The sequence below is a fragment of the Harpia harpyja genome, chromosome 2 (assembly GCF_026419915.1).
Source record: "Harpia harpyja isolate bHarHar1 chromosome 2, bHarHar1 primary haplotype, whole genome shotgun sequence".
Lineage (NCBI taxonomy): Eukaryota > Metazoa > Chordata > Aves > Accipitriformes > Accipitridae > Harpia > Harpia harpyja.
Window position 1 is genome coordinate 53,580,845 of NC_068941.1, and position 144,179 is coordinate 53,725,023.

Consider the following 144,179-nt stretch of genomic DNA (forward strand, 5'->3'; position numbering starts at 1 on the left):
TTTGCTAAGCCCACATAACTGAGGAGAGACTCTTTTAGAGGCAAGCGGATAATCAGTGTCAGAGGCTGAACAAGAAACCTTTCGTGGCATAGTAAAAGCCGACATCAATTTTAAGTCATCTGTTCCCAGAATTTGCCATCATTACCGGGGTATTGATGGGGCTACCGGGGTATTGATGGGGCAACCGCCTTGGGGAATGCTGCTGTAATGCAGCTGAAAAGGTGTTGAGTCGGTATTTGAGTGCAAGGGACTCAAAACCCTGGGCAGGGTTGCTTTATCACTTTAAAAGAAAGAGGTCGTGGGAAGGGAGGGAGGAGGAAAACTGTTGGCTATTAATAGAGAATATGAGTAGGAGCTTTATTTTGAATGGCTTCTTTAATTAGTGACGTGCAATGCAGAACAAAGGCTCGCAATGCACTCTACCTGCTGACTTCCCAAGCACAGATCAGAGAGAGGCAGACAGATAAAAAAACATTGCTGTGCAGGGGAGTTTTAAATAGGCCAAGCTAAAATGCCCAAATTAAAAAATAACCAGGAGATCAATCAACCTTGATCTTCAGAGAGACAGTCTCTGAATGTAGGCTAGTGGAGTCAGTGCCAGCTCAGACTCAGGAAGTTTAAGTTACCTTCCCAGCCTCACCTGCCTGCGTGAGGTTTCCCCATTACTCTTATTTCTCTCAGACTTTGTCTTTTATGTCCATGTAGACGATAAGCTCCCGGAGATAACAGCTGTCTCATTCAGTTTTACAGTGCCTGGTACAAACATGTCTCACTTTCTCAGGAAGCCTGGTCTTGTACGGTGCTACGAGAAATAATATTTCTCTGTACAGTGGTTCTCCAGTAGCACAATTTATTTGTACTTGTGTTTTCAGTATCTCAGAGAAATCAACAACAGCAACAACCAGAAGCAGCTATTTGGGTGATTTAAAGCTAGGAGAAGGCTTGCTTCCTTACCTCTGTAAGTCATGACAGGACACCTGGACCCATTGACCCAACTGGACTTCAGTAATACATTAAATTAGTGGGACTATGTTGAAAAACACAGCTCAGATGTTTGTGGTTACTATTTGCCTATTTGCTTTAAATAATTACATGTGGGGTGGCAAATCCTCCTTCTAATGAAAGAAGAAAGGAGTACTCCACAGGTATGCATGTTATGGAGCTGATAAGCAGCAACCAGGCCTGCAGGAAAGTTTTAGTATGTAGGTATCAAAAGCAGAGGCTGAGGCAAGGCTCCTCCTTTCCCAGTAAAGTAGTTCGATAGGAATGCTGACTCACCTGCTGCCTGTATAATAGAAGTGGAAAAAAAGCAATTATGTATAATTTCACTACATTTCTTTTCCTCCCGCACCACCATTTCACTTGTGGAGTGGATCTGGCTGAAGAGTCAAGAGTTCTCTGTGTGGGAAAGCCTTATAAAATTATACCTTGGGCTAGATATGTAAAAGCCTGATAAGCAGGTGTTAATAGTTCCCAGTCAGCTTCAAAGAAAGGGTAATGTTTCACTGCTTGGCAAGCCAACACTTAATGCACATAAGCCAGTCGTAAATAGTTTGTGGAAGAGTTGCAGAGAACCTTTACACAAAAGCTGTTAGCAGATCTCCTGGTGGTGTTTGCCCAGGCTTCCCCTCTTCTTTCCAACTGTGTATTTAAAGTTTTCATCACATTATCTCCACTCTCTTTCCAACTGGGGGAATCTTGTTCCTTAAGAAGAACATTTCAGCTCATCTGCAAGTACTTGCTCATCCACAGGAGCTGGTCCATGGCCGGTTGTCCAAAGCAGTGCGATTTTTAGCACCTGGCCCTCTCAGCAGCAACATCTCTCACTTCTCCAAGCAAGAAGTGGCAGCCTGTCCAATTGAATGGCTTCTGCCCCTTGGCCAAAGCCAAATGCCGCTGCATTAAATGGTTTCATGTGCAAAAGGGAACAGACATGGAAGGTAGCTCCAAGAAGAGCTTCATTACTTGGCCTATCGTCCCATCTGATCACTCATGTCAAGTACTTCAACTTCACCGTTGCACTTCTGTCCCTTGACCTCACAGCAGGGCTAAACTACAGTATCAACCAAAAAAGAAGATCAAGATGCACTGTTGTTTTTTCTCCTTAAGTCACAGGCTCTGTTTTGTGGTAGTCCTGATGAGCTGAGGACATGAGAAATGCAAAAGAAGACAGGTTGCTCAAAATGCCCCTTTCTCCTGCTTTATTATTGGTTCTGGTGAAAAACATGACCTCTCTCTACAAGCCCGGCGCTGCAAGGTTGCTCCTCATCTCCTCATCTCCCACTTCCCACCAGAACACAGGTGCTGTTGCTTGCATGAAAAGCTGCTGGTTATTTTGCTAACTTGAAGGAAATGCCTAAAGGACAAAAGCCACAGGCCTTGGAGGGCTCATTGAGCGTCTGTCATCACAGGGCTCCTTCTGTCCACGGGCCATCTCTGTTACTCTTGTGTTTATGGTAAACCAGGAATGGCGGAGGCACAGCCCTCCTGACCTGACATGGCTCTCTTGACTTTGGCAGGCCAAAGCCAGCTAATCCCGGCTGGAAATTAAACCCCCCGAATATAGCAAGCCCCAATGCCCTGCCAGGTACCCTGGCAGTAAGTGCATGCAAGACCTTTCCTCGCTGCCCAGCACAATGCCAGTGAGGCTGGCAGGTCTGCCTGTGCCTTAAAACAGTGTTGAAAATCCTGGGCTAAATTCTCCTCGATGGTTTTTTTTCCTCCTCAGGATCTCACTGTAATCTCATTAGATCTGCGTTTCAGTTTTTGCATTTCTCAACCAAAATCCCCACGGAACCTCAGCAAATTGAGTTGCATGAGTTTTGCTGTGGCCGTGCTACCGTCTGTCATATACGCCTCCAAGACATGGAGTAAAAGCAGCCTGGAAATGGGCGGTACCTGCAGTGCTGTTGACTTAGGCCTGCAATCAGTGTTTGGAGTGTTTTGCAACATTTTGCAAGATGACAAAACAAATGATCCTCTGTTTAAGAAAGGAGGTAAATGGTGAACTCCACTGCAGATATCTTATCGCTTGTAGTTATGGAGAGATCAGGACACAGTCAAAACAAGAAGCCTGAGGCAGAGGAAGCTTGCCTCTGTATTTTTACACTTTTTCAACTCATATCTTTGGGTTCCAAAGGTTTGTGACATTTTGCTCCAATCTTTTGCAGGGCCCTTGCACAGAAATGCCTCATTGCTCAGTGCCAGCACCTACACGTACATCCACGCTGGAATCTCGTTTGCCAGCTTAAGCTTGATACCACTGTGGTTTTATTCCCCTACTATCATGATTCAGCTGCAGGTCTCATTATAAGCAATGCAGCTTTCAGCTTAAACCCCAAGTAAAGCCAATGAGTGAATTGGCTCCCCATTAAGCTCCCCAATGCTTCCTACTTGTAACCTAAATGCTAGATAACAAAAGAAAGGTGGTTGGTTTAGTGGGGTTATTATCAATCCTGTGAAATGTAGGTTTGGTTTTCTTTTTAACACCGCCAGCATTAAAATGAACGAATCCTAGAAGGTTCGTGCTCTCTTTGCACTGCTTTCACTCTGCTCCACTACACACAGGTTTCAACACCGTGTTAATCTCTGGGCGCTGGAGACCCCCATGATAATCAGTGCAAGAACAAATCACCCACGGCAGCTGTCACCATCACCCTCGCCCGGGTGAAGAAACGTGCACAGGAGTCATTTGTTCCAACAAGGGTTTGTATTTTGCTTTTATTTTATTGTTCAGCCAGCTTTCCTAAAGAAGAGAGGACACATTTGTGACCACGTTTTGTCAATGCCCCTTCTCCCTGGCCCTCAGCATCCTGCCTGGCTCCGCCACCCACTGCCTGACTTGAGCAGCGTGCGGAGAAGAGCTGCGGAGAGCTGCGGTGCTGGGGAGGCGGCTGCAGTGCAAGCCTTGCCGTGGCCACGGGCACCGGCCAAGGCAGGCAGGACTGTGCAAAGCACCCAAAAAGCCTTGAGGAGAGCTCACCCCTTCATACGCATGGCATGAAAGGAACATAAACAGGAAGCGTAAAGCCACAGGAAATTCGGTGACTGAAGTTTCACCGTTCATAGAAGCATTATTTTTACTAGCTCTATTGCTTTGTCTTATGTCAGTAAAGAGTATTCGTTTTCTCACTCTGCTCAGACCTTGGGTAGGAAAAATATAGTCCCTTTAGGTTATGGATGGCTTTACGTTCTGCCCTCTGCAACGTTACAACCTGGTAGCACTGAGCCCTAAAAATTCACAACAGGCGATGCTGAAGTCCAGCTGTAGGGACACAGCTCCAGCCAGAACTTGGGCAGACTGGCTTGATGGGAATATTGTATTGATTTAAATGGGTTTATAGAGCTTGGCATCTGTGAAAGTTGCTGCTGTCACATTGTGCATGCACTCAGGTGTCAGTAATAAGACATCCTTCAGTTGCTCATGCATTTCGGTCACCAGGACGAGACTGATAACTACTGGTTTTTTTGAAGTAAGGGGAAGAAAATAATGTGCTTTGTAGCATGTCTCAGAGCACTCCTTTTAATCCTTCATAACATTTTTTTTTGCTGCTTCTCTCAGCAAAATTCTCCCATCTATGAATTACACAGATGAGCAGTTTTTCTCTCAAAACCTCCAGCTTTCAGCAGCGAACAAGGGGTGTGCTGTACCTATCTCCTCCTCTTGTCCTGACGCACCTCTCCTCAGGGATTTCTTCATCCACAGATACAAACCCCAGTCCACCCCCTGTGCTGCTGACTGACAGACCCACTCTCTGCTCCAGCACCGTCTTCCCATCAAACTAAAAACCAGGTGGTCCTCAGAGGCAGGACAGAGAGAAACCTGAAGCTTCCAGGTCCGTCCGTCCTGAATAATATCTGTCTGTCAATCTGCCTGCACTGTGAGCTGGAGGGGAACCAGCATGGGGGGACCTCAGCACCTTTCCAAATGTGGGAGCAGCCCACGAGGGATGCCGGCAGAGCTCACCTTACCTACACCCTCTCCTGCCAAGGATCCCGTGACCAGGCCTTTCCAGGGCATCCATGCAGCTACAACTCTTGCGCAAGAGCTCCACATCTTGGCCACCACCAATACTTTGCTGGGGCCTCGCACAGGTGGTTTTCCCTACGGACAGCTTCCTGGAGGTGGCTGTACTGGTGGCTTTCCCAGCCTACCACTGGTCATCACCCTGTCCCCCTTGCACCTCTCTGCTGCTTCACCGTTCTCCTCCAAATACGGTTTTCTGCCATGGCCTGCTTGTCTTTGCTTTCAAGGCGCTTCCTGGTCCCCATTGCCCACCAAAGTCATCCTTGCCCCGCTGCCCAACAAGCGTTCCTCTGCTTTCTTCCCAGCTGCCACCCCCATTTGGATGATGCTCTAGAGCAGCATCCTGCACAGCTCCTGGCATCTCTCAAATTTCTCCTTAAAACTCTTCATAGTAACCACAGAAAACCCCACAGCAGGTTGATACCACTGCCTTTTACACTGCCCAGCACTGTCCGTCTCCTTGCCTCCTTTTTGTGCCCCACTGGACCTCCCTGCTGTTTCCTTCCCTGTCCTTCGCTTGTGAAGTCTATGATGTTGTAAAGTTTGGGGCTTTCCAGGAGGCAGTAGCTTTCCTGCGCTCACTGAGGCAGCACAGGGCTGGCAGCAACTCCTGCCCAAACTCGTGGCTGATACAACTGGCTGTTCCCAGGGCCGTTTTGTGCCCACCTTGTGGTGCTGCTGCGGCTCCCTCTCAGCTAGAGCTGATGCCCCGACCTGCTGGGTCACCCACCTCTTGCACTTCTCCTTCCCCACCTCCTTTTCCCTCTCTTTCTCCCAAGCCCCATCGCACGCTGCCATCTGACCACAAATTAGCACCGACAGTTTACCTGGAGGTTTTTACTTCTGCTATTTAGGGCATTCCTCTGGATTTAGGGTTTTGCTGGTTTAGTCTTTGTCTCTGCAGGATGTTTTTGTGTTTTAGCTCTAAGGTAAGTCCGCCCCATGCCTGGACTATGATCCCTTGCAGCGACTGTCCTCCCTCCTTAATTTTCTCTTCCTTGTCCCTCACCCCCTGTTTTGTAAGCCAGGCTACTTCCTCCTTCCCCCCCTCCCTGGGACCATTTTCTGAGCATTTTTTTTTAGCCACTTCCCTTTTTCAAGCTTGCCATGCAGCCCTAGACGACTGAGGGTACAGCATCTTGGGCACACACTGGAGTAACCCTCTGCTTCCAACCGCCTGCCACAGCACATTTTAATCTCATCAACAACTGCACAAACTATTTATAATCAGCTCTCTGATTACATTCCTAAGGTCAACGTCCAAGTTAAAAGACTCGGAGTAGCTGATACACTGCTGCAAAGCCTCCTCTCCCCCAGAGGTTTCTAGAGCTGCTGGGCAGTGTTTAGAGGCTGCAGTCGGAGGTGCCACCTCTCTCTCAGGTCTCCCACCTCGCTGCTGCCCCTCTTGCTTCCCCTGCCCTCCCCACTGCCTCTGACAGAGGTACCTTTGGGGAAGGCTGATCAAAAAGTGCCTGCGTTGATGTGCCCCAGCAGGTCAAGCCTGCATACCATATACCCCGGCAGGGTCACCCCAGCTCACCCAGCCTCTGTCTGGCCCCCAGGGATACAGCCCTTGCAGCAGCCAGCTGGGGACCAGAGGCACAGGTGACGATGCCCACTGGGCTCGTGTCCCTCCCTGCGGCTCGGGGTTTCAGCAGGAGGTGGCTGTTGTCCTGCCATCATCACAGACCCGGATCACGTTGGGCAGCTAAGCCACCTGTTGTTTTTTAACTGATTTCAGCACAACCCCAAACCCCCTTTTTTTCCATGACTTAAAAAAATAAGCCAGTGCCACCTTTTGGGATTGCCTGCAGAAACCCAGAGTCCGGTGGGCCACGAAGCCCTGCACAGAACTGGCTCTTGGAGCTCGTCTACAGTGGGACCAGGAAGCCCCACTCCAGCAGGGTGCCAGCCAGGGGGGCTTATACATCACATACAGCCCCCAGGATGATTGCAGACATAAAATATGGGGACTAGTGAAAGGAGAGGAAGGGTCTGGTTTTCATTTCACCCCTAGATGCTTTCACTTAGTAGCATTTCAGCAAGCAGCAACTACTAAGTGTAAGGCAGAGGTGGTACCAGCTCCCGGCATTGCTGCTGGAGACTTGGTAAAGCCGGTTCCTTCTTCTGATGCTTCTCCCATTTTCCGTAGATCTCAGGAGACATTTTTATGATAATAGCATCATGTAATCTTACATAGACCCTATCCTGGGCAAGAAAAGGTTAACCAAGAATTATGGACTCTTGGGTGAACCTATGTCTGCTTTAAACATCAAGCCTGAAGGGCAGAGAGACCATAGCTTACTTGGGGTTATTTATTGCCTTCCTGAGGTCTTAATATTAATAACAGGCAGGCTGAATGGAGAAGGCCACACACGTGGGGTCACCAGTCTTACCAGCAGTCTGGCCAATGGGACCAGATGTCAGGTGAGGAGGCCACAGTCCCCCGAGTGCACGTCCGGGCTCAGGACCTCCTGGAGCAGCAGCAGCAGCATCTCCGTCACCTGAAGGTCAGCCCTCACCCAGAAAGCTCATAGCCTCAGCGGAAGCGAGGTGGGAGAGCTGAGCACGGGGAACCAGCTGAGGATGAGGAGGCAAAGAAGGGTGAAGGGGCTCTGCAGGAGAACCGTGCTATCCAGAGAAGGTTACATCTGCCTTTAACCAGCCTTTTTGCATTGCATCATGCAGGAGAGGTGAGGGCTGTGCATTTGAGGAAGCTGCTTTTTAGCTGAATGGGATAAAAGGGAAGCCAAAATGTTTGGGTTTGAGTACCAGAAGTAGACAGGGAGAGAAAGAGGAAATGCTTGTGTTCGTTAAAGAAGGATCCCACAAATTTAAATCCCCCTGTAAGTTAGTGTTTAGTATTAATCATTTTTTTGTACAGAGGAGTGTAAATTGCACAGTGCTGGTTGTTTCCACTGCTCTCTTTAAAGGTCTTGTGGTTAAATAAATAGAACCAATATTTTCTTAATGGTCATGGCGTGCTATGATAGTACTCTTCATCCATAGGTACATCTTTGCATCAGATACTCTCAAACCACTCAGATAATATTGCTATAGCTTTATGCATATGCAGGAAAACCTGTTATCTGGTCTTCCTTTAGAGTGAGATGGCTTTGCATGGCCCCTTTCTGTGTACAACTTGAAGCCAGGAGGACCTATTAGATCACCTAGGCTGGTCTTCTACACACCCTATGCTGTTGAATTTCAGTAGATGCGTCCCTATAGAGCTCACCACGTTCAGCTAGGCAGAAACATTTTGGTCTTGTGCGCAGCAGGCAGAGGCAGAGCACCATCGCTGGTGTTCTGACATTGGGGGCAGCAGTGGTGAGCTATTGAATCCAATGCCAAATCTTGCCTGCAAACACTAAATAAAAACACTTTTGGAAAATGACTGCTGTGCACCTTGTTTTCTTTTGAGGTGCTTTAATTATGTGACTGTCTTCATGACAGAACTTCTGAGTCTCTAGCAAGAAAAAAATATTATGTTTCATCTGGTTAGAGAAGTCAGGTCTTAACTTTTTGTTTTGTGATTATCCAGGAAAATCCCAACTTCAGGATTTGATTCTTAAGACATAAAATTTAAGAGCTTACAAGGCGAGTTTTTCTCTCTGTTTCCAGTAATCACCTTTCATGACACAGGGAAAGCAAGCTATTGCGCCATCTTTCTGCTTAAAGACCATCACCAAAGGTATGGCAGAAGCTTTTTGGGGGATGGTGTGGGGTTTTTTTATTAAACATTGCAGGACTATCAGTGATATGTCAGGGATCTGCAGGGGGAGATACTCCATAGTTGGAAGTGTTCTCTGGGTAGGTCTAGGACAGCAGAGACAACCCTTTTTGCCTCAAAATGAGCTGATTCTTGTTTACTTTGATATGCAATGAGAAAGATGGGGACGTTTTCTTGGGAAGCAGCAATGCGATGTTTTCACATACTTCAGGCTGCAAGTCCCAGGATGTAATAAACACTCAAGCTGACAGACAGCAACCAGAGAGGTGTGAAAGAGTTGGTTTATTCAGGAGGCTTTGGGTTTTAAATGTCTCATTAATGTGAGTTTTGAAGATTATTGTGCTATCTGCAGTGACACCCTGTGGTAAGGAAGCAATAGTTTATCTTTGACCCTGTTAAAAAACCAGAGGAGCTCTGCTGTGACTGTCCTGCTGAGGGCAGTCATTAGCAGGACGAAATACACAGCTGAAAGGTAGTTTTTCCTGGTAATGTGTAGCATTCCTTATAGGATATAAGGAGACAAGTCTTTCGCTGTTACTGTTATAATTTAGCCATTATTATTCATACTGTTAATATTTCTAAAAATTATTTCATATGCGTACTGTCTGGCTTTGGCAGAAAATAAATAGATGTGAGATTATAATTAAAAATATAAATTGCATATCAATGTGTAGTAATTTAGTATAAAATGTGAGGAGAAACCATATATACTTCCAAGAGGAATGCATGATGTATAAAAGAGGACCTAGTAACTTGTTAACAACTATATCGTCATAGAATCATAGAGCAGTTTGGGTTGGAAGGGACCTTTAAGGGTCATCTAGTCCAACCCCCCTGCAGTGAGCAGGGACATCTTCAACTAGATCAGGTTGCTCAGAGCCCCGTTCAACCTGATCTTGAATGTTTCCAGGGATGGGGCATCTACCACCTCTCTGAGCAACTTGTTCCAGTGTTTCACCAGCCCCATCATAAAAAAATTTCTTCCTTATATCTAGTGTGAATCTACCCTCTTTTGGTTTAAAACCATTACCCCTTGTCCTATCACAACAGGCCCTAGTAAAAAGTCTATCCCCGTCTTTCTTATAAGCCCCCCTTTAAGTATTGAAAGGCTGCAATAAAGTCTCCCAAGAGCCTTCTCTTCTCCAGGCTGAAGAACCCCAAATTTGTATTTTGAGTAAGTTGCATGGGTTTTCTTCTGTTATGGAGCAGAGTACCAAAAGCATGGATTCTGTTCTCAAGGACAGACTGTTTCATGGGACTTACCAGCATCGGTGTTTGGCTTGCCTTTTTTCCTTTCAACAAAACTAGATTTGAAATATGCACTCTCAGAGGTTGTTGTGGAAGAGGGCAGAATGCATTCAAGGTAAGGATTTGTTTAACCAGGAGGGAGTACTCGACCTTGTATAAACCAGGCAGCATGAATTGCCTCCCCAGTTTCATCCTGGGTCTTAATTTTCTTCATCCTTCCGTTGCTGAACATCAAATGCATTTAAAAAAAAAAAAAATTGATTTTTTTTCTTCGTTTCGCTAGAAAAGCAAACTAAAAATTGTTAGTTGTCTCATATGCTATCTTTGTTGATATCATCATTGATTTAGGAGAAGTTAGCAGTTCTGGTGGCTTTTCAAATCAGCAAAATACTAAGGTCAGGCTTTTTAAAAGCCTTTTGGGCATGATAACTGATGATCCAGTTAGCCGTGCAAATATATGTATCTTCAGGTGAAAACACAGGCACGTGCTTTCCAGCTTAGCTTGGAAACTGCTGCCACACTTGGCATGAAGGCCTTTCCCAGGGAAGTGATGAACTGTTCCCATTGGTTAGTATATTCAAAACTGTGTAACACTTTCACGCAAGTGTTTTCACCCAGTGTTTCACCGTTGGTCTCTGTGAAGGTCTCCGTATTTAACAAACTTATTTCCTTCCCCTTCTGGAAAAAAACAGTTGTCTCCCTCATGTTTCAGAAGTTTGTTGGACAGTATTTCTTCCCAAAATGTTTTTTTGAAAGATATGTGTTAGGAGAAAAACGTATCAGGCCATATCTAACAGCCTGAGAGAGGTAAGGTTGCTGCAGCTCCATGTTCCCAGGTCCAACCAGTAGCAAGGCTGATGTGTTCCTGCTAGGCACACACACACACAGAACACACGTATACACCATGTATATACACATACACGTGACTGTGGGTGTAATCATACACACTGATAACACAGACAGACACTCACAGTGCTCACATGAACAGAGACAGCATCAACGGCCTCATCCTGCTCCCCTCTCTGATTGAGCAGGTTGGAGGTCCACGGGTGGGAACGTACACACGCAGAGACACTCAGCCTGCCCCGTAGCTGGATCCCAGTCTCCCCCGTTGCTGGCACCCAGACGCACAAGCCTTCCAGGCTACAGCCCCACTCCTGTTGCTTGTACAAACTATCATCTCACTCAGGTAGACACACACACACAGGGAGGTGGCCAGGACTCTCCTGGCCCCCCCCATAGCCAGCTCCTCCTGTGGGCTTACCGGTAGGCATCCCACCACCACTGACTGAGGCCGCTTCACCTCCTGCCTGGCTCAGTCCTCGCTGGTGCACACACACTCCCTCGTACACCCGCACCTGCTCCAGGTCCTGCACCATGGCCACAGGGCTCTGACCCTTGGTCCCACCCCTGGGTTGCCACTTGGTGTCACCCACTTGGGTCTCCCTGGTCACTGGCACACAGGCCTTTCAGCCCATGGTCCCAGCCCAGCTGCTGGCACCCAGATCTGCACTTGCTCCAGGTGCTGGCACCATGGGCACATGGGCCACTGTGACCCAAGGTGCTACTCCCCATGCTGGCCCATAGATCAGGTCACTCCAGTCACTGCGCCACAGAGACACAAGTGCTCTGACCTGTGGTCTGACTCCAGTTGGTGGCACTCGGTCCCCCACGTACACACACAGAACAGAGCCCCCCACTCAGGAACAGTTAAATGAGAATTATTAAGAAGTCAGGACACACTGCGCTGGTCAGGCTCAGGGCATGGCCTGATGGGCGTACTGACCAGCAAATTACTTATGTGTGACTAGCCATTTTTATTCCCTTATATTCCCCCCCCAGTTTTTCCTCCTGAGTCACCTAAATCCATCAAATCCATCCCTTTCCCTGTCTTTGATTCCTTCCCTCAACATCCCATAGTAAATCCTGTGCAGTCCCCAAATGCTCTTCCCCTGTATCCCATGATGTGTCCCACCATTACATGAAAGGTGCTCCTGCATTGGCTCACCTTGATGGGTTTCACACCTGGATCCTGGGGCTGGGGCTCTCCCGGGACAGCCCTGTGAGGACCCCACACAGGGTGTCCCTGCCTCCAAGTCCTTAATTTGTGTTCCTGCCTGCACTTGTGTGTCTGGGCTTGTGGAGGTGAGCCACTGAAGGGCTGATGGTTCCTGTGATGGGCCTGGGAGTAGCCCTGCAGGGCAGGGTATATTTAGGCTTCCCCTCCTGCCCTTGTCTTTCTGTGCTCCTTTGTGGGTGTGCAGAGGAGCTTTTATCACATAACCCAATGATAAAAAGATAGTTCAACTGCTTCCTCTACCCCTGGAGCCTGTTGTAAAACTGACATGTGCTTTCTGCCAGGTTTTTAGCATCTATCACCTGTTCCTTTCTCCTTTGCTTCACTCAAACTAAGGCAGCTTCCTCTTTCTCATTATATTGCCTCAAGCCTTCGAAAGACCGATTAACAAATAAGGCAGCAGTAATAGCTTAAATAAAAAAATAACAACACTAAAACATGAGAAGTGTGGTATGCTTGCTATTCAAGGACTGTTTAGATTATGTGTACTCAAGGTAAAGCTTATCTAGTTTAAGATTCTGCTTACAATAGAGGATGCTTAAGGGGTGTCTGGATAATAGTCAAGGCACCAGGTAACAGACATTTCAGAGTCACAGACTTGCTAATTAAGGACATACATCCTCCTTTGGCATTGAGAAACAAGGGGTTCGCAAGAGAAACAGTGATGCATGACCATAAAAGGACAAAAGGAGAAGGGGTATTCTTCCCCAAACGACCACCGAAGACCACCAGAGACACCTGCGCAGGCATAGACGACTCTGGGATGATTGCTCAAGAGAACAACATGTCATGCTTGCTCAGCATAATGAATATGCAATAGTTAGGCGGAACATATGTATAAGATAGGTGTGGTGTTTTAACTGTAGTGTATAAGTATGGACCAAAAACCTCAGTAGGTGTGCTCAATTTGTGGAAATCCACCTTGCACCCTGCACAGAATAAAGCAATGTCTTCTCTCTAAACATACTTTGTGAGTTTTGGGAGTTACTTTCTGATCAGGTAACAATCACATTGTGCAATCCCTTCTTTCACTTTGCTTCCGCTCCTCTTAATCTTCCAGTCTTCTGTGATTTATCTAGCCAAAACCTACAGCAATGATTAACTTGCCTCCCCCTTTCCCTTCTCCAACAGGCTCTGTCTCCACTCACAAGTCCCACTGACTGGAACACCAGCCCTCACCTAGAAATACCCAGAAGCCTTCCTGGCACTGTGAAGGAATTTACTGACTTGGAATAAAATGCAGCTCTTGTCCTGAGAGGAAAGGACTGATGGGAATATTACCTCTTTCCCTAAGCCCTACCTCTACGTCTTCCTAAATTACTGGTTACTCATTGTAGCTTAGCTTTGATTTTGTTTTGCTCTATTTTAAAGACTATTGGAAAAGTTGTAGAATCATTTTTCCTTTAAAGAACCAAGAAGGATCAAGACCAGAACCTATTAAATCTAAGGGAAGAGCAAACTCTGTCACAGGACTTTTTCACAGCAAAATAACTAAGAATTCAAGGAACATTCCTATTGCCAATTACTTTGAAGTAGATTAACAGAAGTCCTTTACAACACATAACTGTGCAGCTGCTTGTTGAAATTCACAACCTACATGAAGAAACCTACGTATAGGTTTTTGTAAATGTTATTTTTAGGTATGTTTAACAGGGGCCTATTTAGTTTCTCAACAGAAGCATGGGTAATAAATCTGCCTGGAACTGAAGCTTCAATCAGTTAAAACAGACTAACACTCTCTCACAAAACATTTCTACAAGAGAGAGACAATATTCCTCCTATTCAGCAGGCAGTCATCAGAGAACTCACCTACAATGTTTAAAACTGCCTCCTCTGCATAACTTTTGAACCTGCATTTCCCATGTCTCAATCGCTACTCTTACCACCTGGCTATACAGCATATAATGCTTTAAAGCAGCTTCTTTTCAACTTTGGGTGGTAAGGCAGATTGTGAAGAAAAGGGAAAGTAGTATTTTGAGAAAAAGGGACATAATTAAAGTTAAAGTTAATTTGCAAAAGCTATCAGATTCTAAACAAATAATACACATAGAGAAGCATGATACAGTTTAGGAAACAGTATTTAAGTTAAAAAAAACACACCACAAATGCCTCTGGAAGTGAACATCAATTTGATAACATTGTTTATGCTACACAATTTAAAGAGATTTAAGTCTTGTTTTGCAAGCACCCTATAGTCATTTACCATTCTGTCTTCCTCTGATCTTAAAAAGACTGCCACAAGCTGAAACATCAACAAAAGTGTTTTACAATTTTGCAAAAACCTTTTCCACAAAATTCAGAGTCAAGAGATACAAATTTACTATTGTTTAACATATTTTAGCTAAAGTCTTGTAATTAACTCAAATTGATATTAGAGTTAAGAAGTGAAATTTCTCCAGTATCACAAATCCAGGTTTCCACACAGGTTAAATGTGGTACGCACATAGCACAAAGCGAACCCACTCTTATTTACGGCCAGAAAGAGGAAAGCAGACTATTCAGAACGTAGACTTCCCTTTGCACCGATTCTTATAGCCCAAAATATGCCCCAACAGATCCCCCTTTAGGGAGCTGCAGAAAAAGTTTTGGAAGACTGGTCCCTTAGTCACTCAGCTTCAAGGTCAGAATACAAAATTTATTTTGAAACAGCTACTGTGTTGATATAATTGCTTTACCTAATATTCCATACAAAAATTTATAAAATCATCAGGAAAAAATTGACTGTATTCTAAATATGGTTCCTAATTGTATGTAAAAAAATGAATTGGCTGGCTTCCACAGTTTATGCCCTAAGTTATAAAAACAGTTTAGGTTAGTTTATAACCTAAACTTTAAGAACTTGAGTTAAGAAGAAATGTATGACAACACTACTAACATATTACCATCATTAGTAAACATATCACATTCTGAATCTTCTTTCTATTGGTAAAGATATGAAACCAAACTATAAGAACTGCTGCTTTTCTCTGCCCCTTCAGCAAAGTGAAATGTAGCACCAAATAGATCTGGTAAGTGATCTGAGATTTCTTCAGTCTCCTCTTCCCAATTTTTCCGAGATACTCAGAGCACTACTTTCAAATTTGCCTATGCTTCAGCTACTCAAGTCTGCATTTCTAACATAGCCACACTATGTTTTACTCCTAATAATGGACATATCTAACTTTGAGACAGTTCATTATGCCATACACAGCAGTGAACAGTAGTTCAGATTTAGAAGTGGTATTCCATACTAACATTGCATATAAATTACAGATAAAAACATGAACTGAAAAATTACAACGTGAAATTCTTTTAGCAAGGGAAGTAAAATTCTTTGGTGAGCATAGAGACAATGCACGGAATCTGTTTCTTTGCATTAAAATCTTGCCGTGTTGAGCAGGACTCGTACTCTGCCACTCTGCGATTTACACGAGTTAAAATCTGCATGAGTTCAAGTTTCCTTGCATGTTCCTTCAGCATTTTACACAGTGACTGAATAAACCAGGAGCCTTCAGCTGAATTCCTCCAGGAGTAATAGCCTGGGGAAAAGAGAGATGTCAAATTGATCAGATATAGCAGCCTCTGATACAGGACAGGATAGTAATTAGGGGAACAACACATTGTTTCCAATAGCAATCAATGTTTTAAAACAAAAACTCAAAACCACTAACCAACAAAATTTAGATTTTATAATCTCCCCAAATTCCAGCTCAAAAAATTTTTCTAATCCTCTCATGTTTTCTAATCTAAGAATACTTTAAGTAGGTAGAAAATCAAAAGGCAGGAAAACTATCTTCTGCTGCAACAGTCTTAGCCTTAATCACTTACTACTTCTTTATACAGTATACATGTACAAAGGAGACGTGACTACAGATAGAGCCAAGATGCAAAATGGATGTCAGTGTCACTATCTTCAGGACTACGTGCATGAATTAAAGACTGGAACCTGCTGATAACTGATAACGTAAAGGGCATACTAAGGTCTCTGCCACTACTGATTTTGCTTAAGGATGCAATGAAAATAGAATCGATAGGCAAATAATATGCTGGTGTTTATCACCCACTTCTGCATATGTATCTACAGATATCTGATTGTTTTGTTCTCTCAGAACTAACAATACCTTTTACTTCCTGCTGTAACTTATTTGCACAACTCAGATTAACTGAATTTATAGCAAATGAACATTTGAGGGTTTGCTAGTGAGAAAGATGTACATTCACGGTTTGGATTTTGCGGTTTTTTTGTAGGAACTGAGAATAGCAACTACCTCAAAAAGAAATCAAATTGGGAGAAAAAACAATTGAGGGAAGAAAGTTCCTATTTCCATGAAAGAGAACAAATGAAATAGCCACCCACTGACTGGATACAATATCAATACAAGCTGATATATAGATACAATTTCAGGAACAAAAATTTCTTTGCAAGTCTCTTACCTGGAGCTGTAGAATATGCATACAGGAAGTCTGCTTCTACAGGTATTTTTTGACACATTGTTTCTTCTGATCCACTGTCTGCCTCAATACCAGAATCTAATTCTGTCCCTCTACAAGCCTATTTAGTGGAGAGAAGAATGGAAAATTAAATAAAAAGTAACAAAATAAAGGCAGCAATAATGATCAGAATACTGATTTTTCTTCTGTTTTAAACACAGTAATATCCTGATTAAAAAAACTGAAAAAATAACAAGAATTTCTATGTCACTTTTCCATTAGACAGACTCAGAAGAAAAGTAACTAGCATTTATTTAAATCAACTACACAGTTTGGTTAAGAAAGAGATTCATTCAAAAGCGCATTCAGAAACTCACTAAAATATTGGCTAGTGTTCAGAAAGTTTTTACTTAATCCATAGAATTAATGTAATGCAATCTGAGTTATTACAAATACTGCCTACTTAATAAGACAGATTGTGCCACTTTTAGACCTGAAGAGAATCTCATTCTGAAGTAATTCCATTTAAATCAATTTTAGAAATAATTAACTTTTTTGCACTAATAATTAATTGGGAAACAATTTTCTTTTAAGTATGCAGCTGATTTGATGATCATTGTCCAGCTGTACATCACCTGAATGAAAAAGAGCTTGGGTTTTCCTGCTAAACTTCTGCACCTGTCACCTCTGAAAAGGCTTGTTAGTACTTTCAGTTCAAGGGGGCCATCTGTACCATAGATGAATCCTTCATCACCATGGCTTAGCAACACGCAAACAAAACTGCTTCGCTTGCTGTGATCTTCTTCAGAAACTTGAAAGAAAAAAGAGAGTTATCGTAACTTCTTGCACTCCCTAAAAGCTTTGAACATTTGATACTTCCTATGTGACAGCAGTCTTTAAAAACCAACTCCTGTGTTTAGAAACCTCCAGCCAGTTTTCACTTCTGAACAAAAGGAGCCAGCCTACTCCACGAAGTTGGACACAGAAAACCCCAAATTAAAGGGCAACCCTACCCATTCTAAGACATGGCCACAGAACTAGGCCAGGAACACTGTGAGGAGACAAAGAAGGTGTTCCCACAGTGTCTCAAAGTCTGAATGGTATACCTCGCTCATGCAGTAATGGTCAACAGTCTCGTGATCTGGGATTGGACTGATGGGAAGTTCTGAGTTTTGGGAAAGGATGGGGAAATCTTACCTCTCTTTCCAATCAGAGATGCTTCAACTACTTGGATTACATGGGAACCAAATGTAACATGAAAGTTGTTGCTGCTGGAGGGACCTAGGTACTCACATTACCCCTCTCTCTCACTCTTGCCCTGTAGCAAGGTCTAGAAAGATTTTTCAAGCCTCTGAATTTTGTACTTAAAGACATTTAAGCTTGATATAAAGTGTTTGTAGATTTTTTTTTTTTCCCATCTTGTGGTATGCAAAGAGCATAGAACAGATATTCTCTGATGTCTTTTGTTGCCTGACATTGTGGGGATTGTACTTGAGGACCAAGACGATTCTTTTAAATATATGAAAAGATACAAACATGGTTTAAAAGAAAGGCTCCAAAAGGAATTCTGACTGGGAAACTCAAGAAGATGCAAGAGTTTGTAGATTAAAAGTGTAACAGTCCCAAAAGCTGAAGCTTTCTGTTTAGAGCTTGCCAAAACACTGAATTTCTATTCTGGAAAAACTGAACTATTTAGATTTTTCTCAAGCAATGCACACTCAGGCATTTCTACAATCCATGGACAAGCACTACACCTAGAAGAGTCAGGAAAGGCTGGTTTTGGGGAATCTCTAGTTAGGCTGCAGTCTGCAGTTTACTTTCTATTTGGAGGCCTTATAACACAGGTAAGACAGAGGCCTTTCCACTTTCAGCTACTGTCAACAGACAGGCTGTAACTATACTAATAAACTAACCATGCCTGGGAGCATTCTCTGGCATAAACATTAACCGGCACTGAAGTACCTACATCTATGTTAGCAAACACATTTATAAAAAAACCAAACAAACACCAAAACAAAAAAAACCAAAACAAAACAAAAAACCAAACAGGATTGCTGCAGGCTAACTGGCTGTTGGGAATAATCCCTGGAACACTTTAACTGTTGAACTGTGACCTGTAACAGCCTGGGAGAGCGCTAGTAGGCATAAGCCACAGTCATGCCAGAGAACCTTCCAACAGTGAACTACAATAGACTGTGTGCCAGCGCTACAGATACCTCCAGGCACCATTTAATTTACTGGTCTAGATGTAGTCAAGTCCTAACAAAGCAGGACTAACACAGACAATACTATAAAGCTCTCACTTGACAGAAGGGTGGTTTGTTTCACAAGTCAAACAAAATATGAGTTGTTTCTCTAAAAGAGTAATTCAGTCCACACACTTGCAGTTCTGGTCCCTCAGTCAGAAGCCCCCCTGGATCAGAACACCTCTAGGGCCACACCTCTAAGGATATAGCACAGAACCCCTCTACCCAATTAAGCAGGTTTCTTTCCAACTCAGAGAGCTTCAGTGATCCCAGAGTCAGAACATAAATCAGTTTGCATTTAAGTTTCAGCCTTTTTTCCAGCCTTCTTCGAAGATGAGAAAGGATATGGAGACAACAGTCATGGCACAAAAGATAGAGAGACAGCAAAGATGAATAAACATAGAAACTACGATGTACATGTCATCCTTAGCAAAAAACCACTGGTAGGTGTGAAATATCATCTAAAAGAATCATGGAAGAAGAGATGTGAGGGCTAGAGATGTATTCGGAAACAGTGGTTGATTTAATACACACACTGAAGATATTATCACTTACCATTTTTCAAGAGTTCAAGAATGTCCCTGCATGAAAGATCATTGTTGATCTTTATTTTATATCCCAACTTCATAAAAACTTCTCTGACACTTGCAGCATCCGCATCTGTACCCGAACGGGGTAACATCCCTATACATAAGACAAATGTATTATTTTTTATATGATACAGATGGCATGGTCTGATTGAGCCAAATTCTTTTCTCACTTATACCTGTATCAGTCTAGAATATTATTCTATTATTCCAGACCCACTCTAACAGAAAAAACATTGCACTGTTATACATGCACACGACCTCCCTCTCTCTGTACCTATATTGTAGATTTAGCTAGTCCTTATTTTTATATCTACCTATCTATATAAAGACATAAAAAAGGATTTCATTTGCAAAACAGAAATCATGACTAAAAGGTAAGACGGACTTGTACTGCCTGTCAATTTTTCTCCACATTACTGCTATAACCTCATGTGTTCCCTCTATGCATATTTGGAAGAATGCACTGAAATTAATCATACCCATTCAAACCACTTAATTTTAGATTGCAAAATTGGTCTGCATACTTAATTTTGAAGAATAATACATGCCACTAATTTATCTAAATTAAGGAAAAAATTTAAAAATTTGAAAGTGGTACCGGTCTGTCTGTGGAAGTTCTTATTGTTTATTATTACACATTCCCCCATCTCTGGATAATCCATTCTGTAACTGTAGTCTGGCAGAATTCCAGAGTCCATAGACTTGCTAGCAGGTAGGTTCTTTCTGTATAGAAATCAGACAAACTTTAGGTGTTAATTTCTGATCTCTCTTCTCTAGTTTCAAACTACTAATAAAATAAGGTTATTTTAGCAAAACCAATGAAGCAGTAAGGTTTGCTACTAGTTCCCTAAAGGTTCCCTCAGCAATTTTGCCGATGACATCAAGCTGAGTGGTGTGGTTGATACTCTAGAGAGGGAAGGGATGCCATCCAGAGGGACCTTGACAGGCTTGAGAGGTGGGCCTGTGCAAACCTCATGAAGTTCAACAAGGCCAAGTGCAAGGTCCTGCACATGGGTCAGGGCAATCCCAAACATGGATACAGGCTGGGCGATGAGTGTATTGAGAGCAGCCCTGAGGAGAAGGACTTGGAGATATTGGTGGATGAAAAACTGAATATGAGCTGGCAATGTGCACTAGCAGCCCAGAAAACCAACCGTATCCTGGGCTGCATCAAAAGAAGCATGGCCAGCAGGTCAAGGGGGATGATTCTGCTCCTCTACTCCACTCTCATGAGACCCCACCTGGAGTACTGCATTCAGCTTGAGCAGATCCAGAGGAGGGCCATGAAAATGATCAGGGGGCTGGACCACCTCCCCTGTGAGGACAGGCTGAGAAAGTTGCGGTTGTTTTGCCTAAAGAAGAGAAGGCTCCGGGGAGACCTTATAGCAGCCTTTCAGTACTTAAAGGGGGCCTACAGGAAAGATAGGGAGGGACTCTATATGAGGGAGTGTAGTGATAGGACGAGAGGTATAGGCTTTAAACTGAAAGAGGGTAGATTTATGTTAGATGTGAGGAAGAAGTTCTTTACTGTGAGGGTGGTGAGGCACTGGAACAGGTTGCCCAGAGAGGTTGTGGATGCCCCATCCCTGGAAGTGTTCAAGGCCAGGCTGGATGGGGCTTTGAGCAACCTGGTCTAGTGGAAGGTGTCCCTGCCCATGGCAGGGGAGTTGGAACTAGATGATCTTTCCATCCAACAATTCTATGATCCTTCCAACCCAAACGATTCTATGATTCTAAGTTATGTCTGTGAAATCAGTTGGTAGATCTGATTCAAAACTAGTGAAGACTGTAATTGCCTAGAGGTTAAAATAAGTAAAACTGCTTTGTATAGTTATGCTCCCAAATAAAACTTTTGTTTCAAGTTTGGTAAAATGTGCACATACACAAATAATTAAAAAAAAAAAAAAAAGTGAAGAGTCATTTGTATTTGTAGTAATCTTCTGTGCAACTTGTAAAAAGCTTAAAATTTAAAGACTCAGGGAAGAACTGCATCTAAAATGATAATGCCTCTGTGCAGGAGAACATGAAAAATTAGTTTAAGGAAACCAATTATTGTATCAACATGAAATCAGTTGGGTTTTTTTACTATCATCTTTTGAAAGCTATGTACCTGGAGGCAAGATCAGCTCTGAAATTGTAAATCTATTCTGAATTCTAACCAAAAGTCATATTACCATTGAATTTTCACGAGTAAACATTCAAAACCTAGAAAGACCAAGACTCTGTATGCACCTGTTAAGTCTGCCTTAATGAGCACACCAACTACACCACCACTCATGACTCTGCAACAGCTGTCAATTTTACTCAGTCCATATGTGCTGAAGTCGGTATGGATTTTCTCATTTAAGCACATGGGTAAGTGATTACAAGATTAGGACCCGCTGTCATATTGTATTCTACAAATAAAAAGTCTGTAATGCTCTTAAATCTAATTTTCATTGAAATACTAAAAAGAATAACTTCAGAAACAAATTAGGTTCCCAGAGAGAGCGTAATCTGATGATAGTGCTACACCAGCGTAACAACTAGCTGTCACCAGGAAGAACAGGCCTACGTTTCCTCCCTTCCACCTCTCTAAGTTCCCCTTGCAGTTGTGCTTCCACACATATAACCCTACAGCAGGTAAGCTCAAGCAGCTGAACTGTCTGCCACAGGTTCAGGTGAGCTCTAGAAGCAGTTCAAGGAAAGGAGTGAACATTTAGCCCAGGGTGAGACAGAGAAGTCTCTTTTCAAGAACAGCTAACCACTTGACAATTCTGTTAAGTCAAGTCTAACTGCACCTCAAGTGTTTTGCTTTTTAGTTCCTTGTACATACACGTGGCCTGTTCTGTCAGACTGTATATTTTCAGTCAGTACAACCATGCTAATAGTTTTTTATGATTATTATAATTTACCATAATTTAAACTTTTCCTTTTAGCGTTATTTCTTCTATGGCTCTCACCTTCTGTTACAGCACAAGATTCCTCAAGACTTGAAGACTTAAACCAAAAGTACCTCACTTACCCTTTGGAACCAGGAATAGATTTTGCATCTGTCAGATCTTCTCCCGAATGCGGTCCATCTCCTATGTCTGCCATTATGGCTCTCAATTATCAGCTTGAAAACATAAGAAAATAGAAATATATGACAGCTAATTTTCATATTAAATAATACCTTGAAATTGCTTAATTTTTGCTAGGTTTCCTTAAAGCCTTACACAATCAGAGTGCAATTTTTTAGAATTATAGAGAAAACAGGAATGTTAAAAGGGGATAGTCAAACAGAATAACTTTAGCCTAGGAGTATTAGTATTGGTAGGCAACAAATAGCATTTCTGAGTAATCCCTACATATCTTACATTTGAAAGAAGAACATTAAATATTTTTCTAAATTATTGTATTCTAAAACAACTCTGGAAAAACCAGTCTGCAGATCCCTGTGACCAAATCATTGAAAATACCTACAAAAAGCAGGATAGGAGACAAACAAATTTAAAACAATCTTTATAATATTGTAATGTCCCTACATGCATTAGTAGCATTTTAGTATTATGAATATTGTGTCATATATGGATCCTTCCATCTCAGTTAAGACAGAAATTGAGATCTAAAACCAAGCAACACAGGTTATCGGATGTGTGCAAAGACTAACATGGAAGATTAGACGTTGGGTCATAGTATTTTGAGAAATAAATAATTTCTCTGCATTCAGTTTCAAATGAAACATCACCCAATCCTAACTGGTGTATGTGAAGGCAACTGCAATATAAATAACATAAAACCAAAATGTTACAACTTTAAATAGTTGATGAAATGGACTCTGTGCTGTGGGCTGCTATTTACTTTTGATCAGAACACAGGACAAGAAATGATGATTGATACCAAGCCAGAAATCAATTTAAAAGCAAGAAACCTCCCTCCCAACTACTCTGTGTGTACTCATAGAACACATTACCACAGGTTACCTTTAACTCAGGATTCAGAAAAGGATTAAGCATCATAAAGTTAAATTGCCAGATAGGACAAAGTAATAAATGCTTAGAAGTGAATTAAGTGCTTAGACCTCAAGAAGCAAACCAGCCACTATGAGGCAAGAATTTTAAAGAAACTTAGCAGATATATTTACAGTAAATAGGGATGTATAAATAACCAGACCAAGTAATAAGCTTTGCCGGTCAGATATGATGAAGATTCTTATTTAAGGCTTAGGTTCTGTGGTGGCAAACTATATTTGTTATCTTACACCGTCATATTATTATTATATTAAGTCTCTTAACTTTATATCTATAGTCTAGCTAGTACACCATGAACATGCATTTTCTGTGGCAACAATTACTGATGCATCAGAAGCACTAATCTGGGGTATGTATAACCCTCTTTCTTTCCTTGTTTCTTAAAAGACATTTACTTACATTTTTAGTGACTTCAAAAGATCTTCAAGGTTACTCTGAATACTATTTCTTTGTATCTTGGAGCACTGATGTAATTAAGAAATCTTGCTCACAAATTTATTCCAGACTTGAGAACTGTACCATGTAAGTTAGCAGCGCACAGGAAATCTCCTGAAAACCAAATTACAAAAGTATCAAATAAGCTTGATATTTTAGAAATAAAGTTTTTAAAATACATTATTGCTTTATATTTTAGAAAATAACTTTAAAGACAGTATCATGGGGCAGGAACTACATCTACGATGCTGAACCTGCCTGCCTAGCACCATGATCTGGATTCATTCATGCTAATTTCAAAGTCTAATTCCTTAAGAGTTCCCTATGTGAAAAAAGATATGCACTTCCGAAGGGTAATTCAAGTACCTAAGACCTGTGGCATGACAGTGAACCAACCCTATGCCTTATCATTGGGCAGGGAGCATTAGCACTGACAACCAAGTCTCATCTAGAGTGACAATTGGTGTGTGCACCCAGCTGTAACTGAAAAGCAGAGCTTCTGATCCCTGGGAAGCAGAAAGAATGGCTTTCATTGACAAGAACACTAGAAGTTCCCCTGATCCAGCAGAGCCCAGCTTCCACGACTTTCTACGCGTCTTTCAACCCTGTCCCTACCACAATCATCCTTGGCTTTGGTTCCCAGCTTTCCTGAGCTCGCACCCTGACACTTTTGAACAAAACTTTATTTTGCAGGAAAACTTCCAACCAGACCGGCCCACAGTTCTGACGCAACTCATGCTGTTCCTTCTTCTGGAGAAGCACTATGTGCAGAAGCACAACCCAAACCCTTCACTGTGGGAGAACTTGTGGGAGAACGAGGGAAACTGCGTAAGGCACAACTGTTATTCTCTGTTTGCTAGCACAAGACACTACTGTTCTTTGTTATAAGTTTGCTGAAGTAAGCACAAAAAGTAGAACAAGGTCGGGCGTACGTGACTGATAACAGGAGGGCAACGTGACTGAAGACAGAGTGCAAGACAGCATGCAGGTGGAGGAAACTATTCGTGTGATCAGAAGACTTTATCCAATTAGACTATTGTTTAAGCGTGTGAACGGCACATGTTAACCAATCAACAAATGGCTTATGCGTGAGTAGATACTAGAAACATATATAACCGAGTGTTGCGCAGTTAATAAACGGAGAAACCATTTGATCCACAGTATCTGTGTTAGTCCGTTTTCTCCCCAGGGCGAGTCCCTGGCGATGCGTCGTTTTCCCTAGAATGTCGCAGCGGAGAAAGTGCAGCACTTCGCTGTGGCTGGGATTAATAGGAGAGGCAGCAACAAGGTTAACTTTCTTCCTTATTTGTTCTTTGTCTGCCAACAGTAATGAAGAACCACACCATATAAAAAAGCACATTATCACATACCAACTCCATTATCAATACTAGCCAGCAGATAAACTGAGAGCAGTGTAGCCATGTCAGCATGGAATTCAACTTCTGCTAAAAGCCCATGTGGTTATGCCAGCTGTCTGGCACTGCGAAGATCTGCAGTGCCAGTGCTGCAAGTACATGAACCAGCTAGCGTAAACTAGTAAGTATGTGCCTACATGAGCTGTGGTCACCTCCTGCCTACCATACGAGCCAGCCTGGCCTACCAATAACTACTTAAAGACTCAGCTAAAGTATAGGGAAAGCTAACAACACTCTGGCCAACAGATGAGACCTTGGAATCACTAGGGAGGGTAAGTGGATCATTAGGCTGCCTTGGGTTCACATCAGGTGTGCTCCAACCAAGTTGCTGCATCCCATTAGGGACTGGTTTTAGTAAGCAGGTGGGAATAACACTGGTGAACAGCAGCAGACTTAAGTAGGCAAATTGGAGACCTAACAGACTGGGTCCACTGAATGCTTCTGTAACACAAATGTTAAAGCATGCTGCAAGCAATAAGAAAGATCTTCAACATTTAAGTGACCTTAAATTAAGACTTATCTCCTTGACCCTTTTGCAACCTTAAAACTCTAAAACAGCTGTCCTTGATGAAATGCCAAAGAAACAATGAAATTTGAAGTAGTAGCTAGCAAAACCTACAGTTACAGTGAAGTGCAGTACTTTGTTTCTGAACAACATAAAAAATATTTCTTACTAAAGCCTTTGCAAGCCTCGCTCACAGCCTACAGTTTCAATTGTTTAATGAAGTGTTAGAGCTTACTGCATTTTTCTGCATCACAACTGGAGCTTGTCTAAGAGTCTTCACAGAAGCTAGAGAGATAGTGAGGAAAAACTGGGTATCATACGTGAGGTATTTAAAATATGCATGTGTATTAGGTTTGTGTGCTAGGGGTTTGGTAGTGGGGAAGGGCTGCAGGGGTGGCTCCTGTGAGTAGCCACTAGAAGCTTCCCTGGCTCCATGTCAGATCTGCCTCTGGCCAAGACTGAGCCCATCAGCGACAGTGGTAGCGCCTCTGGGAGAACAGATTTAAGAATGGGGGAAAAAAAAAACTTCAGCTGGAGAGAGGACTGAGAATATATGAGAGAAACAACTCTGCAGACACCAAGGTCAGTGAAGAAGGAGGGGGAGGAGGTGTGCCAGAGGACGTGATTCCCCTGCAGCCTGTGGAGGTGAGCAGTGGAGCAGATGCCCACCTGCAGCCCGTGGAGGAGCCCACACTGGAGCAGATGGCTGCACCCAAAGACGGCTGTGACTCTGCGGGAAAGCCTGTGCTGGAGCAGTCTGTGCCTGAAGGACTGCACCCCGTTGAAGGGACCCATGCTGGAGTAGTTCATGAAGAACTGCAGCCTGTGGGAAGGACTCGCGTTGGAGAAGTTTGTGGAGAACAGTCTCCCGTGGGAGGGACCCCTTGCTGGAGCAGGGAAGAGCGCGATGAGTCCTGCCCCTGCAGAGGAAGGAGCGGCAGAGACAACATGGGATGAACTGACCATAACTCCCATTCCCCATCCCCCTGTGCCGCTGGAGGGGAGGAGGTAGAGAAAACCAGGAGTGAAGTTGAGCCTGGGAAGGAGGGAGGGGTGGGGGGAAGGTGTGTTAAGATTTGGTTTTACTTCTCATTACCCTACTCTGATTTGATTGGCAACAAATCAAATTGAATTTGTTTTTTTCCCCCAAGTCGAGCCTCTTTGGCCTATGATCATAACCGTGTGTGATCCTTCCCTGTCCTTGTCTTGACCCATGAGCCTTTCATTACATTTTCTCCTCCCCATTCCACTGGCAAGGAGTAAGTAAGCAGCTGCATGGTGCTTTGTTGCTGGCTGGGCCTAAACCACAACAGCATGCATTATCTTCAGAATAGAATCTGTAACTCACCTTTAATATCCATCAATTTCTGAGCACCTTAACGCACCAAGTCATCTGCACTTCTTTAGAGAACGAAATACATCCACAAAGAGAGATCTGTTTTGTTGCTAGGCTCTCAAATGCACATTTTAATCAGCAGTATGCTTTCTGCTCTAAAGCACTAGTCAGGGTAACAGCAACACTGTCTGGAGGACAGTGCTGATTCTAACAGACTACTAAGAATTGCATCATCTTTGTTTAGGTAACGCAATGATGCCATGTTCTGTCAAGCAGAACACACATTTCCCTGTAGAGGATGATCTCATGCTGTTAGGTATGGGGGGGGGGGAAATCAGGACAATGCATTAGGAATTTAATTAAAAATTGTTTTTCTGCTCCTTGATATTCTTTTCACTGAAAGCTTAGGTAAGACAAACTTTCAGCTGTAAGGAACCTTAAAAAACAAATAGCTGAGATGAACAACAGCATTTTTCTAATCTAGCAGAATATGTTCTGTAGGTTTTAGGCAGCTTATTTTACAAAATTTTATTTGGAAAAAATATAGAGTTTTTAAAAAAACCCTATGAGACAGAGATAGCAGATAGCCATAAGAATAATCAAGTTTCTTTTTAAAGCAATATTTACGTGAATTGTGAACCACACAAGACAAATTAATGATATAGTGATAAAAATAACACCAAAGCTTCTCAGACAGGGAAGAAAGTAAATAACTGAATTGTCTCTAGTTACCTACTGTATCATGAAATATGCAAACCACAGGAGACAAGACAACACATGTTCAGTACATGTCAGCTGCTACAAAGCAATGATTGTAGCAGTATTAAAACACATGTCCAAACCAGGAACCAGTATCATAAAACATGTCCTTAAAGATAGAAAAGGGCAGTTTTCCACCTCACATGACTGCAAGAGAAAATGCCAAGCATGCAAAGAAGGTATTTTATGTACATAAAGATATACATGGCACATTGTGATACTAAGGCAGACATGCAAATTAAGAATTTTCCATTCTACAATGTATAATGATAACTTATAATTATCTAATTAATAACAGAAAGAAAATAAAGAAGCTGGCTATATGAAAAAACTAAAAACATTTGAAATACACCATTACGTTTTCTATGTGGCATTATCCCACTATTAAATACTGCTACCACTGAAGGAAGCGTGCCAATACCGTTACATCCCTTCACATTACTTCTGGTCTGGATGCAGTTGTTGGAAAGCACTGACACTGGCTGGGCCAGCACTCTGATCTTCCAAAAGCAAACAGACTTTTAGTTAGCCTGCATTAATCTGCAAAATCAGCAAGACTTGAATTTATTCTGAGAGTAGATGGGACCCTTCCTTACTCCTTCACCTACACCTATTAACCACATTGCCATTGCAACAAATATTAAGGAGCCTGACAAGGTTATTAAGGGCAAGGTGTGTTACTCTTAAACGTACCAATTGACGAGAAGCAGATAATTAAAGAATTACCAGTTGGAGGGTAAAAGACTAGATTACTAGCACTATCCTTCAACCTAGCAGGGAACAGACTGACAACACCTTGGACAGGGCCTCCTACACGCTATAAAAAGTTAGTCGCGGTGTCTGCGAAGGCCTCACACGTGCTTTCCCAGCACTAGCAGGATCAGAACAATAGAGGCAAGCCTCCGTACCATCGCCCCTGTGACCCTCATCTCGGGATGATGCCTCTCGGCTACCGCACACCCACTCTTTGTTAGCAACCGGGTCGCTGCAGAGCCCTTTTCTAGACGAGGATTAACCCGCTGTCTCGCAAGCTTTATTTTGGTAGATCCAAATGCAGATTTTGAGCCTGTGTTTCCAGTTAGTTAACAGTCTATCGGAGGGACACCAGAAAGCAGTCCAAAATTAAAGTTTTGGGGTGTCCCCCCCTTTTTTTTTTGTTTAGGCAGCTTCTCCACAAAAACAGTCTTAAATGAGCAAATTGTCTGCCTTAAGCTTCTGGAAAACTAATAACTGAGCCCCCGCGCTCTCCCTCCGGGGCGGTGGAAGCGGCGAGCGCTGGGACGGCGCCGCGCCCGGGAGGCGAGGCGCTGCGGCGGGCGGACGGGGGGACATCCGCCCCCGACGACCGACCGCCTCGCCGGACCTGCTGTGGCAGGAGCCCGGCGGGCAGCCGGGGGAGCGAGAAGGCGGCACTCTGCGCCGGAGCCGCCCCGGGCGAACCGCGGCTCCCCTCCCGGCCCAGGTGTGGGGAGGCTCCCGCTCCCCTCAGCCGGCTCCCTGCGGAAGAGGCCCCGCCGAGCCGGAGGGCCACAGCCTGGCGCCAGCCAGCCCTACCCCACCCCCCACCGCTTTGTTCGGCCCAGCCGCCGCGCCCGCGGCCACGCCGCCACTCACCGGCTCTGCCGTCTGCCCGCTCCACCGGCGCTGCGCTCTGACCAGCCTTCCCCAGAGCTGGGCTGGGCTCGGAGGGAGCACCGCCGCTGTACGCGACCGCCCGGCGGCCCCGCTGGCTCCTCCCCGCGCGGAGCGGTGGTGCCCGCCCCAACAGCACGTAGTCCAGAGGGCACGTATTTCAAACGCCAACGGCGGCAGCACGCGGGCCGTGGCGGTGAGTCGGTGTCGGCGGGGGACTGCCTTCTTCCCCGTAGCCCCCGAGGCCGTTCCCCGCCGTGCTGCAGGCGGCTCCCGCCCCTGAGGGGAGGGAGGGAGGCAGGCGGCGTGAGGCCGAGCCGAGCGCCATGGCCGAGGAGGCACACGGGGTGGACGCCTTGCTTTGCCCTCCTCTCCCCGCGGCCTTCCGGGCGCCGCGGTGCCGTTACGCCCGCCGGTCCCCGTCTTCCTAGCGCGGGGCTTGCCGCAGCGGGCCGGGCCCCTCGGGCGTGCTCTGTCACGCGGGGGAAACATAAGCCACCGCGCCCTTCGGCTGCCGTTAGGCCCCGGTTACCGCCGCACCGCCGAGCCTTACGGGGGTTTGAGTGCTGTGGCCGGTTAACGGCTGCCTGAGAGCGGTGCGTTACGTTGCCCTTAATGCTGTTGCGTTTGACTTCGTGTAGCTCAAACCCTGTTGGTTTTTGTCTTCTCTTTTAGTTCCTCTGCGTGCTGAAAAAGTTTACCTTTCCGTCAGAGCGGTGGGGTGTAAAGATAGTCGCCATCTTAAGTAATTTGCGGGGATGATTACCAAATGAGAGGCGATCTTTCAGATTTCAGCGAGCTAGGTAAGCGCGGGTGTACTGGACTGTATCAGAGCAGGGCCTTCCTCTTAAGGCCGGGTTTATCTCCCACCGCTGCCTGATGAAAGCTCGGAAGTCGTGCAGACGAGCGACGAATGTAGTCCGAATATACCTGCCTACTAGTGTCCCGCTGCCCTGCCGTTCAGCCTTACACAACAGCTCTCTGGAGCCGAGGGCTGGTTTCAGCTTCGTCGTCAACTTTCAGGTCAGTCTCATATTTCTACACTGACCTTCGGTAGCAGGAGTCAGAGTAAGTTTAACATTAGAAACTAAGTTTTCCAGCTTCTCACAACAGGCACTAGCCTACTTTTCGAGGTCTAATAGCCTGCATTTTGCACAAAATTCCTCACATCTCCTATTAGCAGCGCAAGATGAAAGTTTCATGCTCCTTGTTATTGTTGAGGGAAGATGAGTAGTGTTTGTCAGTATGCCACAGTTCAGCTCAACACAAGGATGACTAAGCTAATTTTCACTAACGTTAAGAAATTTAGCACTAGGGAGAAAGTTATTGAATATGTTCTTCCAAGGCTGAATCAGTAGCTGGGAGAAAATCTCATGTGTTTATTAGTGTTGAGGAGCATGAATTCTGCCATAGAGCTATGTTGCATGATACACACTGACCAGGAAGCCAATGTAATCACGTTATTTTGCGTAGCAGTTGATTTGCATGTCTAAGGTTCATTTCTCAGCAGGTGTGGGTAGTGTGTTTTCTCATAATTGTTACAGATTTTTGAGCATGGGGTTTTTTTTGTTTGTTTTTACTAAAATGTAAGGACATACACGATAAAATCAGGCATTTGTGTTTGTCTTTCCCCTGTAGCATGAGGGAGAAAACTGCCATTTCGGAAATGACGAGTCCGTTTCTTCTAAAAAAAAAAAACCAAACCAAACAAACAACCCCCATAAGGTATAAATATACAAGATGTCCACTGCCCTCATCACTGAAAAAAGTAGTCTTCCATCAAAAGGGGAAAATGAAATAGAATTTCTTTAAGCCATCTCTTGGGAGATACATATTCCCAGGGTCTTCATGCTATCATCCTGCTGAGTCCAAAACACTGAAGTCCAAACGTGTTGGTGACAAAATTTCTTTCTGGCAAGTAAAATAAAAATAAGTACTCCCCTTACTTCTGGTGGGACAGAAGAGAGGAGGATGAAGTGGGAATTTCCCAGTAAACTCAGAAGGCTAGTCTGTAGTTACACCTAGTCTGTAAGTGTAAATTGTATGTGCTCTAAATAGATGTGTTGTATTAGGTATAGTTGGTACAGGAACTGAAGTAACCTTGAAAAGACCTGACATGTTGGACTGCTGAGAATCCAAGTGTTTGGATGGCAAGAGCAGTGATAGATCTCAGTTTCAAGTAAGGGTCATCAACCTTCTCCCAGGTTCAGATATCCTCCTGACTGTGTTTCTGCAAAAATCTAACTAAGAAGTTTAAAATGAGTAGAGAATTATGGGAATTCTCCTTTGCTTCCCTTCTTTTAAATGGTCACCTTGTGGGAAAGTGCTGATGTAGGGACTGTCTTTTGCACCCAATTAATTTACAGCAGAGCCAACAGCATCAAAATGAAACTGAGGGTTCTGCTAACACTTCTGAGAAATGCTGATTGCTGTCTATAATTTCATTTTTCATTCCCAAAGAATAAACTACTTGCATGAAAGGGAAGGCAGTGGAGGAAATTCACAGCTCAGGAGACTGACAAGGTCTATAGAGATAATACGTTTGACCCTGTCCTGGTTTTGGCTGGGATAGAGTTAATTTTCTTTCTCATAGCTGGTATAGTGTTATGTCTTGGATTCAGTATGAGAAGAATGTTGATAACACACTGATGTTTTCAGTTTTTGCTAAGGAGTGTTTAGACTAAGTCAAGGATTTTTCAGCTTCTCATGCCCAGCCAGCAAGAAGGCTGGAGGGGCACAAGAAGTTGGGAGGGGACACAGCCAGGACAGCTGACCCAAACTGGCCAAAGGGATATTCCATACCATGTGATGTCATGCCCAGTATATAAACTGGGGGCAGTGGTGGTGGGGGGATCGCTGCTCGGGAACTAACTGGGCATCAGTCGGCAAGTGGTGAGCAGTTGTGTGCATCACTTCTTTTGTATATTCCAATCCTTGTATTGGTATTGTCATTTTTATATTGTTATTATTATCATTATTAGTTTCTTCCTTTCTGTTCTATTAAACCGTTCTTATCTCAACCCACGAGTTTTACCTTTTTCCTTCCGGTTCTCTCCCCCATCCCACTGGGTGGGGGGGAAGTGAGTGAGCAGCTGTGTGGTGCTTAGTTACTGGCTGGGGTTAAACCATGACAGACCCCTGTAAGAGGAAAAAACATTCTGTTATGAGGCTTGTCGTAGGCACTAAACTATCAAAACACAGGCAGGCCGAGGTGTACCATGGGCAGAAATGTAGGTGTCCAGGAACCTTTACTGTGGAAAACTTGGGAGGGGGATTCAGAGAATCTAAAATTTGGGCTTTGGGGCCCACAGGAATTTTTAAATGCTTAAACTCACCTTGTGGATCCAGCTCGTTAAAGGTTTGAATACTTTTAAGTATAGTCAGTTTAATTTTTATCTTTTATTGCAATTGGGAGGTTGTTACAAGAACCAAGCGGTTATGCCAGGCAGAACAATAATATGCACCTTCATCTTTGTTACTTATTGCCCCCCTTCCTCTGTTTCACAGTTTCTTAGCAATGCTCTTTACCAATTCACAGGTGTTCAGAGGGGCAATGAATTTTCCCAGAAAAAAGTTGATTAAACTTACAAATAATTATACCTATGTTAATGTGTGTTTATGCTTTACTACATTACTTTGTAGCATTTGGATTACTTTATGTAACTAGAAGTTTAAAGGTTGCAAGATGGCAAGCATTACTGCATCATGTGCTATTTCTCGAAAAGAGATAAGATTGCTATCTTTGTTTGCAAGAAAGTACGTGAGATTTTAAAGCAGGTTAAATTATTACTGATCAATACCAAAGGTTGGCAGTAGGCAATGGAGCCCTCATTTTGGATTTCAATTCTTTTACTTTGAGATACAGAGCTCAGAGCTAGAGTCACTGAAATCTTAATTTTTCTCAGGAACTCAAGTGCAGTACTACCTATACAAATTAATGATCTCATTTGTCTCTCCAACCATAAAGCAGAAATAATAGTATTTTTTCACTCCTTACTAATGTTGTGTGGCTAGTTACAACAGTTTGAGGAGGAATGTAATACTATTCTGTAAACAAAAGTGAAACTTCCTAGGCCTTCCCTTATTGTGTCTATTCTGTTGTGTTTATCTTTGATAGTATTAATAGGAAGATCTTTTACTTCCAAAACTGTGTGGAAAGATTTAATGTTAAAATGAGTATCATAGTAAGGTGAGGTGTTGATTTGGACTATTGGGTACTCTCAGTTAATAAATAAAGTACGCTCAACAAAACTGGAATCAAAAGCAGTGATGAGTACAGCATATATTAAAATTGAGTCACAAACAGAAATTGATATTGATTTGACTACTTGTAATTGCTTTAGGACAAATGAAGAGAAAATGGGAAGAAAGACTGAAGAAAGTGGAAGAACTAGCATCTCACTATGAAAGAAACCCTCTTCCTCCAGTTTATAGACCAAAACTGTCCAAACCCTTTCTGCCATCCTCTGTTTGGAAAATGTTTTGTCGGCAGGCTGAAGCTTTCGATTATGTAAAAACCTGCAAAGAGGTAAATTATTTGTTAGGTGAATGTCTCTACTCTTTAGGTACTTTCAAGGTTGAACTTCACGTAAAAGCTTGGTTGACAGTAAAATCTTTATCAGATTGCAAGATCTTTTTTTTTTCCTTCTTTTTTTTTTCCCTTCTTCCCAATCCTGAAACAGCAAGTGTTTTTTATATTTTTTTGTCTTTGTAGGAGATCATGCTACACTGGGGGTAGGTCTAAGAAGTACTAGTTCTAACATAGGAATTGATATGTGATGTTAACCTCTAACAGTAAAAGTGCTTTTTGGTAACATTGTAGTGATAGATTTGTTCCTTCCGAAGATGAGCAAGCTGTCAGAGTTGGCAGGAGAATGGGAAGGTAGTGAGAGTTGAGTAGGAAGAGAGAGGAGGAGGAAACTGAGGAAGAAAAAGAGAGAAACAGGAGACAGAGACAAAATAAAAACAATACAACTCTCCAATGGCATCAGAGTAACAAGTTCTGATGATAAGAAGTGATGAGCCAAATAAACGTTATGCAAAATGTATCCTCTGTTTTCAGTTTAATAGTCTTCAAATCGATTGCTGCTTTTGAAGAAAGTACCGGGTTTTTCTCCATGCCATTTTAAGTGTTTAAGTAATCCTGACAATCCGTTTTCCAAAATTCACTCTCACTGGCTTGGCAGTAGGGGTTTTTGTGTTTTCTCTTCAGATTTCCATTTTTTGATTTAAATAGTGTAGAGTCTAAAGAGTATTTGCTGTAAAGCCATATGCTGCTATCATGTCCATGAGGCTTTTCCTTTCAGGATATTGTTCCTCCTCCTGTTAGATGGACTTGCCACTGATCAGAAAAGAGAAGACTTTACAGAGAGAACAGTTTACATTAATGCACAGCAAAGAAAAAAGCTTCAAATTTTTATTCACGTAACTGAAATCAGAATGATGTTCTTAATTAAAAACAGATGCTACTTAGCTTGAAAAAGGATAAGTGATCTACTTACAGTTTTCTAGTATTTACTAACCTTTGACCAAAGAAATTGATGTCAAATAGGAACTTCTGAACACTTTAACTGGTTCTTTGAATAAAAAAACTTAAATGTTTTTATTTAAAAAGGATGTTCATGTATTTGCCTTGGAAAAGAACACACAAAGTGGACAAAGGTTTTACCTTGTGACAACATATAAAGAGCTTTGGTTTTATTACAGGTGAGTATTTGAAAAGGTACCCTATATGTTAGCATAAGATTGTAGTATACTGGATATACTATTATCTAGTAATCACTATTACTGGATAGCTATCCCCAGTAGCTATCTGTTGCTCTGACTAGCACAGAACTGTAATAGGTTGCCTGATGTTTGATCTTGGCCGTGGGGATAATCTTCATAAGAACAAACCAATCTATTCTATAGCTCATTTCAACTTTCTTCTGAGTTGTGGACTGCCATTATTTCCTGTGAATTAAGGACCCTGTTTACTGAACTTAAATCTAATAGCAGTAGATTTGCTTTTTGCTGTCGGCTGTCCTCAGAGGACCATACCAACATGTGACACAAACATATTTCTATGATGAGTCATATATCAGTTTAAATAGGCATTAATATAAATGTCCGGTTACCAATTTATGGTTTTGTATTTGCGTGATGTAGTTTCAAGTATTGACAATTTGATTATGCACTGCATTTTTTTTCCCAATTTTTTGTTTTACAATAAAACATTTGGTTATGAAGTGAAGGAAATCTGAGAGTCAATTTTCATATGAAAAGTAAGCTTGATTTTTTTTCTCAATTTGAAAATGAGATCAATTTTTAATTTAGTTGGAAAAAAGTCTGTAATCTCATTTTTAGTGCTTAAGACATATGACTGGTAACTTATTAATTTTTTTACTGTAGTTTCCATCATTCCTTAAATTCTCAACAGCATTTCTGTTGACAGTATGTACTGTAAGACTTGGGCAAGGGGAGGAGAATACTTTACAAACTTAAATTTGAGGCCAGACAAATATCTTTGTTGATATTTGATGCTAAAGTTAGTTACAAATTTTTCAATATCTTTGTTGATATTTGATGCTAAAGTTAGTTACAAATTTTTCAAAGCATTATAGGGCTGCTACTTTTTTTAATACGGGTGGTTGATTGAAAAATAAAAGAATATTTAGGACTTACGGGATCCTTGTTTGGAACTGATAAGTATGTATAATGTTTATCGTGAGAGGTTGTGATTTGTTTTTGTTTTTCCTTAGTAAAGGTTATAAAACAAGTCTTATGCATTGCTATGAAGTAATTCCTGAAAAAGATGCTTGCAAACTTTATTTTGATTTGGAGTTCTACAAACCAGCAAATCCTGGTGCAGATGGCAAGAGTATGGTTGCAAAGTTAATTGAGGTAAACTGGAGCAAAGTCATGTTGTAGATTAATACAAATTTGTTGTTGTTTTAATATGAAACCAAAGTATTTACTACTTTTTCTTGAATATTCTGTAGTAAAATGAAAAAGAATTGTAGACCTAGTGTTTATTTTTAATGGAGTAAAAAGTACTGTTTTAATTAAAGCAAAGGTTCTCTCCTTTAAATGAAAGGAAAAAATAGAGAACAATGGTTGTTGGAATGCTTGTATTCACTGTAGGTTTACTGATATGGTAAGTTTGGTTTTGCAGATTGTTTTATGTGCTCTGCCACTTCAAAGCTGTAAAACTGACGAAATGTTTAGGTATTCTTCAGAGTAGCATCAATAAAAGTTCCATTCCGATATTCCTCAGTTCATTGCTAGCTGGTGCAGTCATGTATCAAGGCTTAGATAAATCCCTCCTGATTTTAGGTGTCTTCAGATGGCAGTTCATTATAGTTGAGTTAGCTGGTGATGTAGAGAACATCAGGTGACTGCCCTTACCAATTTGGTACCTAAAGTCAAATATCTTTGCTAATGATCAATTTTATTAATAGTGCAAATTTCCATTTTATTGCAAATTTGGTTGGGAAATGAGCTCCACTGCAAATTCAATATGACAGAGGTGGAAAATAAAGCAGGTTTTTAGAAGAGTATCTTCTGTTCCAATAAAACCTCTCTGTGAGTGGCTATTTATTTGTGAGACTTCTGATGCTTATGTGTCCCAAGCTAGAAAGGAAAGAAAGAAAAAGATGATTGAGGTAATTCCTTCATAAAGAACCCTTAACTGGTACAGAATCCAGAGGGGTTTACTCCATTGTGGATCAGTTCTGAAATCTAGAGATTCCTCAGGTTAAGAAGAGAACTTTGGATTTGCTTGGTGGGGGATCTGAGATGCTTAAACCCTAAGCTTCCAGACCCTTAGGTTCTGAGTCCCAGTCCTAAACATGAGTAATCACAAGCTTAGCTTATAGAAGGTTTTTAGAGCTATTTTAGAGCCAGATATCTTATGTTTTCTGCTTAGTTGGTGTTTATTGGGTCACACCAATGAATTACCTAAATCATAGCAGTGAATTAGCGTACCAACCCTTTGCATCATGATAGCCTCTATCTTCCGTTCTAGGTAAGCCTCCATTACAAACATTGTCACTGTGGGTGTGAACTGCTTTGTGGTGGAAAAAAACAGAATATAAACCCACTAAATTAGACTTTGACATGAAAAACTGAAAATCTGCTCAGGTTATCACTGTTAGTATATTCAGTGACTTGCTTATTTCAGGAAATACAGTCTATGTCAAATTTGGTTACAATTTGCTATGTTATAAGTCAGTTTGAATTAAATTAATTGTATGCTCAAAATAAGGAAAAAAAAACTTGAAAAAAAGATGCAGAATCTGCATTTGTGTTAGGTTTTATAGATAACGCTATTTAAAATGCTAAAGGAAATAGCCTAATTAATGTAATGTTTATAATTTCAGCTTGTCAGCCAAAAATTAGAAGAACTTTATGATGTAAATTGTTCAGCCAAAGATGTCTTGAATTTAGATTCCAGTACTGATGAAAAATTTAGTCGACACTTAATATTTCTACCCCAGAAGACTGTATTTAAGGATAATATTCATGTTGGTAAGTGTGTTCTTTTCTCTCACACCTAGAGATAAAAGGTGAGGTTTTGAGTTTGTACAGTGCCATCTCACATTTGAATATTTAATGGAATTATATGTGGAAACAAATATGTATTCCCAGCAGAAATGACTACCTATTTCTGTTCCATTAAGCCTCATTATTTCTCAGCTAATCTTCTACTTCCTTTTTCTATAATTAGCATTTGTGTGTGCAAAAATGTAACTTTTTTTGTGCCTTTATGTTTTATTTTTGGAACTACTGGCAAGCCTGGCTTTTGGCTTGAAAATTGTTTTGTAGTATGACTATGACTCCCTAATTTTCAGGTTAATGTCAGTCTTAACAATAAAAGCTACAATTATTGGCTCTAAATACAGTTGGTTTGTGCTCAGCACAGGGTCAGAAAGGCAGGACAAAGATGGTTTCAAGCCACCTGTGCATAAACATAATTAAGAGAAAGCTGAAATTTTAGTTGTTGATGTAAGTTGGGATTTCATGGGTTATGGCAACTCCAACACAAAGAATTGCCAGTTCAGGCTTGACTCCATTTTTAAAATAAGTATAATAATACCTCCTCACTTCACAGAAGTATTTTGAACATACTTTTAAAATACTGTTTGTGAAGCACTGAGGTGCTAGCAGTGAGCATTAAGAAAAGTTAATGTTGAAAATCATAATTTCTTCTTCTTGTATATATATTCTGTATGGTGTGCAGTAAAGCAGGCTTATAGACATACATTGAACAATGAGGGCACAATAGAGTATCAGCTGAGTTTTGTCTGACTGAAGCAGGAACTGATGGAAAACAGCTTGTCCAGTGGTGGAATTAAAATCTGTATCAACCTACAAATGCAGAACTTTGGGTCATTTAACATTGCACCTGCAGCCTTGGTTTTGTCATTTCTTAATATTTGAGTGTTTGATTTTGTAACCTTTGTTCCTTACTGTGTTTGTTTCAAACAAACAAATAGGGTGAGAAAGAGGAAGCAGAAATGCCGTTATATAGTACCATAATAATAATCTCATGGGTTATTAGAAGGCATGAAATTTAGATTTGTGACATTTAGCTCTGCTGTTTCTGTTCAGGAGGAACTGTGACAACAGCAGCAGGATTACAAGAAAATATGTGCTTTGTTACTGTGTTTCCACTGGCAGTAGAATAGGAAGAATTGAGGATGTTGCATTCATGATTTTGGTCCCACTCAAGTCCCAGCTTTCTGCTGTCTGCTTGGTCACAGTCTGTCTTCATGCCCAGTCTTCGTTTTCCTTTCTCACCCTTACCTCTTTTACTGGCTCTGCACATTCCCTTGTTCCAGTCTTCAGTAAAGCTTATACTGTATTTCTTATTTTTTTTATACCTCCTGTGCTTTTTAAGTAGCTTCTTACTGTGCACTCTGTATGTCCTAGCAGGGGATTGTAGAGAACACAGGAAAGATGGGCTCTTTGCTTTTAGTACTTAATGACAGCACAGTGATGCTATCATTAATGACACAGTGCTGGGCTTCTTTCTAGCCCAGTACAGCATTAGAAAAAATCTTGTTTTCCCTTTGAATTGTCTACTTATTTCATGGGGAGAGCACATGTGCTGTTGGATCAAAGTTGTGTAGGGTTGACACGTGTTTTGTGTTGCTCTGAGGAATCATCTATGAACGGTCTTGTCAGCATGAACAGCTGGAGTAGAGCAAACTGTAAGGAGAGGCTGGATCTTGTAGGTGTGCATGCATGTACAAATTTTTTTTTCCCCAAATATTTTTAATATACGCACGTGTTCCATGGCCGAAGCATCACTTCAAGCCAAAATTCAGATCCTTACTCCAACACAAAGGCCATAGGATTTCTCAGAACCAATTTTTTTCCAGCTTTTTTTAACATAAAAAACCTATTTATCATTCTTAGGAGCAGTGGAATCTGTGTCCCTGAACCTTTTGAGGAGTAGCTCACATGGCAAGCTAAGCAGATTGTCAAAGTTATAAGCAAATGCTTATAATACTGGCTGCCAGCCCCAAGCGTGACGTAGCCAGTTATTTCTTATGTGACACTGGTAACAACTACAAACCCCAAAGACTTAAATGGGATTACTGCAATTTTTATTTCAAAAGTATGCTCCTCTGCCACTATAAAACTCTTAAGTAATATATGGATGGTAAATAATTTGGTATGACAGCAATTTTAGCCTGTGATCTTGGTAACTAAATTACATTAGTCAGTTCTTTCAGTAGAAGCTTGAACTGTTTATTCTAGCCCATTAGTTAAGTGTTCTGTGTCTCCACTGTGATGTGAATTTGACATGTTTACTGTCAGACTTAAAATATATTTAGAGATTGTGTATTCATGTTCTGCCTTTGCCTTTTCAACAAGATGTTGAAGTCACGGTAAAAATAGATTTGTTTTTTTTAATTGAGATATGTAAATGTCAGTGTTAAATTCATGCATGTTACCAATAATATTACACTCTAGACTTTCCATTAATGCATTTTAGTAACCTGCGTGACAAACCTGGTTTAAAGCGTATTAGCTTTGTACTTTCTGCAAAATACTCTGCTGTAGTAAATAACTAAAAATGCAGATAACTTCATAAAGTAATTTCACATAATCTGTATGAAAATACATATATTCTTTGAGATCACGGAAAGATTTTGTCCAATATTAAACTTAAAAGGGTTAATATATTTTTCTGACACCTTCAAGTGTTGTCTTTTTTTTGAATTCATCATTGTGGTGTTCTGTCTAATAAAAAATACCTTAATATGAGTTAGTGGTATTTATCTCGGATAAACTAGGATATGAACTATCACATCTTGGATGATATTGTTTCATAAGCATTTTATATCAGGGCGTCATGCACAAAGTGCATGGACTTAAAATTAAGTATGATTAAAAACATTTAGTATATAATATTTGGAATTAGTTACTATTTAGAATGAAAATACAGGGTCTGAGTTCATAGCTCATGTAAGAAAGCACAGGATATCGTGTAGGTCCACAGGAAAGCTGTGGACATCGATGAATTTACATTGATCTACACAGCTGACAAATCCCAAATATAAAAATACAAAATACAGTCAAGGATCAAAAGTGTGAAATGCAGGGTTTAGTTCCCACATCTGACCAGTTAGAAGAAATGGGAAGAGAGAAAACAAAGGTGTGTGTGAATGATAAAGAACTAACTCCCCAAATAATCTTTTCACTGACAGAACCCTTGCTATTCTGACACCAGAGTGCTTGTAACTTAATTACACACGCAAAAAAGGAAGTGGTCAAGCAGGACTTTTAAAGATACTTTAACTTTTATGGTAGTTGAAATAAACTTCAGTTCTGAAACAGGTACATTTTCTGCCTGAACTGAAGACCTGAGTAAATATTGTTCTAAACCTAAGAAATTCTGTATGCATATTTGAACACGCAGGGTTGAAACGCCGTCTATGACTATGAATCATTTGTGTGCCTCGGTAGTCCTGTAATGAATTATGAGGATGGTGATATTGGTGCTTGATACACTGGGTCATTCTGCTGGTATGTAGCATAGGAGGACCGTATTTCATACTCTTTCAGGTTCCCCACTGAAGCTTCATCCAACAACTGCAGAATCCCCCTTGCCAGTATTCCTTCCACTTCATATTTTTTCTTCCACATCTGTATTTATTCTCTTCTCTTCTCTTCTTTCTCCCTGCAAGTAATTTGGTTTTTATTTGTCTGTCTTTGGTTGCCATCTAGCATAGCCTGGAGGTACAATGGGAGTTGAATTAGAATACTGGAAGTTTGAAAAGTCATTACAAAATACTTTTGTAGAAGTAATTTGTTGTTTGAGTAAGCCCTGGTCAAACTCTTACACACTGTGAAGCTGTAAGTAAACCTTTTTAATCATTCTGAAAGTGAAATTAGGGAAAGCAATAGAGAGGGACGATCACAAGCTCTTCAGAATCCTAAATCTGAGCTTGTTTATTGCTGTCATTAACTACTGCAAAAATATTCAGCTAAATGATTAAAAACTACCTATGACTGGATAAAAAAATAAGTTGTGTAATAGCAAAGCTATAGGAATGCTTTATTCAGGTATTGAAGAATGTTTCACTAAGTGGTACTTGAAATATTAAATCAAACTACATTTTATAAAGGACCTTGACTACTTATTTTTTGATATCGCTGTCATTAACAAAGTGGTCCTACATTAAGCATTTGAATAGATGTTACTATTAACAGCCTAGTTCATATGCAGAAATGTTCCTGCTAAGCTAGCATGAAGGCCCAAACTGAACTTGTTCAGTAAGTTTCTGATATTCTAGTGGAAAATTCAGCTTCACAGAAATTTCCAAGCAAAAGTCTTCCTCATGTTAATTATTAAGTCAAGATCATTTGTGCTCCAAGCATGGGAGCAGCTTGAGATCTTGTCTGTCAGAGGCTTGAGTAACTGCAATGTTACAGGTGTTGTGATGGGTAGGAGAAATTCTTTTGAAAGATACCAAAGACATTTATTTCAGTTTTGCACTTTTATCTGGGACTTTGAGTTTAGTTTGGGAAATTGTAGTGACAGCCTATGCATTTTGGTTTTGTTATGTTGTCTTTATTTCTAATGAGATGACTGCCAAGCCGTCTCACTTGTCAGTTCTCTGTTCTCAACAGTAAAATTGCAAAGGGGAAATTGTGGCTCTATGATACAATTAATATAGGCACAACTGTTTATTTTCTGGTATTTAAACCATTTTGTACACTGGGCTGGTGTATTGGCTTTGTGTGGCAAGGTTTTGGTAGCAGGAGGGCGGTTACAGGGGTGGCTTCTGTGAGAAGCTGCTGGAAGCTTCCCCTGTGTCCGACAGAGCCAATACCAGCCAGCTCTAAGACGGACCCGCCACCGGCCAAGGTTGAGCCAATCAGCGATAGTGGTAACGCCTCTGTGATAACATTTTTAAGAAGGAAAAAAGTTGGGACAGACGGGAAACGGCAGCTGGAGGAGAGAGAACGTGTAAGAGAAACAACCTTGCAGACACCAAGGTCAGTGAAGGAGGGGGAGGAGATGCTCCAGGCACTGGAGCAGAGATTCCCCTTCAGCCTGTGGTGAAAACCATGGTGAGGCAGGCTGTCCCCCTGCAGCCCATGGAGGTCCACGTTGGAGCAGATATCCACATGCAGCCTGTGGAGGACCCCACACCAGAGCAGGTGGGTTCCCGAAGAAGGCTGTGACCCCGTGGGAACCCCGTGCTGGAGCAGGCTCCTGGCAGGACCTGCGGATCTGTGGGGAGAGGAGCCCACGGAGCAGGTTTTCTGGCAGGACTTGTGACCCCGTGGGGGACCCACACTGGAGCAGTGTGCTCCTGAAGGACTGCACCCCATGGAAGGGACCCACACTGGAGCAGTTCGTGAAGAACTGCAGCCCATGAGAAGGACCCACGTTGGAGAAGTTTGTGGAGGACTGTCTCCCGTGGGAGGGACCCCACGCTGGAGCAGGGGAAGAGTGTGATGAGTCCTGCCCCCTGAGGAGGATGAAGCGGCAGAAATAATGTGTGATGAACTGACCGTAAACCCCATTCCCTGTCCCCCTGCGCCGCTGGGGGGGTTAGGTAGAGAATCCAGGAGTGAAGTTGTGCCTGGGAAGAAAGGAGGGGTGGAGGGAAGGTGTTCTGAGATTTGGTTTTATTTCTCATTACCCTATTCTGGTTGATTGGTAATAAATTGAGTTAATTTTCCCCAAGTTGAGTCTGTTTTGCCTGTGATGGTAATTGGTGAGTGATCCCTCCTGTCCTTATCTTGACCCAAGAGCCCTTTGTTATCTTTTCTCTCCTCTGTCCAGCTGAGGAGGGGGGAGTGATAGAATGGCTTTGGTGGGCACCTGGCGTTCAGCCAGGGTCAACCCGCCACAGCTGGTCAAAAGATAAAGATTTTTTTTTTTTTAAAGTGCAGAAGGGAATAAAAAACCCCCCAAACTCCAACCACTTCCATCTTGGCTGTTTTGAAAAATGTTTGCACAGGAACTGGTAAGTTCTTTCTTGACTCATAAATGACATTATCTGCTTTTGGGGTTTTTTTGTTTGCTTGTTTTTAAGGTAACTTTGTGAGAAGCATTTTTCAGCCTGCCATAAGGTTAGTGGAGAGTAAAGCTGCTGCTGTGATTCCAGAAGGAGTAGGACATGTTTTCCAGTGTTCTGCAGAAGGAGTTGGATTAGGTGGTTCTCTTACAAACCTCACAGCTGTCGAACATGCTTCCAAAGGCTGGCCAGCCATTGCTCGCAAAACAAAGGATATGGAAACATCACACCAGGGAGGAAATTCAGAATTTTCCTTTCTGATAGTAAATGATAAAGAAGGCAACAAGCAACTTTTTGTGGATCTAGGTAAATATAAGTAGTGCTTTTAAACCTCTTTAGGATGCAACAAAGGTTAAGAAATGAGATGTTCCTTAATCTTTGATTACAGACAATAAGAACAGCAGTGTTGTTCTTGTCCCTGCAGTCAGAATTCAAGCCAAATACAGTATGTGCTGAAACTGATCATAAATGCTGTACTTTAAGTAGCCTTAGATTCCTGGTCTATGGAACTTCTTGTATTACTACATTTAATTATTCTGTTCTGAAGTTTGAAGAAACTCTTGCCACACAAGACTCTCTAATTAATTTTGATCCTAAGGACTTAGTGCTTCTATTTGGATTAAAAGAGGATAGCATATATTGCATTTTTGTCATTTCAGAAGCTGTTTAATTATGGAACAAGTCTTACAGGCATGGCCTTCTCTATTGTTCTACATGTATGAACTGAGCCTTCTTTCTGTTTGGAATGGCGGCTGTTAGGTTTTAATGACAGAATAATAGAAATTTGGGGTTGGGCACTTCATGGCCCAGCTGGGCTTAGCCTATTCATGGTATTAAAATGTTAAAAATCTCCAGGAGCACAACACCCATAGTCAAACTAAAGTTTGAAAGTTCCACCCTTCTCCATCCCCATATCTGGTTTCTCTGCTTTTTGCCCTGTCTCAGTGAAATGAAAATAGCTTAGCATGCTTTTGTACAGCAGTGTGTTATGTACTTGAGGAGTTTATCTTGTTTTTTTCTCGGACTTCTCTGAAGAACACCCATTGCTTCAAATTCTTCTCATGGAATTCAGGATCACTTTTATTGCTGGCCTCTTCAGTATGTCTGATTTGTTGAAACATAATCCCAAATTTGGCCCTATAGTAGGCTTCTCCATTACTGATTCAGAAGGATTACTTTGCACCTACTGTTCAAAATTCCTTCAAGCATATTCATGAACAGAAATTAAAGCAAAACAAATTGTTTACTGCATCACCTTTTAAGAATTTGATGTTAGTCCCTCAAAATTAGCCATCCTCAATATTTATGTTACACACATTACCTCAAAACTGGAAAGCTAAAATCAAAATAGCTGGAATACTGCATTACATGACAAGGCTGCAGTGATAGAAAGCTATGTGACATTCTTGTATGAATTCTTTAAGTTCTTTTATCTCCATGAAAATTAAATGCAACCCACAAATAAAGCACCCACCTCCTCGATAAATTCTTACGACAGATTAGGCAATGTTTAAGATACCCGTTCATTTTTTTGTTGTTTGTTTTTGAGATTAGAAATAAATTTTCCTGATACATGCTTCAGACAAGTGGTGTCTGGTCCACAGAAAACAAAGTTTGATGAAGTCCTTTCTGGTTAAAATAATTGTGCAGCTTTTTATGCTCAGTTGTATTTCACAAAGTCAATGTGAAAGCACCAATTCCTTATACTGAAAGGAAACTTTTAGCAATGATAATGTCAGAATGATTAAAATGCCTATGTAGAGGTGTTGAGCGTTTGTCTTAATTCTTCTATAACATAAAAATGTACATGTGTGCATGATCTTGCTTTGTTGCATATCTTCTATGGGATGTGAGCCAAAGTCAGTAAGTTTTTGTCCATTCCTTAGACCCTTAGCTGGGTCTAAGGAAAATTGTTTACTTTACAAGTACTAAGTATCTTAAATCCTAGCCAGCATTGTTATGTTAAGAAATACTTATTTTCCTGTAGGAGTTTATACAAAGAATAGAAATTTCCGGATGTATAAATCATCAAAAGCAGGAAAAAATGTGATTCTGAAGATAGCAGAGGATAATAAGTTTGTCCCTAACTGTGAAGAGAACGTTTCCTTGGAAGAAGCATATTTTCTTTCCTCTTTGATCTGCAACATTAGGTAATTGTTTCATTCTGGTGAAATTTAAAATGTTTAAATATGTATTTTAGTGATTTGTCTCCTGAGGCAGTTACAAATAACTACTATCAACAGGCAGTTATTCCATGAACACTGTTACAGTGTAATTTAGGAGTTTCCAGTAGAATTCCTTGTTTTTGAAGAAAAAATTTCTTGGGTCTTTTTTTTTTTTTTTTTTTAACTACCTTCAAATGTTTAAAGAACACAGAAGATGTGGTATGGCTTCTGAGTTGTGCCTCATTTCTCTATACACAGTCAAAATGCTGAAATGTAACCATTATTAAGTTTGGTCGGATTCTGTATAGTTCTGAAAGGAAAAACTACAGATTTCCAATCAATTAAATATGAGGAGTCTAAATATTATTTTCCAAAGTATGATAAAAAAATAAAAAGGATTTTTGTACATGTTTATTTGCATACCAGATTCCATTTGGTACAGATACCTCCTTAGGCTGGATACTGGTACATACAATAATCAAGTTTTCTGTATCTAGTCTAAACCTCTGATATATCTTACCCTGCACTGACTGTATCTTAAGATGATCTTAATCATTACTGCAGCAGAAAGAAGGTTAAAGTGGTACATCCATCTGTATGATACTATGTATAATATTTTTATTAAAAACTTGTATTTGTTGTGACTTAAATTTTTATATCCTGAAATGTTCATTATCCTGAACTGATGCCAGTGGCCCTGTAGCATAAATCGTGTAGGGTATTCAAATCACAGGTATCAGGCTGAGACTGTCATAAATATGGATGAGAAATTCTGCTGTGTTGAATTTAGTCTTCTGTGATCATCTGGCTTTCAGCTAGTAATACGGCAAGGAAAAGTAGCTCATTGTAGAGAGAGGAAAAAAAAAATTTGAAACCTTTCAAAGGGTATATATGCATAAATATTAAATCTAGAGCAAATACTGCTGTAAGAGTGTGGACCAGCAGTCTTTAAATGGCTGGGTCCTGGGATTTTTGCCAGGAACTAAATTTTGCTACTTCTGGAGGAGGAAACCCTGCCCTCTGCTGGTGCAAGGCAGAGGAAGCTGTCAAAATGAAAAGAAAAAGTGCTGCAGGGATAGCGAAAGGTAGCATACAGAATCACAGACTGGTTGAGGCCGGCAGGGACCTCTGGAGGTCTTCCGGTCCAACCCCCTTGCTCCAGCAGGGCTGCCTAGAGCCGGTGGCCCAGGACTATGTTATGCTATGCCATACTATGAAATGTTACAGTATGTTATACCATACTATGTTATGCAGTAGGAATCACACATTTTCTTTTGTATTGTCTCTTTTCTTCAGAGCGAGTCATGACACAAAAGTTCTGTCATCTGGCTTTTCAGAGGAGGAGAGAAAAATGTCTGGTTTTTTAAACCGTATAACTACCAGAAGCAGTAGAGGTACCTCAAGCCTCTTCTATAGAGGAAAAAATAAAAAAAAGTACTCAGATTAGATGTACTGTGACTTAACACACCTGATAACCTCTAGGAGGGCTTTTCTTCAGTGAGCTTTCTGCAGGAGGCAGAGTACAGCTGTGCTGAAGGATGCTGTGTGGCACCTGAATGCCATTTACCCTCCCCTCCTGATCCCACAGCTGTCATGCTTTGTCCAAGTTCCCTTAGTACCTTGGGGGTAGGGGTAGCAGTTTAAAGATCTACAGGAAATTAACAGTGGATTTACCCCTAGTTTTATTTAAGGATTTGGTGTGATTCATGTACATTTTTCTGTCTATGGTCTACATAGTGTTACAATTACATATTACAATGGCAAAACCAGTAACAGTATGTATATGTGGCCTTTGTTTTAACAGAATCCATGGAAGGTTATCAGGATTCACCATATCCAGAAATAGATTATTTTGTTCGTTCTTTGGTTAATAAAGATGGGGTCCAAGGAGGTAAAGACGACTTTACTTTTTACAAATAAGTCTTCTGCAGCAGTAGTTTTAAAGAATTAACTAATTTCCCCCCCCCAGGGATACGGCGATGGAATTATTTCTCTCTCGAAGAAATACTTGTATATGATATTTCTGGTTACCGCTGGTGTGAAAATATTGGAAGAGCTCACAAAAGTAACAACATAATGTATGCTCTTTAACTATTCACTATTCACTTTAAAACAGCTTTATTTATTTTCCTGCTCAACTGTTATTCTATAAAAATGCTGAAAAATTTATGGATAGAATCAGCACCTGTTACAATTTCTGCTCTCTTGCTCTGTGGGGATACACTTTTTAAAAAAAAAATACCAAACTCCCCCCCCCCCCCGAAATTTACTTTCTGATAACTGAAATTATATTTCTAGTATTTCTATGAAGTAATCTTCAAGCTATTCAAAATACATGCCTAAAGATGCTAACATACAAGTCAGAGTATGTTAAAGCTATTAAGTGGTAGTGTGCTTTGATGCTTCTTAGCTAGGAAGCTGAACAATCAGAAATAAGATAAAGAAAACAGACCACTTTTAAATTCATTTGCAGTGCATTCTTAAATTTCATTCTTATGTTATTAAAATGACAAAGGTAACTCCTGCCACCACTTCAGTCAAGGTGAGCTTTGCTAGTGACTCTACAAGGACTTGGAATTCTTATAGTTTTAGCAAAGTATTGAAAAGTCAGGTTTTTCAGATGACATTAGCATTGCAGTATATCATTAGTAGAAATGTTTCAACTTAAAAGTAATTCTATATAAAATTTAAAATAAATGAAAGATAAGGAATGTGTTTGTTTTTGAGAAACAAGGGTATAAAAAAAAAAAGCCCCACAGCCACTATGCTGGATGAACTTGGTGTTTCTCAAGCAAGTTGCTTGAAGCTTGGTGTTTCTAAAGCACAGCTGAAAGACCTGGGCTATCTCATCACTTGACAGGAAATAGTGATTTTATCTGGCTTTTATAATGAAATTATCTGTAATGGTGGCAGCAACAAAATCTTACCTTACAGTTAGGCCCCATGTACTAATCTTACTTTAATGACTTTTTCTTCCAAGTTTAATGTAATGAAGTTGACTAAATTTCACTTTCGAATGTTAGTCTTGGAAGAAATATATTTTTAACTTAAGCAGCCTGAAGTTTACTGAAAAAAATAACAGACTGTACAAAAGAAGCACGAAATAAGTATGTCAGAGTATGAAAGCAAGATCCATAGATGGGGACAAACAAAACCTGTTCATTTAGTCTCAGAGTTTCCTACTCTATGCATTCATTTCATTTATGTACTGTTACTAAAAACTAGATTATTTTGTTCTTAGGATTCTGGTAGATCTAAAGAAGGAAGTCTGGTATCAGAAGTGTCACGATCCAGTCTGCAGAGAAGAAAACTTCAAATCACAAAGTATGTATTCTGTGATTTCAAAGCAATGATACTTAATACTTTTTGGAATGTCAACTTTAATTAATGCCATATATTTGATTTAGGTTTTCCATTACCACCTAGGATACGTCTCTCGTTTCTTTTCAAAGAGGTATGGTTTTGTCCTATCGATACGCTGAAGTTCCTGTGAGTAAAGCTGTCTCTGGAAGTCATTGAAAACCCCCACTAACACAGTCTGTTGAGCTCTATAGAGTAGCTACACTGGTATAGAATAGCTCCACAGAGCAGCTGTGCTGGTGCCGTAGCTCCATATATTCATTTTTAAGTTCTCCAGCAGCAGATCTAGCACAAAAAGTGTCAGCACAAATAAAGCTAAGTTACTGGAATAGCATAACTTCACCTGGGACTAAAGACTTTATTGTATTTTGGTCTGAACAGCAGTTCCCAATGCATAAACCACAAGACCAAAAAACTGCCCAAGTTAAGCTCTGCTGTGCATGTTTGACTTCATGCTGAGCCAGGTAAAACAGAAGTGCTCTTGGAACACCTGAGTCAGAGTCAAATTTAAGTCAGTGACTCTCACATTTGAAGTTCACTTAACTCCATTTTAGCATATTAAAGCAGTTATGTTTACCCACATGCGTAGAATATTTAAACTGATCTGATACTGCACCTAGATCCTGAGCCCTGAACATAAGTTCTTCCACCAAGTAGGCAAAAAGAGTTGGCATCTTTGCAACTTCTAAATTTACACTTTACACTTTTAAATTTCATACTGCAGAATGGCACATTAGGCTCTACTTAAGCAGATCATCAATAGCTATTAGTGTTGTTTCATAGGAAGTATAATTTAAGTGTGTTTTCAGATCCTGACTATCTTTAAACAGACACTGAAATTAGTTTTAACCTTGTATTATTTTAAGAAGCTGTATACAACAGATTAGTTGTAGTTTGCTAGAAAACCAGCAAATTTCTATTCCTATTCAAATAGGTTCCACAGGTTAACGTGGCTATAAGTTAACGTGCTAGAAAATCTGTCTTGTTGGCCAGCTTTCTGTAGTATCTATTTTATGTTACTGTACGAGTTTCAAACTTTCAGATCAGAACAGTTAAAGGTATGAAGACCATTTTCATACGGAATAAGTAGTATTCTTGTTTCTAAAAGGAAGAAGAGTATACACTAATGCATGAAAAGGGGAACACAGACGAAAAAGTAAAACCATGTTCTAGTACATCAGACTTGTCAAAAAGCTCAATATCTCTAGAAAAAAGCTTGTCTCAAGACTTCCTGTTGTCAGACAGTGTGTGGAGCAATGCAAGCGATGATGCCCGTTTCCTAGAAGCTACTGAAGATGTGGAACTAGCTGAAGCTGCAAATGATAGTCTGAATTATGCCACGGAAGAAATTCCTGATGAAGTTCTTTCAGAAGCTTTAAGGAAACAGGACACTTGCAATAAAGAAGGCAGCTAACCACAGCGTTGGCTAGCAAACAGACTGCTAGCACTGAAGCTTGCATATCATGTGCCTTCTGTGAAAGACGCTACAATGTAGTTCAAAAGTGCTCTTCCAGAGCTGTAAGACGAAGAACTGAGTAATGGCTAACAAACAGGTATTCTCACAACTGGATGATCTTCAACAAGCATGAGGAGATCATGGCAGACTACACGAGGGCTGAAGAGTGCTGGACTGAAAACTCATCATGAATGCTGCTTCAAGTTTAGTGCTCTTAACGCCCTCTGCTGTGCGGTTTCTATTTTGTTAGTTGTGTGTCCAAGTTTTACCGATAAGCCAAGTAAAATAGATGACTTCCAGCAATGGGAGGACATTATTTATTTATTTCAAATACAAATTTAATAAAAAGATTTGTCTATCAATAGTTCAACCAAAGTCTATGTATTCTCTTTTAAAAGTATATATTGCTTATCACTTTAGCAGCCTAAGATTAAAACCCAACACTGTTAACAGAGCACAGAAGTTTTACTACTTTAACTGGAATTGCTATTTCATTAATTTCGCTGACATTCTGAATAAGTTCTCACACAGACTATTTGACAATAGAAAGATACAATCTCTGATTAAGTCACTGACAACTTTTAAACACTGAAGCAAAATAGAGCAACAATGATAAAACAAGCTTTAAGCACTGACCATTCTAATAATTGTTCCTAACAAATGTCAAAAAGTCTGTTAAAAACACTTAATGCTTCTCTGATAACTTCCCTCTTTGTACAGCCAGAGCCTCTTCCAGTTTCTTATTAATATTCTGGAAGTGTCTTTCTGCTCCTAGAATTCTCCGTGACTCCACCAGAAGAGCAGGGAGGCTGGAAGTTCCATACTGTTGTTAAAGAAATAAAATTACAAGGCAACATTTTTAACTCTTGGAAAAATTACTTACTTACTTACATATCTGTTTTTATTTTTGCTCTATCTGAAATGGTGCAACGTGATTTTTAAAAGCAAAGAACAGCCAACATTAGAGAGTCTTCTGAAATGGTAGGATTTCTCTTACACGTGGCAGGCATGGAGCATTGTCAACAGAAAATACCACACCAGGTCGTGAGCCGTGGTGAAAGGGGAAGGAGTTCTACAACTACATGAGAAGTTACTCTGGTCATGAAATACAAGCACTGTTCTTAGCATTAAATACCTTAAAGAACAGACATGTAAGTACCAGAGCTTCCTCTACCTTTGAACAATAACAACAAAAGAAATCGATTACTTGTTTCTCACTGTTAAACTTTCTTCAATTTCTATAAAAAATGTTAGACCTGAGGACAACTGTTAGGCTTCTATGTCATTTGAATTCCTGGACATAGACAGCAAGGTAGCAGAATCCTCTCTGAAATACTTTATTTTCTAACATGAAATGAAAAAAATAAGTGAGATACTACAGTACAGTTACAGCAATGATTCTCAAGTTGCTCCCACAAAGGCAATTAACAAAATACTGCTATTTAATATAAGTTAAACATTAACAGAAATGCCCATCAGTCCAGGAAAGAAAGAAGGGCAAGGGGGCTGATCCAGAACAGTTCAGAAACACATGCAAAATATATACTTACTACCAATGTTTCTTTTGGGTTTTCTTCTCTATAATCCAAACAGTCTTGCTGTAGCTGCTTTAAATCAGTAAGTAATTCAGTTGCTTGCCTCAAGGAAGATTTCCTTTCCTGTATCTCAGCATATTCTTTTTGTAGTTGTATGAGTTGTGGTTCAGCTCTGAAAAAGATCAAGGCTTTGATGACTGTAGCTGCATATTTATTTCATAAGTAACTATGAACATATTTCCTCTGAAGAAGACTTAAGGGAAAGGTTGGTCAGAAATACAAAACATAGATTAGTATAACATACTGTTTAATTAGAACAACTAGCTTATTATTTAAACAGGAGCATGGGTCCAAATCCACAAAAAAAACCCCAAACTTTTTTCCACATCTCTCTTTTCAGTCTGACAATATGGCCACTCTCTCTTAAGTACCTAAGTTTTTCAAGGGAAGTTTAAGTACTTGGCATTCTGCTTCTGCACACACCTGCTTGCAGGGTAAGGTGTTCAGTGCTTATGCTGAGCATGCTCAGGATCTACAACGCTTCTGCCTAAGTAAACTGGAGGGCTCAATCCATTAAAATAGCACTCCAAAAACTAACACCAACAGCCATTTTCATTTAACGGTGTTGCAGCAAAAAAGCTTTCTGAAGATGATCAAAGGACTAAACCACAACAAATAAAAAATGTAAAGACAGCTTTCAATCTGTGAGGGGGTTCAAACCCATATTGAGGGATGCCTTTGATTAGTTCTTTGAGTGAAGTTCGTCCGTAGTACTACAAAGAAAACAAGACTCATGGCCACAAAGAAAGGGCTTCTAATCTGCTTTTGTGGATCCAAGCCCATGGTTCCCTACAGTGTTAACTTCCAGCGTGTATGTTATATGCAGCTTCAGTATAAAGCCTGTCACTAGTAACCAGCTGGATTTGGGGAAGTCTAATGGTTCTTCCAAAGAACATAATTTCTGTGTTGTGTAGCTAAATGATACTTAAGATTAATGCCAAGTTAGGGAAGGGGAACTGTGGCCACATGAGATGGAAGCAAACCATGTACTCAGAGGCATCCCTGCCAAACTGCAGAGGTGAAATACATTCTCCCACCTCAAAACCAAAAAAGGCCTCTCTATTACCTCTGTAAATTTACGATTCACTGCCTTTGCAATTCCAATTGTAACATTAGTGTTTTGCTTATGAACATATGGTCTGAAATACCACCCCAGTAACTAGTTAGCTAAGAGAACTTGCAAGAATGTCTACATAGGCAACTGAAATATGGAAAGGAGAGGTTATCCTGAGCTTTTGTAAAAACAGAAAGCAATACAGAACAGAAGCAGAGTTTCATCAAAATAAAATGAAAACAAAAAAAGTTATTTTCACTTCTGAGTTACAAAATACCAGACTCCTTACATTCTTCAGGCTATTATTGTGCATCATTAGAAACATACCCAATTAGCTCTTCTCTGAGTTGCAACAGTTGCTGCCTTTTCTTTTTGATGTCTGTTATTACCTGAAACAAATAGTGAGGAAAGTCTTTGAAATGGTTTCTGTAACTTCAAAGGCAAACAACTCAAATTTCATTGGCTTTTTTTAGTTTGAGGTTTTATGCTTCTGATTCTGGGTGTGGAAGATTCCAAGACACCAGACCTTTATAAACTGCCATATTTTACATTTGTATTTTGAACACTTTAAAGCTCTTTAAAATGTCAAACTCTCATCTCCATCCAAAATTTCTCTTAAGGAACAGTGGATTTACAAGCATACAGAAGGAGTTTATGACATTTTGAACTCAAACATGACCAACTCTAGCAGGTTTTTGTTTGTTTTAAAAATGCAGACTAATACGAATGTATGTTCAGTATGATTGCCGTAACTAAGGAACTAAGCATAATTAAGCTTTCTTTAATAAAACATCCAATTAAAAAAAACCCAAACTCATAATAAATTTAAATTTAGCAACTACAAATCTGATTTTAAACAAATGTGTAAGAGGCAAAATAAGGATAACTCTGAGTGGCTGTGAATGCTAGATGTGTATTAAAATTTTCATTTTACGTGCAGAGTAACTTACCATATCACCTCAAATTAACAAGACTTTAGCACATTAATTGCTACCTCCCAGAATAAGCTTTCTGTTGACTTTACTTGTTAAAAGCTATTTTGTCATCAAAAAAAGTCTGCGGAAGACGTTAATCTGGGCAGAAAGCCTCTGGGAGACAGTGCCTAACCTGCTCTTAAATATCTGTACTGTAGGGCATTCACTTCTCTCCTGATGAAACCACTGCAGTGTTTTTCTGCTCTTACAGTAGTTCCTTCTCCTGTCAGCATTCCCTTGTTGCATTTTCAGTCAATTACTACTCACTCTGAATGAACAGAGGAACTGCGTTCCTCTGAACAAAAGTTTTGCATATAGTTAGGGAATGCAGCTCCCTCAGACTTCTGTCCTTTAAACTAAGCAATCCAATTCTATCCTCACAGGTCACCATCTTTGCTGCTCTCCTAGATTCTGTGTCATTATGTTTCTTGAAGGTTAGCTCTCAATACTTAATTGGCTCTCCAGAGGCCTCACCAGTGCTCATTGAAAAAAAAAAAAAAAAAAAAAAAAAGAGTAATTCACATGCATAGATACCTACACATCCTAATGTGCATTCCTTTTTTTTTTTTTATACCAGTATAGCAGTATACGTATGGAGTTCGCAATCCATCATATTTACTCAGATGTTTTCCAGAAAACCTCTGGTAGTTCCCTACCCTCTATTTGTGCAGTTGATTCTGTAACACAATACACTTTTTTGTGAATTATTTTATTTCTTCTAGTCAACTTCTTGAAATTTCAATGCCCACCTCTGTATGCTGTACAATCTAGTGATATATATGTATTTACCTTAGCATTTTTTTTCTTCATATTCTTTAATTCCTGGACTTCCACTATCTACAGAGGAAAAGAAGAATTACAGATTGACTATGGATCTTGATTTCATCTCTATCCTCCTAAAAGCATGGTTGCAAGAATTACTTTGGAATAACATAAAAAGCTATTTAAAAAAACCCAAACAACACTGCTTCAAAGGAAGATTACAAGTGTATCAGTTGCATATCAAGTCTTTCCTCATACCAGAGGAAGACTGTTGCACAAAATTAGTCATCTTGCACCAGTTAGGGCAAGTAATACTCCTTGTACCAATTAGGGTAATACTACCTAGCTTAATTTTTCTGTAACTTTATATAAAATGTATAGATCTAGTCATTTTAAAACTTGCTCATTCTAATGAATCAATTAGAACTATAGTTTTAGTACTTATCCATTGTACTTATCACAACCCCTACAAAGTTCTGAGTTTATTTCACTCATTGTAATTAGTGAGAAGAAATCTTAGTCTTCCAAGCTAATAAGCTTTTTACAGTTAGGTTCAAACTGTTAATCAAAAAAGGATGATTTTCCCTGAACTATTTTAGAGGCCTTAGTCAAGCCTCTACACAAGAGTCACTGAGACACAGTATAAAGATTAAACCATCCACCTTTTAAAACTCTAGTCCATGAGCTTTTAAAACAGTTTGACGTAACTGTTTGCTCATTCAAATTATGCAGCTCTCCAGTTTTACCACATAATGCTTTAGATATGACAAACACTTCAGGATTATTAGATGCTTCCCTATTCTCAAGAGCTGACAATTTTGCAACGTACTTGTATGACAGCAGTGTTATGTCTAAAGGCAATTCCCATGAAAGCCAGCACAGAAGCAGCTTTTATCCTGACAAGATATTTTTATCCTGACAAGAGATTAGAAAATTTGAAGTATCGTAAAATAAACGTGTAAAGGACAATATAAAACCATAGGCATTTTGACTGCAATGTAATATGCAGCTCTATAATCACTACCACAAAATTGATTTTATTTATGGTGTACTTACCAGATCAGTGATTTGGTCCTTGAAAGCAGAACAGAAGCCATTGATAGCTTTTCTGCAAATGTTCGATTCTATGCTTTGCCTGGAGAAGTCAGAGGGACAAAACACAACTCATTTGGTTTAGTGTCGTGGTTTAACCCCAGCCAGCAACTAAGCACCACACAGCCGCTCACTCGCTTCCGCCCTAGCCAGTGGGATGGGGGAGAAAATCGGGAAAAGAAGTAAAACTCGTGGGTTGAGAGAAGAATGGTTTAATAGAACAGAAAAGAAGAAACTAAATATGATAATGATAACACTAATAAAATGACAACAGTAATAATGAAAGGATTGGAATGTACAAATGATGCGCAGTGCAATTGCTCACCACCCGCCGACCGACACCCAGCGAGTCCCCAAGCGGCAATTCCCCGCCCCCACTCCCCAGTTCCTAAACTAGACATGACGTCCCATGGTATGGAATACACCGTTGGCCATTTTGGGTCAGCTGTCCTGGCTGTGTCCTGTGCCAACTTCTTGTGCCCCTCCACCTTTCTCGCTGGCTGGGCATGAGAAGCTGAAAAATCCTTGACTTTAGTCTAAACACTACTGAGCAACAACTGAAAACATCAGTGTTACCAACATTCTTCGCATACTGAACTCAAAACATAGCACTGTACCAGCTACTAGGAAGAGAGTTAACTCTATCCCAGCTGAAACCAGGACATTTAGTAAAGGAGAAATCTCATCCAAAACCATTCCTTTCAGTAATGAATAAAACCCAATCTTAAGCAGCTAGTAGCACAGGCAACTGCAGATCTTTCACATACTAGCAATAGCTTAATTGCTACCTTGAAAAACATCAGCTGAGATGTGTTGTTCTTATGTTTGGAAAAATACCAAATCCCTGGAGACCACCTCAAGATCACATGTGAAAAAAATATTTGTATCACAGAAACCTAATAATCATTAAAATAACATCAGAATGTAACCATGCAATACTGCATTCCCTAAAGGGCAGCCCATTAGCAAAAACGCAGGTAATTTGTTTTTAAAACTTCGATTATTCAGCCATAGGAAAGCAGAATATTTACCTGTAATTTGCTGCTATCTTCTCAAATTCAGCCAGAACAACATCCAGTTCTGTAACATCTCTAGGAGATCTCTTCAGCTCTTTGGGACACCAAACCTGTACAGAACATGGGCTATCCACTGAAACAACAGAATAAAGATAAGCATTGCAGAATTCAGGTACACGTTCTAAAATAATAGAGAAGTTATTGTGCCCACCATTAAAGTAACCATCTAAAAGTTATGAATACTTTAATATGAAACTTGAGAAGAGGGATATATGAATTCTTTCATCTGTCTTTGGCTGAGCAACTATGATACATTTATCTGGGAACACTTTAGAATTTGGATGATCAATCATATACAACTTCTTATTCTTCATCATCTCAAGCAAGTCCAGGAGCACGTTAGTGCACTAACTGATAAACTACACAGTCTACTGTAGATGTAGCTGTTTGTGCTGTAAAAACTATTAGCCTGAGTTTGGGCAACCTGCATTACTCAAAGAATCATGAGTTGTTATATTTGTATACATTTTGTATTAATACCATATATGCTTCAAAAGAAAACTATATACAAATATGTTTCTTTAAACTTTGTAACAGTATTATTAACTAATTCCACAAAAAGTTAACCCATGTTTCTTCACACACTCCCAAATGTAAATCTAGTACTTGAATGTGACGGGGTACCGTTCAAAGGAAGCAAGATGACACCCGAGAAACAGTTTCGCTCTACCAAAAAACGCTACTGTCTTGAAGCTCCCTATCTCAAAGGTCTTTATACTAACAGCTGTGCCTATGCCATAAGTCAGGGGCACTCCAAGTTTGGCCCCACAGCTGATGCTCCAGGCTTCCAGACCAAGGGATGTACTGAAGTGTCTCACAACTCCGTACCCATGGATCCAGGCTTCCCTCCAAAGGGAACCAGGCTGCGTGCAAGGGATAATGCACACTTATGCTTTATGCCTCCAGGGGAGTAATAGGCAAGTCCAGGGATGGAAACCACGGGGATCAGAGCTCTGCAGCACACCAGCCCCTCAATTTAACCATTGCTAACGAGTGTCTATACCAAAACTGAAACTAAAACCTTCCATTTCTAGAAGCGGTATGTTGCTACATACCAGAAACGAAAACCACCAAGTTATGGAAAAGCACTCATCTTGAATGAGGAAAAGCTATATGGGAGTTTTGAAAAGTCTACTTTACCAGAAGGATCTGATGTGTTCTCCTCTGAAGGCCGCTTATTTTTCACCTGGAATCGAGCAGTATTCAGAGCCTTCTGTGATATAAAAAGCAGATTAACTTCCAAAAAAATCCCTAGGTTTACTCATTTAAAATTCTGAGAGGTGGCAAGTAGGCAGAATGCAGGAAAGCATTTCCTGATTGAAATGTCAGTATCATTTACTTAGGCCTACTTCACCAGAATCACAGCACAGCGATCACGCTGCTGAGGGACAGCAGCTGCCTGACCGCACTGACCAACAGACTTGTCAGCCACTGGCCATGCAGCAGGAGTAGAACTATTTTAAGGGGCATACAGACTCTCAGTTCAGCATAGTCATTGCCCAGTATTAACACTTCTCTGATAAGCAGCGCCTGCTCACCTTCCTTTTCACCCACGTTCTGTCCCAATTCTTTCTCTACTTTGACTAGTTTGTGACACCAACAGCACTTCTACAAGAGTGCTGCATACATGCAGTTTACTGATGAAAGACGTAACACTCTGTATTGAATTTTACGCCATTTTCAACAATTTCAATAAATTTTAATATGTAAAAAAACTTTTATGCAAACTACTGCGTAGCTTCTTTTATCATAGGCCTACTTTCTCAAGTCTGCAGATAGTTAAATTCCTCTGTATGCCTGGAAGCTACGTGGGCCAAAAGCATTTTACACTAATTGTGGTCTCAGTGTGGAAAAACACTCATTCAAAACCAAGTGGTTTTTGTTCAGTTCTAATATATATTCAAAATTAACTTCAGCAATAAAAACTCAATTCTCTCATAAATATGTTTTACTTCAGTACTGAACAAGTACAAAGGATTTATATTCCATTTAGTATGCCGTTCTTTAAGAACATATATTCCAAAGATATGAGGAAGATATTTGAAAAAAGAAAAGAACATATTCCCAAATGACCAAGAGAATGGGCCATAGGATCCAGGAACACCTGGCTGTTGTATTCCCTGTTGACATGATGACTACAGCTTTAAGCATTTCACTTGGCCATCTCACAGGAATACTCTGAGGATTAATGACTTCGGATACAATTAAGTACTAAGGCCATACTAAAAAACAAATGAAAGGTCTTCCTCTCCCCCTCCTCTAATGCAGACATGGCATGAAGTAAGTTAAAATTAAATTGACTGATAATACTTATGCAACTTTTTCTGTACCACATTCTCCTTAAGGGGTTCATCTTCAGGATCAGCTGCGTTGGATTTCTGAACATCACCACCAGACATTTTTGAGCGACGCGTTTTTTTACTAGGAAAAGAAAAAACATCCACACGTAAACCCACTACACACTGAGAAAGAATGATCTTCAACCATATACACAACAAAATCTTGTGTTTTGGGGAACATTTTGTACTGCTATGTCATTTAGTTTGCGTTTCCTAAATAGACTACATAAAAAGTTGCAAATGGTATATAAAGGGAACAGAATCTTTATCCCTCAACAGCAAGCCTCACGACAATTTAGAATTCCATTACTAACTGACCACCGGGATAGCCATGCTGTATTGAGCAGAAACTTCGAAACAGAGACAAAATTATTATTGAGGATATTTTAGCAGGAACGGAGAAGGCTTTCTTGGTGGGGGGCAGGGTTGGAAATAAAAAAACCAAAAAAAATACATACTCTCATACAAGCCCTATTATTGTCTTACTATTTTATTCAACTAAGAACTATTTCAGATTTAAACCAAATTTAACAAATGAGAAGCATACTAAAATTTGCATTAAAAGATTTAAAAAATAATTTTCTTTGTTACATATAATCTAACTGGCTTCTACCTATTTTTCAATTTTTCCACCTTTTAACTTTAGACACCAGCATTTAGAGAACTAATTAAAACCTCTCAGAGGTATTTTAAAATGCTTTAATATACAAAAAATACAGTAAGTACTTAAATCCATGTTCCTCTTACAGAAGGCAGACTCTTATTTATTCTCCCATTTCTTTTCTACATTCCTCAACCTTACTCTTTCGGTTTCTCATCTGGGAAATTTTAAGTTAAAGCATCTGTTTAATAAGCGACTAGGGAAACCTGACAAACAGAACATTTTTCCCATTTAATCTAAAAATCTAAAGATTAAATTAAATGCTGGCAATTACTTTTTTCCAGACCTTCCTTCTGTATTTTTCCGTTGCAGTGCTGAAACATGACGAAGTGACTCGTCTTGTGAACGTTCCTCTCCATAAGCATCCACAGCAGTACTGTGCAAAGGGTGATCTAAAAAGAACAGAAAATAAGCTTTATGAAAATTGTTCCCATCTGTTCAGGCAAAGAGCGTGGACACGCTAGCAGTGCCTGCCATTAAACATTTAGTTAGAGCATTTGTGGTTTGCTCACTAATACAAAGAAAGTCTTGTTAAAAGTATTATTTGACGATTAGGAAAAATATATATGTAGTGAAAAGCTTCATAGTTTCTATGCTCATCCACCTGCTATTTCTTTACAAACCAAAACCAAAGGTGCAGGAAAGCTCAGCATGTACATATGGCATATAGCAAGCAAAACATTTTGTACAGTTTATGTAAAGTCTCTCTTTGCTATAGCATACATCAATCTTCTATACATTTAACAACTACTTTCTAAATTTTATCTTTTTTTTTTTTTAATATGGATTTTTAGCTGCTTTATTGGATGCTATAAGAAGGCAGTTACAACTGCTACAGAATGTTTGTAAATGTAGAATTCTTTAAGGTAGCTACCAAACTAAATAGAACTCTGAGAACTTTACAGTTTTAGTATGCCTTCCATAGTATAGATTTCTTTTTTCAAGCACACTGCCAGAAAAATTTAGTGTTAGCTTACATTAGTGTTAGTGGGCATCCTTTTTACAGTTTTAATACATACCACAGAACTGAGGAAAAGAAGAGCTTTTAATTTTCCAGCCTTTCCCACATGACAATCCTTTTGCTATATTGTTCTTTATAGCTCATTTTCAATGCTTTTTCTAGTAGTTGCATGTATATTTCCATAATTTTCTTAGATTAGTAACTATTATAGGTGAGAAACAGCCCTTAGCATTTTCTCTACAACTTCTAATTACACAGTTTTTCAAATATTTTTCTTACTAGCATTGACATATAAGAGCTACATATATTTAATAACAGAGGACTTCACACAGGGGCACCTATTCAGTCTAAATTGATTCTCTTCCACTATACTGAGAGACCTCATTACACAAGTCCCATACAGAGCATGAAAGTGGCTTTAATGCCTCACCAAAAATAGTATGTTTTTGTGATGTTACTTTTTTAAAGTAACATTTGAAAGTGGCAGAACAACATCCCTGTGAACGTCTAAGTTTGCTGCCATGAATACTCTTACAATAGCAAAAATTTCACTTCATAATTTGTGACTTAATAGAGAATAACTTATGATATTGAACTTTCATTTTAAAATGTAAATTCTTACACAACTGCAATGTTATATTGTGTGAAATTCTACCATTCAGACTATAAAAGTTGAATAGCCAGTATTTTTCCATTAACTTCTACTTGCACATATTACAACATAATTCTCGTTACTTCCTAAATGACAGAAAATAACACCACTCTCAAAAAAACCTGTCTCTCCTGCTCCTAACTTTCTCTGGCAAAGAAACAATACCTTTTCCTAGGTAAGCATTGGACTATTTTGCCCATATGGTTCGTTCATGAAAATCAAACATTAAATGACATTCCAGTTAATACTAACCAAATGAATCGTCAAGCTCCTCAAGTTGACTTGGTTCCGCTACCTTCAATATCCTTGAGACATCCGGTTCCTCAAGTGGAAGTAATTTGCAATGAGAACGGGACTTGGCTGTGTGTTCCTGGATGGGTATGAAATTAATAGCTAGTTCATCCAGCTCTTTGAGTGTAAAACAGATCAAATATAGCAATGACTTTCAAGAATGTTTGACTAGAAATACATTTAACCAGGATCATATTGACTACTGAGCTATGACACGAAGTATTTGAAGCATGTGTTTTTTCTTTATGCTATAGGTATTTTCCCTAAGAGAAGCGATAGCATAAACCTGATATATTCTGCTATTTGATACTGTACTGTAGTGTGAGCTTTGTCTTATTTCATAAAAGTTAAGTGTATAAGCTTAGAAATCTTATAACAGTCTAATATCTGGTTTCTACGATCTGTGGCCTTTTTCTTTTCAGGCATTAAAATATTTCTTCTTTCATCTCTATATTACATAAATTTCCATCCTTGTCCAATGTAATTATTTTCATTTTAAAAAACTGAAAAGCTGCAGTGTAACTTCTTATAAAAAGAGGAATTTATAAATAAAATATTACACAAACACTTCTGTAAAGCAGAAGGGTAGAGGAGAATGGCACTAGTTTGTGAAATATCTGTAAATGTGTCATTCACACCATAAGTGTGGGAGTGAATTTCCTCACTAATTTGTGTGTGTGCATGGAGAGGGAATTATAATGAGGAGACACCGACTTCCTGAGCTTTTAATTTTACCAGTGCTTAGCAGTGCCTCAAGTTTCGTTATGGTACCAAATATAGACACATCAACTATTTCCCCTTCAAGCTATTCTCTTTAATTTTACAAAACTATTTTCAAACTTTTGCCTGTTTGAAAGTCAATAGCCCATCTTGCCTGATGATGTACTTACTTCTTGTCCTGGTTTCAGCTGGAATAGTTAATCGTCTTCCTAGTAGCTGGTATAGTGCTATGTTTTTGAGTTAGGTATGAGAAGAATGTTGATAACACTGATGTTTTCAGTTGTTGCTAAGCAGTGTTTAGTCTGAAGTCAAGGATTTTTCAGCTTCTCATGCCCAGCCAACAAGAAGGCTGGAGGGGCACAAGAAGTTGGGACGGAACACAGCCAGGACCAGCTGACCCAAAGTGGCCAAAGGGGTATTCCATACCATGAGATGACACATCTAGTATATAAACTGGGGGGGAGTGGGGGTGGGGGGATCACCGCTCAGGGACTAACTGGGTGTCGGTCAGCTGGTGGTGAGCAATTGCACTGCGCGTCATTTGTACATTCCAATCCTTTCATTAGTACTATTGTCGTTTTATTAGTGTTATCATTATCATATTTAGTTTCTTCTTTTCTGTTCTATTAAACCATTCTTCTCTCAACCCACGAGTTTTACTTCTTTTCCCGATTTTCTCCCCCATCCCACTGGCTAGGGGGGAAGCGAGTGAGCGGCTGTGTGGTGCTTAGTTGCTGGCTGGGGTTAAACCACGACACTCGTAAAAGAAAGAAAGAAAAAAAGAAGAAAAAAAAAAGAAAAACTTGCACGCCCCAAACCTGCACCAGCAGGGACTGCACAGCACAGTTCCCAGCAAAGCCCCCCCGTTAATACCTGCACATCCACCTCCAGAGCCAATACCACAAAAGCACAGTCAACTAACAAAACGTTATAATTCTGTAACTTACCTTTAATTTATTTCCGGAGTGGTTTCTCTTCATTTTCTTCTTTGAGGACATTCCACTGTTCAGTATGTGCTGCTAAATACACAACTGAGGATTAAGTTACTGACAAACCGTCCCCGACGCAAATCTACTCTCTCTGTGTCAACACCCGGGAGAGAGCAGGAAATCTTCGTTAGTTCAGTGTGCGACGCGTTAACTCACGGTAGAAGCAGTAAAACTCACTGCATGAGACCAGCCCGACGCCTGGCGCAGCACGCGAAAGTTAGCAACACGACATACGTATTAAAAAGATAAAGCTAGGCCGGGCGCGACGCCATTTACACCGTTACTTTTGCTTCATTGCCGGCGTTTCTCCCCTGCAGGAGGCCCCAAGGGCGGCCCGGCCCAGCCTGCGGCGGGTCCCGCCGCCTCCGGGAGGAGAGAAGGCGGCCGGCGGACCCCGCCGCTCTCCCTGCCCTGCCCCGCCCGGCGCCAGGTCCCGGCGGACACCGGCTCCCCTCGGCCCGAGCCACTCCGGGGACCCACCCGCCGGCAGCCGCACCGCCTTCCCGCCGCGATTCAAACCGGCCGCCCGGCAGGCGGGAAGGGGAGGCGCGACGAGCCGGCGCAGCGCCGGAAGGGGAACCGGCAGGGGAACCGGCAGGGCGGCGGAGGCCCAGCGGCCGCCGCCACAGGCCCGCGCCGACCCCGAGCGCAGGCGCCCGCCCACCCGCCAGGCGGGGTCGGCGGCAGCGCCGCTGAGGCGAGGGGCCGAGCTGCGGCCTAGGCGGGAAGGCGGGAGCGAAGAGCGGGGGGGGCGCGGGAACCACCCCAAAACCCAAACCAACAACCGGCCGTGGTTTCTTCTGTACCCCCCCCCCCACACACACCCAGCCCGATGACACGAACTGATGCTGCGCGTGGGTGGCACTGCATGAACAGGCCAAGATAGTGACAACAAAAATGTAGGATGCAGATGGAAAACTTGTGTAATTCTGTTATCTCTGGCATGTAGTGACTTAGCAATTTAATTGCTAACAGAACGTTTAGCTATTTGTCAAGTCTTACTAGGCTGTTCTTCCAAAGATCACCAGCTGCCCCCCTTTGTCCAACCAAATAAGTTAAAACACAGTGAAACACCACTTTAGGATTAACAAGTGGCGAGTTCTCTTCATGCTTCTAACATGCTAGCAGTAGCACCCAGCCCCACCGAGCAGCCCCTAAGCCCAAGGTTACAGGCAGTAGTACAGACGATGTACAGCACAGCTTTGTTTCTGTAGTGATAAATGGCTCTTCCAGAAAGCTTTTGTTGGTAGGACGTGCTAAGACCATAAACCTTAGACCCAGCTCTCACCCATCTCCATTAGGAGAGGTGTGGTGACACTTGGCCTTTCCAAGCAGCATACGCACGTATTTGAATGTGGTACTGGATAAGTGACAAAAATTTGGATTTCCTTCAGTAGGGAAGGTGTATACAAGTGAACATAGAAATTACTCAAAGGAGAAAGCCTACCATGGCTACGGATAGAAGTGTGCTTATTGTTTCACAATAACATCTGTGTTAACATTGAGCTCTAAACATTGTCTTGGTGGTGATGCTTCATCTACCCTGCTCTGATAAATCTCCCTGTGATTAAAGCGAGATGCACAGTATAAGGGGGAAGGGGAGGAATGGTGACAGAGCAGAGGAGGGACAACCACTACCACCCAAAAGCAGCATAAGACTTTAAGAAAACTCCAGATTTCACTCAAAAAGTTGTTCATGATAATGAACACTACCTAACTGTCAGAAACCATACTGAAGACAAAAATAAAGATTGTGGTGGTGGTGGTGTTGAAGAATACTGATGGAGCAAGTTACATGTAACAGCATCCCTTTCTTACAGATATTGGCCAAAAAAAACTTACACACAAACTTACCTTCCAAAAGTCAAATGTCAACAACCAGCATTTATCCTTTAGTATGTTTGTAGCAGTGGAGTTTCACAGCTTGTCAGAGTTATCAAATTACACCTGGGCTTGTTAGTCAGCAGCACCTTTCCTTGATAAACAAACACTTCACCGAGTTGAAATGCAGAAATATTTATTTTGGTTTCCTTCATTGGTTTTGAAAATTGTTTTGGTTTTATAAAACATAGAAATAGCCAACACTAAGCAAACATTTGAATTCCAATATAACAAACTACTGCTCTAACAGTTGACTTAGATTTGTGTACCTTAATTGCACACATGTATGAAATTATGCTACAGGGTAGTGCATTACAATCACACACAAATCTTAGTGCAAACCTTGTTGTGCTTGTATTTTACATATATCCATGTTTTCAAAAAACAGCAATGAATGCTAATGCAAAACCAACTCTGTTAAGGATAGCAAAAGACTTATGCTGTAATAAGGCTTATTTCTGCTGATTTCTCAAACAAAAGGTAACTAGTTATTTTGTAATTTATCTGGGAATTAGGTTTTTATCCCTGAACAAATACCTATCCTGTGCCAACACACAGTTCTGTTGGCATATATAAATACTTCCAATTGCTGCAAAGCATCAGGCAAAAACATTCTACCTGACCTATTTTGCTATTTAGTGAAGAATACTCAGTGGCTCATACATAAAGCACAGAAAACTGAGACGTTATGTCAGAAGCTCTTCTGCTTATAGAGGACCTGGCACATTTAAAAAAAAAAAAAAAAAGCATTTTAAATACATGTTCATTACAGGGAAACAAGTGGCTACTATAGGTGCAGTGTTTACCTGACTGTTAGCATAGCCCATCCTCCTGAATGGTTTTGCTTTTCGGTCTCTAGTGTTCTTGCCAGAGTTAGGATCTCTTCATTTACAGGGCTAGCATTACTCTGGATTTGTGTTAATGTAGCAAAGGCTACGCTTGCTCAATTACCTGCATCCACACTTCTAGTGCAGAACCACCAAATGCAGACTTACTCTGAGGAACTCCTATTCATCAGTCTCCTTTGTGTAGAGTTCTGACTTCTACCTTATAAAAGTACATCTCAGAACTGGCTGCAGATATATAGAAGGGAGAAGGAAAAAAAAAACACCACAACCAACCAAAAAACACCCACTCAGATGCCTTGCCCCTGTTAATATTAGGACTAATGCAAGATGTGATACCAGCTATACAACTGTAAGGGTATTTTTTTTTCTGGTGGTTTGTTTTGGGTTTTTTTTTTTTTTTTAACAGATTAAGTAATCTTTCTGAGGATGCAAGATACTTAGAGGCATTTTCAAACCTGCCAAATCCTTTGTGGAATTGACAACTGCAAAATACACTGCAGACAGCAAACATGCTGACAATAAGAAAACCTTAGCTCCTTGGTGAAGGAGAGTCCCATTTTTGGCCAAGGAAGTCTTAAATAACTTACATATAGTTACCATTTATAGTTAAGGCTCTTTTTGGAAATTGTAGGTCACCATAAAAACAGTATGCAACACAACTTGACAGTAAGGCAGTGTTCCATTTCTTCAATGTTCCTATGGCAAGTACCCATTTTTGTACAAGTTAATGATTGCACAGTTTCCTTCCCTATGTTTGCTGTAGTCAAATTACAGATATGAAGGCCAACAGTAGACATCAGACACATGCCACTTTCCTCATTCCATTCTCAGTTACATTTTGGCATTAGCATAGAGTTCATCTATCTGTGACTGGAAATATTTTCGCAGTTCTGGTCTCTTCGCCTTCAGTGTTGGTGTCAGCAGGCCATTTTCAATAGAAAACATTTCAGTGTGCATGACAATGTCTTTGACCTGGAAAGTAAAGTTACTAGTCAAACCGCATTCCTTGAAATAGACAAGGATATTAAAAAATTGCCCAGACATCATAAAAGCCCATCACTTCAAAAAATTTTCCAGATACAAATTAAAAGCAGTTTCTGGAGAGTCAGATTATATTGGTGTTGAGAAGTTTAAAGAACTAGGTGTTTCGTTCTCACAAGCATCTTACCTGTTCAAATGACTTCAAACCAGATTCTTTCCCAATCCTCACCATGTCTTCCAGAATGTGTTTTTTGAGGTCCTGGGGATACAGAAATGCATTGTATAGCTTGAAAAAGTTGATGCAGAAGAGCTAACTGTTCAGTTAGATATGACTCACCTTGTTTTTGCATAGCTCTTCATATGAGCCTTCAAATCCCTTTTTCTTGGCCCAGTTGCGCAAAGTCTCAGGATCAGGTACCACAATAGCTACTAAGAAGGCCTAAAAAGGAATTTTTGTCAAGCTTTTTTTTTTTTTTCTTTTAAAGTCAACACTTGAGTTACTACACATTTCTTACTAGTCAGTGTTAGGTTTTGGACAGCATTTTTGATCCTGCTGTAAAGTCAGCAGCTTTCTGCTACCTGAACACAGGAGTGCAGTTCAGAAGCTTGCACTTAAAGAGAATTACTCTTAAGACCCACATTTCAATTTACACCTGCAAAAACCTGGACCTCTTGGGTTTTGGGGTTTGGGTGTTTGTTTGTTTTCCCCCTGCACACTGGTAGCAATTGATATACAGTCATTAATACTCAAATTAATCCAGCTCCACTACCTGGTCTGAAACTAAATCCAGAAACATGCTATGTAACTGCTGGAGTCAAAAGTACATTCAGAACCAAAATGCGTAATGTTAAAAATTTTTTTAAGATTTCAGTCCCAAAGTTTGGGGTAGGGAAGAAAGGAAGACTCTTCTGCAGTCTCCTCTTGCATTAATTTTTAAAGTTACCTGCAGAATGCTTACCTGCAAGCTCTCTCCATGGACAAACACCTGAGCAAGTGCTTCACATCTCAGATACACATTTTCTATTTTCTCTGGTGCTATGTACTCTCCCTGGGCTAGTTTAAAGATGTGTTTTTTCCGGTCAATGATCTTCAATGTACCATTCTGTTGACAGAAATAACTTCCACTCAGAAGAGGCACTTAAAGTGAAAAACCAATCTATACAGCTTAAGCATGCCACATGAGTACAGTAAAACAGTGCTAGAGCCAGAGTACTGTCAAACTAATGTTAGAAGAAAACAGGCTCTGCACCCATCTAACCTAAACTAGGGAAAGCCTCAGGATTGGCACTTAATACTTTTTTAGCCCCAGGCACACAGGTTTATCTACAACAGCAATTACCTTCCTCCTAAAATTACTTCTCTTTCTTCTAATTAATTGTGTTCAATACCAAATATTTTCTATTTTATTTGTTAAATTAGTGCTAATTACTACAGAAGTACATTTCTATAAGTTAACTTACTGGTAGCCATTTCCCAATATCTCCTGTATGAAGCCAGCCATCTTTGTCCAGAGCTTCTGCTGTTTTTTCTGGATCTTTCAAATAGCCACAAAATACATTTGGCCCTTTTACACACACCTGAAAACAGCCGTTTGTTAATGTATGCTACTATGAAGATAAGTTAACAAACACTATTTGCAATGAATGCGTTCTCCAATGGTTCTCAATAACCCTCACTAAAAAGACAAGATTAAGTTTATGCATCAGTACAGAAATCTCTACTCATAGTTTTTGGAGACCTAACATTTTCCATTGGTATGAAGTATAATAAGAAGCAACTGGAAGCATCTGTTCTCTCCCAGTCTAGCAGCAGTGTTCCTACCTGCTATTTAAATAATCTGAATTTATCAGAGGAAATTTATTTATCTGAAGAAATTCTGCTGGATCGAGAAATATTTCCCCTCAGCCTGGCAACATGTTCATTTCAGCTTTGGTAAGCAGCAGGGGCATTGTGCTAAAACTAGTGATGAAAAAGCTGTACATCAAGTAAATTACATGTTTGTTGTCCAAAAGTAAACCAGTTAATACCTTAGGGCTTAGAGCACTCAAACTTCTCTATAAAGGAAACCTGTAATTTCTTTAAATTGAAGGTTGTCTGGATTTGTGTACCAAGTAGAAAACCAAGAACAACTTCTCTGGATATAACTGGATGCATGGACATTATTGGGATCAAAAAATACGCTTACAAGGTAGGAGAAAAGGGCCAATAAGATTAAAGGTTTATAGGTGAAGAGGTTGCCAGAGAATCTGGTCAGACCTTACAAGCTAAATTAAAATAATTAGTAGGGTATCTGCCAGAGACCATAAAAGTAAAGCAACTAGTCAGGAACATGGAGTAGAGCCTAAAGTATCTAGACATGATCCCAGATTTAAGTATTTTCTTCTCAATATAACACCTAAGGTTGCAGAAGTTTTCTTTGGTGAGGAGAAGGGGGACACAGAATAGGACTCATGTTATTTAAGGATCAGCAGGACTATAAAATACCTCCTTAGATATTGAGGATAGAGAGAGGGGCAAGATAAACAAGATGGAAGCAAAACTTAAAAGATGCGTACTGCACACAACTGTTGGGCAATCACAAGTCCAAAAACCCTGAAAGCTCTACACAAGAGTCCTCAGAAGCAACAAAGGATTTGAACTATCACACCAGCTTGGGAGTGGCTTGGCATGTGTGGATGATGAGACAATAAGAAGGGTCTGGTCTGAGCAGTGGTATCAGGACTCTAGAACAAATCTAGAAGAATGGGATAGAAAATCCAGTTTTAAGTTAAGGCCAAACAGATAATAAATGTCAATAGGCACTGATAAAATACTAGGCCAACTATTAGCTCGTCTGGAAGGATATCAGTAGAGGAGAACTCTATATGTCCCAGTCAAAGGCTGACTGATCAAACGTTTCATTTTTCATGGCTCCTTACAATCACAGGATGGCAGTAGGTGACAGCTTCTCCCAGTAGAGACAGCAAACCATTTATCTGTATCCTGCTAACTGGCACTAAGACCTCATCTGCATATGAGCATATATAATTCTATTCACAAATCTATCCTTCCTGAACATGGATAACTGGCAAAAGTGAAAAGCAAGGCTGACAGGACAGAAAGCTTACTTTCAGAAAGGAGAACTACAAGTGTTTAATCCAGCTGAAGAGCAGACAGACAATGAGGAGGAAGATCTATTTTAGGCAAAGGATAATGAAAGCAAATTCTATAGCTATGGGCTTCAGTTCTATGAAACATGTTACAACACTTACTTGTTAAATTCAGAATAGTTCACACTGAGGAAGTTAGGACTGAAAGACTAAGATGGCACCTGATATATTAAGGGGCTCCCATATTTATTCAAGTCCAAAGTAACTCCTAACACAGCAAGCTTTCACAGTAAGTGCAAGCAAAACATTTTTAGAAGTTTTTTTAAAAAACTACTTAACTGTTTCTCATGATGAGAATTTATACTCAGTTCCTCTAGCAGACCAAGATTTAAGAGCATACTTAAAGTGAAGCAAAAATTGCTGATGAAAATTAAACATGGGGTCATATGCAAGACAGGAAAGAATCTTGACATTGCTCTCCACTTGCAATTTCCCACCACCAAGTCCAACTAAATCCTCAAGTATTTCTGGGAATTAAAGCCCAATAATTTGTCTCTAGTCTCATACAAATTACAACCAAAACAAATAAAGATTATATATTGTTTGCAGTCACAAATTAGTTACTTGCTTAAACTACTTATTTATCCATTTCTCACCCCCCAACTGCCCCCAAGGCCTCTCAAAAGCATATGAAAGACACCACAGTTAATTTGCTTTCAGGGCTTGGGGAAAATAAATTACTACATGGACATCTCTTCAAAGTATATACACAAAGTTCAAGCTGTATATATGTTACTTAGAAAAAAAAAACATTGAAAAAGACAGCATATAGCATTACATACAAAGCTGAGTCCTCAAAGTGCAATTTGTAAAACATACACGTTCAACTCGTGCAGGCTGCAGAAAAAGGTTCAGAAGAACATGCAGGCAGTTGTCATAAATCATTAGCAGCCTTCATGGCATTTTTATCTTCTTTCTCTTAACAGTGTTCCAGCCACTTTGAATTACCTCATCTCACACACTACAAGCTGGGTAACAAGCTACATGCATCAGCTGTTCTCCAGCACTTGGCAGAGGGGGGTGGAAGCCTTCTCCTAGCATTTTACTGAAGGATAAGTGCAGTATGAGATAGCTAGCTTCTCAGCTATCCCACAGCTGGAGGATGGCATGTTGTCATACAACCACAAATACATAGTAATCTGTTACCCCACAGCAAGCTGCTTTTTCTCCCATCCTGTTTTGCTTTTGCGAATCGCTAGCTGACATTGCATGCAGGCAAGGCAGGCATATTTGATTGTAGGTAGCAGGCCATGGTTAGCACTTTTACTAAACTCAGACAGTTAGTTGTTATTTCAGGAACAAAAAACGTTTTCCAAGATTTCATAAGAGGCTCATATTGACCTTTTGAATTACTTACCTCACCCTCTCCTTTGGCAGCCAAGTAATTCATTTCTTGTACATCAACAAGCTTGATGATACTGCATGGCATGGGTGCTCCAACATGACCTATTAAATAGAGTAACACTTCAACAGCCTGAACTGCTTTTTAGTCAGGTTCTTAAAACAACAAGCTGGTTACATGCTAAAGTAAAAAAAAGGTGGAAAACTGATTTCTGGTCACATACTACACCAATACCAGTACAGTAATAGCTTAAATTTGCTGGGACTTAAACGTTAAATTTTCAGATATCCCTAGAATGTTACAAGCTGAACCATGCACTCAGGCTTGCTTTTTCTTATAATCAGGATCCTCACTGTATGGACATATTTAAATAGCAAAAGTCCACTCTAGTTTCAATTATCAGTATTATTTCAGTTAGGGAGTTAGCGATGTAACAGCTGACAGACACACAGACTGTTCCAACACCAAAAAATGCCATTTAAATTTCCAGCACTGTGTTTTATACACAGCAGATTCCTATTCTGTAAAAATTGCAAGCATTGATACAATGACCTCCCCTCTCCTAAATCCACTTCAACTTACAAGGACCAAGCCTCTTAAAAGTTTGGATTACTGAATGTTCTATTAGCTATTTAGGGATAGAAACTTCAAGGGATCCCTTCAAAATGTTTTTACTTGAAGAAAAACAGAATCTTGTCCTTCATGATAGGTGTACTGAAGACTAAATAATGTGATCAGGGACCTCTATAGCATCCTGAAATTTAACAGACAGGCCGACCATTAAACCCCGTACCTGCTGTCCAGTCACCAGGCAGTGACAGTGAGCATCCAGCTGTGCACTCAGTCTGTCCATAACCTTCATAGAACTAGGAAGTGAAAGCAAAAGATTATTTAAGATTCTCTCTTTTCAACATACAGTTACTTCATTAAAATGAAATTAATGTTTTGCTTCTTTTTTTAGTTGTTTAAATTTGAGTTTAGCAAAATCCCCAGCATCTTTTAAAAAGAATATCACTACTATATTAGAGTTTTATCACAATACACAATTTTAAGTGCTAATATTCCACAGTTCCAATTCAGTTTCACTCAATTTCACATGCTATGTGACACCTGTATAGATCAAAACTGAAAGCAACAGAGGGAGCAAGAGGAAGAAACTAAGAACAGTGGCACTAGCAATGACTTCATTCACATCATTTAAGGACAGGTTTGTCCAAGACAGCCAGGAACAGAAGCCCTATACCGCATCACTGCTCTGATTATTATATATGAGACAGGCTTCCCTTTTCTGTGCAGAATGCATTGCTACACCAGCACATTACTGAAGAACTTCAAGAAGTCACAGAAGCATCACATTTTAGAATGTTTGTTTTCTATCCTTGAAATTTATTTCAACACATTTGTTCCATCCTGTGCCATTGTTACTCAAATTTTACCTCAGAAAGCATATACTTTGAAGAGGCTCTGAAGATAAATGCAACGTGTGCAATCTGATTCTCCCCAGTCTCATCTTCAAAGCAACAACACTACAATATCATCACATTGATTAGACTCTCTACAGTAGTTACAAATACTTCCGTAAGCAAGGCAAGCCCCAGAAACTTAATCCAAGAACATTAATTATTGCTTACAGCAGCCCCCCCCCCCCCCAAATCTTTCCCTTAAGACAGTTCAGCTGGTTACTTCAGTTCTAATAAAGACTTTGGGATGAATGCAGAAATCTCAGGGGACTGAAAGATAAACTCTGGAAAGGAGTACACACTTGTGTTGTCTCCAAGAAGAATGCCAGAAAGAGTTACCCGTATAGTGAAACTACTAGAAATGCTCTAACAAAGCTGGAAGCGCGTATTAAAATCTTTTAGTATTAAGGCCAGAAAACTCACCTGACAGCCAAGAGCTGTTCTCAGGAAGGTCAGTACACTTGCAGATACAGGTGCTGCTCCTGTAACCATCAGCCTCACTTTTCCTCCCAAACTTGCCTACAACAGACACAAGATACTGTGGACACCAAAAGCATTTTAGAGAGATTTCCAGAGTCTTTTTCCATCCCACCCTCAGCCACTATTCACCTACAGTGCCACCCACAAATGTTAGAGATTAAAGTTTAGTCTCCTATTGCAAGCTGTCTTTCTTGCAATGTTTTTAATCTTATTAATGACTGGAAGAAACAGTATCTCAAACATACAGTATCTGCAAAGACTACGCTGTGGTGTCTCTGCAATGCAGACTCTGCCGAAAGTTTGAAGAGCTTAAGTCATGGCCTTACAGCAATGGCTTTATTTTTAACTGCCTTGTATCAGCTTCTCACACATCCTGAACGCTATTAAAAGCGCCCACAGGGGCATGATGTACAACCAAGGTAAAGGCCATAGCAAGTGAGTGCCAGATATAATAGCAGGCATAATTTACTAGTGACTAACAGTGAGGAGACAGTAGGGGCTACAGGTGGCACTGTGTCACATTTAGCATTCCTCCTTCAGAAGGACAGTGTTTGCTTTCAAAGCAGTAAGAGAGAAGCACCAGACTGTTTTAGAGTAACTTCCGTAATACAGTTAGCTGATACTATTAGAACAAAGGGAACTGAAAAAATGAAGTTGGAAATAAAAAGACAGCTTTGATTTTTATTCTGAGTAGCCAGATAGTCTTTAATCAGTGACGAAAGCCATACCAGATTATAGCCATTCATATGAAATACAGCCATTGCAAACTTAGACTCGGAGGCTTTCAAGCATACCTGTATTTTGCGGAAGATGACTTTATCCCAGAAACTGTTATTTCTAACTATACCACTTCTGAGTTCTGCTTCTTTCCTCTTGGAAGCAAAATCCAGCATCCACCTCTTTAATGAAGTATCTGCCTGTCCAAAAATCTATTAAGAAAGATGATCTGTGGTTAGAAGCCTCACAGACTACCATTCCCTTTTTCTTACAGAAGCATGCATAGAGACTCTTAACAGTTAAAACCAAGTAAACTAAACAACCTTTATTGGTAGGCATCTTAAATCTAGTAAGAAATACTTGTGGATTTTGATTTTGGCCTCTACCTCAGTTCAAGAGATGTCCACCAAAACTAGCACTTAATTCTTCCTTCCCAAACTGTGTGATGCTGTTTCAATGTATAGTTTCTTCATTAAAATGAATGAATGAAAATTGATGTAAAATGGGTGTTTTACTTTTCTATTCCAGTATAATCAGAATTCAAATTCAGTATAATCCTCAGCATATTCTGAAAAGCACACCATCATAATATGTAAAGTTACACAGGGTTTTCTGAGGAGATGCAGGTCCCCTCAGAAATACCAAATGGAGATCTGTCTTACATAAGCTTGCTTTTTAGATCACTTTTCAAAGGCTTCTTCTAGTTGTTCTCAGGAAGCCACAGAGGAGACCACAGATTAGTATATTCATTTGGAAAGAGAAAGACCCAGCAGCTCTTCAGCATTATGGCCGCACCCCCACCACCCCAATTTCCCACTTAACTTCACGTGCTAGGTTACTGCAAGGCTGGGTGAGGTTGAAACAGTGCCATAGAAGTGTGAAAGCCTCAGGGCACCACAGTTAACAAGCAAGAGGACATCATGAAAGTGTAAGAGTCCCAAGCTTTGGCTCTGCTTATCAAATTCCAGTACAGAATGCGTGAGCAGAACGAGAAGCTACGTTTTAAGCACTACAGGCTGGTCTCAGGATTTCCTCCCCTCCAGATGGATCAGAGTTGCACTATTTGTTCCTGGAGCCAAACACAACCTTGTATTACTTCCTCTAGTCTCATGGTTAGAGCACTGTCCTGGCTAAGACAGCATAGACAGCTCTGCCATTTCTTTAGCAGTCACAGGACTTGTTATATCCTTCAACTCCTCTGGCTGTATCCTAAGAAGAGAGTCAGTCATCCATATGCAAAAGGATGATTTAAAATCTGAAGTCCCAGAAGAAGAATCTACTTCTGAATTCCCATCTCGACCCTGAGCAGGCAAGCAGGAAGCACAGGAGAGACTGGGGCTGCTGACACACCCTCTCCCCAGCACTCCTGACTGGCTGGTTTATAGTTCTCCCTGCTAGAACAGGCTGTCTGCTGTGTAGGAAACTTGTATGCATCCATGCAAACATAGGCAAACACCTGACCTTGGTTTCCAAATTCCACTCCATGAGTCAGATGCTAAAAGTGTAGCATGCAGATGCTAAGCCTCATGTTCATATTGTAGGCTGGCCTTAAATAACTTGCTCAGAGCAAAACAGTAAGTCATTAATCAAGCTAGAGAGAACCAAGTCCCCTAGTCAGACTTTTCAACACTAGTATTTGCTGCTAGAAAGCGTTTTAATACAACCAGTCCTAATCCCTGCACTTTCAGCTCTCTTTTAGAAGGAGATACACAAATTTGTTAGCATGTCAATTTAACATCCCAGAGCACAACAGTTACTCCTACCCTGGCAGCACAAACTTCATGAAGTTTCTTAAAAGCCTGCACAGGTCTAGACTCATGCCTGTAGACTTACCTTGTCAAACATTCTGTTCAACAGTCTTGGTACTACAGGAAATACAGTTGGCTGCAGTGTTTTTAGGTCATCCATAAGTAGTCTGATATCCCCTTGAAAGAATCCTATCCGAGCTCCATGGCACAGAACCACACACTGTCAGAAAAAAGTAAACACTGAAAACACAGGATGTATAATGTGTTCTAGCTGTGTATGTACAACAACCCTATGCAGAGTGGATTGAGCAGGATCCACCTTAAATCCTCTCAGCTTCTAGACTAGTTCTGCAGCCTTCTCAGACTATAGGATGGGACTAGAAAGACCAACTAGCAAGTCATGCCTGGTGTACACAGGCCAAGGACTTTGACAGAGTAAGGTATAGCACAAAAGCCCCTATCCAAAAAGGGCAGTTGGCCAAATAAGGCAGTGCCAGTGACTCAGAGGTAACAAAAGATTGAAAAGGAGAACTTCACTATTTTAAATATTTAACAAGGTTATTTAAAAGTACTAGACCTTTGTTCCCTGCTGTATACTAAGAAATTTTGCATTTAAAGTCAGCACATGCTATTTACTGGTCCAGCAGGGATTTCAGACTTATGCTATTTGATTTCTGTTCTCTTGCACTCTGGTTTTCCTTCCTGTTTCACAGGACTGATGTGAGTGGAGGATTTGTTGTTAGGTGATCAAGATACTCTTCAGAAGATTCTAGCAGAGCCACTGCTTATTTCTGCATCACTTCAGACCTACACCAAGGAAGGCAGACTTAATCCTGTTGTGTTCTATATTCTTTGTTAAGAGCCTAGAAGCTCCAGCCCCCACACCTATACACCCCCTTTTTCTCCTATTTTGTTTGGGTTTCATCTATTCTTTTTAACAACATCTCTACTCTTCTTGTGTTTACCTACACCTACTTGTTTTTATTTCTTCTTCCATAACACCTCTTCCTTCATTCCCTGCCATCCATTCTTACCTGTCCTGCACAAGACATGCTAAAGCATCACTTTTGCCCTTCACCTGTGCTTTGTCACCACCTGCTAAAAAGCAGCCAATGCATCAGTCCAGATGGACTGAGCAGCAGCTGCCTTTGCTAGGTAGAAACTCATTTTGTCCTGTCAAGTTCACTGACCCTCTAACTTCCTAGGAAGCCAAAAATCAGCAAACATAAACCTTACAACAGGGGTAGGACTCTAAAGATTGCTTCTCACAGAGCCTGTGTTCATACCTACCCCAAACAGTGACAAATCTTTTCTCCCTTCTACCAAGTGTTCTTGCTTTATCTCCTTATGTAAATATACAAGTAATCACCTACTTTGTAAAGGCCTCAAACAGCAGAGGAATACTGAGATCCAAACACTTCTCATTTTATCCTTTAGAAGACAAGTTCCCATCCTGTTTCTACTGCATGACCAAGAACATGACAAGCTCTTTCACCTACAGAGCTTGTACCTTCTGGTGCAAGACGGGCATCAGTAAAACAGACACTGAAGTATAACTGGTATCCAGGTTACCAGGGGAAAAATAGTGCTGAAAGCCTAAGGGCACCTGTACACCTCAGTTATGCTCTATTCCCAATCTTCATAACATACATATATACACACACATATTTACTTATATAAACACTTCTGGTAGAAAGTTCAGGATTCCTAACTGAAATCACCAGACCATTTCTGGCTCCATGTGCCTTTTCACACTTGCACAGCAGCTTTTTATTTCCCTACATAAATTGGGACATGACTACCTTCAACATACATATTTGCAATCTCACCCAAGGGAGAGGTGTTAATTCAATTTCAATAAGCTTGGTAATTAAATACCTGTGCCTCTACTGTATATAAGAAGTTTGAGGAAATTGCATCCTTTCAATAATGCATACCACCTAACTATGGGCTCAGAGGTCCTTAAGACTGCCAGTATTAAGACAATCTGAACCCCCTCATACTCAAAAATGAAGCCCCAGGTTTTGCTATATGGTAAAACAAGCTATCCAAGAGAACTTCAAAGTTTGTCATTAAATGGCATTAAAAGCCATTTTCATTTCCTGGAAGAGAACTCCACTGAAACAAAATCCCTTCCTTTTTACTGAAGTTTCTTGGAAGCAATGGTAAGTTTAACCAACTTAAAATTAGTTTGTGTAAGCAAGCAGGATGCCACGTTATAAAATACATTTTTAAAGTTTGCAGACTAAATGGCATGAATTTTAATAGTGCACTGATTATATTAGAGGGAATTTCTAGGCAGTGTACATGTGCTAAGGGATTGTCTCATGTTCTAGTAAACCAGTTTCTTATTAACCCTAGCTCTAAGGTTAATGTTTATATTTTGGCCTGAAAACCAATTGTTTAGTACTCACTAGATATTGTTTATGGGATACTGTTTTCCTGAACCTTACCTCAAGCTTTCGTACACATGTGCAAGAGTCAAAAAGGAATAGCGTGTATCACTGGGATTCAAGAGACATGCATTCTGTAAGAAAAGCAAGCTTCTCAATAGTTCAGTACAACAAACAGATGCTTACCTCAACAACTCTCTCAAACATATGAGCCAAGGGCAGGAATGATATCAGAACATCATCAGAGGAAGGCATAAATGTTTTCTGAAAGTGTTAGTAAAATTAAATTTAATTCTCATTGATTCTCTATTTTGCCTAAATTAAACACAGCAATGAAATCTAGCATCTAAACTCTAAAACATGGCCCTCGCTTCAGTTTTGTTTGTAATGAAGCTGCATTGTCTGTCTCTCATTAAAAAGATTACAGCAATGACTTCTAGCATGAGTAAACACACATTGCAGAAATGGTAATCTTTTAGAGTTGAGTACAGTGACCAGATTATTACAACTCATCATTCATATGATTACGAATAGAAACAAATTCTGATAGAAACCACAGAAAGTTCCATTATATACATTGGGAGGAGGGGGAACAAAAAACATTAAAGTAGTATGTCTTAGGGGTTTAAAAAAATACACACTTTCATCTTAGATCAGAAAGTTTGCTTATCCAATTTACCATAAGGTTGATATCAACAGTACCTTACATGATCTAATTGTGAGACCAGCTGCCTAATTTGAAAACAATTCTATATGCAGAGTACTTGGCAAAATAAGTACAGTTGTATTCTTAAGTACATCTGTATGTGTTAGAACTTAGAACAGCCTTCTTAGCTAGCCTGCAGATAAACTTTACCAGCAATCTACTGTAAACTAAAAGTTCACACTGTACCAAGTAAAGATACAGAGTCATGCTGCTTGCTCATTTATGCAAGGGCTTTAAGTATTTGGGGGGGTTAAAATATATTATAGCTTCTCCCATCCTTAGTGGAAAAGGTTAGCCTCCACACAAACCCTCTGATACAGAGCTTGCACTAATGACAAACACCATAAGCCCATGGCAGAATGTAATGTAGATCCACATCAAGACCTTTATAAAATTTTGCTTGGATCAGACCAAGTTGTAAATCTGTCAGGTTCTTGACCCTGACAGAGGCAGGCTGTAGGTGGGAGCCTGCACATCTGCAGTCGCTCTGGCATAGCTCAGTTAAGCTGCAGGTCATGCCTCAGGGGTTCCCACTGGCAGGGCAACCTTTTGCAGGACCCACTTTGGAGCCCTCTGTCCCATAGCACATCCCTGGGGAGGGCTAAGAAACCAACAGACATTGACTTCTGACCTAGCATGGGCAGAGTGCTGTCAAGTTACATTTTCACTTGGATCTTGCTAAAAATTAAGCCTAAAGTTAATAAGATTTCAATGTTGGTTTTACTCCTGAGATTCTTCCCTTCATGCAAATCCACAATGTTAACCTTTGCAGTTTACCTCTGTAGTTTTCACAAAAGCTGAAGCATTGCTGACTATGTTTTGATGAGTGATCATAGCTCCTTTGGGGTTTCCTAAGGAAGAAGCACATCAGGATGCAACGGTGAAATTTTTAAATCCTTTAAGTTACCAAGCAGTGGTAAGACTAATCTAATAGCATTTCAATCAATCAGTCCCTTTGATATTAATACCTTTCTCTGTATATTGATTAAACAAAGGCAGAGAACTTGCTAACACACTTTCAAGAACAGCTGGTAGCAGTTAAGTAGTAAGTTTGTGCTTAAGTCCTCAAATTTCATAAGGAGAGCAAATCTTTAAGAAATTGTCATGTTTCTTGGATAAACTTCTCATTCAAAATTCAACACTTCTGTGAAGACACAGCTATCAAACCCAGACTAATTTCTGTTCTCACATCTGCTTTTAAAAATGTAGCTTGTTGTTGTACTCTTCCTTTTTGCTCCCTGCCAGTGCTGGCTACTAACTCACAAATGTCAAGTGTGTGACATCTAGACAGTCCTGTTTTGGTCTTACAGCAGGTTTGCTTAGAGCTAAGGAATAAATTTTGCTAATACAGTACAAAAAAAGACTGTGGAAGAATTGAAAGTCTCAAGTCTGATGCAGAGCCCTTATTATAATGGAAATACCAGTTCAGTACTTATTTCCAAGCCCAAAAGTGTTAACACCTCCACCCCCCAACACTGCAACTCTGTATTGATCAATGGGAAAAATCAAAGGGAGCCTTACCATAAAACTTCCCCAGCTACTACTTGCCAAAAAGATGCAGCAGCAGGGGAGAGTCTTGAAAAAAAACAGTAGGAAGGCTTCTGAATTAATTTTGCACATACAGGATAATAAATTCTGCATAATGTAATGAGGTGTACCTGTCGTTCCACTGGTGAAACAGATGACTGCTAGATCTTCTGGCTTTGGAGGCTATGAGAGTTAAGAAAGTATTAGTATGGTTAAGATAGCAAGGAAAAATATTTTCCTGGACAAAACACTGAAATACTAGTGTTATTTTTGAGCTATGGGAGATAGGGAGATTTGCTAGTTTGATCTACAGAATGCTACCCAACTTCAGATTGTCACTTGAACTAATTTCATACTTACCATAGGTTTTTGCCTGTGTGCTCTTCCCAGCTCCTACAGAAAGGAGAGAAAAGGGAAAGAGAGTTTAGACACGTGCGTGTAACTTTTTTTGCTTTAAATTTACCAAACATTACTAAACACCATAATATTCCATTATTTAGACTGCCTGTTAAGGCATTTTAACTTATAAAGAGTAACAAAGGCTTTAAAGGATGTATTGAAGATATATAGTATATATACCATGTTCCACAAATACAAAAGTGATAACTGATCTAAAACTCAGGGGTTTTTTTCCAGCTAGTAAACCAGAATTCACTCACTAGAGAAGCTCAAGGTTAAGCGGTGTTATAACAAGCCGCAGCAGGCAATCAGTCCTATACCTCATGCAGAAGACATGTGCCACTGACAGCCATTGAACAGATGAAGCAAGATTCATCTCAGTAAGCACCTCGCACCAACATCTCTGCTTGTGAGAAGGAAGACTGACTTTCCCCATGAAGGGTCATTGGTGGTTTGTGCTGCTTTTATACTGCAGAGTCAAGAGCACAAGATTCTCTCCTCCAGAACCTCTTCTTCCCTCTCCCTCCTTAGGATTATTCAGGCCTGACCATTAATGATGTCATAGTTCTTTAGGCAGAAGGAAATGGATCCCAAGAAGATCCTTTTATCAGGGATGTAAGGATTAAGAGGAAAGATTTGAAAGCTGATATTCAGTATCTACAAGCGTTACAGTTTCAAATCAAGACTTATTACTGTCATGCCTATTTAAGAGTAAAAACAATACTCACTTAAGGACTTATGCAAATTAAAATGGACCTTTTGTTAAGTATAGCTTTGGAAGCACCCTTTGAGGGCAGACACATCAACTTCACCATTGGCTTTACATTCCAAATACACAATAGCACTATGCATTCCTTTACTAGCCCTAGACTTCCTTTAGTATGATGTACCCCTTAGATTACCCAAAGAGGTTTAAGAAAAAAAGGAATGTCTGGAAACAGTTAACATTCCCATACCTGTCAGCTTACCCTTTTGAAACAGTGCCATTATGCAAAAATTTGCCACTGTGACAATGCAACTGTGCTCAAAACAGCATCTGCACTTCAAATACCACCAGAAACTCAATACTTCCCTACAGCCTACTTTGAGTAAGATCTAGTATTTACTGAATATACAGCTAAGATCTCCACACACTTCTGATCTCCTAGAACAGAACTCCAACATCTCTTCCTATTGAAGGGCCGTTTACTCACAGCTACTCAGCTCTAAGTAACCACAGCATACATACAGATATTAGGCATCAGAAACCAAGCTTATGGCGTCTGGGAGATACGCAGAGGAACTGGTTACATAACCTATAAAGCATAGCTGAGCAATAAACTCAAGCCAGAAATCCAGAAAACAAGTACTTAAAGCTAGAAATAGTCATTCTATTCTAATCTAAGCTCCTAAACAGTTCATAGTTGCCTTTTGGGAGACACTAAAAGCCTCTACCCCTTAAAAAAAAAAGTGACAAAACTTATTCCTGCTCACTGAAACACTACTAGAAATATTTAAGTTTTCCTAACTTCTGAGATTTAGACAAGAGGCTCTTGGAGCACCTATTACTGCATTAATCCAAACATCAAGTGTTATTTTTACCTAAGAGCTACGAAGTACTACTGGAAGTCACTACTTAAGCATCTAAACTTCTAACATAAAGATAACATTCACCCCTGGTTTTGTTTTTCTGTAGCTAGAAGATCCAGTGGAAAGCATCTTCCTCTGCCAAAAGCTAGAATTCAACTCAGGGAAAGATGTTGAGTTTTGTGTACCAACTTGCAGTTGGGCCAATCTTTTTCCAAGTTTAACCCAACCCTTTTGCCAGTAAGCTATATAAGTAACTTTGCGTAATGTTTTTAGCCCCATTTCAACCTCACAGTCTTGCTGACGCTAGTTAGCTATGATACAGTTAATCGTCTTTTAAAAGACATGCTGGCATTTTTGTATCTTTACCAGAAGGTGGCCCTGTTAACAAGAGTTAAGACTGCTGTGAAAATAAGTTCAGTGAAATGAAGTATTACACACCAGTTACTGACACCTGCACAAGACAAGCACACTTATCTGGAGGTACTCATGTCCTAGTGAGCCAAGCTTTCACCAGAACTCCAGCTGGAACCAGGCTAAACCCGGTTTCATAAAGCACAACCAAGACTTGACAACATTAGGTGGCTAAGCAAAATGGCTTCTACTTCCAAAATTTGGAAGTCTCATTCCCCTACATTACCATAAGGTTACCCTGGAACAGTTTACTGCCATTTTCCCCCTCCCCCAGAAAACATTTTGTAGATCTAGTGTACAGGGGAAGATGCCGTTATTCACAAGACCAAAACCTACACAGGCTTTTTTTTGAAATAAGTACTTCTGAAGTATTAGTCACAGAACATAATTACCATGTTACTGCTTCACATGGGCAAGCCTTAACACTCAGATGTGATGTTCAGTCTGGACTCTGTTAACAAGCTTTCGTTCTGTCATCTTGGCATATACACTTTCACATTTTGAGCATTGTGAAATAGTATTAGCAAGTTGTTTTCCTTTTTTTTTTTTTTAAATTTTTTTTGTGTAAACTTCAATCCAAGAGATAGTTAACTATTTCGAAACTAATCCACCACTTTCTGTTCACAGTCCTAAAATCTGTTCAACAGACACTGTCTTCTTCCTCCACAAGTAAATGGGATGAAAGTAGTAAAGTAGATTAAGCGTGCTTACCTCTAGTTCTCTCATGCTGAAGACTTCCACTCCACACTTTTTGCCACGTTCCACAAGATCCACGCCAAAAGACTCCATGATAACAATGGTGTTGAGTATTGGAGTTTCCCCCTTTTCCACACTGGTTAGCAGAAGTTTGGCCTTGTCAGGTTTGTCACAGAAAACCAATGACAAGTCAGCTGATGAAAGAGAATGACATTAATCAGTATGACAAGTCGAGTTTAGACTAGATCCATACATACTTCAGAATGTGGTAATGCAAGACTCCTCTGAAGGCAACTACAGTTCTGCCCTCAGTCAGCTCTGCCATCATACAATCAGTTCCTTAACTACTGAAAGTGTCCTACCTTTGTTCACAATGTACGTAATTGCTTCAGTTCCCAGTGTATCATAGAGTGGCACCACCACCATGGAGAATGCATAGCATCCCTGTTCAATGATAACCCACTGCACAAAAAGAAGAGATGCAAGTCACTATGTGTTTGCTTATCATAACAGACCTCCAAGAATGACTCATATTTGGATTCTAACAAGGAAGCTAATAGGAGAGAGGTCACTTGCACAAGTCTTTCTAAAAAAAAAAAAATAAGTGGCAGTTTGTATCATTTGTTTACTTTGAAGACCTACTAAATTTTTATCTGTGGAAGGAGGAAAGAAAAAACAAACAATAAGGAGCTATGGGAAAGAATCCAATCCAATAAAATTCAACTCTGCCCCAGGAGTAATTAAGTACTTTTGAAAAACAGTTAACATTAACTGTCTCCTTAGTGTACCTATTAACAGAAAGAGACTTTCAGTAAGAGTACATTTTTTTCTTGTTTTTAGGTTATTGAGGTAGCCAAAGCTTTCAATATTCTGTATTACTACAGCATATGAATCAGTGAAGGACTTGCTCATGTCTTAACATACATTAGATTTATATATGCACAGTATGCTTACCTCTACATTATCTGCATCTCATTTGATAGCCAGACATGCAACACATGCAGTTAAACTAGAAGTCCTTTGGAAAGCCAGCCCCAGAAAGTTTCTCAGCATTTCTCAAAACTAACCATTCTTCTTTAAAGGAATCTAATCTAAAGACTTCTATTAAAAAAAATGCAATTACATCCCTGTAAGCTGCAATAAGAATTTGCCTGCTAACAAGTGCAGTACTCAAACATAATGGATATTGCAGCCTTCTTGTGTGTGATGCAAGCTGACAATGCCTTACAGCAAGCCTGATTTTATCCAAAGTACCATCAAGGCAAGACAGTCATGCAATTCTTTTTCTGTATAGTAGCTATTGGGTACAGTTTGTAAACAACTAGCTACACCAAAATACAGGGTAGCATGCGACTCCTGAAATGGGAGCCTCCAGACACATGAAGAGGCCAGCAGAACTGGAACACTTCAGTTTTTCCCATCAAAGAGTGACAAAAATTCTCAGGTACAGTACCTTTAGTCAGTTGCAGTTACAGGAACAAAACAACATGCATCTTTAAAAGTGATCAGAACTTACAATTCAACAAGATTGCATTAACAGGGGTGCTTGTTTCCCTTCCCCACCCCCAAACTCTGTCACACTTCCCAGTGTTTTTGCAGGACACTAGCCAGTTACCTCACCCCCATACGATGACAAGTTTAATCATCATTGAGCTGGTTATTCCATATAATATCTAATATAGAGGCTATGTTAACAAAGTTGCTAAATCTCAGTTTTATGAACTGTTTATTAGGGGCAAGTTTCCTAAAATTCGCTCCTGATTGAGACAGCCCTAAACACAGGGAATTTTTCTGAAAGCATTTAAGCAATAGGTAAGTTGTACACCTCTTAGTCCAAAAAGACTTCTTATAAAACTAGTACAAGGCCAGCTAACAGCTAGCTAGACTTTCATACAGACATTAGACATACTGGTAAGTCTAAGCAGGCACACCTATACCAGCCATGAAAGGGTCCACTGAATAATTCTTCCTAGATCGCATCCACCTGTACCTGTAAAAGGGGGCAGCTGTATTGCTGTCAGCAGCCTGAAGTTTAGTAGTTATTTTAATAGGGTGGGGGTCTACTACAGTAGTCTTCAGAAGCTGCATACAATGATAAAAGCTTCCTGTTGCAGCCTCCAACAACTCTTGCACACCATCATTCTCAATACAACAGCCAGCATCTGTATTTTCTGGACTACCAAGCCATTTTAGCTTCTAAAGTTAAGAGTATTTAAATACAAATATCAAAACTCGACACTTGAGTTCTCTCTCAAAGCCCAAGCAAGCAACTAGTACTCAATACAGACAACAGTCTACAAGTTTCAATTTGTTTTCTGACACGGCTCTGAACTTCTATTAAGGGACACTATATTTCACAATCCAAAACACAACTTCCTTGCTTGCAGAAGAGATCATCTGTTTTCCAGTTACTCAAAGAGAAAGTAGTATTTTTATTCATAAATCCAAGTTTGTTTTCTTAGTGAATATTTAAGCATATAACATGCTAGGATTTTCCCCATTAGGGGATTTCCCCAGCAGTTGTTCCCTGAACTGAGAAATGTGAATCATTTCACACAAAAAAATTCACATAGTCTCCTGTCTGGATTAGTGATTATGTTGGGGATGTCACAACACCCCTCCAGTAGTTTTCAGCAGGGAAAATCCCAGATTTAAAATTGCTGGTTTAAACAAGACTTGACAGCTCATTCCTGACCCAACTCAAAGCCTACTGGAGCAATGCACTCAAGCACATTTTGTCTCTGTGATCCAAGAGTAGACCACACTACCGTGCTCTCCTTCAGAAAACCTACTGACCCAGCAGTCAAAGACTTTGCACCCAAAGGTCTATAGAGAAACAACCGGCACAACACTGACATCTGGCTCCCTTTTCTGCTTCCAGTTCACAGTGTTACAAGCACAGGAGACTGAACTGAAGAGTCTGTAATACCATGTCATTTAACAGCTTCCTAGTTGGTGATATCCCAGCCTTTTTTAATATGGAAATAAAACTGTAGCTGGTAGAACCGGAATTCTAGCAGGAAAATCCAAGCAGCAAACTACTCCAGATTTAAGAGTCTGGAAAAAAAAAAAAAATGTTTTTCTTCATCTGTACAAGGCTAGAGTTAGGGGTATTTTGTGGTGTAGGTTGGGAGAGGAGGAAGGGGGAGAAGGTCACTTATCACACAGCTTGCATTTTAATGACAGCAGGGAAGGCTCAGTGACAAACTGAAATCAGAAGAGATCCAACAGCAAGCTGTTGTCCAGCACAACTGAGGCACTGATACAGCTTCTAACCCTGTCAACACTGTAGATGCCTCTAGATAATGGCATCCAGCTGGGAGTGTTTAATCAACATGGACAGCATATTTTTGACAAAACTCAAGAACCAGCCTCCTGTCTTAATACAGATTTGGATTAAACTAGCTTAACGCAGCAAGTACCAGCTCAAGCTACTAAGCACAAATATAGGTTAGGGAAGTTCAGTCCTATTAAACAGATTTAATAAATGAGTCTAGAGAATAAATGTTTACTGAATATTTCATAATATCTTTAGAAACAGCAATCTAGAACCATTTCTGGGTTAAAATGAATAGACACTAGCTGATCAATCTATATATCCCCATAGTTGTCTCAGGTTCATAACATCACTTTGCTTTGTCAGGTGATCTTTAATTATGTTGCTTTCTTTAGTCTTTCTGCCCCTTTATTGAACTGCAACTAATTTTCAATTTTTCCCTTCATCAGTAGTTCTCCCTCCCAGAATCTTTGTGCCCAAGACCTCTGGCAGAGATAGAACTATCACCTTTAGCCATATTCTATTTGTCCAGATATTTAATCACTAAGTGTTTCTTTGTGTTTTGAAGGGTTTAAACACCTCCTTGTGGCTTCCAACCACTTTCAATTACGTTATACTCCAGTGTCACTTTTCAAGAGAAAGTGAATGTAATCACCATTTGCTAAGTACCACATTAGCTTCCCATTAAACAGGCCTCCTCTATAAACTGGAAAGAGGAGAAGAGAATGAGTTAAGTTCTTGATTCCCTGATTCTCTTCCTGCTCTTCAGCCTTCTACATTGAGCTCTGGGAGCAAAAAACACAATATAAGACATTAACAATTGTGTCAGTTATCAGTTTTGGTTCTTAAAGATGCCATGTCTACGGACTGTCAGCCTTTAGCCTTGTCCCAACACCAAATGGACTCTTAGTAGGGAAGCTCAGTACACTGCCAAAAACCAACAGATATAAGAGCATGCCACTTCAGTAACAGCTAGACCACCAATACACACACTGTCAATTAAACTACCTCAGGTCTGTTTTGTGAAAAGATTCCTATATACTGAACGTGAGATGGTTTGAAGCCTCGGTGGAGTAATGCAGAACCCACACACTCAGCTCTGTCTGAAACCTGGAGGGGCAAAAAAGAGAGAGAAGACAAAAAAAAAATTGAGAGCAAGCTCATCAAGGTAAAACAGCGTTGAGGGGTGTGTATTAAGTCTTACAAAAAGAAGGCCAATAACTGGTATGAGACAGACAGAAGTTTTCTAGGCTATTTTGGATGTCCTCTGTGACTTTGATAACCTAAACATTGCAGTGCCATTACACTGCACTGACTGTAGATTAACTACGCTTGCACTCAATATGCAGCAGAAGAGACAATACAGTTGGACTTGAAAGTGTTAAGTGTCAGTTTAAATGTTAAGCTCTCATACATACACACAACAAACACAACAACAAAAAAGGCTGTTTTGTTGTATCTGTATTAAACCCCAGAAGTGACCCTGGAATGATTCAGCATTATATTTCTGCTCAGTCACAAGCACTACATACGCCATCCTTCTGCTTCATTCAGTGCCTATGGGAATTGCATTTCTCCCTTCAAAAAGGATGAGAATAAGGAGGCAAAACCCAGCTAGTTCTATAAATAAAGTTTGGGAAGGCAATTTTCTAAATTCTTTCCATATAGCATATGACCTGAATCCATGTTAGTCACATGACTCAAACAGCAAAGCTTTATTAAAGAGAGGTTACACTTAACAAGTGCCCAGCAAAATCACCTTGGAAAAAGCAAGGTCTGCTCCATACAAAAGGTGTTTAGTGACCTTAGTATGCAATAGGCAAGGTTTATGCAAATTTGAAGACAATAACTGATTAAATCAGGAATGACCTAAAAGTGCACAGCTCTTAAAGATTTGCATAAAGGCATTTTTGGTGATCATGAAGGAACATGCTACTAGTTAGAAGCATACCTGTTAACACCCTATACAACTATCATTCAGCACTATGGAGACAAGTTGTCGAGAAGCACAAGTAACATCTGTAGATAGGACTTTTCCTAGTGTAAAATGAGCCTCTTGGAAGCAAGCACCTAAAGTTGTAGCAGTCTGAGTCCCTGAATACTACTTCAAAGCTGCAGTTCTTCAGAGGCAGTGTCTAAGTTCTAAACAATTCAGCAATGAGATGCTAAAAGCTGCCAAGATAACCCCCCAAAAATCTGAAGTAAAACTGTTAATAAACCAAGCAAGTGCAGAAGATACTCTTCTCCCCCTTGCACATATTTGAGGCTGTTCCTTTAAGATACTCTAACAGGTACTAGAACCTTTCTGCAATATTCTGCTACTACTTAAAACATCTATAAATAATTAAGATTTGTTATATCACATTACTGGATGTTGTATCAATGTCTCAGCAAGCAAAAGCAGGTCTAGCACTAAGTTAGAGAGAATACTTACCTCTTTATAGGAGATCCACTCATACGGCTGGTTTGGTTTTCTAACACCTAGACATGGACCATTATCTAAAAAAAGATAAATGTTACTCAAAATTTAACCCCCGACTCCTCTGTCCTGACATCACACTAACTACACTCTCGGTGTTGAGCCTCTAGATTCTTTGCAGACACCTTCAGAAGGCAACCTTTTTTTTTTTTTTTTTCCTAGAGGGGAAGCAGGGAGGGAAGCTGAGGAAGGACACAGAGGCAAAGTTGGTTTAGGCTAAGGAACACAGCACTGACTTTATTCACACAACTCTGCTTCACAAGAGGTCACAGTTAAATTTGCCCTCAAGAAAGCTCATATCCAATACACTTACATTGCAAGGCAGACATCCCCTAGCCCAAACTGCATTGCAAAAGAGCTCGGACCTTTAGTTCTTGACATTGTACAAAAAATTTTCTTTAATTTTAGACTTACTTGATACTTGTACACCCCTTTGGAAGATATCATAAACTGTTCTCACATCATCATAGTAGTAAATCAATGGTTCATCACTGTTAAGAAGAGACGACCTTCGAGCATGCTCACCACCCTAAGAAAACCGATTAGAAGGGTTAGACACACTTGTTGGTTATAAATGAACAGAAGTTTCCTGGAAGAATCAAAACACCTCGTCCATTAAGTTTTGTTACAAGCCTTGGCAAATTCTGCTTGAGAACTTCAGTTCTTTTCACTACCAGGTGAGAGATCTGCAAGATTTCCCACGACATTGTTTAAAGAGTCAGACTGCTCCCTGCATTACTAAAAACCTGTCAGGCACAATCTTACTCTCAGCTACCTACAATAGCACAGAACAAATGAGAATGACAAAACGCCCTTTGACACTCCTTACTTGACACAGGGTTTTTCTAAGAAATGTTTCACTCTATTATTGCAGTGTACAGTATAATTAATTCCATCAAGCTTTCTAAAATCACTCCAGCCTCAGAGCTCTCTACATACAATATTAATGCCACGATCCTAATCTACTTTTCTAATGAAGATTACAAAACACAATCACACTTCAAATTGTGGTTTCAAAACCAAAATGATTTTAAGGGTAGTCAACAACACCTTAAACAAGTGTTCTCATAAGTAAAATACCCTGTACCAGATAAAAATTGAGTCCTTTAATCCAATTTAAAGTTCCATCTTACAAAAAAAAGGTTTCCTCCTGATCTAGTTAGAGGCAGTCAAGACAATACTACCTTGAGGATGAAAATCATTGTTTTTCAGCTGGTGAGCATTTACATAGGCTACAACTGTAAGTCAATAAAAGAATTTAATAGTTCATAGTTTTAACATAGCCTTTTTTAGAGTGACTGATTAAATAATCTCATTTTATATCAATCAAGTTTCACAATTTACAGTTATCCAAGTACTATTGGGCCACATTTATTAGTCCTGCTATGATGACAGACACCTACAAGCAAGTTCTTAGCAGGAAAAGCCTAGCTGGTTAAACAGAGGGTCTTGGGTAAACATTGCATAAGGTTCTCTATCAGTGGTTGTAGTCAACTCCTGGCTCTTTCACAAAGTCAAATCCTGGACTAGCTAAATCTGTGCCTGAATTGTACCATCATCCACAACATCAAAAACCTATTCATATGCAATCATAGGCTCTTCCCAGCCATTGTTTTATTTTTCTGTTTTCAAAGTACCCTGGAAGACCAGAGAGCATCTGTTCATGTATAAGCTAGACAAACACAGGTTTTTCTGCAGAAGATGTCATATTGCCCATGTCCACAGAAAGCAGCTAGCACATTAAAGGCACATCAGAGAGGAAAAAAATATTTTAACACTAAAACAAGTCTAACTTGTTTTAGCAAAACGCTATGCGTAATGCAGTTCTTGCCACTCCTTTGACAGTAAGCTGAAACATACACTGTGAACATGACCCAGAACAAGTTAATGACAGCCTTACCTCTAAAAATTTGTAACATTAGAAATTCAAGAGCATACTTCCACTCCAACCAACATCTACTCTATAGAAAATAAACAGATCACTAGGACCTGTCTCTGCCTGGAAAGAAAAGCAAGACTGCTTGCTTTATTGCACTGGTTTCACAGATCTACAATAACCAAGGTCAGCTTCTAGATTTTCCCAGTTTTACCATCTCTGGAGCTAACCTGAGGAAGATCACACCGTGTATGTAGTTTGTAACCACAGTCACAGGTAATGTCAACAAGTGCAATGTATCAGTACCATGTTTGATGTGCTACAATTCCTGTGTCAGGTGAAATATAATATCCTAAGCTGTCCTTTGGCAACAGTCAAGAAATATTTGTTTTCTCCTCATCTGAGCTACTACTGTCTTATTTACACACCCTATTACTCAGCACCACAAAAGCAGTTTTTGCAGGGCCTGAGGCACTAAACAAATTTGAGGATCAGACTCGGACAGAGAGCACATTGCTCAGATACAAGACTGACTGCACTGTCCTTCTGAAAAAACAGAAACTGTATTACAGACTACTATTAAAAAGACCCCATCAGTTCTCATGAGTTTTCAGTAAAAGATAACATAACCAACTTATGGTTCTGCTTACTTTATTCTTCTTCCCAAAGTAAAGTGACATTAACTGAATTTTCAACAGCCCTAGAGTAAAAGTTTTGCTGAAAAACACCCAGCTCCTTGTGTGAAGACCATCAGGAGTTCAATATTATTCTTCAGAAATGCAGTGAAATACACCTGGATATGCTGAAGATCATTTAGACCTTACCTATGCTCCCAGTTTGAACTCATCTACTAGGCAGTATTATGGTATTGGTCTTCATTTTGCTTGAGAGTAGCAAGAACTACTCTTTTAAGAGCCTGTCCAAAGGGTTCTTATCCAGAATATTTGTGCAATATCAGGGAAAGTTCTCTTCGCAGCACACTTTTCTAAAAATTACAGGTCATTACAACCACCAAACACCTGAATCTCAGGACTGGAATGTTTGGCTGATTTCACACAAGTTATTTGAATGGGATCTAACAGATCTGTCCAGTACAAAGGTAAGCACTCGAAAGGGTTGTCAGTGTTACCAAAGTGTTCTTAAGGACCCAGACAATAAAATCTTATTAAAGTGAGAACAGCTTCTGGTTACTCATGTAAGGCAGCCCTTGCAGCAGCTCAGGGAGTTGCAGGAAACTGACCCATTACACAGCCAAGTGCTGGACATTAAGTAAAACCTTGGCATTGGTTCAGAATAGCAGCAGCTGAAAGAAACAGATTTAGTCTACAACAGAGGCGTATATTACTCTATCAATGCCTATTTGGGCCACATAAAATAGCTGCTTTTGTTCAAGCCATGGGTTTGCTTCTTGTTGACACAGGCTGCTTAGGATTAGCACTAATGTCAAAACACACTGTTGTCTCCACCATGCCTTAGAGGTAAGAGGCCCAACTTCCATTTTCCTGAGAGGGAAAGTATACTAGCAAGTGGTGCTTAGGTCACCAACATGGATATTCTGAGCAGCAGGAAGTATAAACTAGAGTTTTCAAACCAGCCGTGTAATTTTAAGCATGCTAATCCCTAGGTAAGCACACAACAGCTAAAATTGATTGTTTAATAGGGACACGAGCACATGTCTTTCAAGAATCACTTGATTAGACAAGGCAAGCTAGAGTTCTAGTAATGTATCAGGAGAATGTAAGTAGGTTTAAAAGTTTTCATGAGTTGAATACCTCTCTCCATATTTGAATGTCTTTTCTTAAGGGGAAAAAAAAAGCCAGAGTCACAAATCCGAACTCTTATTACTAGAAAATACTGACATTCTAGTGTCTGTTTATATCCTATCCTTCTACATGCTTTAGTAGAACTTGAGCCAAATAGAAATATTTGGGTTTTTAAAGCAAGACTTAATATATTTGACAGCCATACACCTGCACTCAAATCAATAGTCAGAGTTGTTCAGTTACCAGTCACCAATGAAAACAGCAATCTACAAGCAGACAGATTCACATGTGCCTACAACTACAGACCTTAAGAGTGCACAAGCTTTGCAAAACACAGGACTAATGCCCTATTTCTACCATTACTATAGCACTGAAATTCTTAGTGTAGTGCATGATCGAGTATAGCATGAGTCTCAGCAATGCAGTCTCACACTAGTCAGGCTTTATTTAGAATTATTCTTCTTTAATCTTGTCTCCCCTCCTACAGACAAGGGATTCAAGTGGATCCTGAAAGATTGTCACCTATACCTCTGAGAAGTTCCCCTGAAGAGAGATCAGGTTGGGAGCTTTGAAGACAAGAGGGTTTCTTTCAGTGAAATGTAACTGTAGTATGCATACTTTAAAGATCGTACTCCACATCTTTTAATTGTGGCATCTACTCTAGAAGAGCTGATACTTTCAGTAACTCTTTGTACTGATATTCAACTAAGCATGCAATCTTTATGCTCACTCAGTGATGGTTAAAATGGGTCACTGGGTGCTGGCCTACCAAATCAAGGCTTTCCAGAGATGGGAAGTGACCTGAACAGCAGTAAATAGGATCTTCTTCCTCCCATATAAAGTTATGAAGATTTATTACCAGAACATGTAGAAACCCTACTCCAGTCAGTGACTTCATGTAACTTAGTTGTGACTTATTTCCTTGTCCTCTAACAAAGAATTAAGCAGCTTATTTATAGTTCAAAATTGTTATCATTAATGAACAGGTAGATTAGATATTAAAACAGTAGAGAAAAGGAATTGCCTTCTGCCATGGTTTTTTTGGAGCACAGTGCTTATTCCTTTTAATATTGTATTGTTTAACCAGAAAAAAGTATGTTAAGACATAATTTCAGAGCAGTATTTGACATTTTTCTTCTCTGAAAGTGACAATCCATCTTAACACATGTATAAGAGAATGGAGTAAGTGAAGTGAAATTCTAAGCAAAACGTAGTGAGAAACTGAATCCCAAGCACTGTATTATACTTTTGTTACTGTCATAAAAGTACCAGTTCTAACAGACACTTGAAACTTGCTTCAAAACATACATTCTCATTTGATTACAGTTTGATACAGTTTACAACATTACATTAAGACCTGTATCTGAACTGTCAATAAACAAAACTGGACAGATCTTGCTTATTTCAACATGTTCTCAAAGTTTGAGCTCTTATCACCAAGACATGCTAACACACTCAGCTGTTTTTCATTTAAGTTTTACTACTGTTCAGTCTTCCTATTAAAATTTATATCCTGAAAAGGCCATGAAAAATAATGCTGTTATGCCTATCTTGCCCTGATCAGAGAGCTGATGTTAATTAGTACAATAGGGATGAATGATGCATTAAGTAGTTTAGTGAAGTCTCATACTACCAAAGAATGATTTCAATCACAGAATCCAGCAGTGACAAGCAATTTAGCTTGAAGAAGTAAACGCAGGGAACTGAGACCGCTGTCAAGAGTCTCAAGCAAATAAGCATTTGTCACTGGTTTTATGGCCAGCTAAGAGCCACTGTTTTACCATCTTCCAATGCAAAGCCCCCAGATCTGCTGAAGTCTGCACTGACTAGTGAGGCCCTCCACAGCTGGAAAGCTTTCACTGCCAGTTTATTCCAGCCACCAAAATGTGCTGCTCTACAAGACAACTCTACCCACTGTCTAAGTGGCTGCTGTCAGGATTGGGAAAGGTCACCAAGAGAAGATCTAACCTCTGGATCCTTACTCTACACATGTTCCTTGAAAAGAGGTATTTTTGGCAATTATCACATTGCCAGGGCATATTTTTGTTTCATCTTTGTGTACTTCTAATAGCAGACCATTACTTGCTATAGTAACATGATGTGTCAGTAAGCTTACTGTATACCATACTGGGAAGAAGATTAGGAAATAAACGGTACCAGCTAAACTTTTGAATGGAAGGGTCAACTAACACTTCATTCCTCAATATCAGGAAACATTGCAAAGAAAGTGCCTGATTTGAGGCTATGACGGGAGTTTGTTTTGCTAAAGTTCATGAAAGTTTACCTACTATAAATTTCAAACTGCTCTGCTACATTTGCTTACATTGGTTTGTAGTCACATTTACTCCTAAGCACAAGAAGTCATGTTAATTGTATTTGATACAGGACAACTAGATGCAGTCTATCCACACAGAACAATGTGCTGTAAAGGGAGACTTCAGTTGCAAGTATATATATAAAAAAAAAAAATCTATAGTGGTAGTTTCTGACTATCAAGACTAATGCAAGAAACTATCAGCTTTACAATCCTATGTTTTTTAAGTACCTCCCTTGAAGATCACAACCTTTCAAAGCTCTCTCCTTCCTTCAAAAGGAAGAAACACCTTGTCTACCCTGAAGAAATAGAGGCACTCTTGAAAGAATGAAATAAGTGGTAAAATCTTGACTCTGTAGTGAACAGGGGAATTGATAACTGCTGTTCAGGAAAGCCCAGCCATGTAATCAGTTGTCTATATTTGCTTCTAAGCAACAGTTCCTCCCAGTCAGACTGTTTCTGTATTTGACTTCACTATTAAAAAGCACCACCTGACAGCAACTCTGTCTGCCTCTAAAAAGCATAAGACAAAAGCTAAGCTAGTATATCCAGAGTATAGCAGGTGGTTGCTTTAATTTCAACTTACTCTATGGCTGGGGTCTCTTGGCAGGACTAATATATCTTTCCACAGATCATTTGAGGACAATTAGTACCCTCTTCATGCTTGTAACCCAATATAAAGTCTCATCTGTCAGCTATTATAAACTAAATATTATAACAGAAAAGTATTAGCCTCATCAGTATACACCAGCGTACATACTCTGACCCCAAGACCTAATTTAATAGGTCACCACCTAAACATGTGGCCAGGAATTGAAAACTACACTGTGCCAATTCTAACATGCACAAGTTTCCTGCCATCAGTCAGATCACAAGCTCAGTTTTCTCAGCACAAAGTCTTTTTCTCCCATGCTAGTTACTACCACTATGACCTCAACCCTCAAACGAGTTTTCAAATTCGGAAAGCCAAAAAACTGAGTTCAAGCCATGTTTCAGAGAAAAAAACCCCAGACCATGCCCTGAAACGTATTCCCCACACACTTCAAGTTTAGAAACACTCTTGCATAAATCACTGTTTGGTCTCTTTCAATGCCACCTTCAGGCTTCAAACTTCAGCGAGCAACAGCATCCATAAAGTGCCACTTACCTCTACTTCCACAGACTGCATTGCTAAATCACATGGTGGTTTTAGTGCTTTTGGTCTCGTTGCATACCAGTAGGTTGTGAGAGCTGCGAAAGCACCAAAGCCCATCAGCGTGTTTGTCGGAAGGGTGCGCACATACTGTCTGACATCCCCAAGTTCTGGCATTCGTAGGTGTCTAAACAACTCATGTGCTTGCATTGCAGTTCAATGCGGTTGTCCTGATGCAGGAATCTGTTGATATGAAAGAAAAAAAAAAAACTCACACACAAAGTTTTGAAATCCCCTTTTGATTCACTGTTGTTGTGGGAGAGTGATGTATGCTTTGTCCTACTGGCTTACCACTATCAAAATAATTTGATCTGCAACTAGGCAGGGCAATACCTTTAGACTTCTGTGCTGCAATTAAGTAAGCAAGCAATTACTGGTTCACACTCTAGACAGACAGGTGAGGCTGACAAGAGGCAATTTCTTCAGGGTTTTAATATTGCTTTTAACAGACACTGCATTTTAACAAAACTTTTGCCTTTTTTTTTTTTTTTGAAGGACAGCATTTCACAAATGCAAAATAGTTATTTGTAGAGTAGCTGTCCTGTAAGACTGTTTAAACAGTAAGTGTCAAACAGGAAAGAGGGAGGGCGGGGCTATAAGATGTTAACTTCCTGCATTAACGTAACAGAGAGCATCCTAATCCTACAGTAGCATAGCAAGAGCAGGATTTTTCATCTCTTAAATTCAGCACAATAAACCCCTTCTCTTTTCTACTCTCCCTTCAGTCATGCACAGAAAGCTCACTACAGCACGCTGCCTTCAAAGCCAATATCCTCCCATAGCTCCTCTATGCTAGCAAGCTTCCTATTTCTCCCAGCAGCACGCCAGCAATTTATCTCTGGTCATGAGGCAGACTAAAGCAGCATCTAAGGAGGCCCGAGGCAGCAGCACACAGCAATATAATCAAGCACAGGAAGCACATTTGATTTGTCACGTTCACACAGAAGGAAGAGCTGAAAGAGGCTGCTCCCCGCCAGCACTCCCTGACATGGATATTCCACAGCAAGAACTAGCCGCAGGCGGGGGGAAGCATTGCAGTCAGCTCAGCTGGTGCTCTCCTCTACAGCCAAGGTCTCCCGGGACATTTGTCACATGCCAAACCCACCAGCTCCTGCCCACTAGGTGAGAGGTAAGCAGCAGGCAGCCGGCCTGCCCAGGGCCAATGGCGACTCGCACCCAGTCACCCCACCGCCCGCCGAAGGGTGCCTGCCCGCCCTGCCGGCTGGCAGCAGTGCTCACAGGCGCCTGTCACCAGCTCAGCCTCCTGCCGCCCAGGGACGGCTGACAATGGGCCCTGTCAGGGTGGGGTGGGGGGAAGCGACACTTCCCTGCTTGCTTGAAGAGCTGAGATGCATTTACTCAGGTAATTTAGGTCCAGCCATTTCCTACGGACAATAAAAATCAAACAAAGGACCTAAAGAATGTCAAAACAGGCGTTTAAATAGCTAGAACATACTGTGTAACAATACACCGCTGCAGGATGGCAGCGTAGGAGACGCTGAAATCCAAACAGGCAGAATTATATGCTTATTAGTTTTTAAACCAACCATACCAGGCTAAGATTTCATATTTCTACAGGAAAATCTCTAGTTTACAGTCTGCCCTTGAAATCTTTACTGCTGCAATCAGTTATTCAGCCAGGCAGCCCAACAGTTGTCTAGTTCACAAAAAGTCTAACCAGTATTTGGACAAGGATTTGCTAGAGAGAGCAAAAAAGCCATGAAGTTAGTTCAAAGGGCCCATGGTTTCTCAATATTAGCAGAAGGACAGGCTGAAGTAAGGTCACGGATGGGGGCAGTGTCAGGATGGAATCAAGTTCCAGCTCTGGAAGGGTCTGGGACCCATGGAGCACTCCCAGCCTGCAGGCACTGCCCTCTCCCTCGGCCCCCGCCCTTTTCTTTTATGGCATAGCCTCAGGGTACAGGGCTGCATCACCTAGATATGCAGTGCATAATACAGAAATGCCTTTTGGTTATTTGCATTGTGATACACAGCAGACTATACTCAAAATCCAGAACACATCAGGCTATAATGGAAGGTAGAGAAGAACTGAATATATTAACAAGGAACTTCTTTTCCATTGGCATAAAAAGATTTAAAAAATTAATTACTGACTTAATAGTTAGTATTAGCATGCTGTTGCTTTCTATGCATCAAATCATGCTCATTGGCATTGCAGGCATGAAAGCTACCTCTTAAGTTTTAATATACACAGATGAACAGTAAGAATAAAAACTTATTCCAACAAGGAAGCCTTGGCTTACTAGTTAATTTTGTGTATATCAGACACCAAATTATGAAACTAGAAAAAGGGGGCTATAATGTACATAAGGGCTAAGAGCAAGCTTAGCTCTCTCCTCCTCAAGCCCCACAATAAGCACCTTTGACCTCTCTGCATTAGTCATGATGTGTCCTGCACACACACTATATGATTTAGGAATGCAATGTAATTAGAGAGTTACTCTTTCAAAAGGCTGTGGTGCCATTACAGCTAACAAGAACTGAAGTAAACATGATAATTTCATTCACATGAGTCCCATTGTAGTCAAGGAGCTGCTATGATTTGAGCCTAGGTGAAGAGAAGAGATACACACCGCTACTTTTCATTTCTTTGACCAGTTGTTTGTAGAACAGCCTGTAACATAAAACCTTTCTTGAGCAGTTATACTGCAAGTTATCAGTTATAATGAAACATTTTACTGCTTAGGTTTATATTGAGGGATGACATTTTTTTATTACACCTTCTGCCTCATCAGCACAAAAAACAAGGTTAGGACAGAGCTTTCTGCAAGACTAAGCAATTCCTAGCTTTAACACTACCTGCTAAGTCATATCAACTCTTGTTTTCTGTATTTAAGACAAAGCCAGATGCAAGAAGGAGAATAATTTCACGTTCTTAACATATGCATCCAAATATGCCCCATCAAGAAAGGAGGCTTCAATGCCTCCCAGCCTTCTTTGATCCATCTCAGTATTTACTTGGCTTATGCTCCATTCATTCACATCAGACATCCAGGGTCTTTACCATGACCAAGGAGAGTGGTTTAGAGCCTTTAGATTGAGGTACAAAGATCTTCCCAGTGGAGCTAGGATCTGTCTTTCACTCCCTTTCCTCAAGGAAGGGCCCAGCTAAGTCTGCTCACTCAAGACAAGTAAAAAAGCCAAACTCGGGTCCTGCAGTTGTTTCTCATCCAGACAGGATCTGGATCACAAGGAACAGACTCAGAAACTCAGCCCCTGCGCAAGACAGGACATAGCAAATGATTGGAAGTCAAAGCTGGAGACCCAAAGGAAGAAGATCCCCGATGAGGTAAGTACCAGTCTGTGATACTCAGGTTGCTACATGTAGCAAAAAACTTGGAGCAGCATGGGCAACGTTTGAGGTCAAAAGCACTTTTTCCTCAATGCAACGGGTAGACCTTTGTTTGCTTTTAAGTTTAGAAACAATACCAGATACAGGAAAGTGCTTTTAATAACAGGGCAAAACTGCTTCAGAGATAACTACCTGTCCTGGCCACCTCCACAGGAACAGCGGTTCCCAAAATCTAGCCCATGAAAGCATCCCTCCGAACTCGTATCAATTCAGTTAAGGAGTTCTGGACAGCTCAGACAAAGCCAGCTCTCTCTGCTCACACACACACCCCGCAGCACCCAAGACTCATTCTTTACAGCAGAGCCAGTATCTCAAGGCAATGACCCAAGTTGGCAGGACTCCGCCGTTCTTTGCTGCTCCTACTCTCGGCGTACAATGGGCTATTTACAGCAGGCAGCAGCCTGCCTATTGTCTATCCATAGCCAGACATCGTTCGAGTGCAATGGAAGAGAACACGAGAGCAGCCGTCAGCTTCTGTATTGCAAAGAAAACAACCCCAAGTAGCAATGGCCTCTCTTCCTCTCTATCCTCATATTTAGATAATGGCACACTAGCACTGCAGTGGCCTGCCTTAAAGGCAGGTCCACCACATCGTGTAAAAGAAGTAGCTGTGTTATTTCTACAGACCCTTGCAGACCGGAGAAAGCTACAAGACAAGTTGCCTATCTCTTATGAGCAATATGACACTAAGATGTTATCACTATGTTACGCTGGAACAGGGGATCAGCCACCCATATACCTTTGAGTTATCCTGATAGCTACTTGCCATTGCAGTTTGTTGTTTTCTTACTATTACAGGTTAAACTGCACAGCTCCCACGAATCTCTTGTCTTAGTTAAGCCTTTCTCCACTCATCCTTTGAAAGAGCAAGTGCAGAATCATGTTATGGTTCCTTTATTGAGTATAAAAGAGGGTACAACAGATAGCTTTGGCTATTAACAAGAGAAATCCTTTTGTCCGAATAAAATACATAATCCTAATCTCAGAGTGCATTTACAATCAGCTTAAATTTGAGTCAGTCCAACCTGTCCCAGATACATGCTCCCACAACCCTCTCTGTGCTGGCCAGGCACTCTTCGTTGTGCAGTCACACTAGGGAGGTGAGCTGGCAAACACCATTTTCCTGGGTTAGTTCTGATGCTAGTTCTCAGCTAGATCAACTCTTGTCTGGATGAACAGATTGGCTCCCAGAAGGAAACAAGACAGCACAGCTGGGGAAAGGGATGGACTGTTGTAATACTACACCTTAAGCATGCATCTCCAAACACTGCATGCAAGTCATCCCAGGATTTCCTCCCCCTGCCCTGCAGTCACAGCAGTAACTGGACAGAGGTCTTGCAACCACCTGTGACAGAGCCAAACTGTAACCAGCAAGGAAACCACAACCACCCTCAAGATACAGCACAGGAACATAGGTAATTGAGACCTGAAGGAGAATCCTCAGTTTAAGCTTTGTATAACATGAATACAACAGCAAGATGTCTCCTGCGGTGCAGCCTGTCACGTCACGCATGACGTGACAGTCTCTCCTTAGCCACAAAGGACTTTCCTGAACAAACCAAGTACTGTTGAACCGTCTAATCCACTACTCTGCCCTCCTCTTCCTCCACCTACACCCCCCAACCCCCTAGTAAAAAACTTAATATCTCATCTTACCCAGAATCACCTGGATCACCCAGCCAGGCTTCAGAGCTATGAACCCTCCTTTTAAAGCAGGAACTGACAGATTGACTTTCCTGCAAAAGTAGAGAGGGAAGAAGTAAAAAGCTGTTAGTGAGGAACCCATCCCATGCACAGAGAGGAACTAGCAGGTCTGGTCCTTAATATTCACCTCTAACCCCCCTTCAGCCCCCCAGTCTGGCTCTGAACAGCCACAGGGCATCATGCAGTGGGTTCAGGTTGCCTCTGCTGGTTCAGTTTCTATTCCTGCATTTGAGACAAGGCAGGACCAGAGGGAAGCAGCCTACAAGCTGGATTCAGCCCCACTGGTTGGGCCATCGTGATTTACTTCATAAACTGCAACTGAAGTTAACACTCTGGCTGCAACTTTAAGGAGCAATACATCTGATACTGATGTGTCAAGGCTCTGTCCTCATCTACAAGGAAAGTCACAGCCCTGTCCTCAGCCGTTTGGCTGCAGTCCTCTTGCAATCAAATGGAACAAAACCTGGATTCTTGCCTCTTGATGATGTCCAACAAGTAATCTGAGTGCACACCAATGAGGTCACTGGAGTTCGTTCAAGTTCAGGAGCTGAGCCACATGACAAGAACCTGCTCAATGCCTTTTGTGCAATTACAGTCCTCCAGGAGCACTTGGTAACCCTGTATACAAAGGAAAACCAATACTTCCCACTAAAACCTTTGAGAGTGATCGATTTAAATTTCCTTTGATCCGTGCCTATACACATGCAATGTGTTACTAAACAGTCTTATCAGTTTCTCATCTTCAAAGACCACAGAAGATGCTTACAAATATCTATTTTGCAGCCTAAATTACTATCCATTAGAATTGCATCCCTACAACTCTGATTTGCAAGTACATCATGGCACTACTCCGTTAATTTTAACTCAATCCAAATACAATTCAGAAGAAAATCACCCTACAGAAGCAAATTGCTACAAACCAGCAGCTTTCTTGTGGCATTAACAGCTTGAGTACGTCATACCAACTTATTCATTCTACTCCTCACAGGAAAAGGCTACTATTCAGAAAGCCCAGTATGCAACATCAAGTTAACACATGCTTCAAGTGCTCACCTGAGGCTCTGCAAGAATGAGTTTCTTACTCATACTTCTGTCACCTGAAGTCTAGCAGAAGGCAACCTGGGTCTGGCACACTAAGCCACATTGCATAACACTAGATAGCGTTTACGTTCAGAAGGATGTTTTAAAAAAACATAACCCTTAACACTATGAGACTGTAAGTACTTACAAGAAGCAACTGGTTCACTGAGTGTCCTCCCAACACCAGCTTCACAAGAAAGTATGACGAGTCAAGCAAACTCTTGACCTCAGGTATTAAGGCATCCATGTATCTCCTCTGAGTCAGTGACAGTAAACATCTTCTAGCTTTCCTAGGAAACTAATCCATCCTCACCAGGCTATTAATGCAGCCCAACTGCAGAGACCAAGTTTTCAAAACAAGGCACATACAGTATGAAACTAAAAAGCTTAAGAGTTCTGGGCTTAAGAACAATAATTCATACAAAAAGCCAGAAGCCCTCTTCTGCAAACAGCACATCATGCACTTCTGCTATAAGCCTTAAGCAGTCCAACTACAAAAAACAAAACAAACATTTTCCCTCTATATCTCTATAAAACCATGCAAGCTGTTTTCAGTCAGTTTTGGACAAACTACCAGTATTACTAAGATTCAAATCCTAACCAAAAAGAATATTTTACTATCATATTTTACTCTCTGTACATGAGTAACTCCCAACATGAAAGGCAGCAAGAGAGAGCAGAAGCTTTGTGTTACCAAGTGTCCTTGTTTCAGGAGCCAGGCAGGATCTGCAGAAATGCAAGCCCCTCATCTGCAGCCAGGGTTCAGCCTACCGCCTGTAAAGGTCAATGCTGTACAGCAGGGGTACCTTGAGCCACATGGCATTGTAAACTCCCACACAAAGCCATTTACCAATGAACAAACCGTCTTCCCTCTTATTTGTGAGGATTTCTGGGGAGTTACCACTGGTTATATTTAACATATTAAAATATTTAACATATCTGAACTTGTAATTTATCACAGCAGGGCAGTAGGATATGGCAGGCAGTCTATTCACAAGACTACCAGAAGCCCAATTTACCAAGCAATGTATACCCTTGGGCCAGAATCTCTCTCCCCCTCTCTGCTGCACATTTGAAAAATTTTGTGCCATTAGCCTCTTTGAGTCTACCCATTTCAATCAGCTGCATTACCAAGATTTAGAAAAACAAAACTCAAAAACCTACTACTACCTTCTATTGCTCACATTAGTCAAAGTGTTGTCTCCTTGGAAGGGAAAGAGAGAGAGAAGAAATGGTTTACTCTTCCCCACTGGAGAACAACACACCCAGGACAGAGAAGGTGTAACCCACTTCTAACTCCTCAAAAAAATCCCATGCAGCATTCATTTCTAGCAGAGCAATGAGGTAGGAGAAGCAGCTACAGAGACTTTACTCAAGAAACAGAAGAGTCACTTACCCAGATAACTATTTCAAAGTTGTCTTTCCTTCCATTTTGAATTACTGGTTTTGTTTTTCCACCGATACCAACCTTGTACTGGCCCTTGAAGCAAAAGGCTACTTGTGGGTTTGCTTTTCAAGAACTGAGGACTTACTTTCAGCCTCATGTTGGCTGATTTGTAGTTGTAAAACAGCATCTACCAAATTTAGAAGCCACCTTTTAAATTCATTACAATCATGCAGTCCTCAGAATAGGCTAAGGCCATTTGCTCAAGACCTTGAATTGAGTACACTATGCACAACAGCTACTTGTAATTACAAGCTTTAGATGTCCCCCATCAGCCATCCTCATATTCCAATACAAGCAAGCTAGATATCCTTGGTCTTTAAAGAATCGGGTAGTAACAGTATGGTTCCACTAGGAACTTTGTATTTAGGTTTTTGCATTACTAACACTGCTATTGTTGCAAGAGGAAAAGAAAGGTATTTTTCAGTAAACTCAATGCCTTCTTACACTCAGAATTTCTTGATCCAAGAAACCTGATCCAAATCTCTTGAGCTGAGAGATCTCAGCTTGTGAGTTTGAGAGCACATTCCAAAGCAGAGCCGAATACAAACACTCCTGAGCAGGCTCAGGAGACCACATGGTTCCCTGTAAAGCAACGTGGATGAAACAAATCTGTTAACACCACATGAAGCTCTGTGGTCCAGGTACAGATATAGAGGCATGGGATTTCAATAGCAGTTTCTTTAGATGTCACTCTTTCCTATCACAGGACCTGACCATCGTATCTTGGACTCTAACCCAAGCCAGGCATATGTTTAGATGGATTACTAGGTCCAAGAGGGTGTCTGTAATACCCCAGACAGCTCACAGACATGCCGTTTGGAAACTCAGGAGGCTTCAAGTGTTGCAGTTCCTGTTCAACAGGAACGAGAAGTGTATGCATCCTAGAACAAAAGCATCGCGTAACCAGGCTAAAGCCCTGCGCTGTAGCACTGCAAGTCCTACCTAACAGCAGAGGGGAGGCCTGCAAAGTCAAAGTCACTCAACCTTCCATTTTAGGCCAGTTTGCCTCACACTACATTTCCATACGCGCTCTCAACTGCTTTAAAAAAAAAAAAAAAAAGCTGCTTCAACTACACGCTGCATTCAAAAAGCTGCTTCAAGTACACGCTGCATTGATGCCCGCAAGTACAACCTACTTGAAGACAAGATCCAGCGACCGAACGTGAAACCCCTCAGGTTAACACGCAGCACTGCGCTCCCCAGCCTGCTGCTACCTGCTGCTCGGCCGAGCGGCCGGCCGGCGCAGCGGGTTGCTTCGCCGGCAGCGGGGGCCGGCCGGGGCGACCACCCTGCGGCCCCAGTTGTTTACCCCGGGCCAGGCCGGGCCGAGCCGTGCCGTGCCGGGGGAGAGGGCAGCGCTGGAGCCGGAACAATGCCCTGCCAGCCGGGGCTGCCGCAGCGCCGGGGGGAGGCCGGAGACGGCCAGCTGCTACGCTTTCCCGAGGGCTTTTGTGCCGAGGGGAAGCCAAGCCGGCTCCAGGGCACGCTGACCCCACCGCGGGGCGGAAGGGAAAACCCCGCAGCCCCAGAGAAGCAGCCCGAGGGGAGCGGCGGCGGGACCGCCCCCGCCGGCACCCGCCGCCCCTCGGCGTCAACCGCCCGGCCCCGCAGGTGACAGCGGCCGCGCAGGCCGCCCCAGCCCCGCGGCGAAGGGCCGGGCGGCGGCGGCGGCTCCGGCAGGCCCCGGCAGAACCAGCCCGCCTCAGCGGCGGCCGGGCAGGTTGCGGCCGGCGCGTCCCTGACAGCCCCCGGCCCTGCGGCAGCGGCGCCGCCCGCCCCTCAGCGCGGCCGGGCCGAGCCCCGCGGCCTCGCCCCTCGCCCCCGGGCGGCAGCGGCACCCCCCCCCGAACCCCGCTCACCTCCCGGCGGCGGCGGCAACAACGACCACGGCTGTGCACGGCTCCCCCAGCGCCGCCCTATTTAAGCCCAGCACGGCGGGAGCGGCGTGTGCGTGTGCCGAGCCCGCCTCCTCCTCCTCCTCCTCCTCCTCCTCCTCCTCCTCCTCCTCCTCCTCCTCCTCCGCCCGCCCGGCCTCCCGCCCGCGCCGCCCGGCGGGCGCTAGGGCCCCGGCCGCCCCGCCGCCGCCGCGCCTCCCTCCCCGCCCCTGCCCGCGGCCCGGCCCCGCCGGTCTCCGGGGGGGGGCTCCCGCGGCCGCTCCCCGGCCGCCCGGGCATCGCTCGGGTGTCTCGGGCTGCCGGTCGGCGGGTGCCACAGGAATTCGTACAACCCCCGCGGTGGGAGCGGTGGGAACACCGTGCGTGCGGGCACAAATTGCAGGGAAAGGACAGTGGGGCGAGATGAGCGCCGGCGGGGCAGCGCGCAGCGCTCTACACCTGACAGGTCCGAGGTGCCAGCCTGCATGGGAAGTTCCTCTTACGGCTTCGCAACAGGCATCTGCATCCGGAATAAACAGGCTAAAAGGACGCAGGCTTCGGCACGACAGCGTTGGCAGCGGCCGATGACCTTGTTGCAATCCGGGGAGTCATCTGTTCACCGCCGCTAAACTTTTGGGGGGGGGGGGGGCGGGGGGGCTGCGGGTTTGAGGTGTATCCCGGTAAAGCAGAGGCAGCTGGGGCCCTGTCAGCGACCTCTGGCAGTTCTCTTAACTGGTTTGGGTTTGGCTGTGTGCTTCATCAGCCCATTCGACCTGTAAATCATCAACCTACATCTCAAAGTCCCACTGTGTTGCACACTCTGCATTGCCCACTCTGCGTTGCCATAGTTTTCCTGTGTTTCGTGGGTATTATTTGGGTTATTTTAAGGGGGGAGGGTTTAAGCCTATGCACACTCATGTATATATATATATAAATATTTTGTAAGTTATTGGAGGTACTTTTATTTTACATAAAGGCAACCACTGTTTTCTGATGCTTCAGTTTATACTGGGGAACACCAGGCATAAGACTTCCTGCAAAACGGAGTTTTTAACAAAGGAACGAGCCTATATTCACTTCTTAGCAGAAAGGAGGAGGGCACTTGTGAAGCTGCTGATAGTCCCCACTTAACTGCACTTGGGTTCACACCGTGAGGGGCTCAGAAATGCAAAATAAATTCCTTTCTCAAGAAAGGAAGCGGAAGCACATAATCCAGGAGTGCATCTGACTGACTGCAGCTGCTAATGGGCATGGAGTCCATAGCACGGCTAAAGCTAGTTCCGAGTAAAGCCCCAGAGCACAGGCAGCACGGACATCAGCTGCTCTGCCACGGTTGGGCTCTGCTGGTTTGTTCCTATTGCACCATACTTCGTGCTCATGTAGGCACAGCCAGACTCTGCCAAGTGATTTTTGCATTACAGCCAGGGTCTTGGATGAAGGAATCAAGTGATGTAGAAATACACCGTCTCCGGCACTGGTGACTTCATCTTTTGTCCTGAATGCATCTAGGTTCCATTTGCCAACCACCAAAACTCATTATGATTTTATCTGCTGTGCTAATTAATCCTTCATTATCACATCTTTCTCCACATCTGGGCTTCTAAAGGCCAGAAACCACATGTTTTAGCCCTCAGAGAAACTCCAGTGAACTGATTTTCTCTTGTGTATCACTGGAAAGAGGGTTTCTAAAAAGTCTCTCTCTCTCTTGTACAGACCTTTTCATGAATCCTGTCAACATGAAATTGCAGAGGTCCCAGCTATGCAATATTTAAATAGGCATCTCACTAATGCCACTAATGTATCACCTCTCTACTCCTACTTGACACTCACCAGATCATGCATCCAGGGACAACATGAAATGCAATTGGCTTTTTTCCAGCTGATCAGGGAAGAGAGACACCCAGTCTCAACCAAACTATGTAGGAAAACATACGTAGACAGCAGGGAAGTAGGAGCTGTACATAAACAAAATCTACAAGGACAATATTGGATTGTCATACAGAGGGGAGCTAAGGAACCTGGGGGTCCTGTGGATCAGCGGGGGCCAGGGCCCTTTAGCAACTACAGACACATTTTTAATTATATTTGAGATGCCACCAACTCTTTTTATCGGCGAACAGGGCATACAGGCTCTCAAGCCATTTCACTAGGGAAATCTGCTCTCCTTAAGTACATCAGATAAACCAAATAAGTAAATAAAGAGATCCAAAAGGAGATTCTGGCTTTCTTGTTTAAAGACAATTCCCTGTATTTCAGTCTGTGCCCATTGCCTCATGTCCTTTCACTGGGCATCGTTGAGAAGGGTCTGCCTCCATCTTCACCCCCCCCCAAAATAGGTATTTGTACATACCAACAGGATCCCCCCTGCCCCCAAGCTTTCCCTTCTTGAGGCTGAACAATCCCAACTTGCTCAGCCTTGCCTCAAGTGACAAAAGCTCCAGTCCCTTTACCACATCCATGGCCCTTCACCGGACTCCCTCCAGTGTGTCCATGTCTCTTTTGTACTGGGGAGCCCAGATTGGACACAGCTCTCCAGGTGTGGCCTCACCAGTGCTTGAGTAGAGGGGAAGGATCTCTGCTCGACTTCCTGCACATGGGGATGGACCACTGTTGATCTTGGAGAAGGTGATCCTTGAAAAATCAACCAGTTCTCTTGGACCTCTCTTCTCTCCAGGACCATTACGCTAACAGGGCAATTATCCTGTAAATAGATTACCCAAAACAGAGGATTTCCGCTTCAGCAATGTATGCATATTATAGAATTTTCAGCACCAGCATTTGCTTTTCCCAATAATACTGATATTGAAGTACTGTTCTTATATTCCTGTATTGGCTATCACTGACAATGTAAATTAAGCATCTGCCAGAAAAAAAATACTTAGCTGTGTTCTTTTCATTTTGATTTACAGGGCATGCACATCACTCTACTGAATTGGGTTATGCCAAGTGTACCATTTGAGAGCCATCCTAAGTGTATCATTTTTATACAAAACAGACTGCCTAGCCTTCTACCGTACTGTATCTGCATCTGCTAACACTTGTGTGGAATCTCAAGAGAAGAAAAACAAAGAAATGTTATGTAAATAAGCACTTCAAAATGTCTAGTATATATTGCAATTAAAAAACATGAGCTACCAGGTCCATGGAGCAGGCATAGTTACTTACGTCTTGTCAACCCTCCTCCTAGTGGGAAATGGAATAATTTTTGTTTTGCATTCATCACCGTTTCGTACACTTGAGAAAGGGAATATAAGGCCAGATAGGAAACGCCAGGGAGCAGGAGCGGGCAGTGGGGTCACTCCATAGCAGGGAGCGAGCAAGGAGCCGAGGGTGACTCCGGCAGAGGCAATGCTCTCCCCGGAGGAGCAATCCCAGGGCACCCACGTAGGTGACACCGATCGGTTCTGCCAACAGCCCTCGGCAAATTGAGATAACGAGTCAGGGCTGGGGTCCACGCAGAGACCCAGTGGGGAGCAGCAGGAGCCAGCACCAGGACTGAAGACAAGGCTGGGACACATGTCTAGGGCTCATCCAGGAGACAGGGCTGGAGACAAGCTACCTGCAATGTCCCTCCAGGCTCCATCCAGGAAAAACAAGTCAGAAAGCTGGGAAAACAAGGGACAAGGCTGGGAATGGCATAGCCCAGGCCTGAGCTTAAGTGGAGCCCCTGGACTGCTGGGCAGGGGTGTGGGTGGGGGTCCCAGGCAAGGCTGCTCAGGGCCATTAAGGTCTACAGGTGGCCCCAGGGCCCTGGCAGCGACACCAGTGCTCCCCACTCTCACAGAAATACATGGCATGTGTCCAGTTGCATGTCACCTGGGGTATTCCTGCCACACATTGAAAGACAGTGGCGACATGGGGACCTAAGTTTCTTTGAGGTTATATGACAGCCAGAGCTGGCACAAAAAGGTACTGTGCGAAGAAGAGGCTAGTGTAAGATTATGTAGGTTTGCAACAGATGAACTGGTTTATTGAGGACAGCTGAATCTGGTTATTTCTATGCCATTTTTCTTCTAGGTCTATGTCATTATACAGGTGCATTTTCAGCTAAGAAACAACACATCATATTGGGCACAACAGCAAATATCCCAAAGGTAAGAGTCTCCCAGAAGAAATTCTGCCCTAGGTCAGAGAGAAAAATCTATTTAGGGGGATTCCTGAAGACCACAGTCATCTGCCTTCCTTACGCACAAAGGAACACAAACTGAAACATACTGATGTCATGAATGAAATGCACTGGCAGGGCTCTGGATAAAGGTCTGCGCAGAGCCAGCCTAAGCTATGCTTCGGTCACACTCATCATGTTACCTTAAATAGTTCTTCAACTTAGAAAGATAGAAGGAAGTCATTGATATATTGGGTTCCATAAAATACAGGTCTTCTGAACATTGAGATACCTAACCAGGTAAATAAAAGGTTTATGAAATCCTCTGTATAAAAGCACAGAAAAAAACCCCCACATTTGCAAAACTTCTATTGCATACCAGAAAAGAGACATGATTATATATACATACACGAATATACAGAGAGAAATTTTTTGGAAAAAAAAAATAGAAACAAAACTAGAAAGACAACTTAAATAGGAACTACATTTTTTTAAACATGTAATGACTTTGTTGGGTTTTGAGGATTTTGTGGGTTTTTTTAAATACAGGAAGGATTTTTTAGTTATGCCTACTATTCCTTCCACTTTCTGTTACTGTCTCTGTTTATCAAATATTTCTCCTGCTCCCTACCCCCTTGAAGATAAATATGTAGCTTATGGTTTGGGATCTTCTGATGACCAGCAGCTGTATGAACTGACAAAGTGCCCATTTACTTCACACTCAGCCCATAGAACTGCCCTTCCCACAGCACTGGGGTGTCAGTTTGAATACCAGAAGATACGAAGGAGATAGAGGAGTCCTATGGAAATAGTATTTTGTCCAGCAAAAAGAAGACAACCTGGCCATAACTGATTCAGCTTGCTTATGTCAGCCTAATTAAAATGTTATTTCCTCAAATGACAAGGTACCTATGTAATTATATGGGACTGGAAAAACCAGCATAAAGCAACAGCGGATTAAATTGTGCTGAAGCCAGTTCATCTGCCACCAGTCCCTTTTCTTTCTCTGAACTTTGGTTCACAGGCTGCATTTCCCTCCCTTCTTCCTCCAAGCTGTACATGTGTGCAAGTTTACTAGCAAGTTTACTACTTGCTTCATCCAAACGAACAACATAAAGCTTTTCAGATTTGAGAGTTATTTAAGTAAGTAAAACCACAAACATAAGAAGGATGTTCTGCTGGTTATTTTCTGCCAGCGCAATATGAACAAGCCAACTTGTTCACTTTTCCTCTTGTAAAATATTTTCCCCAATCACCGTTCCTCTGTATATCTATCTTTTTGAGGGTCAAAGGCATCACACAAAAAAAGATAAAGTTTACATGCTTTACTTCTAAAATCTACTTGAGAACAGATGCTGCAATGTAAAAAGCTATATTACAGAAATATGTAAACTGACAATAGTGTTCCATCTGCTTAACCGAATATTAAGTAAAATATTACACAGAGATAATCAGAGCAAGAAATCTCAGAAGTTAAATATTTATTATGTTTGAACTCCAACTAAGAAACAAAGCGTCTGTGTCAAAAAATAAAATACCATCTCTGCTGCTGGAACATATCCTGAGCACAATATTTTCTGGCTGACAGAAATCAGCAAGTTGTTTTATTTGGTAGAGTTTACAGTTCACCAGCACACATTTAACACAAAACCAAACAGCAGAGCCCCAAGTAGTGCCAGACTAGGGCATATGGAACATCCCTTGCCAGCAATGACCTCCAAATGCACAGCATGTTTTCACATTCTTCACATACCCACACCTCCTTGCAATTATTTCTAACGAGTATTGGTGCACAAGCACAAGTTCAGCCCCAGGAGCAGGCCTGATGTCATGACAAGGAACACCTGCTTTTAAAGGATATCTCAAGTTGAGCAGGCTCACCTTCCCAAACCTGCCAGCTAAAAAGCATGCTTCACCGCTGGGAGGATTCATTTGGGCTCCTCCAACTAAACGTTAGTGCCTACAGGGGTCAGAAAGGGAACATGGAAAGAATTAATGAGGACCAAGCCCTTTCCAAAAGCCAAAGAGCTTGTATATAGTGATTTTGATGCTCTGATTTTAAATTAGTGTCTAGTATTCAAAAAAGCCTCAGTGAACCCTATTTCTTACAAAACACATATGCATACTGGAACATGTACATCAATTCTGTCATTTGCATTTTCATATAACACCTATGTCGGAACGCTCAAACCACGTGTGTAAACAGAGCTCTGCTTTTGAAAGGACGGCCCCACACCTTATCTGCCTGAACCCATCAAGTGCCAGACAAGGCGAGCCTGCAGATGCCAGTCCAGGATGATGGGCGACCAGGCCTTGGAGGTTATCAGCTGCCTAGCTTCAACAGAGGGAGAAGATCCACAGGAGCCACTCACGTAAGCCACCGAGCACAAAAAGATGCTGAAGCACAGCGCTCCAGTGCCCTGCTCCAGTGCTTGGCTCCTGTGGGAAAGGCGGACTAGTGCAGGGAGCTCAGGTTGGCAGCCGGAGTAGCTCAGGCTTTAGTTAATGCTCCTTCTTGGCCGCAAAACTGAGGTTGCACACTCCTTCACGCTTCGGTGCAAGGCTGTGTTTAGACAGGGCGAGAGCTAAAGCCAACACACAGGTTAACGCTGTGGGGAAGATGAGCCCTGGGAATATTTTTTATAAAAGGCTTGTAGGACGTGGATAAGATCAGCGTGGCCAACGTACACCCCATTAAAGTATTCCACAACAAGATACGTCAGTAAACGACATCTTCATTTGGGAGAAAAGCCAGGCCAGGGATTAAAAGAACAACCCGTCATGGCCCTTCATCATAAATCACCTGTATTGTCTCTGGAAATGGGTGGAAACAATTCCACCCTCCGCACTGCGATGGGGTGATTCACAGAGTTGTTGCTGCACAGGAAAACAAATAGGTCTGGCGTGTGAATAACAAACCTTCCTATGCTAACTTGCGTTCATAGGAAATAGATGTGAAAAACAGGCTAAATGTGCCTCTCCTTAGTAAAATGGTGTTAATAAGCAGAAAATAAGCATTGTTTGGCCATGTCTATGTTATCAGGAATCACCATTAATGAAATTACATGTTGAGCATATATCCAGCTGTCTACACAAAGTAGCTACAAGGTGTTAGCACCGTTTCCCTGCCGGTGAGCGCTGGCTAGCATGTGCTCTGCCATCGTGCATGGACCCAAGCAAGCTTTAGAGTTGGGAGATGGAGTAGTTCTTGGAAATGAAGTTTCCCTATTCCACTCCTGAACAGCACGAGCTGGTCAAGCCATCACTTCTGACCTGGTGCTTCCCCAGCCCATCCCGCTGCCATGCTTCATGAACAAGTCTAGGGGTATTTTAATAGTCTAAGTTTATTCTCTATTTTGTTTTCTTATATTTTAAGATGCAAATCTCCTCGAGTCAGCTACATCCAACACTGTTTAAAGTGATGGGTAGGCATTTATCTTTGGAAAGATATCTTTTACTATGCATCCTGGTAATGAAATTCCTATTTCTTATATAGAGATGGACCTGGAGGAATATTTCAGTACTACTTCATGTAACAAACCACTTAATGATATTAAACATTGTTATGTGAAGTGCTTAGCTTTATTTTTATGTAACCTTCATGGACACCTACATACTGCTACTTCAGAAAACTGATTTTCCAAAATCTCTCTCTAGAAATATCTAGCAGCAACAAACTTTTACTAGACACAAAACCCCCTGATTTTCTCTATCCCAAAAATAACTACATTAAGTTCCTTCCTCCTATTTTCTGCTATGAAACAGTAGCAGATCCTAGTGCAAAGTTGTATAACCTGTGTATGATAATACAAGCTTTACATGACTACATCTCTTATTTATTTCTGAGGCTTTAACCACTACCACATTAAGAGATCACTCAGATTAAGAGATCTGAGTCTTTTAATCACTACCATAAATTTGGAATCTATAAAGTGCATGGAGACCCTAAAATGAAGTACAATGGCACTTACAGGATGTTACAGAACACACAGACAGGTTTCTGCTGGCTGCAAGTGCCATGCAGTCTGCCCGCAGATCAACGCTGGCCAGCCTCTGCCTGGAGCAACGTGCGAGCACCTCAAAATCCTAACCAGGCTCTCACCATACTGTATTCTTCATCGCCGTTATGATACCTGAGTCTTTTTGTTGTAAGCATCAATAAGGATGATGGTCCTTGCCTCTAACAAACTTCAAGATATCAGTTAAGGAAATGCAACTGGAGCCTCTAGAATGGGCTAGTGAGTCCTGGATGCCACCAAACAACCCAGTACAATCACTGCTTCTCAGTGGCTAGGACCTGTGCTCAACAAAACCATATAGCACCTTTGAAAACAAGCGACCAGCCTGAATTTTCATATATAGGCAAAACACCCCAGCGGTTGGGTCACGATATAGATAATGCCTTTTTTTTTTCCCACAAGGCAAAGACAGCATGGCAGCGTATATATATTCTCCTTAGCTGTAAAGAGAAACAGAGTTAGGAGCTAAGAAATTAATAGATCAATATGACTGGTGAAAAGAGCAACGATTTTAAGTTCAGACTTAAAGTTTAATGTTAAATAAAAATTATTTCAGTTGATTAAGCCAAACTTAAGCTTAGATTAGCTAAACTAAAAGCAATTTTACTTCAAGATATATAAACAGTTTAGAGTTTCTTTTCGTCTTTGCTCCCCCTTTCATTATTTGTATTTTGAAGGTAATTAATATTACAAAGGCGTTTAAAGAGAAGTCATACAACCCATCAATTTGAAAGAGCAATTTTAATCCATGCTCCCTGCAATAGCAGCCAGCGCTGCCTGGAGTATCTGGCCATGGTAACAGCAGTGCTGGCTGCAGACACTTGCGAGGCCAGCAGGCAGGGGCTCTTAGCAGCGGTGACAGTGCCTGAAGCCCAGGGTTCTCCTGCCAGTCACAAGCGTGTTGTGTACTCTAAACCAGACTGCTCTGCCAGGGGGCTTCACTGCCCTCCTGGGCTCTGTTCGCTTATCCCCGCAGAGGTCAGCGCTCGCTCTTGCTGGCTGGCACAGGCTGCTTTTGTGAAAAAAGGGCAACAGGTGGCAATGCCCGCCCCAAGGTCATGGAGGAGTCCATCCATGCCTCCCCATCGCTGGCACGGCGCTGGCCGGGGAACGAGAAATGCCCTCGCATTCCCATCCCACCTGCGTGGCAGCAAGTACCGCTGTAGTTACACATGCGGTTTCCGTTATACGAGGATTTGCTGACAGAACTTCACAAAACCACACACTTAGGGCAAAATTTTTTTTTTAACTTTTTTTGTCTGAAGTGACCGTGGAGATTGAGGACCCAGGGGTATTAGTGTGGAGTGCTGAGTATATTTAAAAAAAATAAAAAGCAAGATTAAAATAGACTTCCAGCTGAAATTACTAAGGATTGAAACATATGATTTGGCAGAAATCATGGAGGAATGCAACAGATGTCAGTTTGGCTTGACTGAGTTAATGATGGGCTGAAAATTACCTAATAAGCCCCGACAAGGAAGTTTTTGCTTACTTGTGTTTATGCTTAAGTTATTAACTGCACACCTGCGAGGTTAAACACAGGTGCTGCTCTTTCCACTAAACCCACGGTGTCCTAGAGTGAAAACACAAACTTCACAATTGCTTAGCAAATCTCAAATGTGGTAAAAAAAGTTCAGCATCCTATACTTCCCCTTCAGGTTTTGACATTAAAAAAAGAATTGCAAATGTGCAGCTTGAGTAGGCTCTTTCACACTGCAAGAGTGCAAATGCAAACTGCCGTCTGCCCTCTTTGACTAACGCACCTTAACAGGCAATATAAAGCAGAGGTAACCTTTAGATAGCAATTTAGAGATTAGCTGGTAACAAATTAGAAAATTTAGAAATTTAAAGTTAGCTGTTAACAAAAAATAAAGGAAAAAAAAATCCAAGACCTAGTAACCTTTCCAGAAAGTGGGATAATATTTTTCCCCTCATGGTAACTGCTTTATCCTCTGTAATGGCACAGCTCCACTCTGCCTTCAGCTGGCCTATGGCCTTCTTGCCCAGGGCTGCAGGGCACCCTGCAGGTGACCACGCATGATCCCCATGTTCTGTACTCCCTTTGGAAAGAAAGCAGTGTTACACCTGGTGCATCCTGTAGCAAGTCCCTCTTACTAAGCACAGACTCATCTTGAACCGTCGGTGGTAAGTGCTGAAGCTGAAAGGTATCTTTCAGCTTTGTAAAAATAGGAGTTCATTCGTTTTCCTTCAGTACACTCAATATTCTCTTTTTGCCTTCAAAGGCTTGTCAAATGCAACTTCCTCTCAACTGTTATCTACCCCACTAAGCACAGAAAAAAACCCCTTTCAAAGCGCAGGCTATAAGCCCTGGAGCAGCCACAGTCACAAACTATGCTGAGTTATCAGAGATCTTGCTTTCACAGGGATGAAAGGACCTTTATCACGTTCCCAGAAAGCAGTGGAGGGCATGGCTTTACCCCACGCAGAAGGAGTTTTGCCTCCCATGAGAAGGTGGTCTGAGCTCGCCTAGAATGCCACAAGAATGTGTCACCATCCAGCAGCATCGTGCAGTCATTCAAAACACAAAGTAAAAGCTACATCATCCTAAACTTCAGGAAAATCTACCCAAGTAAAGTATGGCAATGGATGTTTCCTGAAATTTGTTATCACCTACTGTAGCATAGGGTGGCAAACCACGAGGACATTTCTGACAGGTTAATTTGATAAGAATTGTGAAATGGAAATAAAAAGAGCCAGGGGGGAATTCAGAGACCATTTTCAACATTTTTCAACCAGTCCAAACAGGGCATATACAGTAATGGTCTCCTCCTTATCACTATAGTAACGAATAAGCCAGCACTCAATTTTTAGCAGTCCTTTAGCATGATTACATATGCACACGAACACTGAGGCCAGATAATAGCCTCATTCAACTTCTTCTGGAGTTGATGAAAATCTGTCCCCTAGCTTCAACAGACTAGATTAGGATATTAATAATTCACAGCAGGTGCTGTGTACTGCCTAGAAGATCTATTGCTGCTTAGTGGGTTTTTAGCTACAGTAAGATGGCACTGGTTTCCCACACTCGTATCTACCGTTGGTACAATCAGATTTTAAACGCACATATAACTTAAGAATGTGTGTGTCTTAAAATGCAAGTTCTCCAGCAAGTAAAAAACTCCCTTCAGCACCCATAAAGGATTCCCACAGAGTTTTACAGTCCCGAAGCAGATGGGTTTGAACAAAGTGTCTCTGACAATTTAAAAACTTCAAGTATCCAAACTCTTCATGGTATTAAAAAAATTTCTCATGAAAGATCCGTCACAGAGCTTTTCCACTGATAGACCGTGTGGCACGTTGGCAGAGCAGCAGCACTGTCCCACTGAGCAGAGACTTCTCTGCAGGACATGCAAATATGAAAGGGACTCCTCACCAAACTGCAATTGCATAGCACCTCTGGTTAGAAAAAAGAGCATTCTAAATCTTCGGAAGCAGAACTCTAGATATGTTTTTTTGGAGGGAGGGTCCTATTTTTCACTCATTTGAGACCACAACTGTAAGAGTAATTAGTTAATTATCTTTAAGAAATAAAAACATGAAAAAAATTCAAAGTGAAAGGTCAAAAATACTGTATCAAATTTATAGGAAGGTAATTGTATCTTTCAGATAACACCCCAATTTTAAGATTTATGTAATTATTTTTGTGCATCAAAATTCTTTGTAAACTACTCCCAGTCCAACAGAAACAAGTTAACTTTTGGTGCTGAGGGACTCTCAGATTAGTGGGACTCTCAGATTAGTTTGACTCTCAGCCCTACTTCCACTGAAATGCAGGACAAGATTCCCCTGGCTTTCCACGTGGTAAGGTCTGGTAAAAAGAAGGCTGTCTCCAATTTGCTTAATGTTTCCTCTTTGAACTAGCAACTCCAAATCCAGACCTAAATCCTTAATAAAAAAAAAAAAAAAAAAGAGTTCATTCTTCTTCCTCAGACACCCTTGCTCAGCTCAATGTACCCTTTCTCCTTCTTTCAGTAGCTTTCTGGCACAAAAGTGTTCCAGCTTCTCGGTTAGGGAAAGTGTGGGGGTTTTTTACAAACCCTTGTATTAGTATCCTTTTTTTTTCTTGCAAAGTGGGAAGAGGGCCAAGAGTGAGAAGATGTGGTCAGTGGGGAGAACCAGGGGGGATTTGCAGCCCTGTTAAATTCCCCTTTCTTCCCCAGGAGCCACATTTCTGTCCTGCTTCCTTCCACGCAGAAAAACTGATTCTTTTCCAAAGCAAGCAAACAAATGGATTTTATTTCAGTCCTTCAGGTCATAGAAAAGCACTTGCTTGGGATAAATTAGTCAGGATTAGTAATTCTCTTTCCTGTTGGCAAGTATTAGAAATAAGTCTAGAACTCATATGCTGTGTTTCAGGATGATTACGAAATACTCATTTTCAACATGATGCTATCTTGTAGACTTTCGTTTTCCTTTATCTGTTTTATTCATACACAGTTTGTGTGCATACATTTGAAGTAGACCTATTCAGAAAACTACATGTGTTTAATAATATTAGACTTGCTACAAATCTCACAAGCGACAAGAATACTTGGGTTTAGTGGAAAGAAAATAAAAATGTTCAACCAATGTCAAGGGACCGACAAAGTGGGGAATAGTCTCGTTTATATGTACAGCACCTGAAAGTACATAGTGCGAATGAAATTCAGAAAGATTATGGAGAAATGTTTAATCAAAAGATCTCTGCACAACTGAGAAGCATGCAATTGGTATCTTATCCTGACTGAACGGGCTTGCAAATAAATACAGGATGTAGTGACTACACAACTGTCACGAACGAGTGGTTTGGGTAGCCTAAAGAATCACCTTCAAGGGTATTAGCAAAAGTGATTTAATAGGAGTTTATAAAAGCACAACTTCATAAAGTTCAATGGCAAGGTTCACTCTATTACCTATGAACTGTACAAAGGAAAATCAAGTTAGAAACAAACTAGAATGACTTATACAGAGACCAAAGATGCAAAAGGATAAGGGAGAAACTTACAAAGGAAAATTGAGCTAGACTTGATTTTTCATGATTTGCACAGAGATCAGAGATGCAAAAAGGTAGGGGAGACCCTCCTGTTGAGTCACGAGGTTCAGAGAAGACCCCCTTGCTTTCTAAACACCTGCTGGAGCTTAGGTGCGGCTGGATCCCCTCCTAGTCCCAGACTTGGTCAACAGTTTATGTCTAAAGGGATTATATGTGTGTAGCAGCAGTCTGAGGTTCATTCATAGTTTAAGGTGAATCACAAGATTTAGCAACACTTAATCATTGACTAATTTAACACTTACAAAGTGATTCTATAGAATTTACTACAATCACAACAGTGACCTGATTATAGATTCAATTCACACATGCACACACAGAGACACAAAGATAGGTATATAGATATAGAGATAGATAGATAGATAGATAGATAGATAGATAAACAAAGGTATACCTGTTAAAAATTCCCCTCGAGTTCAGTGAAATATTCACTTCAGATGTCTCGGCCTTTCTCAATGGGCAAAGTGTTGAGCCTCAAGGAGTGGAGGGTATCAGCCCAGGTCCCGTTGTCAGCTGTCAGTGACGGTCCTCCAGTTTTCACAAATTGGAGAGTTCATGAGCTCTGAGAGGCGTTCCACTTAGAGGGAGATGCTAGTCGCAGCCTGCTGCGGTCCAGGAGAGCTCAAATGGCCTCACTTGGGACTGCTGTTTATGGTTCACAAGATGACTGGCTTTGGTCAGTGTAATTCCATTCTGGCCATAATTCTTGTCAGGCAACCACGAAAGTGGGCCGTGATCCAAGCAGCAGGAGTTTCAGGTATGGTTCCAGGCAACAGGAGTTTCAGGTGCCGTTAGGGGCTGCCTAATTGTCCTGACTCACTGTACCGTAACCAGGGCAAGAAAGTACTGGGTTGTACCAACTCACTGCACAAGAACACAATGTTGGCTGGTCCTGACATTGCAATGTGGTCCGGCAGGGGCTGCACCACCACAACACCTTATCAGTATTTTAACATCATAACTAAAGCACCAGGCATCTAATGGTATATCCATCCTAAATTTCATCAGGCTGCTTGACCTGATAACATCCAGAGTGCTTTCCAGGTAAAGTCAATAGCGACAGCAAAATCTTTGGATTGTGGATAGGAGGAAGATATTGTCAGGATGCCATTACTTGATGAAAACTGGTTTAAATATCTTAATCAATACTTCCTAACTTGTTTTTTGTTCCAGCCAGAGTCAGCGCATTGACAGTCTGCATGCTGTTGTCACACCACGACTGCATTTTCCAGGCAGAGCCCTTTCCTCCACTACGCTGCTACCCCAGCACAGTTATTCCACATCTCCAACACCAGGACAATGGGCCAGTCTTGGCATCAACATTTATTCTATAGCATTAGAAATTATCAGTCTTACACAGGTTGCATGTCACATTGGTAAATTGCGGACCAAGTTGAAAGATGCAGTGTTTAAAACAACATTTATCTGAGGCTTCTGTAAGGGACTATGGTATGTAACCAGTAACAGGGTTGAGCTGACACATGCACTGCTGGGTAATCGAAATTGCAGACTGAATAAAAAGAGCAAGCCAGCAAGGACTTCTGAGACCAACATCACTGGGTTACTTAAAACCAGTCATATACTCCACTTCTTTCTCGGCAGCAGGGTCCCCCAGAGAGCTACTATCACATCTGGACTGGGAATCACTCCCAGTTTGGCTCTCAGGAGCATGGCTGCGAGCCAGGAGAGATAAATCAGAAGTTAACACCTTCATGAGCAGCTGCTAGGTTAAGCAAGGTTATAAGGAAAGAAAAACAAGGACCTTTCTGCAAGCTAGGGGAAAATCATCATTCTCGTGACAAAGCCTCCACCCGGCGCCTTGGGTGCAAAACCCCAACCCAGTGAAGCCTTCCAGAGCCTCTCCATTCAGTTCGCCCACACGCTGCAGGCAGCTCACATGCATCCTCACACGGTGTAGGAAAATAAAGGAAGCATAGGTATAAACTGAGTAAAAACCACCCAAATGAATAAGGGCTACAGAGATATCTCTGCGCTAGTGTTTTCAGTGGTAGAAGACGATTAGATAATTGGCAAGATGATTAGCCAAGAGCTGACACTCTACTTAAATAGGCAAACGAGTCCAGATGGCTTTGAGCAGCTGATTATCCAGCATCATTACATAGAACGAGCATGACCTGAGAAGCACAACAAACGCAACTCCCTCTCTGCAGTCACTAGGAGCTGGAGAGGCTCAGCCTTCAGTGGCCATTTATCTCCTTGTCACAGCAGAACACGGCACAGTGCAGCTCTTCAGACAGTCTCTGTGCCCCAGACCGTGCCTTAGCTTTATTCCCATCCAATACAGCAGATCCAAGACTCCTCATAGCAGGCTGCGCAGGACTTGGCGTGGCTCACCCGCAAGGGAACGGCAGTGGATGAGCAATGAGCAAAGACTTGCCTTCGCTTTGAGTTCCAAGCCAGTGCCACTGCACAACCGTAGAGGGCTGTTCATTATCATTTGTGGCCATTAGAAGATGGGAAGTTGGTCAGTGCTATCCCTACCATCCTGCAGGAAGGGAAAAGCAGAGGTGTCTCCAACTCCGGGGAATTCTTCCAACATTGTCTACCCTCTGCATCATCCCACACCTTGCAGTGCCTTCAGGCGTAGTCAAATGCCAAATACTGTATGTCAGTGCATTTGACTCCTCCCCAGTTCCTTCAAGAAAGCATGCAGTTTTCTTCCTAAAAAGCTTGCAAGCTTCATTTATGTGAAGACAGGCTAAACTTCTCCTTTAACCTTTAAGTTCTGGAAGAAATTAGGATCAATAATTGTTCTTTCCAGCAATCCTCTCTTCTACATAATGAGTTGAGCCCAAAGTAAAACGCAGTCACCCTCAGGCCTCCAAAGACATATGAAATCACACCGACCCTTTGCTGTAACAGGCTACTCTTCCCTAACACCCTACCCAGCTTCACTTACACAGCAATTTAATTTTTGAAACCTCATACATGCACAAGCATGCTGTGCTGCTCGCACACATCGCCTGTTGAAAGACCAAGTGTCTGAGCGTTATTTTGATGGAAATGCTGTAATATTAGCTCATCTGAATATTTATATTTTGCTACCTTATGTTCCTCACATGTGTTTGTGGAAGGTCACATTCAGTTGCGCACCCAAAACCAGCATCAACTTCCATTATACAGTGCCAGGCTCAACAACCCCTGGACTCACGAGGTTTGCTGGCAAGCTTCCTATTCCTTTCCTACTCTCCTAGCAGTTATGCTACCATTTTCCAGGAAATGCACTTCCATTTTCATTAGGAAATAACCAGTGCAAAGCATCTACAGATGGGTGATTGATGAATTCTGAGTATAATATTATATCTCGAACACCTACAGTCTTTTACCATCAAAGCACTTTACAAACATCAGTAATAAACCCTCAGTGAGACAGGAGTGGGTAATATAACGCTAGGCTGGACCTGACGACAGATGGCCCCAGATACTTTCTGACTGATAGGAAGGGCTGTTCTGACAGTGTTACATTTAAGTAAGCCATCAATAATCTTAACAGTTATTTAGGACCTCCTTTCTATGGTAGGTCCTAACAGGTTAAAATGCAAGCCTGGATTTTATTATGAAGGCTTTATCACTTTAAACAAAACAAAAATCTCAAGCACAAAGGAAGAAGAGCACTTGGGGCTTGGGTGAGATGGACAAGATAAAAAGCAAAGCCGATTTTTAGCCGATTGTGGCATTTCAGCAGTGGCAGGGCACTTGATCACTATCCCTTGGGGGAGACAGCACTGCAAAACCATAAAAACCGAGAGGGAATACCCACAAGGAGACAGGGAGCAATGTTTTAAGAGCTGTGTCATAGTCCATCACACAGAATTGGCCAGAGCACAACAGGAGAGGAGAACACGATGGTGAAGACAGTTGTAACTCCAAGCAAGCCCTTAGTCTCCATAGGTAGCAACCACAACTCTGACCTATCCTCTTACACGGCTCCATACAGTAGTCCATCTCTTACCTCCTGACTAGCTCAGCTAGGAGGAAAAACTCCGTGACTACCCAAACAAAATGTTAGCTACAGTAATATGTTGAAAGAAGGTATTCAAGTAGCTCCTACTCCCCTGGATTAGCTTTATCAGCTTATTTAGTGTGGATTGCTAATGCTTCATTTGTATGGTTACCCACTCACATCCACACCACACAGGCATGGTGTCTACAGACAGCGGAGTTGGGAACCTGCAAGGCTTACAAAGTAATTTAAAGATGATGGGTTGGAAATTATTTTCCATTTTTAACTGTAACTGTCTGGTAATTACGTACCGCTTGCTCCCCTTCTCCTTAACACAGGTGCACATAGTGATAGGAACTCCATCAGAGATTTAGCCCCCAACTCTAAACCTACCACATCCAAGGCAGCTCTCTCACGTTTCTGCACTACTGATGCAGCCATCAAAACCAGACCATCTTCCACATGAATTCAACAATAGTGGTAAAAGTCCACTGAAGCCTTGACACCTACCCTCTCTTCTGGGTAAAAAATCTACTCTGGGGTCAGTTAAAGGATTTTATACCTTAACAAGTTGGGAAGGGGAAAAGTGCTTAGGGTTAATTTGTTTCCAGGCGGGCTATTTCCTCCCTTTCCTGGCTGGAGAGAGGAACTTAGCTGAAAGGTTTGTTTATAGAGCTGACACCTCTTCAGAAAGGACGGAGCAGCCCACTGCCTCTCTCCACAGTGGTGTTTCATAGCTTTGCCACTTTACAGCCATGCTGCTGGGAAGCACTTCAGGCAGGAGCAGTCTGATACAGCGAGGGCTTGAGCCACGCATTCATCTGTGCTCCCTGTGAAAGTCCAACAAAACCAGTATTTGTTCAGGTTTATACATGCACTGGCATGTTTGTTCAAGGACGTGTCAGAGAAACAAGGAGTCCTGAGCTGTCCTCTGCGGTACAAAGATATCCTAATACTGCAAGCTGCCTTTAAGTAGGAGCTCCTTTTTCTTCAGCGAGCTCTTGTGGTGCAAGGCAGGGGCCAGAGGTCTGACTGGATGAAGTTGTGCTAAAGCAATCCTGAGACCAAACTGCCCTGACTAGGCTTCAAGCACTCAGATAAACTCAGCTAATTTACATGAGTGTGGGAGGAAGGGAGAAAGCTTTCAATGCCATCAGTGAAGGATGAACAGGGTAAGAAGCAAAAGACTCCTATACAGTGCAGTAAGGTCAGAAAAGTTTGGACAAACCTGAAGAATAAGTGCATAGACTCTGTTTCTTAAAGTATTGATCACAGTTCTGAAACAGGAGCAGAAATAACACTTGTTGCAGAAATCGGGAATCTGGGAGATGGGGGAGTACCTGACCCTTGCACAGGTCCAGGCTATAAAACTTGGTCAGTGACTTAACTGATTATTTGTTTTATATGGCCAATGGCCACATAGCAGCAGAGAAATAGTCTGGCTTTTCCCTTAGACCCACCGTGCCTGTGAGCACAAACCACCTTGCTGTTGAGCCTGCATGCATCCTTCCAGGCAGGCTCTCCATCAGCAGAGAGTTTTTTGCTCCCTTACTCCCAGGTGCTATGTCGGATCAGTGATCACAAATTTCATTTCTGCACCAAGGGCTCCTTGCTCCAGTCTCCCTCTCTTGGCAAGTATTCTCTCTTCCTTGTCCTTTATTCCCAAGGCATACCCTTCCTCTCTCCTCGCTGTAGTTTTCCTGCTTGCTCTCCCTTGAAAACTCCAGTCAGCTAACCCCCACACATATCCTAACCTCCTTTCCCAAGCCCAACTCTTCTCCCAAGTACAGAATCAGCATGGTTTGCACACCCCAGCTTCATGAAGACAACCCACAAACTTGCCATCACCCTTTTTTCCCCTGCTTTAAGCAGCAGTCCGAACATACAGAGGGGAGAATAAACACCCAAGAAAAAGATCCCTAATTCCCTTCCCGCTTCAGATTAGAAATTGAACGACAAACTTCTGGGAGCAAAGGTGACATCAGTATGATGCACTTCATCGGCACCAGCTCCTGCCTCCGCTTTGCAGGGACCGAGCACACCCCAGTCAAAGCCCTGAGGACATCATGGGGAGAAGCCACAGTGGGAGCACTAGCATGACGCTCCTTGCAGCGTGCTCCCTGAGCCTGGTTCTCCTTTGTGCTATGGCTTATATTCCATGAGGTTACACCTTCCCCTCCTCCCTTTTCAGAGAGATACAAGGACAGGCTCTGGCCCATATCGCCCTGCATCAAGGCAAGCTCTGATTGGTACAGAGGTACAAGCCGGGGGTAAGTCTGGGACTAACTTCTGCAGACAGATCTGCAGCAGCAGCTGCCAGGAGAAGCCACCTGCATGATGCAATGGATCATCAGCCTCTTACGCATATGATGCAGTAAGAGAGAAGAGGAAGTCTGGACCCTTTCTGTGTCAGCACAAGTTTCTGGTACGTTAAGAAACTTCCTGGGGGCTGTGCAGCCAGCCAACTGAGGTCAATGGGAGCCTGCAAATCCTAATGGCTTAAAACTGAAAGGAGACAATTTTCAGCTATAATTTCACTCCTTGTATGCATCAATTCTCTAATGACCCCTTCCTACCCCAAGCACCATTCAGAGAGAAACCGAGAGTATACCAGCTACACCAGCCAGTGGCTACACAGCACAAGCTCTGGCACAGAGTCCTTGCAGGGCTTGCGTGGGGAACAGAGAGCTAGAAACAGGTACTCATGAGGATGCCAGTCTCCTATCACTCCAATAAATGCTCGCTGAGATTTTACTTTTCAGGTAACATGTTGCGTTAGACCAAAGCCCTACAGTACATTAAATCTCTTCTGCAGAGATTTTTTCTGATCTCTATTTGCTGCCAGGGTAGTTTTGAAAAAAGATACAATCTGCATATAACCTGAAATGGAATCATTCAGATACACTCCGTTCCCTTCAAAGCAGAGAGGAATGAGAGTAATAGTACGGGAGCTTAAGAGCCTCCACTCTGGCAGAAAGACAATTTCCCACAGTGCAGGTATTGCCTGCGGGAACAGCTATGTTTCCAGCATCTCCTCCAAGTCTTAAATGGGAGGTGGTGGGGCTATAAACAAACCGCGGACAACTTTACAGGCCTGCCCAGAAGGCAAGCTGGAGTGTGACTGAGGAGAGGTTGGTATAACTGAGCCAGCCTTTTCAAGAACTCCCTCTGAAGTTGAACATATCTTATTTCCAATCATTAAAGAAAGCAGTCAGTTCCTGTTGTCCTGCAGAAAAGAGGGTAATTGTCTCCTAGTGCTCTCGTCAACATCTTTTTTTCTTTCACAACCACATTTCCTAATTTCCTTCCAGATCTACAGCTACCACAGAATCAACTGCAAGACACTTACATCTTTGATTACATTAAAAACACATCTCCTTTAACAATTCAGGTCTTTCCTCGTATTTCACGGCATTAATCATCACTAGTAGAAAAGTCACAGTTTCAGACTTACCCTCCTGAGGTCAATTTTTCTGCTGACACATACCCAGACCAAACCAGGACTGTTCCCAACTAAGTCACAGTGATGCTGACTCCTTTAGGTTTCTGAAACCGCCCTGGGATCTAGACCACAATGGCACTGCCCAGCCATCTCAAATCTCAGAGCAGTGTTATCTCCATTTCACAGATTGAGAAAGAAGGGTAAAGGGAATTGCACTGATTTGCCCACACAGCAAAATGAATACCAAGAATAAGAGCAAAACCCCGAAATGTTTCCACCTCTATGCCTACTACTAAGACTTCAAAGAAAAGTTGCAAGATAAAGGTATATATTTGTTCTCTGTTACTCCAGTGCCCACTCATTAGAGAATAAGCCTGAAAAACCAAGGATCTTTACTTATATTTCAAATTAAACAGATCAGATCTATGTTGCAAAAGTTCCCTGATGTAATTCAGGGAAAGGTGGCAAAAGATACAATCCCATATCAATGCAGTTTGGCAAGTGTCCCTGGTGTCAACACAACGACACTCGAAAGAGCTGGCATGGTTTATTTCACTCAGAAAAATAAGGAATCTTGCCATGTCCACACTGGTTAGTAAGTGCCCTGGCAAAACATTGCTTCCCCAGACTTGGCTGCGCTGCTGCACTCAGGATAGACTGCTGCAGCTGATATTTTCATAACTCCCTTTAGTGCTAAAGTCACTTCTTGAGTACTAGTTAAAAAAAAAACCCAACACCTACCCATTCTCTGTAAGTTCTTTTACACGTTTCCCAATACCAAGTATTTTTCTTAAAGAACACAAAAAGTGATAAAACAATTTTCAAAGCAGAATAATGTCACTACTCTAATTTACTTTGTAATTGTCAGCTTTGACCTTTTCCATTGTATAAAATGTATTTGATATCTAAGATTATTGCAATAGGAGTCAATAAAAACTAGTCTTCCTGTTGCAACCATAGCACTGACATTTTTTACTCTCTTGTTGCTCACATCTTGACAAACTCCTGCCCGAATTTCTTTTCTTGCAGACATCCTTAGACATGTGGTAGAGACACCACAACTTGAATCACACTGTCAACTCAGCATCAAATCTAGCAGGTCTCATGTTCAAGTGTGCAGCAAGGTCATGAACTTAACCCTTGGGCTTTCTCTATTTACTCATACATCAGCCTTGAGACCTCTTATTTCTAAAATGATACTCAGACCTTTGTGCCTTCCGTGACCTGGAACAACAGAATCCTGGGAAAAACCTGTCAGATTTGAGATTTACCTGAAAAATATGGGGGGAGGGTGCCCAGGAAAGTGGGAAGGAAGCCAAATGCAGCCCCACAGGATGTGAAGTAAAAGCAAGTAAATGTAAACTTAGTTCATACACACAGTGCTGCTTCCTGAGCTGGTTTTCTCACAAGCAGAATAGGAGTCATGTTCAGTTTGAACAGAAATACTATTTTTCTAAAAACACACAAACTGCCTAATGAATAAAGAGAAGATCATGAACTGAAAATCCATATCCTTCAGGAGACGGTGAAAATCCCTCCAAGTTAGTACAATGCAACTGTTGGCAGTTCCTCACATACTTGACATTCACTGTTTATAAAATCTGCAAAGTAACAACACTGGTTAAAAGTAAGCACAGAAATTTCACCCAGTTAAGTGTGCACAGTGGGAACCTTGCTATCATTGGAAAGCCAGGAATCCTCTTTTGAATGTGAAACAGTTATGGCCAGGTAGGGAAAAAAAGAAAATAAAGAGGAGAAAAAAAAAAAACACAACTGTGTCTTCTGAATGTCATTGATAAAGCCATTTTGGTACAATCCATCAGGAGAAATTAGCGAGAGCATACAATAATCCTAGGATTCTAAAAAAAATAGCCTGAAGGCATTTTGGACATGGACACATTTCAACTTTACTGCTTTGCAGAAAATAAAACCACCCTGCTGAAGGCAAAGCAGTCTCCCCACAGCCAGTCATTGAAAAGGACAGACACTATCTAGGAACTTATACAATAGTCGTCAACACAAGCTAATGTAGATGCCTGTAATCCAGGCCACTACAACTGTTCAATTATTATTGCTTTCTGGAAGCAACATGCATTGACAATCAAAGCCCAAGGCCTTGCAAAATAATCGGGGAGCAAAACAGACACAAAAGCTAACTGAGATTCTGAGCAGTGTAGTTAGAGGAGGGGGTAAAATGCACATCCAGAAAAAGTCATTCATAAAGTGATTTCAGATCCTTTTATATTACTCTTTGTCTTAGTGACATGAGCTCCCCTCTTGCCACCACCCACCCAAAAAAAAGGAAGGAAAAAGATTGGGAATTTTCTGTTTTCACTGCAAGCGTGTAACATCTGCCCAGCACCATCAGAGTGTAGTAGCAGAAGCAACTCTTCTGGTCTAAGCTCGTACAGCGTACAGGCACAGCCCCCGGTACTCAGCCCTGCAAAGCTGTGCTCACCACGCTGTCTCCTCTCCATTTTTTCATCATGAGGAGCAAGGGAGTTGAGCTCAATGAATCCAAAAACAAATTAAGAAGACCCAAATAAATTCAAAATGTACTTTCTAATACATTACCATCCAACTAATCTGCTCCAGTTTCAGGGTATGTGCATCCTGCTCCTGCAGACAATATAGCTTACAGAGAGCAATCCTGTTGCCTGCAGTCAGGTTACTTCTATGAATAAGGGTTTCTGGATCCTGTTGTTAAACAGAAAACGATTCGAGACACATGCAGACTAGACCAAAAAGCGGAGTAGTGACAGTACAGTTTGCAACTTCATTTCACATGGCTTGCCATCACATGACTTTTCTTCCCACAAGCCCACATTATTATTGCTTACAATGAAGGTGTATAATAATTTACAGTTTAATAAACAAGAATTTTTAATAATTACTTGACCTTTTACGAGGAAGAGTCTCCCTACCTGCTGCCTACAGAAATTTATGTAAATATCAGTCACCTGCTATTTTTAGGCAGAACTTATTATCAGTTCATTAAACTCCCATTAAAAGTCATATATATACACACATATATCTAGCTGATATATATATATATATAAAAATCAGACTTATGTTTCCATTAGCAGTCTACAGAAATCCCAGATTCACTAAGGTCAAACACTATTTTTCCTACAGCACTCCTTCCTAAGGAAAAGTAATTTCAGATGGTAAAGCTGAACTGGGGATTATCTTTATACAGCAAGATCCTGGCTGCATGACAGAAAAATTAAAGGAGCCTGCTGATCAGCTAAAATACTACAGCTCCAAGTATGTTTGGATGACAGCCAAAGTCTTGGAATTGTTTTGCCATGAAATCTGCTTTTAGACAGGAAGAACAGGAAAGTTTTCAGTCTGGAAGAGGCTTCGTGATGAAAAGCTTGGAAATCAAGCCCATTATTCACATCCAATCAAGCCTGCCCCTCCCTGCTCCTTGCTGCCCTCTCCATCCCCAGCACAGGCATGCCCATGCATACAAGCGCACCCCACGCACCACACATGCTCCGCGCCTCTTGCATGCTTTTGGACCTTATTTTCAATAAAGTCGCTCAATATTTAATTCAAAATTATACTGCTGACTTGCCATTTGAGTGAGCTATGCTTCATTCATATAATACGGGTTATGGAGATGACCGTCCTTTATAATAAGTTATTTGCCAGTATTAGATGTAATTCAAACCTCCTGGCTCCTAAAGACAAGGTAAATTCAGGTGTTATGAAGAGGTTCTACCTGCTTTTTCCTCTGTCTGCTTGCACTGCAGCCTTGATCTGCAGTTGCATTTCAGACATCACATACTCTTACCTGACACCTAGGTTTCTGTCCAGTCAGTACAGCACAGGTATGTATTTAAAATGCAGATGATGTATAGAACTGCACTGCTCTTGTGGCCATAAGACAGGGAGCTCTCCAGGGCAGCTGTTGCTGGTGAATTATTGCAGTCACGCTCTCACTGAAGTTAGCAAGAACACAGTCCAGGGTCTAATCCTGGAAATCACAGGCAATTAAAAAGCAGAGCTGGCACAGCTGAGAAACACTCCCTGAAGCAGAGTATTTGGCCAGCTTTGCTTCACCTGGGACACCCAAGGAGTGCCCTCCATCCCTACCCAGGCCTGCATGTAGCTGGGCATCCGCCCTTTGCGCCCAGCAAGGACTGGATGCGGTGGAGTAGCAGCCCCAGCAGTTGCAAGAACACTTGCTCTGCACTGATCCCATCTTTGTTTCCATACAAAGTGTTCAAAAGGTTTTCATAACACCTGCTTGTCACCGCCCTAGATATTAGACTCTATAGATATTGTTGTGGTTTCACAACAGTAAATCTGGTTTCACAACTCCTGCTATTGAATGAAAAATTACCTTGCATCAGATGGTGGCAGCCTAAGGTTTGCCAAGTCAAATTTCTGTAAGAAGTTGGACAAGTTAACACTGTAGTGGCAGGCGTTGGGCTAGCTCAGGTACTGTCCCCTCCTCTTTCACGCTGGCGTCAGAGGGCACGGATGCCACAAACTCCATGTCAGCTGCTCTGGTGCATTGGATGGAAACGCAGTTGCATGTCCTCAGCTGATCTGTGCTCTGCTATTACTGGCTCAGCGGCATTAGTCTGCTTGAGCCGCGCTGAACTGGTGTGCGTGCCTGCCCGATATCACCCTAGAAAGCCACAGTCACTGCCACAGGGCACTGCCACCAGGGCTCCAACGCTGCTATCTGATTTGAATCCAAATCTGATCAAGCCTGTCTCACACCCAGTCTTTGCCTCCCTCCCTTTTGCCCTCCCACAGAACCACCAACAATTTAAACTGGATCTTAACTCTGAATTTCAAGTAAGCCACTCTTTCCCCACCTCCTCACAAGTGTTGTAATAGCCACTTGTTCCAGAAAATTAACTTCATTTTAAGATATCTTGGTGTAATTTACGTGATTGAAATACAGCTTTTAGACCAACAGGTGTAGAGAAAATAACTTCAAATTAACACATAGAGACTGTTTGCCTCCAGGTTATTTTTGTTCCAAGCTTGGGAGGGCATGAAAATTGTCATACACACACACGTATGGCAGGGAACGTGGCAGGGGTTTTAGTTACTGAAGGTTAAGCATGACTGAGAGACATTTAGGCATTGCTTTGAAGCCTTTTGTCTGTGCTACGGCTATACTTAGCAACCTATAGGCAATTTCATAATTACAGTTTTACCCAGCTGTCTCTAGGATCACTTGCAGCTACTACAGAAATACTGAAGCGGCCACGCAGCCCCTCATGGTTTTGAGAACTGAAGAGAGTTCATTATGACCCCAAACGCAGTTAATTCACAGCTACTGAGCATCTCCTTGGCAAGCTGTGGGAGGCAAAGTCTACCTACCTGGGCACACAGAAGCTGTGTCCAGATGTCAGCTGCTTGATCTCACCTTGTCCCTTCATCCATCAGGAGGAAGAGTCTGCAGAAAGGACAAGACATCTCCTGTAGCTCTGAAAGAGGCTTACAGAGTTGAACAAGGAACAAGTTATGCCTCCATGACCTGAAGCCCCTCAGCGCTCCCTCACCTGCTGCCCAGGCAGGGTACTCTCACCAACAGCCAGCCCTGACCTCATGGAGAGCATCTTACAGGCTTTGAGGAGACTTCTCGATGGAACCCCTCCAGCACACTTCTCATTTGGCTATATGTTTTATCTATAAGCCACTCTCTCTTGTTACAGAATCATCAGAATCCATGGATTTTATGCGTAGACATCCTATACTATATTTCATCCAGGTCATCAAATCCATCATGTAGATTTTTCAGATTCTTCTGCCATTAGCTCCAGGACAGTGAGTGAAAAGGGTGGGGTAGCCACACCACTCTGCAGTCTAGCAGAGCTCAGCTGGCATGGGATACCTGGCTCTCCTGATCCGCTCTGCATTAGGGTGGCACAGATTGATCAATGGATGGCATTGATCAACTAATGTTAGATAAAACGAGGCATGGACCACTTCCAAAGACACGAACTGTCACATCTTGGGCATGTTATTGTAACACTCTCAGAGTAGTAGGGGAAATTGCTTCTATTGCTCACCTACTGCTGCCATGAAACCTGTTTACATTGTCCTGAAATCTGTTTGTGTTGAGAAGGATTCTTTCTGTTGAAAGAAGAATGCTAAATTTCTGAAGGTGACCAGTTATTGACAACTTTTATGTTACACAGGGTGATATGCTTTTATGTTATGTTGCATACCTGCTAGAGATATTTTGTTTATGAAGTTATTTTACTGCTTCATGACTTCTTTTTGATCCTGAATATCCTCAGAAAACAAATATTCCATTTAAATGCCTTGCCTGTCTTTTGAAACTTGCAGAATAAGCCATTACAAATGTTCTCAAAGGCAATGCCCCAAAACGTGGTTTAATTTCCTCTGAGCTCCGCTAACTAAGGTTGCCTAAGTCATGGATTTTCTGCCTGTTTAAGTCTCTAGTCTAAGTATTACCCCTAAGTACAGTGCTGAAGTCCAATGTTGCAAGTCCAATGGTATCTGTTTCCTTCTTACATGTAGCCAGAGATTTGACTTTGCTCTGGCAGCCCCGTTGTACCCATCACACATGGTTGGTCCTGAGTGCTCAGCGTTTCTCAGCAGTCCAGGCAAAGCTGAACTGTGCTTGCTCTGAGGATGAAGGAGAATGGCAGGTTGTGCTCTCTGCTTCAGAGGGGTCAAAATTCAATGGAACCACGGTGGCAGAAGGGCTCTGACAGACACTGCTGCCTCAGAGAGGCTCATGGTACTAAAGCTAAGTAAGTGAGCTCCCTGATCCCAGGAACAGGAGGCCACAGCCTAGTTCAGCTCTTTGCGTGCATAAATGCCCACAGTATTCAGCCTATTCTTGTTACCCTCCTCATCACCTGCAAAATACATAGATATGGTGCTGCTGACCTGGGCAGAAGAGAGAAGGGAAAAACAATTTCATGTGTTGTGTCCTCCCCAACTCCTTCTTCAGGACATCATTTTTCCACCCACATCTGTCTACCCTTGGGCAACTTCAACTTTGCTTGCATCTAATGCCAGATTCAGACACGACCAAATAGTTTAACATACTATAAAGAGGCAGAAGTTAGGGTATGACCTTGAGACCTAGAGTTATCTCAGGACTCCTGACCAAAACACTCAGTATCAGTTTTCCCCTCCTCTAAAATCAAGTAACAATCAAGTTCTTTGCAGACCTGTGCTGGTACTACCTAACAGTGATGAGGTACTCTGATAAACCGGTATCCAAGTCCACAGAAATACCATGTATTTACTCTGGTATTCAAGAGGGATGACCTTTCCTGATGTATTGATTGGCTTTGTAGTTGATTGGGTGTGACATTAATGTTATGCTTACATGTGTTTTTTGTACTTACCAGTCTCAAACCATTTTAATATAGCATGGTGCAAACAGATATGTCACTGCATGAAAACTGAAAGTTTGTCTGCACAAAGAAATCAAATTAATTAGACTAAAATAGCTTTCAAATCGGTTTCATCTGATGAATCTGCAGAACCCTCCCATGTGGATATTACTAAAAGCGTTTAAGAATACTTAGACTGGCATCACATCATATGCCAACAGCAGAGTACTCACACAAAGGAATTCAGTTATTGAGCTGTTATGTATTAGCAGATACTATTTTATTAAATCAGATTTCATCTCAAGAGAGGTTGAGAAAGAGAAGGGGAAGGGAGTGCTAGGTTATTATCATTCTCTGCATCTTGTTTGCATTGTTAAGTAGGTTTATGGAATGGTTATATGGGTATTCTTGCAAAACTAATTCTAATTCACTGCATAATCTTATTTGTTTACTTTAGTTTCAAAGAAAACTGAGTGTAACGTGTCAGTGTTTGTGTTTTCAACAGTAGGGCTCTCTTACATGTCACCACAGGTATATTTTGTCTCACAGCTAGCACCTACACATTTAGTTTATTCCCCAAACAGTTGTAGGAGAATGGTTTCAGAGAGACAAAGGGAAAATACCTGTTCTGTTTAGGATTCACAAGTCAGCAGGAAAAACTTAAGAGTGAGTAAAACTGTACTATGGACCATGAGGTGAAAACGGAAACCAGACATCGTTTTGTTTGCAGTTAAAGTCTAAAGTGATCCCAAACTATGCCAAAATCCAACCCACTTTGGCTGAAAGAGGATCACTGTATTTGAAAATGAGTCAAGCAAGGGTTGCTTAATCACACTCAAGGCTTCTGCCTTCAAGCACTGCAGCTAGACTTACGAAGACAAATGTACCCTGACCTGAAAATCCAGTACAATATCCTATTTCTGTGAGCAGACGAGATCAGGTCCATGAAGCTTGGCATGGACGCAAGCCGTATTTTAAACACACCGACCAGCAAAAGACATCGAAGGTGCATCCTGACCTTGCAGCTCACACTAAATCTGCACAGCTAGGCTAAGCTGGGCTCCTTTCTCAGGGTCACCAGCACCATGGGCAAGAGGGGCAAGGCACGGCTTCCCACGCTTGAGTAGACTTTATGACCTTTACGCCTTCTGAGGCCCCAGCAGACTGAGTTTCCTGGGGCCTGGACTCATCCTCTCCACGCTCCCAGCGCCGTGCCTGTGGCTCACCTCTGCCTGACTTGCAACACCGCTTTTTGCACAGCATTTCGTCAGACAGTTGTAGCAATTTGGGCCCATACTCTCTTTCAGGCTGTCTTTGCCAATCCTGTTGTGACACTGCATGTTGGAGCACCATGTACCCATCCATAAACTGCAAAGCTATTTTAAAGTGGTCATCTCTGCAGTTTCTTAAGCAGCAAAGACTGCAGAATAATGTGTCGGGGAAGATAGTATTTTGCAGGGAGCGAGCGTATGTCCTTTGCACGTGACAAGTGTTATGTGTTTGCTGGGAATACACCTCAACCGTTTGTTCGGCGTGCAAGGTAGATAGAGCAGAGGGAACCGAAGTTGTTATAGGAAAAGTTATGTAGGTAAAAGGTTAAAGTAATTTCATTGGCTTGGGCTTCCCGCAAGAATGCAACCAGTTATCTGAGATCAGAGTTAACCATTCACAAATGCTGAGGTGCCCTGAGGGGACAAAATAGGATTGCTCTGCTCCCATTGGAACTGATAATTAGGGGTTATTTGGGAGAGGATCACTGAGGCAAAAGACAACCTAATAAAGAAGGGAGGAGGTTACAAAAGCTGATTCTCATTCTCACAATAACGGTACAACCTACACAGAATGCCCATTAAGTGATTCTACATTAAAAAAAAAAAAAACAAAACCCAAACTATCAAAAACCTCAGGTCTCCTGGGAATACAGCAAGCACAGTTTTTCATGAAAAAGACACAGAAACATTAATGTTCTTGCATATTAATATTAATATCCACACATTTCAACATGCTAACTTACCCATGCTTCTCATTGTTGGCCTGGGGCCCACATAAATATAATTATACATATCGGGTTTTATAGGTGGGCCCGTGTATCTAAAGGCTAACCAGACGAGACTGGATTTACACAACCCGGTCAAAGACTGGAGGAGCCCCTGCGCAGATGTCTGGTGGCTAAAGTGGCTCTTTGGTCCCACTGAAATCCTTCTAACAGCCTTTATCCCAAGCCACAAAATGTTCTCAACGTGTCACTGAGGAAAACCATGCACATCACACCAATTTATACAATTTTAACTCAATTATCCTTTTGAAATACATCATACAGGTCTACAGCTTGTAAAGCTTATTTGTATTATATTATTTGTAAAAAATCTGTAAACAATGCTACAATTCCATATAAAACAGATTCACGCATTTGCAGGCGAGTATGCAGGCAGAGGTGCCCCAAAGCTGCTTTAGCGCCATACCATGATGGCATTTTTAAACATTTTTTTTCTTAAACATATTTAAGTTTTAAAAATACTCATTTGTTCTTAAAATCCCTTATTACACTTAGAGACTTTTTAGTGAAAATTTCAGGTTAAAACACTTCTATTTTATCTAAAATGCAAAGTGCAGACTGACTCAATCATGGTAATATGTATTTAGCTAAAACTTCTGATTTCAATGACAGAGTTTCTTGAGTAACAGCAGAGGGCTAAGTACCTAGCTTAAAAGCTACTTTCGAAGCAAGTAAACAAACTCAACTAAAGATCACCACACTTTTCTTACCAGGAGAGTCTCTAGTTGTAAGGCATAGATCAAAAGAAACACCTGGCAGAAAATTCAGAAATGGCAATACTTTTAGGCATCCCACCTCAAGTAATTCCTAAGACATTACATTTACACTACATTTTGGGTTAGTATTCCTCTTTCTTTTCACACCCGAGAAAAGAACTATCTGAAGCACAAGAGAAACAGAATAAGGAAGTATGATTGTAGGTGGATCAATATTATTTTTCAGTGCTGAAATGTCAAAATAACCCAGGTTTGCTCCTTGAGGTCCTCCTGAATAAAATACGCTGCCCCACTAAAAACATCTACCAGTTCCATCAACGTCTTCCAGCGGTTGGCCAGCTCACCGTGCTACCAAACAAAATACATCAGTCCAGCCACACCTTCTCCACAGCTCAGTTCCTCTTGAGCCATCACACCTCCTTTCTTTTCTCCGGTCCTCATATCCACGTGCAGAGTGAGAAGGCAAGAGCAAGTCGCTCTTGTAGGGAAACAGATCTTTATTTAGGCTGCTGTAAAACTAGTCCTAGTGCTGCGCAGGTACAGCTCAGACACCAAAAGACATGGATCTCCGTCAGCGTCTTGGCGTTTAGTGTTCACTGAACCCAGGAAAAGAAACTCGGAGAATCGTCTTGGAGAAGTCTTAACCCATGTTTTACCTACAGGCCCTGAGTCCCAGCAAAAAGGCAGGCAATCAGAAATCAACCTCATTTCTGGTAACAGACAGCTCAAAAGCACTTTGTAGGAGCTTGCAGTGAACCAAGGCAGATGAAGGCAACTGTGAAACATTATACTATAAGGATGAAGAGTAAGGTGCCTCATAAAATTGAGACCTGCAAGCAGCATGTTTTTAAGTACAAAAAGAAAGGGGAAACAGCAAGAGGCTCTGTGACTGGTGGGAGGTAAAGAGCTACCAAGAAGCTTGGTGAACCTCTAACAGGAGACATAATTCAGATGTGGAACAAGAAGACGTTTAGCAAGATGCTACAGGGAGATTCAGAATTAACTTGGGACAAAGCAAAGAAAATTTTCCAGCCAAAGAAAGGCACCCCCATCACACTGACACAGAGCAACCTCACAGCGTACGGCAGTACCCTGATATTGTGAGCACAGAGGAGAATCTAAAGTAGCAGACAAAAGCAGATGTGAATCAGAAAGACATGAAGGAGAGCAGTGCCAAAGTCCACAAGAAATCAGAGAATACTCTGGAAAGATGGCCAATGCCAAGTTTCTTTCTATACTGCACGTGTCAGCATTGTTGTGCTCTTAGCATGCCAAGTTGTTGCCAAAAGGGCGTCCCTCTCCCCCCGCACCCTTGAAAAATGTTAACTTTTAAAATCCCCAAATAGATGATTTGCGATTTAGAGTACAAACTTATATAACATGCAGAATGAAAGACCAGTGAAGGGCAAAGTCCAGAGCTGAGCTGACATGTCAATCCAAGTCAAATAAACACTGTTCGGTCGCTCATGGACTGTGAACTGCAGCTGTCAGATGAACTACTCTGGACCAAACCCTGAAGAAAGCCATCACATCTCCTAGCATGGGATGGTCTGGCCAGCATTTTTGGGGGCCTTATCACAGATCTAAAGAAGAACTCTCAGAATTAAACCAGGTTTCATCTGAAGGCACCAGGAGGCTAACTCTTAGCATGTTCCATTAGAAAAGATAAATGGCAACTGTGCAGAACTTGAAAAATCTCAGTGAAATGCCTCAGCTGGAATGCAACGCTGATGGAACTGTAGAAGCAAACATACCCAACAAAGAAAACAAAAGAAACACACAGGAAAAGCTACCCAAAGGAAAGCAGGCACTGGTGCATTGGTGTCAGAAGGAAGGTAGCCACTGTCTCCTATGTGCCTGGTGAGAGTAACCTCTGCGGTACAGAAGTGTCTCAACTCTGGATCCTGCTTTCAGGGATGTAAGCTACTCAAGCATTGCGCAGGGCATCCCTCTCATTAACTGAAGGGTCAGGACTCTGCTTCTCCAGCGGGACACCTGGGGTGAGGCTCAAAGCTCCTTTTCAAATGCAGGCCACAAATACCAAAAAGGTCAGATAGAGAAAACATGATTTTCTACCAAAAAGACAGTAAAAATTAGGTCAAATAGTGGAAAAACTCAAATCCACTGTTTATTCTAAACCTAGTATTGCTGCAACAAGCCTATACCTGTTGGTAGAGCTTTCCTCATTCTGTGGGAGATACCCTGGATTGTTTACCAATCTTCACAGCATGTGTAGAGGTCAGATTGTATCACCTTTCATGCATGTTCTTTTCCAAGAACCACAGCAAAACAAAAAACACTCACTAACAGCTTATTTAGTTGTTTGGCTATTTGCTTATCGAGTTAAGCACTTCACTGGGGAACATTTCACACTGATTTAAGAGTACAAATTCCACTGGAAAAGAAACGGTCTTAAATGCAGTCTTATTTGGCAAAATACTTAAACAAGTACCTGAGCTTATCTGGCTTTAAATTTCTAAAAATCTTAAACTTTCTGACAATATGTCTCATGGATACTGAACACTGGCAATTTGCCTTCAGCAAGCTTATTACAAAATACACTTTTGTGTGTCTGGAGAGTAAAATTTACATTGCTAAATAAAGGCACCCAAACTCCCAAAATAGTACTGGAAAATGAAGTTCTCAGAAAAAGAAGGAGAACTGTCTGACCTGAAAAAATGTATGACTTCTGCTATCACAGCCACTGCTGTTAATGGTCAGTGATTAGGGTGAAATTTAATAAGGATTACAAATGCAGAATTGCTTATTAAGAAATTTACTTCTCCCTTTTACCAGGGTTGGACAATTCCCTACAGTGCTCCCTTGAGCTTTTTGCCCAGGGTGTTTAAAGGTGACTCTGTTAATGCAGCTTCTTTGAAAGATTGTGCCTTAGTATAATAGATGAAATTAAGAAAATCAGTCTGGTTTTCTTCCTAAATTTTCTTTTAATGTCTTAAGCCTTCTCCCTTTACCTGTTTTGCCTGAGGCCGCACTTTATCTCCCTCTCCAACTGCCTGATAACACAACAGCGGCACACGGCTCGCAGAAGGTGCTTTGAATGAAAGAGAAGGTATGTCCCATGGTTTGGTAAACAAGACAACATCCAGTGAAGAATGTCTGTATAAAAAGTGATGAATGAAAGCTGCTTTTTTTTCTTTCCCGGACCCCCATAGCCTCACAAAAACAAAAAAAAAGCAGTTGAATATTTGCAACAACACTTCCAAAAGACCACGAGCTGGTCTTTTGCATTGCTGTCCCTGAGTGGTACCACGTTAAATGTTCCCAGGTATGTCCCGACTATGCCATACAGCACGATACTGAGATGCCTGACCTGGCCAACAGGCTCTGCTGCTTCCCAGACAGGAGCTGGTGCCTCCATAGGGCTCTGCAGAACATACATCCCAGCTTCCCAGCTGGTGCTAGCTGTGGGCTCCCTGCACCGTGCGGGCTGCGTGGTATACATTCCCGGGCTTTCGGATCTGTTACGGATCTTTCTTCTTCTGGCACCTGTCTGGCAATTGCGTGTGCTTGAACATCAGCATTAGAAGGTATTTTTGCAGCTCAAGCAGTCTTTTATGTACTCAGTAGCTGTCAACAAAGAAGAAATCTCTCTCTGTTACCAAACAGATCCCCAAGACCTATTTTAGAGCTTTTGTAACACTGAGGTTAAAGACCAGAACAGATCAACAGCTGCCTGGAAATGTTTGCTCAAATTTATCCCTAATGCAAACTCACTAAGTTCAGAAGCAATACAGCAGAGGTGAATTTAACCTGTTGATTCCACAAACATCTGAAAAACCACAGCCTTCTCTGGACGTTAGCTGCCTTAAAAAATAAAGTTGCATTTTTCCTGGAAATAAATATTTATTCAATGCAAAAATCAGTATCATCATTAACAGAGAAAGTTTGTACTGACACTTCAGTGTTTTAACTCTGTGTTTAGAAAATCAAGAAGATGAACAGGCAAGTGTAAAGAAAAATATTAAATAGGCTTTCACTGCCAACAAGTGAAAACAGAGGCTTTGAGTGCCATCACAGACATAATTTAATGCCCTCTGGTGCTAATGGAATGACTCCAATAGGTTCACATGGGCTGTTTTGGAGTTAAAAGGCACAGTGATTGTGAAATAAAATTAGTTTTGCTCTGAAAGAGAACACCCAGGACCACGAGGGACAGTAGCCATGGCCACTTTCCTCCTTCTGCTCATTGCCCTGTACGGTGCAGCCCCTACACCCCTGCGCCAGCGCCTGCAGTATCAGCTGCCGAGCCCGAGTACTCCTCTGTAGACAGTAGAGGGGCACCCAGACAACATGCCCACACAGAGAAAGTCTCAAACAATAATATAATAATAACCCACACACACATTTACATTGTAAAAGTGAATGCCATGACTAGGGTGATTCGTAAGACCGCCTCTGCAGCAGCTTGGGAATGGTTTGAGAAGCAGTGAAAGAGAGGCAAGCAGCGGCAAGGCCAGCTCACACAGAAAGAGTAAAAAAGACCATAAATAAAGAACCAGAAACCCCGCCTGAAAAGACAACACTGGGGTCGCCCCTGCCAATACAGACTAGCACATAATGTGTATTGAATCAGTCTGTACTTCTGGAAAGGTACTCAGTATATATCTTTTAAATGGCTGACATTGCTGATCACAGTAAAGGACTTCTCTCGACCATGATCAAAATACACCTAAAGGCTCCAGTGCTGACATCAGTAGTGGAATGACTTGGTCAGTGTATTTAGTCTACACATACAGTGTAATGAAAAGCTGGAATTTGTGTTTATCCTATAAAAAGGAAAACATCCATAGGCCAAGGTTAGGTGAGGATCCAAGTAACACAACTTACAATGCAGGGATTTACAAAACTGTGGATGAAAATCCTTGCTTAATAAATACAGCACAGTTTTAATTTAGAATTAAACAACCCCATTCCAGGTGCCATCAGGTACAGTTGTGTCCATCCAGCCTCTCATGTACATCCTGGACACACTTCTCCTGTCCCCTACTCCTGTGACAATGGTCAAGAGGACAGCACAGATTTTTTTCCTTGATTTCCTTGAATATAAAATTAATATCCTAGGTATTTAATCCTGCTTCATAGCCCCTTAGTGTTCGTCAATCTATTAGTTCATCAATGTATTTCTTAACAGTCTCCTTCCCATCCTACAGAGCAACGTCATCAGGCTAACATGGCATTTTAAATAAAGATACTTTTATTACAGATGGACGTACCAAAAGGAAAAAAAAAGCCCTGCACTCTCCTAATTTCACTTGCAGTTTCATTAATGCTTTTAGCTTTCACCTAGTTTGAAGTTTTGTGAGAAAAATCAGCTGATGCACACCACAGAAGTATCTCAAAAAGGAAAAACAGGTCAACATTACTTCACGTTCCCCTTCTGATTTTATGTCAAATTCTGTTTATTTTGCAGTTGACTTTATACCAACACATGGGGATTAAGAACAGAATTGAACCCACAAGCAGTGCTCCTGTTTTATACAGCAAATGCACTGAAATGCATCTCTTGCAGACCCGTCTGTGCTGCTTGCCAGTGCTATTCACTGCGCATTCGCTCTTCAGTACCATCATAGCAGACAGCCACATGTTTTCCCATTATTACTTCAAACCAAATTCTTCTCAGACAGACACAGGTGAACACGCCGTAAGTAAAAACAACCTGCAAAGGGGCATGCTGAATTAACCTGTTTCTACGACATCGCCTTTCCACAGCCAGCATCCCTAATCATCAAGCGAATATGTGTTTGCTATAGGTTTTTGATCACAGATCCAACACAAACAGGGGAGGTTGTGACTTTCACCTCCATGAAAACACTAGCAAGAAGAAATGGCGATATGCAGAAGACCGCTTGCATACATCCCAGCCACAGGTAAGAGGATGAAGAGGTGGAGGGAGGGATTCCAAAGCACAGAAGAGAGGACAGAAAGTGAATGGAAAATGACAGAAAGATGCTGGGAAAATAGTCTTCTTGGGAAACTTGATGATCTTCCCTTCCCAGTACACCTCTTATCCTTCTTCAGCTGCCACTGGGTATCCTATGTACCTGTAAATGGTGCTAAACATGATTTACTCCATCAGTATAAAACGGTTGTCAAAATTTCCCTGCATGCCTTGTTAATAAAATGCAATGTTTCCTCTCTGCTGATCTGCAGTGTTTTGGTAGTTTCCTCAGATTGGGACGCTGTGCTAAGAGAAGCTAGCAAGCAGCTAGCACCTACCAAGCAGACAGGCAAGTTCACCATTTACATACAAACTGCTGTTACACAGCCCGGTGCTCAGCAGGCGCGCGAGAAAAACTTTCCCTATTTAATCACCAGTTACTCTCCCAGTTTTAATTTTTCTCTTTCATCACCCTTCTCTCTTGTTATTCCATTAGCTGAGCAGAGGGGCCTGCTTGCCAGAGCAGTGGGGTCAGCTGCTGGTGGCTCCCATTGCCTCCCCCATCTCCGATGAAGTGGGAGCTTGTGCAACCCAGCCCAGACCTGTAAGTCCGACCTGCTGCGACAGGACTCCTTCCTCGCCCGGTTTCTTCACATGGGATTGCCAGTTGTCAAACTAGGCAGAAGGGATAACTTGTGACGACTCAGGTGCAAGGATTAGAGTCAATTAATTTTTGCCGCTTATTAATCACTGTAAGGTTCTCTCTTCCCAGGCGGTGCACATTGGCAACGGGAGCAGGGCAGAGGGAACGCTGTCTGAAGA

General features: G+C 41.5%; 4 protein-coding genes across 19 annotated transcripts; 1 reads left to right on the forward strand and 3 right to left on the reverse strand.

Annotated features, from left to right (window-relative positions):
* Positions 1-14,141: 14,141 nt before the first annotated feature.
* On the reverse strand, positions 14,142-29,512 carry CASP3 (caspase 3). The gene is made up of 8 exons (XM_052779843.1): positions 29,384-29,512; positions 23,719-23,868; positions 22,332-22,424; positions 19,926-20,050; positions 19,293-19,421; positions 17,127-17,302; positions 16,495-16,612; positions 14,142-15,599 (listed from the first exon to the last, which is right to left on the reverse strand). The coding sequence occupies exons 3-8, from the start codon at positions 22,403-22,405 to the stop codon at positions 15,373-15,375; spliced, it is 849 nt and encodes a 282-aa protein (XP_052635803.1). The 5' UTR covers positions 22,406-22,424; positions 23,719-23,868; positions 29,384-29,512; the 3' UTR covers positions 14,142-15,372.
* Positions 29,512-51,269, forward strand: PRIMPOL (primase and DNA directed polymerase). Of its 9 annotated transcripts, none has more exons than XM_052779778.1 (14): positions 29,512-29,597; positions 30,077-30,204; positions 33,745-33,929; positions 35,016-35,107; positions 36,142-36,283; positions 37,762-37,909; positions 43,945-44,232; positions 45,914-46,076; positions 47,388-47,485; positions 47,896-47,982; positions 48,061-48,169; positions 49,333-49,415; positions 49,499-49,545; positions 50,560-51,269. In XM_052779778.1, exons 2-14 carry the CDS (start codon positions 30,171-30,173, stop codon positions 50,863-50,865), a joined length of 1,782 nt encoding a protein of 593 aa, XP_052635738.1. In that variant the 5' UTR covers positions 29,512-29,597; positions 30,077-30,170; the 3' UTR covers positions 50,866-51,269. The 9 variants fall into 9 exon arrangements, with proteins under 9 accessions (XP_052635738.1, XP_052635772.1, XP_052635775.1 ...); XM_052779804.1 differs by lacking the exon at positions 30,077-30,204 and adding an exon at positions 30,254-30,424 and having other exon boundaries at positions 29,583-29,597; XM_052779793.1 differs by lacking the exon at positions 29,512-29,597 and adding an exon at positions 31,474-31,580 and having other exon boundaries at positions 29,735-30,424.
* A 10-nt stretch (positions 51,270-51,279) lies between these two features.
* On the reverse strand, positions 51,280-64,602 carry CENPU (centromere protein U). Of its 7 annotated transcripts, XM_052779837.1 has the most exons (12): positions 64,554-64,602; positions 64,032-64,103; positions 62,326-62,443; positions 60,735-60,852; positions 59,791-59,881; positions 58,601-58,673; positions 57,416-57,533; positions 56,349-56,427; positions 55,320-55,367; positions 53,884-53,945; positions 52,458-52,614; positions 51,280-51,730 (listed from the first exon to the last, which is right to left on the reverse strand). In XM_052779837.1, the coding sequence occupies exons 2-12, from the start codon at positions 64,080-64,082 to the stop codon at positions 51,593-51,595; spliced, it is 1,053 nt and encodes a 350-aa protein (XP_052635797.1). In that variant the 5' UTR covers positions 64,083-64,103; positions 64,554-64,602; the 3' UTR covers positions 51,280-51,592. The 7 variants fall into 7 exon arrangements, with proteins under 7 accessions (XP_052635797.1, XP_052635802.1, XP_052635800.1 ...); XM_052779842.1 differs by lacking the exon at positions 64,554-64,602 and having other exon boundaries at positions 58,601-58,646; positions 60,747-60,852; positions 64,032-64,396; XM_052779840.1 differs by lacking the exon at positions 64,554-64,602 and having other exon boundaries at positions 58,601-58,670; positions 60,747-60,852; positions 64,032-64,396.
* Positions 64,603-66,073: 1,471 nt separating this feature from the next.
* Positions 66,074-106,862, reverse strand: ACSL1 (acyl-CoA synthetase long chain family member 1). Of its 2 annotated transcripts, XM_052779767.1 has the most exons (22): positions 106,746-106,794; positions 102,312-102,391; positions 97,238-97,465; positions 90,552-90,666; positions 90,093-90,157; positions 88,667-88,768; positions 84,744-84,843; positions 84,397-84,575; positions 81,667-81,699; positions 81,438-81,489; positions 80,557-80,630; positions 79,260-79,337; positions 76,766-76,900; positions 75,010-75,144; positions 74,159-74,254; positions 73,069-73,141; positions 72,291-72,379; positions 69,245-69,361; positions 68,743-68,886; positions 68,121-68,222; positions 67,971-68,042; positions 66,074-67,774 (listed from the first exon to the last, which is right to left on the reverse strand). In XM_052779767.1, exons 3-22 carry the CDS (start codon positions 97,430-97,432, stop codon positions 67,634-67,636), a joined length of 2,097 nt encoding a protein of 698 aa, XP_052635727.1. In that variant the 5' UTR covers positions 97,433-97,465; positions 102,312-102,391; positions 106,746-106,794; the 3' UTR covers positions 66,074-67,633. The 2 variants fall into 2 exon arrangements, with proteins under 2 accessions (XP_052635727.1, XP_052635720.1); XM_052779760.1 differs by lacking the exon at positions 102,312-102,391 and having other exon boundaries at positions 106,746-106,862.
* Positions 106,863-144,179: the final 37,317 nt, after the last annotated feature.

Excerpts from the sequence above, each read along its gene's own strand:
- CASP3 (XM_052779843.1), bottom strand. The coding sequence starts at position 22,405 with ATGGCAGACATAGGAGATGGACCGCATTCGGGAGAAGATCTGACAGAT. Across the intron at positions 20,051-22,331 it reads TCTATTCCTGGTTCCAAAGG|AAAGAACCTACCTGCTAGCA; the intron begins GTAAGTGAGGTA and ends ATTTCTATACAG. Across the intron at positions 15,600-16,494 it reads TGCATATTCTACAGCTCCAG|GCTATTACTCCTGGAGGAAT; the intron begins GTAAGAGACTTG and ends TCTTTTCCCCAG.
- PRIMPOL (XM_052779778.1), top strand. The coding sequence starts at position 30,171 with ATGAGAGGCGATCTTTCAGATTTCAGCGAGCTAG. Across the intron at positions 47,983-48,060 it reads TAAAGATGGGGTCCAAGGAG|GGATACGGCGATGGAATTAT; the intron begins GTAAAGACGACT and ends TCCCCCCCCCAG. Across the intron at positions 49,546-50,559 it reads TCTCGTTTCTTTTCAAAGAG|GAAGAAGAGTATACACTAAT; the intron begins GTATGGTTTTGT and ends TGTTTCTAAAAG.
- CENPU (XM_052779837.1), bottom strand. The coding sequence starts at position 64,082 with ATGTCCTCAAAGAAGAAAATGAAGAGAAACCACTCCGGAAATAAATTA. Across the intron at positions 60,853-62,325 it reads GGAGCTTGACGATTCATTTG|ATCACCCTTTGCACAGTACT; the intron begins GTTAGTATTAAC and ends TGTTCTTTTTAG. Across the intron at positions 53,946-55,319 it reads TGAAGAAAAAAAATGCTAAG|GTAATAACAGACATCAAAAA; the intron begins GTAAATACATAT and ends TATTTGTTTCAG.
- ACSL1 (XM_052779760.1), bottom strand. The coding sequence starts at position 97,432 with ATGCAAGCACATGAGTTGTTTAGACACCTACGAATGCCAGAACTTGGG. Across the intron at positions 74,255-75,009 it reads TCATCTTCCGCAAAATACAG|GCAAGTTTGGGAGGAAAAGT; the intron begins GTATGCTTGAAA and ends TGTCTGTTGTAG. Across the intron at positions 67,775-67,970 it reads GTTTGAAGTCATTTGAACAG|GTCAAAGACATTGTCATGCA; the intron begins GTAAGATGCTTG and ends TTTACTTTCCAG.